We start from the raw sequence: 129,622 nt of genomic DNA on the forward strand, positions 1-129,622 counted from the left end.
GACCATAAAAGAGAACAAGAGTACAAGCATTGTCGAGAGAGGAAATGAGGGATGCATGTTCCACAGATTCTTCAGATCCACATTCCTGTAGTGCAAGGAGGTGTAGTTTACACATCCTATCGGCTCACTCAATTTAAATATTTTGCTGCGTTTTAAGTGCTTCTTAATTTTTCACGGCCTCCAGCCTTTTCACTTGATCCCTTCCAGATGTGGTTCAAGTAGGAGGTGAGTGAGGAAGCCAGCAGGGACAAAGACACCACGTACATACAAATAGTGTGCATGCAAAACATAGAATGGCCTCCCTTCACCCTGTGCAAGATAAGCACGGAACCCAAAATGACACACACTGACGATGACAATGGCATGAGAGTTATCCAGCCTTTTGCTCAGAATATGTGGATAAACTTGTTCTGTATAATCACACAAATGGAGAGGAGAAAACGATCCCTATAGCGATCGACGAACCACAGTCTGTGCTGCCAGCCCAATTACTGTCACAACGAATGCAGACACGCCATATCATGATCAGTCAAAGAAAACCTCCAGGCTTATTTGCTGCATGTTTCAAAAACATTTTGTTTCAATAGGGACTGGAACAAACGACTAGAGGGATGATCGACTCCAAAATGTTGACTCTGAGGCTCACGACCGCAGAGTTGCAAACACACTCGCAAGAAAATATGCTACCATGCTGCTTTTTGCTGGATTTACAGTCAAAATACATATTACTATTAATTTGATTTGTGTTTTTCAAAATGAATGCCACTACACTGTCTAGAGTGCAAGGCAGCTTTTTCAAGTTTATTATTTTTTTAGAGATTGATTTCCTACCTTCAAAGCAGCCACTGGCTTCTGTTTATTCCAGTACAATATGAAAATTGATGGATAACTTGTTCCTGTGAACAGTTAGAGAGCCTGAGGATTGGTTCTGTTTAAAATGTCAAAGGGGCTACACCTAAACATTTATTATGCACAATTCTGGAAACCTTCCAATGAAGTATTTGTCATTTTAGTTTTATGCAAGCCAGTAACAGAACATTTACACAATCAACCATAACATTATACCCAGTGACAGGAGATATAAATAACATTGATCATCTTGTGACAATACAGTGCTCTGCTGGGAAACTTTTAGACCTGGCATTTATTCATGTGGATGTTACTTAGACATGTAGCCCCCACCTAGACCAGACCAGACACCCCCACCCCAGAGCAATGACACTCCTTGATGGCAGCAGCCATTCCCAGCAGGATGCAGCCTGACACAGACACACACACCCAAAAACTGTTTAGAAACTTAAAAAAACAAACACTAACAACAGACTTATATATTATTACTATTACTAGGCGGGTGGTCATAATGTTATACCTGATCGGTTTGCATTTCAGACACTCATAATTCTAACAAAAGTTCTACTCAAATTCTCCCTTCAGAAAGGCTTCCTTTAACCAGTAGTCAAGACCGCAGTGGACCATAATATCTGTCTTCAGTACATTTCTTTGCTCTCAAGATACAAAATTTGTAACATATCAAGCAGAAATAATTGGTTTCATGGATTGCATGAAAGACCAGATGTATGCAAAAGTGAATTAGGATCTTCTGTATTTGTACACCAGAGGTTAGCTGGTACAAATTGGTAATCAAAAACTAAATGAGAATAAGTATGAAGGCTGTTGCACAGGATGTGATGCATCAAGGAGACACACATATTTTTTTTCTTGTACTTTTTACTATGCACATATGTTTGGAGAGGAGCTTTACCATCTACAGCTAGATTAAGTGGATAATGTCAACCAGTGTCTTTGCAGAGGTTTTGCTAATCCTGTGTTTGCCTGCTAGCATATTATATGACCACAAAGAAGAAACGCAGTCACAAACGTGTCAAAATTGCATCCAAGATTGGGAGACTGGAAAGAGCGATCCAGCGAATCTCACATCCATCTACACTAAACTTAATGGTGCACAAATGATGGAATGTTTTTGAACGTAGGTGAGGCATGAAAGAGACCATAAATAGGCTGCCAGGCCTAGGATTTGGGAAAAGTTCAGTGCAACAGTACCCGAGTGCAAAACAACACAGGAGCAAGCCGAGTGTCTTCATCTCTCCTCATCCTCCAGACAGACAGAGAGAGGAGAAAGACAGCTTGACCTCAGTGACACCGAAACTCTGCACAAAATTTATGGGACCCTGCACAGCGAGACAGTATAGGTGAGGCCAAATCTGAGTTTTTGACTGCCAAATAGAAAACATCATTAGATTCAGTCAATACATCAAGAAACATGGGTTTTGGTCGAGCTTGTCTAATCGTGGTTGGCTAGGGGTGCCTCAGAGCCCAAACTACAGCCAGTTGTAAATTGTTCTGTTCTCTTCAGGTCAAACTAAAACCAACAGAGAGAAAAGCAAAAGACACCAAAGAATCTTAGGCCTAAACTGTTTTTAAGCAACGTGGTGCTCGTGATCTGCGCGCCGGCGTCATGGGAACAGGTTCTTTTTTTTTCTGTTTTATATCCCGCTGACACATCAAACCAATAGATGCTGAGTCATGTAGTTCAAAGAGCAAAACCTAATTTTCCCATTTCAGTGAACCCAGGGAGTAGACTCAAACACAAAGAAAAGCAAGGAGAAGTAAAAAGGAGGCCTGAGGGGCAAAAGGACTACATGGGAACTTATAATCCCTTCACAATGGTCTATGCGTCTGGGTTCTGATCTGCACCACAGAATCTCTCTATGGTCTGGAACATTCCTAGAAACTCAGGTTTAGTTCCTCCTGGAGACAGACCTAGGTTGGCTCTTTATCCTAACTCCCCTGTTGAAAACAGTATTTCAGGCCTCAAACAGCTCATGGCAGGGGTGCGCCAGACTAGCTGCTTATCATTTTCTGAACAAATTTCGCTTCTCTTTGAAGGACCTCAGCACAAAGTAGTCCATTAAAATCCAACTGGACTTTTCTCACCATACATCCGCTAAATTAATCTACCCTTAGGGCCTTTCCCTTATATTAATATCTTGCCCATTTGTCTGGGTGCCAAACATTTTTCTGGCCTCAGATTGGTACCCTGGCGCTATGAATCATTGTTTTTGCATATTTGTGGACAATACTCTAACCTCCAGCCAAACATGCAAGGAGATTGTTTATGATGTTTTAGATTGGATGTCGGATTAGATTTATTCTCGTTTTGTTTTGTTTTGTTTTGTTTTGTTTTGTTTAGTTTTTTATTTCATTCATTGATTAAAAAAAATAAATAAATAAAAATCTGTGAAGAACAGACAATTCGTAGAGTCTGACAACTGGACCAAATAATAAACTGAAGGTGTAAAGTTATTTTACCTCAAAAATGCTAATTAAATTTTCCCAAATCACTTTATCATACCAGATAGTTTCAGAAAGCCCCTCCCCAAAATATGTTAATAATTTAGCACACAGCTGCAGAAATAATTTCCCAAAATGGTAAGACTAAAATAGATAGGAGAAAAAACAAACAAAACAACAACAACAAGAACAACAACAACAACAAAACGGTTATCATGGGGGTAGGAAACAGGGGCAAATGGGGCTTAAAATAGTTTACAAATTGAATTTTATGAATAAAATGTAACATAATAAAGTATTCTTTCTGTCTCATGGGACACAACTATGCAGTAACATGGTCTCTTGTGGGGTTGTGATAAGCTCAGTATCCAAATAAGACATACTGACTACAATTCATTGAGAAACAAGGGCATGCTGATATTTCAAATATTAATATTTTTGCATGTTTTACAACACTTACTTTACACATTACCCAATACCAGCTGCAAAGGTACTGGTTTGATTTACTTATAAATACAATTGTGTATTTAATGTGAGCCCACTCAGAATTCTAATTTATGGAGCCCAGGTTTTTAAGATACATCGCAGTTGAAAACAAATCTTCTTTTCATTATTATCATGCTGCCATAAAGTGGTATTAGTGCAACAGCCAAGTGTCGTGTTGAATAAGAGAGGGATTCTCACAAACCAAGAATGTTTCAGAATAATGGACCAGGCTGGGCAGACGATCGTGTTTTATGAACAGGCAGTAAGCTGGGTCGTGATAGCCTTTTATTAAACATGTTTAGAGCCATGTAAAAATACAGCTTTCACCTCTTCCATTTTCTTCTTTTCTTGTCTGGTTGCCACAGGTTAAATACTGGAGGTAGAGTGGGAACGTATCCAGATACTCATTCTAGGCTGATTTCTCCTTTAAAGGCAACATTTGCACCACTGCGACACCGTATGGCTTGCCAAGGACTCTGGGAAACAATCACATCTAGCAACAATACAAGACACAGATTATTAAAGACCTGTGCTGGTGGAAACAAACATGCGCATGTCTTTTTCCACTGGTCACTCAAGAGTATACTAAGCATTTACTTCCGCCAGTGTTCAATACCACAAACCTAGTTCGATATCTACCACAGTGTTACGGGCGGATGCAATGGAAACTGGAACAAACAAAGCAATTAGGTCTGAGCAATCTCACTTTCATAGAGAGTTTGGGTCGACTGACTTTTTCCTGGATACGAGTGTGTAACAGTTATAGATTAATGAACTACTCTCATAGTGTCTTTGCTCACAAAGAAAATACTGAACGCAGTTGTCCTGCATGCAAAGCAACAGATCAAAAAAGTATCAAACCACAATAAAATGCAGTCAATGTGTATCTTAACAGTTCTCGTATGACTATAATAAGCACAAAGAATGGATTTTTCACAGACATGTAAAGACTATCCATACAACTGCCACATGTAAAAAAAAATATATTGCTTGCATGCATGCAACATCAATTTGAGTGCAGAAATATTTTCAGACCGCTGGGAACAAAAATTTTATGCCAATCTTTTTTTCATTTGGTCCAGTTGTGTGTCAAGAATTGAACTCTTGCAATTTAGACCCACCCTGTGTGTGTTTTGGGTGTATTTAGCTGTACTCAGTGCAGTACAAGAAGTCCTAATTATTTGTACAAATGTAAGATTGAGGTTTTTATCAATTTTGCCTACTGAAAATTTATATTACAACATGTTCAATGAGTATGAGGTGATGAATGTATTCGTTTTATATGAGGGTATAAACCCTGTGTTAGGTTGAACTAATTTGACTAGCTATCATGACACTCCATGAAGACTAAAGACACCAGTGGTGTACTTAGATGCTGCCAGACTAAACGAACGGATCAATGAAGCCAAGTCAAGTTAGATTTCTGATAGATAGTTAGATAACTGAAGCCTCGTCTTCCCAAACTCATTTTTATTTTTTTGAATATGTCACTGAAAACTTAGCAAAATCACACTGCACGTAAAGGAGGCACCTCACTCAAAGGGCCAGTGTTCTCACAAAGATCAGGATGGGAATGAGAAACACAGTATTTCTGCTCCTGTTCCCAGAGCATCTCAGTCTACCGCCAAGAGAAGTTCTAGGTGGTCTCCAGGCCACCTTTGATCCTCACCAACCAGGGTTCCTTGGACAGATCAGTCAGTGTAATCACTTGTGTTTCAGAGTGCTCTGGGGAAACAGTAGTGCTCCATTTCCCTTTCATGGTATGACCTCAGCAGCGGCAACCATAGCCTTGAGGTGACACAGACCTCTGTCCAAATAGGCTTCTCTGTTGTCCGTATCTAATTGAAAGGGCAGCAGATAAACACAAGAGACAAGCTGCCTCGTTGAACCACTGAAAAACAAGCAGCGAGAAGAGAGAGGGGTGGTGGTGCCCACCTCCAGTGAACACTATTCCGATTCAAGTGGGGGAAATTGTTGGCAAGGACTAAGGCACAAAGCCCACCCAAAACCTGCCATGCAACAGTTATTTTTAGCAGACCCTTCAAGTTTACATCATGGCTGAGCCCCAGTCCTGTTACTGACACTGCATGTCAGTGTTTGCATGAACGGCCTACATTGGCACGATCAGGTTGGTCCTGTTAACCAGATGCACAGGCATGGTCCTAAGGACCTGAACTCCACGACAGCTCATCGTTGGACCTTGGAGAGAGAGGAGTCGGTTTAACTTGGATGACCTAGGGTTAGACCTGCTGCCAGCTTCATTGAGCAAGTGTTCAAGTGGCAAAGGGTTCGGTATATCAACATCACAGGAGTTTGAGCATTCTTGCATTTTCCTTAAGATTAGTATTTCGCTTCTGAGAAACTCTTGGCACATGGTGTTTACTTATCAGAAAGTAATCATTCCATTGTTCCGTTAAACACGATGGGATAACAGGCATTCTTGCTTTTCTAGGTGCATTTTATATAACATGTAAGAATAAGACAAGATCATTCTAGGTACCAGGAAGACAAAGAGGCTTCAAATTTAGTTTATTTTGTCTGTCCTTAAGAGCGTGGGAGCGCTCTTTGTTGATGCTCATTTGCCATGGAAACTGTAAGACACAAGCCTGTCTCTGTTAGGTCAGTCATGTGCTGCGGTTTACCATTATAGCGGCCCTTAACGTTGCTCCATTAAAATCCCTTCAAACTGTGGTTATTTAGACCTTTTAGGCATTTTCCCTGAAACAGTTCCCACATGTTTTACAACAGATATCAATCTTATCAAGCAAAATAACCAAAAGTGATCAAAAACAACTGTTTCAGGTAACCAAACAACTTCTTGTAAAACCCAATTTTTCCATTAACCACATTCAGCTAATACCATCACCTGAAGGCATGGCAGCGGCATTGCCAATGAAAGTGATGTAATAATGGAATAGTGATTATGCGTGGATTTCCAAGTGAGCAAGGTCCAAGTTAAAACCTGTAAATGAATTCTAATTTATTTTTATGTTGAGGATCTCAGTGATATCGGAAAGTAGTAACCACTTGCGTTTTTCTTACACTCAAACCTTCAACTGAAGGTCAAATTGACTTGTGAGCAAAGTTCAGTGAGTGTAATGCCTGCACTGAACAAACAGAGAAATACATTTTTACTTTATTGTGGCTTATCTCAACCAAAAATGGTGGTTTACATGCCACAGATTAGCACTCATAAACACCATTCATTAGAGGGCTCTGCGAACGCCTCCCAAAGGTCCTTGCCAACAGATTATGCTATGATTTATGTGGTGTGAAACTCGTGGCCACGACAAGCTGTGAACGGAATACGAGGAAGATTTAGGTTTGGTGAAAATAAACACAGAGGATATTACGCATTAGCGAAACACATTCTGTTGAAACATACCATATTCCATCACTTCATCTGCAGCTGGGTCTTTCCACCATTGGGTTTTCATTTATACCATGATTCATTGTTCTCAGTTCTCATTATTCACATTTTAGCCATTCAAACCTTTTAAAACTGGCAATGGTATATCTCTGTAAATGGCATGTGGGTGTGATGTGTAGAATTGCTAACAACAAGGGGTTTCTTCATAATAGTCAGTTTATGTTATTCATTATTTAATACATAGGTCTTCAATAGGGGGTTTGCGACCCCATGGGGGTCCGTGGAGGTGCTGCAGGGGGGGTCGCAACATTTTTAGTTGACATAACATTGCCTTAGTATTAGCTACATAATATGCTAGCACAGTGCATGTTAGCATGCTGATGTTAGCTAAAGGACCATTTACAACTCTGCCTCACTGACATCACTTTAGTCCAGCTTTGTTGGCATGAATAATAACTGCTGCGGTTGAACTATAATGTGTCTGCACTGTGTGTGCATTATGTGTCTTACAGCACTGACTCCCACCAAAGTACAGAATGCCTTAGTGAAATGAGTCACAGCAGTGGCAACCTTCAGCACTTCGGTGGCTCTGCATTTAAGCCTGTCATCAGAAATGTCAGCTTTGTGTTGCACTCTTAACAGTGAGGCCAAGGACAAGCGCCCTATAAGCCTTTGTCAGTTTTTTCTCTTTTTGTTTCTTCAATTTGTGTTTGAGTCATTGTGTTCCAATTTTGACTCAATATAGACCCTCTGCAAGTGAGCCACTCCCAAGCTTTATCCACAGTTACACACATTCACATGAGCATTTATGTGGAGTTGAAGTGCTCTGCTGCTGAGCTGTGAGGCAATGTCTGTCACACTAATCCCCTTAGTGATTCTTGTCTTGGGTGTGTGTATAAAATTCTTGCCACAACATATAACAGCCTCATAATAGCTTAATTGTATTGTTTATTATTAAACTGTGCACTATGTGTGCTGTGGTTTTACAACAAAACAGTTCATTGTATATTTATTGTATTTGATCATCCTCTTGTAATTCACATGGGACATTTTTTGCTGAAATTATTTGATTTCAGTTGCACAGGATCAAAGTAACATATGTAACATATTCCTGGAATGAATTCATATGTTTGCAGGAAAATGTTATTTAATAAACCAAAAATATGCAAACAGGTGTTTGTCTAGGATTTCCACTCCCAAGTTAAAACATCTGTCTTTTTGATGCCTTTAATGCAATCACTCACTTTGAAAGAATGTGTCATTTATTCAGTGGACATCTCATAATTTACTTCATTTTGGAACCAACCTCTTTAGCTTGAAACATAAAATCTGTAAGGCACATGCCGGGCCTGAGTTATCAATCTGTGCAACGTTCAGTCATAACCTTATTAAACACAGGTGTTCCAATGCTAACTGCTGACGTCTTGCGCACTAACTGCAGAGTTGTCAACTGCGGAGTTGTCTATAAAAATAAAAAAAGGAGACTGATACACTGACTAAATATCGGCCTTAAAGTTGGAGGCTGTGAATCATTGAACAAATTTAAATATAAGACAAAGATAACACAAGTAGATAAATGACAGATAGACAGATACTTTTTCCATGTCAATGAGAAATTCACATTTCCAGCAGCTTGACAAGAGTGGGACATAAGCCGCATGGAGGTCCGGAGAAAACAAAAGCAGTATTAAATTAAATAAAATATAAAAGTACAAAAAATACAAAAGGTGCAAAGGTGTGTGTATGTGTGATAAGGTGTGTGTGCATGATGAAGTAAACACAACGTGCAGTTTTTAGATGAAAGTTTTTATTATCAAGGGGGAAACATCCAAACCTACATGGCCCTGTATGAAAAAGTGTTTGCCTCCCATGTTAAATCATAACTTAACTGTGGTTTATCACACCTGAGTTCAATTTCTCTAGCCACACCCAGGCTTAATTACTGCCACACCTGTTCTCAATCAAGAAATCACTTCAATAGGATATTCCTGACAAAGTGAAGTAGATCAAAAGATCTTCAAAAGCTAGACATCGAGATCCAAAGAGATTCAGGAACAAATGAGAAAGAAAAGTCAGTAGGATCTATCAGCCTGGAAAAGGTTATAAAGGCATTTCTAAAGCTTTGGGACTCCAGTGAACCACAGTGAGAGCCATTATCCACAAATGGTGAAAACATGGAACAGTGGTGAACCTTCCCAAGAGTGACCGACCGACCAAAATTACTCAAAGAGCAGCAACTCATCCAAGAGGTCACAAAAGACCCCACAACAACATCCAAAGAACTGCAGGCCTCAGTTGCCTCAGTTAAGGTCAGTGTTCATGACTCCACCATAAGAAAGAGACTGGGTAAAAATGGCCTGCAGGCCGAGTTCAAGACCAAAACCACTGCTGAGCTAAAAGAACATAAAGTCTCGTTTCAGTTTGACCAGAAAACATCTTGATGATCCCCAAGACTTTTGGGAAAATACTCTGTGGACTGACGAGACAACAGTTGAACTTCTTGGAACGTGTGTGTTCCATTAGATCTGGCATAAAAGTAACACAATATTTCAGAAAAATAACATCATACCAACAGTAAAATCTGGTGGTGGTAGTGTGATGGTCTGGGGCTGTTTTGCTGCTTCAGGACCTGGAAGACTTGCCGTGATGAATGGAGCCATGAATTCTGCTGTCTACCAAAAAATCCTGAAGGAGAATGTCCGGCCATCTGTCCGTGACCTCAAGATGAAGCAAACTTGGGTTCTGCAGCAGGACAATGATCCAAAACACACCAGCAAGAACACGTCTAAAGACTGAAGAAAAATATAAAGAAGGCTTTGGAGAGGCCTAGCCAAAGTCCTGACCTGAATCCTATGGAGGTGCTGTTGCGGTTCATGGTGGAAAATCCTCCAATGTATGTAAAGATGAGTGGGAAATTCCTCCACAGTGCAGGAAAAGACTCGTTGCAAGTTATCGCAAACACTTGATTGCAGTTGTTGCTACTAATGGTGGCCCAACCAGTTATTAGGTTGGTGGTGGTGGTAGTGTGATGGTCTGGGGCTGTTTTGCTGCTTCAGGACCTGGAAGACTTGCCGTGATGAATGGAGCCATGAATTCTGCTGTCTACCAAAAAATCCTGAAGGAGAATGTCCGGCCATCTGTCCGTGACCTCAAGATGAAGCAAACTTGGGTTCTGCAGCAGGACAATGATCCAAAACACACCAGCAAGAACACGTCTAAAGACTGAAGAAAAATATAAAGAAGGCTTTGGAGAGGCCTAGCCAAAGTCCTGACCTGAATCCTATGGAGGTGCTGTTGCGGTTCATGGTGGAAAATCCTCCAATGTATGTAAAGATGAGTGGGAAATTCCTCCACAGTGCAGGAAAAGACTCGTTGCAAGTTATCGCAAACACTTGATTGCAGTTGTTGCTACTAATGGTGGCCCAACCAGTTATTAGGTTTAGAAGGCAATCACTTTTTTTTCACACAGGGTCATGTAGGTTTGGATTTTTTTTTCACTTAATAATAAAAACCTTCATTTAAAACCTTTTTGCGTTTACTTGTGTTATCTTTGACTAACATTTAATTTGTTTGATGAGCTGAATTATTTAAGTTTGACAAACATGCAAAAAATAAGAAATCCAGAAGGAGGCCAATACTTTTTAACACCACTGTATGTCTATAAAATTGTGTGCATTGTGTGCAACAATAAACTCTGCTACTGTTATAACTTAAATTAGAGTTGTTTTTAACGTTTCAGGACAGACATCTTAAAGAGCTTCTTCTTTTCTTTCTTTCACAACCTGTAGTGGATGTCATTGGTTTAAATTTGCATATTGCCTTGCATACGTTCACAGTTTTCCCCTTTGCTCATAAATTGTGGTCAGTCTGTCATACATGGTAGATGCATGGTCATGGTTCTTCTCTGGTCAAATTCCTGAAAGCAAATTCCAATTAATCCTTGTCCAATCAGTTAGTTTTCTTTGTGGTGGTGGGGCCTTGCCTCACTAAACTAGAGATTTTCATGCAAATCCCATGTAGAGGGTCACATGAAGTTCAGCCAACCTGTTGGTTTAGCAGCTGTAAAATGTACAACCACTGAATACAGATGTGAGGACAGACAAAATATAACTTTAGTTCATTCTGATGACAGATGACTGAGAGTGTAAACTGTGCTCATTGCCTCGTCTTATTGAAGAGGAGGTGGCTTCCAGTATTTTGAGGGGATACAGGGCAAGGAGAAAATCATCTTCATTTCAGCTTTTTGCACCAATGTGATAACAGCCTGGATTTGTAGACACTACACTAATGATTTATTGATGCAAAAAGACAACATAGATGATGAATGGCTGCAAGGACTGCTACCGTACATGCCGAAATGACTGTACCTTTTAAAGGTCCGACCAGTTAAAGTGCTATGAATGGCTAGAAGGTTGTGTTTAGGTAAAGTATTCTAAATAGATAATTAAAGGGTAAAGACGATAAGAAATTTGAAGAGACCCCAATATCTGGTTGGACCATTTGACGTCGAAATTAAATAGACTTGATAATAAACCTAAATTACATTCATTTCTCTCTTATCTATAAGAAGAACATTTCTTCTTATAGAAGAAAAAATGTAGATTTGAGAATGTGGAAGAAATGCTTAGGTTGAACAAAACTGCGTCGCTTTGTTTTTATCTCTTTGGATTTCAGCTTAAATAGAAAAAGATAAATCAGCCTTCTGAAGTAAAAAGTAAATCATTTGTTTCAGTTTGCTGATGTGGTCAGTTCCAGTTTCATCTGTATGAAAAGGAGCAGAGAACATTCCTCAGTCTCCCTGCTGTATAAACTGAATACTGGATGGCGCCTCTCCAGACCAGAGTCGCTACAAACTTGCCTACCTTGGCAATGAGCCGCGCTTGTGTAAAGTACAGCATCATCACCACCATCTATACATTCTGGTATACAGTGGGCATGCTTAAGGCTTGCATTAGCTGCATTAACAAATTGGCCTGGATGAAAAGAATACTGCACTTTTTTTTCTTTTACAAATTGCACTCCAGCCAGTATTTTATAGTCTATACTTGTCACATGTTTCATTCTTTGATTTGACTAAATTTGCATTTCATATGCAGAACTATAGCAACCACTGAGGTCACATTCTCTGCAATGAAAAGGATGAAGAAATCCCCTTTTCCCCAATGAGTAACTCACTAATGACGTGTCGTTGAATCTTAATCTAGACACTCGGAAAAGTCGGAAAAGAATACAGAAAATCTCTAAGTAACAAATTTACTGGATAACTAAAAATTTTTAAAAATGATTATATTAATTAAATATTGCAAAGACTTTAGTTAAGTTGAACTCATTACCTCAGTATTTCTAAAACCCTAATGCCTTGCATGACACTTAATGGTCAGGTAAAACATTCAGCAGGGAACATTGGCATGTGACAGTGTAATAAAAACTGCCTTGCTCCCTCTTCTGGAAAGAATCGAGTGTAGCGTTGCAACATAAGGAGTAATAATCCAAGTATATTTAGTTTGTTACAATTTGTATATTTCACTGGTTCACTATTTCTGAACTACTAATAAATGGCAATTAATAATAATAATAAATCAGGTTCATTAGGCATATGTATACATACAAGGATTGATTGTATTTAAACTGTACATTTTTACACGTAAAAAGTAAAGAAGCAGTAGGTAGCCATTCAATGCTACTGCCCCAACAGATCAGTGGATGACACGATGGCCCTTGCGCTGCAGTCCACACTGGTACATCTGGACACCAATGGAATATATGTCCATACGCCCTTCCTAGATTTTAGCCCAGCCTTTAATATCATCTGACCAATGAAGCTGATCCTGAAGCTGATAGATCTGGGAATCCCAACACCCACCTGTAACTGGATTTTGGATTTCCTCATAGACTTAGGATGGTAAACAAACAGTGCATTTACATACATGTGGGAAAAAAAGGAGTTATTGCCTTAATCGGACGATAACAGGAGAACTTAAGTGCATGTGAACACGTTACTCGAGTACATGAGTTCTCATTACCCGATTGAGACACCCAGATAATGCGACTGGAATTCGATTTTCTCCGGCATGTATACGCTAACCGCAGTTTTCAATCGCATAATGCATGTGCACATGCTCCACAACCACTGTGCTGGCGTGTGACCCCGGAACAAAAACATCAAAGAAAGCCGGTCGCAGAAGAAGAAGAAGGTAAACAGAGCCGCTAGAAGAACCGTCTGAGGGATAGTGTGGATCTTACCTGTTTATTATATGGCATAATAGGTCAACCAGAAAGTGAGCCGTATTAACATGGTATTAACCCACTGAAACCCGCTGAAAAGACACATATCGGCACATAGCGTGGACATGTTCCCACCAGTTATTCGATTTTTTTTTTCGGCTGCATGTAAACTGGGACCAGGACTGTAGTCAGAAAGTCGAATTTTGAGCATAGCTTGATTAAGCTCTGCATTCTACACCCTCTACACCTATGACTCTGTCTCCACTAGCAAAACAATGTCATCATCAAATATGCAGACACAACCATCCTGGGTGTCATCAAATGTGGGGGTGAGACTTCATACAGAGAACAACCCAAACCCACAGAGGGCACATTGAGAGCATTCTCCCTAATGACATCACAATGTGGTGTGGAAACACCACCAATGCTGAGAGAAAAGCTCTTTGGCAAATCATCAGTACTGCAGAGAGGATCATCGGCTCTGACCTTAACTCCATACACACACTCTACACCCAGGTGGGCCTTTGTCCAGCTGCAGGACAAAGGGCCAGAGCATCCTCAGCAACCAAGACTACCCAGCTCACTCTCTGCTCAGGTGGAAGGACTCAGGATATAGTACCAATACAATACCATAGGCCAGAGAGTATCAACACTTACAGGTTACAGCTCTGTAACAGTCTCTTTCCAACCACTATCAGGACCATATAAGGACATGAAGACTGGAAGGAATTACCATATCCTCCACCTCATTCACCATGAACACTTACACCTCTCTATGACACCACCCACCTCACCGACTAGACTGTCTCTCTGTTGCAGAGGGCAATTATTTTCTTTTACCACAAGTGCAATAATTTTAGTGCAGTAACCCTGTGTGCAATTACCTTGCTGACCCAAGAAACCTTGCAAAAGCATTCCAATCTACATCTATTCTATTCTATTTGAACCACTGACATGAATGTACTTCTTTAACTACCAGTCTATAGCTCCTTCTACTACTAAGAATAAGCGTTAGCGACTAGAATTATTAAAGCATAAATGGCTTTACAAAACCGTCATCATCCTTAGCAGGAGCCATAGAGCAGGGGCTCTCTGATTGGCTCTTGTCTCTGTCGCTCAATTGATGACGTACTTCCGGTTCCCCTTGCAGACAACACGTGTAGGGTGTACATTTTCGAGCAGACAGCAGTGACAGCGGCCAAACTTCAACTTTCAGACACCTTCGCGTGTTGTTATACGTTTTTTTGTTTGTGGAAGGCTTTGCCGACTGAGCGATCAACATGGTGAAGCCTCGGTTTAAGGGGAAGAGCTCGATAAACCCCTCGTCTTCCAGCAGCAATCCCGGTGAGCTAAACAGTCATTAGCCACAACGTTTGTTTACAACCAAAGCTAATTGTTGCTAGCTTGTTGTGGTAAAAGAATTATTGGGTTATTCTATGCTGTTAAATAAAACTAGTGATTAACACTGCATTTGTCAAAATGACTCCTCGGCTGATTTAACTACTAGTGAAATCTACTTTTTGTTATCGGTTGTTATTATCGTATTAAGTTTACCGATGTTACAAAGTCTTATCAGACCAATCAAATAATAAAATCACCATGGATGTTTGCTGTCAACAGACAAATGGCCAAACATTCAATGTGATGTATTTGCAAGGCTTTTTTAGAGCACACATGTGACATGTGTGCTAAACTGACAGCTTGTTGTCTTGATACCAGGTAGGTTGAATCATTAAAGTTTGAACTGTACATGTATTTCACAGATCGACCCAAGGGTGCTGGCGGGAGCAACATGAGGGACCGAGCCACGATTAACCGTCTGAATATGTACAGACAAAAGCAGAGATGGTAATTAATATTTAATATTCACATTACTTGTGTGAGCTGCTGATTTCGAGGTTTTAGAAGTTATACTGGTACTATTTTCCTGATCTTCTGTCCCCAGTAATAACCGTGGAAAAGTCATCAAGCCCTTACAATACCAGTCCACAGTCGCTCCGGGGACTGTAGCCAGAGTTGAACCTAACATCAAATGGTTTAGTAAGTGAATTTCCTCTTTTCCATGTATGTTGCAGAAAATAACATGTTGGCTCCCACTGTCTCTTAAAGGAATTTCATGTGCTACTGTGCATCTCCATGGATTGTTACTGCATGTGTAAATGTTTGATAACAAACTGGGGTTTTACTAGAATGGTGGTTTTAATTTCTACGGTTAAGTTAATATCTCAGTTATACCCCTTTCACACTGAAAATACTGGGTTGACATGGGATTTTCGACCTGCCGCTGTGAGAGCTGTGTGCTTGTTTTTTCCTCCCTCCCATACGCCATTACACCGATAATGTTGTCATTACACATTTAAGTACACTACACTACGAGGTAAACACTGGACAGCATGGTGTGTTTTTTTTTTCCTTTCAGTTCTTCAGTTTATTGATGACCTGAAAAATGGACCAGTCTAACCCCCGCTCTTTCAAAAGGCTGCTGATATTTGAATAAATCATTGTGTCCCACACAGTGCCCGGTATCTGCCACCAAATCTCCTCTTCTGGATGCAGGGCAGCTCATGGATCTCACGCCTTGTCAGTGTGCTGCCATGTTCACAAAAAAAAGTGTGGGATATCGCTATACAAGCTGTATATGATCGCATTTCCCGAACACGACGTAGGACTAATTCACCTATGTGCTTCCATTAACTTAGACTTACACTTAGACAGACTTTAATTACTTTGTCACCGTAGCTTCGTTGCAAATAAAAGTAAACACTCATAAAACCATGAGAAAGATAAATAAAAAAAGATAAAATAAAATAAGATTAAATTAAAGTAAAATAAAAAAGAGCAGTGTAATCAAAAAATTTACAGAATTAGCATTATGAAAATATACAAAAGTAGTGTCCAACAGTGGTGTGGATTGTGTCACAATGGTGTTTGTCATCAATGGTGTTTCCTTATCGGCTGAGGGAGGGATGTAAATTCAAACAGTGTGTCTACCCGTAGAGTCAAAATAACAACAAACAAAATAAAAACAGCACAAAAAAACAAAAACGACCGAAAACCATTTAATTGGTTCAAGGCACAAAAAAAAAACCCAAGTCAGACAAAAACAACCATTAACACACTAAGAATAAGCTAAAAAGGTTATTCTTCACAGAGCTACTGGCGACATGCAGTCACTCTTTCAGGCGCATTTTCAACAAAAAAAAAAAAATGTGTAACAACACATTTGAGGAAAATATCTGCCCTTCAGAGATCGGTCTCTTATGAACATAGACCAAAGCTTTGCCCTGTTTTACTCGCATCCTCGGAGCTTCTACAATGACACAGTCTGACAGGCCGTCCAGTGGCAATGTCAGAATGTGACAGGCAGGTACATCAACGTTATCGTGTAAATTAGCAGGTCGATGTGGCATTCCTATTCCCATCAAAGCCGAGCTGATAAAATCCCAGGTTGATTGCCGGGTCATTTGACCCAGGTCGAAAACCCTTTCACATTTTTTATTTGATGTGAAAGGGGCTTTTCACATCACAGTACAGATCATATGATTAATCCTGATTTGACTCATCGTTGGGTCAGAAGGTTTATTTGGAAATGGGTGGGACCCAACATTATGAAGATGATCAAGATCTATCAGACTCAGTTTGCACCAATGTCTTCTGTATTTCAGCAAATACCCGTGTGATCAAGCAGTCGTCCCTCCAAAAGTTCCAGGAAGAGATGGGAGCAGTACAGAAGGACCCATATCGTGTGGTGATGAAACAAAGCAAACTGCCCATGTCCCTCTTGAATGATCGAGTAAAAGCCCATGTAAGTATAGAGACTGTAAATGTTGCTAATCTTAATGTTTTCAGTTAGTCATGTGCTATCTGTATGGTTTGTAACCCCTTGAGTCGAGTAGGGTTCTTGCAAGGCCACGTATATTATTTGAGTGAATTCAGGTCTTTAACAATTTTATTATGACAATACTGGCATATAAAACCTTGACATTTTCACTTGGCTTATATCAAGGAATATAGAAAAGCATTGTGGTTCTATTTCTTTCCTGAGTAGGTAGACTCTGGGTTTTTTATGAGGTGAGATAAACATGAGAACTCATTCAATTCTTGCTCCGCCCCACAGTGAATTTCAGTGTGCTGGCATTCTACTTGATATGAAATAGTTGTCTTCTGCCAGACTTTAAACATTCCGCCACACATCTGACGCATTACTTGTTCTTTCTATTAATATAACACGTAAATGTGACATGTACTAGTGGTGTCAGATATATTATCTTTGATGGTTTTAAATAAACTCTTGGAATGTGAAAAACACTGTTCTTCACTGTGAACATCTGTGACCTCTGGAATTGTCTTAGTAAAAAAAGAAGAAAAAAAAACAGGAGCTATGTTGTAGACTTTGGCAGATATTCAAGGCAACCTGAAGCTATAAACAGTGTTGTTTCTGACAAAACCCATAACCTGCCTCTCACCTCTCACAGCGGTTTTGCTTTGGAGGAATGGTTGGAGTTTTTTAGATCACTGGAAATGTTAATCAACACTGGCACAGTTGCTGTTTCGCTGGCTTGTATTTTCATATTTGAGTGTTCTGTTTCCTGTATGCATTTGTTCTGTGTTGCTGTTTTAAACCGTTGGAAGCTCTGCATCACTTTGATTGAATCTAAAACTGGTTGTAACACAAGAAAATCAATCTTTCCCCATGTTGCACATTTGTTTAAATCCAAAATTACTGTACTGTATGTGTCTCATCAGCTATCACATTTGTAGTCCAGCTGTAGCTTGTGGCCATTTTTTCCACAGCATGTTGTTCATAGAGATGCATCGAAACCTTCCAGTCACAACAAATCCACTATGATCATTTATTTATCAATATCGTGGGAGCATGTGCTGCAATCCATACTTTTTTTGGGCTGTTCATACCATATCAAAATGATTAATATATTAGCTAGGCTACATATTGTAGGCAACATGCAAACACATTGTGAAAACATAGTTGGGAAAACAAGTGACACTTAAACAAAACCTCTGTAGAATGCACTTGACCATGTCATCGTGTACTGTTTGCTCTTGTCTGTTACCCTAAAACATTTCTGTTTTGTGTTTTCTTTTTGACTACTGCAGAACTCAAAGGTACACATTCTAGACACAGAGGGTTTTGAGACCACATTTGGACCCAAGGCCCAAAGGAAGAGGCCCAATCTGTTTGTGGGGGATGTAAAGGACCTTGTAGATCAAGCTGAGGCCTCAGCCCTGAGCTACAGTGCAGAAAAGGACAAAAACCTGGTTACAGAGGACTCAGGGGTCCGGTAAGATTCTCAAACATACGTCAGTATATCAGTACACACTGTATCTGCTGGAAAAGTCCACTTATGGTATTGCATTGGTGTCTGTTTGCATCACAAAGATGCATTTACCTCTAATCCAACAAGGCTACAGTGCATTGGGTGATGACCCTATGCATAGGTCAAATGCTGATTGGATGAAAAGGCGACCACAGCAAAGATCACCACAAGTTGTAAAAAAATATACATTAAAGAGTACTTACAATACTTAATCGGCTGATGCACAAAGAATAACAGGGTTTACTCAGCTACAGTTTCTTTGATAGCTCTTCTCACAAGGGGCAAAACTAAAGGACCAACACAAGCACATGAGCACAGCACGGATCAGACTAAATGTCCAGCTCACATAATTTTGACCCTGCCAGCAAGTGTTGCCTCAACAGGTCCATGTATGTCTCCAAAGCTCTGGCACCAACACAGTAACATATTAGAGGTGTAAGTTGTCAGGAGAAAATTTGCTGTCAATAAAAAGCTTTTATTCTGATGTTGCAACAGAGAGGAAGTACGTGAGGAGATTTTCAAGAAGGGTCAGTCCAAGAGGATCTGGGGAGAACTGTACAAGGTATCATCTCCATGCTCCTCTGAGTACTGAGCATCATGTTAATATAGTGCTTGTGCACGGCCACCCAACAATTCTGTTTTATTCTGATAGGTGATTGACTCATCTGATGTCATTATCCAAGTGCTGGATGCCCGTGACCCCATGGGAACACGGTCCAAGAGCATAGAGACATACCTGAAGAAAGAGAAATCCTGGAAACATCTGATCTTTGTTCTAAACAAGTGTGACCTCATCCCCACCTGGGTCACGGTAAGATATACAGCCTGATTTTCTTTGGTGTGTGGTTGGAATGTATATTTTTAATATATATTTATCACTAAGTTGTGATTATCTCCACTTTAAACCAGAAACGGTGGGTTGCTATTTTGTCCCAAGAATACCCGACTCTGGCTTTCCATGCCAGCCTCACCAACTCGTTTGGTAAAGGTTCTCTCATCCAGCTGCTCAGGCAGTTTGGCAAGGTAAGCAGATGCCTCATATTGAACCTATCAAAATATCTTTGCTTATTGACTGGTAGACAAACTTGTGACAAATCAGAGGTACCACAGCATTAACTTTAATATCCAGTATGTAGTATTATTTTGTCGTCAACAGAGCGATTAAGTAGAAATACACCTCCATTGATTTCTTAGTGTACTAATATTATGCTGTGATTAAGGCTTCATCAGGCCAGTGTGGACAGTGTTGGTAGTTGATGAGCATGACTTTGTGGTAATATAAAAAGTATGTTTGCAACAGTCAAACTTAATTTAATTCTATTTTAATTAAACTCACTTGCCACTTTATTAGGTACATCTGTACAATTGCTTGTTAACACAAATGTCTTATCACCAATCACATGGCTACAGTTTAATGCATTTGATGATGTAGAGGTGATCAAGACAACTTGCTGAAGTTCAAATCGAGCATCAGAATGAGGAAGAAAAGGGATTTAAGTGACTTTGAATGTGGTATGGTTGTTGGTGCCAGATGGGCTGGTCTGAGTATTACAGAAACTGCTGATCTGCTGGGATTTTCACAGACAACCATCTCTAGGGTTCACAGAGAATGGTCCGAAAAAAGAGAAAATATCCAGTGAGCAGCAGTTGTGTGGACGAAAATGTCTTGTTGATGTGAGAGGTCAGAGGAGAATGGGCAGACTGGTTGGAGATGATAGAAAGGCAACAGTAACTCAAATAACCACTGGTTACAACCAAGGAAGCAGAATAACATCCCTGAACACACAACACATCCGACCTTGAGGAAGATGGGCTACGGCAGCAGAAGACCACACCGAAGAACAGGAACAGGAAACTGAGACTACAGTTCACATAGGCTCACCAAAATTGGACAATAGATTGGGAAAACGTTGCCTGGTCTGACGAGTCTTGATTTCAGCTGCGACATTCAGATGACAGGGTCAGAATTTGGTGTAAACAACATTAAAGCATGGATCCATCCTGCCTTGTATCAACGCTTCAGGCTGGTGGTGGTGATGTAATGGTTCGAGGGATATTTTCTTGGCGCACTTTGGGTCCTTAGTCCAAACCTGAGTATTGTTGCTGACCATGTCCATCCCTTTATGACCACAGTGAACCATCTTCTGACGGCTACTTTCAGCAGGATAATGCACCATGTCACAAAGCTCATATCATCTCAAACTGGTTTCTTGAACATGACAATGAGTTCCCTGCACTCCAATGGCCTCCACAGTCACCAGATCTCAGTCCAGTAGAGCACCTGTGGGATGTGGTGGAACGGGAGATTGGCATCATAGATGTGCAGCCGACAAATCTGCAGCAACTGCGTGATGCTGTCATGTTAATATGGGGCAAGATCTCTGAGGAATGTTTCCAACACCTTGTTGAAAGTATGACACGAAAAATTAAGGCAGTACTGAAGGCAAGAAGGGTAGCTAGGTGTACCTAATAAAGTGGCCAGTGAGTGTGTATATAGCCTAAATAACTTAATACTCTAAAGACACGTTACAGAACTTAAAGCTAGAATCCCCCAGAATGAGTACCGTGGTAGGCTGTTGTCATTTGTCTGAATGTAATAAAATTTCCAAAATCTTTACTACATTATAAGAAACATTATATCTAACACAGAGCGACCTTAGATTTTATTTGTACCTGATTTTTAGAATGGCTTTTATAAGGGAAAGTCTGGATGGTGAACAGTTGGAAAGGTCACGGAGTGGAGACACTGCTTTTGTTTTAAAATGTTTTCAATCTTTTTGATTATGTGTGTTTTATTTAAAAAAAAAAAGAAAAGAAAAGAAAAAACATTTAAAGTGTATTTTTGTGAATGTGTTTCGAGCAACCTCTGCTGTCGTTCTGGAGCGAAGACAAGTTCACTCATTTTGTTACTGATGGCAACAGAGACCTGTCTAAAATTACATGGCTGAAATGAGAACAAGCTTGGACTGTTGTTTAGGAAACATAACACCGTAACTTTATTTTTTGTTTCCTGCAGCTGCACACGGACAAGAAACAGATAAGTGTTGGTTTCATTGGCTATCCAAATGTGGGAAAGAGCTCAGTGATCAACACGCTGCGGTCCAAAAAGGTCTGCAACGTGGCACCTCTCGCTGGAGAAACGAAGGTAATGTCAGTGTCTCTCCTATAAAAGCTGCCTTTAAACTCATGATGTATCCACCTGATCAATGAAAACACTAAAAGAAAGGCATCTGTGAAAAATACACACCAAGAATTGATAGCTTCTTAATTGATTTTATTAAAGGCATGCCTAAATTTTGGTTTCCTTATCTTTGATTCTGGGTGATGTGAAGTGAAAAGATGCATATTACCTGCTGCTTCATTCAGTAATTGGTGATGGCTGCAACAGAAGTAGCCGGTTTTCTGTTCTTAACTTTATTAGTGCAACAAAGCCAAGAGAAAGAACAACAAACACTTTTATCCTTAATTTCCTCTCTTTGGCTGCTTATCCGGTTTGGAGAGACAAGTGTCTAAAAACTCAAAATGTCCAAAGAAGGGTCAATGGGAAAGTAGGAAAAATTTACTTTTCCATTCTCGCCAAAGCTTTGAACTTGGATCACATTAGAAGGGAGATTTCTTTGCACACCTATGCAACAAATCTGATGGGGCTCTGGCCAGCATTCCTTTATTTCCCACCTTGTCTTTGATTCCCAGCACAAACCCGACACTAGTGAAAGCCAAACAAACTCATGACCTGCACCACTGCTCTGACTCTCTGTCCTCTATTGTTCAGAATGGACGTGAGTTTAAGTGAAAAATTACTATAGCTGTTGACCCAATAATAAAGGGGAGAATTTAGCTTTGAAGGAAGCAGTTTTTACAGTTGTGGACCAGATTCAGTATATGCTTTTCTCATCTTGTGTGAAACTGAAATGTTTTGTTTTTTAAAGGTATGGCAGTACATTACTTTGATGAGACGCATCTTCCTCATTGACTGCCCTGGTGTTGTCTACCCTTCAGAAGACAGTGAAAGTGACATTGTCTTGAAAGGGGTGGTAAGTATTTCTAAGTTTCTTCCTTTATCTATTGTGAGTGTTTTGTGAGACCTTCCTTGTTAACAACCATATGCGATAGTGAGGGTGAAATGATATGTGCTCCCGGTAGTGGTCTTAGAAAATAGTGTTCCAGTATCATAAGAGAATCCAGTGCAGTACTTTGGGCAGCCCAGGGTACAGTAAAGACATTGCCATGGATTGGACTTCATAATGTTAATACCTGGCTTTAAAAAAAATGTCTTGGATCAGCTCTGATTCTGATCCTCTGGTTCCTTTTTGGGTATCAAAGGTTTAGCTTGTAGGCTTCGTAGTCCCCGTAACTGAAAGGTTGCAGGTTTGTATCTTAAATTGCTAACCTTTTCCCTCCACTCCCTCACAAAGGTTCAAGTGGAGAAGATCAAGAACCCAGAGGAGCACATAGGGGCAGTACTGGAGCGAGCCAAGCCAGAATACATCCAGAAGACCTATCGCATCCCTACATGGAAATCTGCTGAAGACTTCCTCGAGAAGCTGGCGTTTCGCACTGGGAAACTTCTAAAGGTTCCTTTAATATTCTTTTAGAGAAACTTAACAGGCTGTACTTTTGTCGCACTCAGTGTGTCAGGCCTATATTGCCATTCAGTTTCTAAAGGACAGAAAACAATCAAACCAAATGTGACTATTTGTATTAGACGTGTCTGAATCAAGTGTTTTTGACCCCTATTCCGATACTACCTTCTACTATCACGTAATGTGACATCCACATTCCATATGTTACAATTTCTGTCCGACATTTTCCAGAGTAAAGTGCTTCCACACAGTAGAAAGTGATTTTGGTTCCTCTTCTTTGGTTTTAGGCAGTTAGTCAACCACCACTTGAACAGAAGACCAGTAAAATAAGTAACTAGAAATGGTCACATTTGGCTGAAGCCCAATACTAATCCCAACATTTATACATTGCCTGGATTAACCCAAGTCATTTCATATTAAGTATTCTATGACTGTTTTATACGCACACCCGAGTATTTTAACTGCACACTTCTCTTTACTGCATTCGGGAAAAGACGTTTATGTTGAGGAGTAATTTTAAATCTCCAGTTTGAGCAATGCATTCTTTGTATTTTGCAGGGAGGTGAGCCAGATATCTCCACAGTCTCCAAGATGGTGTTGAATGATTGGCAGAGAGGACGTATCCCCTTCTTTGTGAAACCCCCTGGACCTGAGGGAGATCACGAGGTGAACGTTCACTGAAGTTTTCAGCTGCGCTTCTTTTGTAAATGACTTTTTTCACTCACCAACCTGTGTCTTATATGTGCATATTGCTGTAATTTCTGTAGGATGACAATACGCTGGCAGTTGGAACAACAGAGGTAGAGGAAAACGTGCAGGAGGAACAGCCAGACAATCCAGACAACACCTCAGAGGAACAGCAGCAGAAACAGAAGGAGCAGGTCCAGAAGATTCTGGCCAATGTCCGACAAAACTTTGGCAAAATCAATGTGGCACCTGAGTTCTGCGAAGAAGACTTAGTCCCCGTGGAAATGCCTGACCTGGACATGTCAGACTTTTCTGGTTCAGAAGGCGAGGAAGACGGTGAAGAGGACGAGGGTGAAGAGGAGGATGGGACCAGTGCCGAGCCAGCAAATGAGGAGAGTGAGGCCACTGAGCCCACAACTTCTGAGACTGACCGGACAAATTGCAAGAAGAGTTCACGGGCAGTCATACGTGAGCTGGACGAGAAGATCTCTAAGTATAAGCAGTTCCTGGACAAAGCCAAGTCCAAGCGCTTCTCTGCAATCCGGTCAGTCCGCTCTTGCCCAAACCTCATTTAAATATTTTCTTTTCTTGTATATAGCATTTATTTTGTTGTATCCAGTAAATTATATGAAGTTGTCATCCAGATAGATGCCATGCATTTTAGTTGGTCCATGCTAACCAACCTTCAGGACTAGCTGTGGCCTGTTTCCATAAGTCTGCATGATATTGTGTTATTTAAGGACAAACTCAAAAAGCACGTGCAGTTATTTTGGGCCTAATTTAATAACTCTTTATTTCAGCACATCCCAACAGGAGTAAACTGTTTGCTTTGTTGGGTAACAGTTTACTTTTTTTCCACCTCTTTGGACAGGATACCAAAGGCACTTTCTGAAAAAGTGTTCACCGACATCAAGACTAAACAAGCAGCAGCAGCAGTAGCTCAGGAAGCACAGAAGAAAGGTAGTTGATCAGCAGGGTTGTCATGACTTTGTATGGTGCTGAATGTAGAAATGATTGGGGAAAGTGTGTATAGATGTGGTTAAGGTCCAAAGAAACATTCATCAGAACAAAGTGACGGCATATTACTTAGGTGTTAACCCTAACCATGTATGTGTGTGTGTGTGTGTGTGTGTGTGTCTGTATATATACATATAGACACACACACACACATACACACGTATATGTATGTCCATACCTCATATTTTGTACAAAGTTTATATTTAATGGCTACTTCAGTTACCGACAGATTTGTTTTTTTGTTCAGCTGCAAATCAGAGGAGCAAAAAGAGGAAAGCCGACAACGGTGATGAGTCCACCCGGTCACAGTTGACATCTAAACAGGTATGTAATGTGTGATCTTGCTGATGTGAATGGAGACGCTTTAGTTAGACATGTTGGAGGAACATGACAAGCTGCAATTTTTTATTTTTCCTCTTTTTCCCTCTCTACAGAGAAGAGCATTGGACCGTGCTAACAAGGTGAAGAAAGTTGGCGTACGCTATTATGAGACGCACAATGTGAAGAACAAGAACAAGAACAGAAAGGCACCAGCCCCAGAAGGCCATAAAGCCAAAAGGTCAAAGCACTAGACTGGAGATGAATAAATAAATCAAAAAAACACAACATATGCAAAGAATCTATATTTAAATTGGCCAAAAAGGCTGTGATTTATTGAAATGACAAGTTGACAGAAAGTGGGAAGCTTAATAATAAGTGTTTTTTATCAAGTGATGCCTTATCTTGATGTTGACGGTCCTGCAACAAAATGTGTTTTCACTTTTCAAATTTCTCAACTCTTTGTTTACCCCAGATCTGCTTTTGAATGACATTTCATTCACCTTCTACAAGTGTATTGCTCTCTTGATGTTCAAGAGAAATGTACAGTAACAGTTTGAAGTACAACTGTCATGCCATGCTCTTCATAAAAATAAAATATATACACTGGGGTGAATTCACATTTATTTATTATTTAGAAACCAGACAAAATACAAATTATATACCATTTGTTGAGAAATTGCCACCTTGTCCATGCTTTTTCTTCTTTCATTTTGACTTAAGTATGCTTTCAATTTGGGCCTGTTGAGAAAGAAAAGTAGGTTATATAAACTTATAACTAATAAACAAATATACATACATTTCTAGGAGAAAATTGTAAAATGTCACCTTGAGCTGCTGGTTGACTCTTTTCAGGTACTGAATCTCCTCAGTGTTCTTCCTCCCCTCCACCTCAGTCTTCTCTGCTTCTCTCTTTTCCATTGACTCGCATATAGCTTTCTGTTCATTCAGTTGCCTCTTCAGGTCTTCTTTCTTAGTCTCCAGAGATGCAATCTGAATAAAGTGACAGAACGCATTGTTCACAATCCGCTTTGTTCAGATTGCAAGTTAGTTGCAGACACAAGATTCATTCTTAAAAAATAAAGAACTGGTGCTCGGCTGGACCTGTGACTAAATAACCAATGTAGCTGTATAACAGTTGCTTTTGATGAGTGACAAACAAAATCTCTTATCTACAAACTGCCATGTTCTGCTCAAACATGTTCACTTTAGTGCAATTCACTTACTTTTTGTTTCATGTCGACTAGTTCCTGCTCACCCTGCAGTGCTTTCCTTGTGCCGAATGCGATGCTGCTTCCATGCAGTGTTTGGTAGAGAGCAAAAGTCATTTGAATCTCATCTCTGACCCGTGACAGCAGCAGGCCTCTCTCAGCGCAGTTGATGGTTACCTGTCTGATTAGCTCATCTTGAAGGAAAAGAAACACGGGAGGATCAGATTCATGATTTATAATAATATTCCTAATGATAATAAATACTGCAGTTTAGAGCTCAAAACTTGCTATAAGTGGGGTTCAGCAGCATCTCAGTCATGGCCTCACCAAAACACTGGGAGTAGAGCTCCCTGCGGATGGGGCAGATTCCTGTGTGTCTGGCCTGTCTCTGCTGCAGCCTCAAGTTCAAGAGTTCCTCCAGGTGAATAACATCTGCTCTTGAACATGGTGCACTGGACACTTGCTGCACCCACAGCTGGTTTCCCTCCATCCATTCCCTGCAATAGTGGGAGTTGAGAAGTCTGAAATTGCTGAACAATATATTGCAGAAGAGACGAGCTGTACCTGGGTGGAAGGATGGTGTTCAGGATCTCCTCGTTCTCCTGCCTGGTGGTTTCATTAGCAGCTGGTTTTGGTTTAGGGGGTGGTGGAACGGGTACAGAGTCAGCGGGCTGCTGAGGGCTCAGTCTCAAGGGGCGGCCCTGCGGTCAAAGTGCTCTATGTTGCTGCATTTATTCAGGCACACGAATCGAAGTGTTTGTCGAGGGTTCGGTAACTCACCTTTGGGATGCCTTTGCTCGTCAAAACTGGGATGTCGTATTCAAGGAGAGATTCAGCTGGTGGAATCATTGCGTTTAACTCTTTGAAAAAATATATTAACTAAAAAATAAACTCTTGGTTTTGCCTTCAGTTACAGAAATATCGTTACTGGCAAACGGTGACTGTTTACTGTTTGCGTTGGCATGGCAACACCGTCCTGGCGTTCCGTTTTAGTTTATTCGAGAGGAATCAGCGGTTCATCACTAGTTTTAAAACTACGGTTCAATCGGCACAAAAAGGAGCTGCTGATTTAAAACTTAACGACTTGTTAGGGTTTATTCTCTGTGTGCTAAAAAAAAATATTATTAATAAAAAGATTATAACAATTTATAATTATTATTGATAGTTATTGTGCGTCAATACAAGAACATTTCTAATGAAAAAATAATATTGCCTTTCCCACTGCTTTAAATTCTTATCCCGGCTTTATTCATTATACGGCACATGACGTTATACTCGTGTCGGGGTCGGAACCAACCGTGAAGTGGCCTCCACACCCATCCACACCGATTCTCGGTAAACCACCGGAAGCGGATGTGGATGAATGCTACAGGCGAAATTTCATCTTGTTTTGTTGTTGTTGTTTTTGTTTGTTTGTTTGTTTTTCTGTTTTTTGAAAGTTTTTGAAAAAGTAAAATAAATCATAAATACCCCTCAATGAAAGCTGAAACAATATATAAGAATTCAAATATAAAACCGATAGTAAAGAAAGAAAAAAAATTAGGATACAGCATAAGTACCTTTAATTGTGTAATTGTGTAATCACATTTGGACAGGTGGGATGCTGCTGCGACAATCATGTTTTTTCACTTTTCCAGTCCATTCAACACCATCCAGCCCCTGTTACTGAGAAACAAGCTAATAGAGATGGGAGTGGACTCACACCAACCTCCCTGGATAGTGGGCTATCTCACTGGGAGACCTCAGTATGTCAGGTTGGGGAACTGCACATCAGGTACTATCATCAGCAGCACTGGAGCACCACAGGCAGGGGACTGTGTTCTCCCCTGTTCTATTCATCCAGTACACCTCAGTGTGTGTAGAGGGGGTTCAGACCTATAGGTACCTGGGTCTACATCTGGATCACAAACGGGACTGGTTGGCTAACATAGACTCGGTTACAGAAAAGTCAGAGCCCTCTCTATTTCCTGAGGAGGCTGCCTCTTCTACACTGTGGTGTGCTGGGGAGACAGTACTACAAAAACGGAACCTCACGGCTGGACAAACTGATACAGGAGGGGGGCTCTGCAGTAGGGGCAGAGCTGGAGTCCCTGATATCAGTGGCAGAGGCAAGGACCTTGAAGGACCCTAATCTAATGAAGACATGAAAGCCCAACGAAAAAGAGCAGACATTTTCAGAGGAATTTTATTGACATCATAGCTACACACAAGGAAGAATTTTAAGATGCCCATCTTAGATGATGAGGCTTCAGTATGTAGATATTCCAAATAATGGCATTATTTCTGTAAAACTAGCTTAGTCAGTTTATTTAAATATGTCAAGTGTGAAAATTCAGAAGATTAGGTTTGCTATTTCATAAGAATTCATAAGAACTATTTTCTTGAAATGATGACTCCTGTTTATCAATATAAAATTGAAAAACATTTTGTTATTTTTCAGTAATTTTAAATCTCCAGTTTGAGCAATGCATTCTTTGTATTTTGCAGGGAGGTGAGCCAGATATCTCCACAGTCTCCAAGATGGTGTTGAATGATTGGCAGAGAGGACGTATCCCCTTCTTTGTGAAACGCCCTGGACCTGAGGGAGATCACGAGGTGAGCGTTGACTGAAGTTTTCAGCTGCGCTTCTTTTGTAAATTACATTTTCTCCCCACAAACCTGTGTCTTATATGTGCATATTGCTGTAATTTCTGTAGGATGATAATACGCTGGCAGTTGGAACAACAGAGGTAGAGGAAAACATGCAGGAGGAACAGCCAGACAATCCAGACAACACCTCAGAGGAGCAGCAGCAGAAACAGAAGGAGCAGGTCCAGAAGATTCTGGCCAATGTCCGACAAAACTTTGGCAAAATCAATGTGGCACCTGAGTTCTGCGAAGAAGACTTAGTCCCCGTGGAAATGCCTGACCTGGACATGTCAGACTTTTCTGGTTCAGAAGGAGAGGAAGACGGTGAAGAGGACGAGGGTGAAGAGGAGGATGGGACCAGTGCTGAGCCAGCCAATGAGGAGAGTGAGGTCACTGAGCCACAACTTCTGAGACTGACAGGACAAATTGCAAGAAGAGTTCACGGGCAGTCATACGTGAGCTGGACGAGAAGATCTCTAAGTATAAGCAGTTCCTGGACAAAGCCAAGTCCAAGCGCTTCTCTGCAATCCGGTCAGTCCGCTCTTGCCCAAACCTCATTTAAATATTTTCTTTTCTTGTATATAGCATTTATTTTGTTGTATCCAGTAAATTATATGAAGTTGTCATCCAGATAGATGCCATGCATTTTAGTTGGTCCGTGCTAACCAACCTTCAGGACTAGCTGTGGCCTGTTTCCATAAGTCTGCATGATATTGTGTTATTTAAGGACAAACTCAAAAAGCACGTGCAGTTATTTTGGGCCTAATTTAATAACTCTTTATTTCAGCACATCCCAACAGGAGTAAACTGTTTGCTTTGTTGGGTAACAGTTCACTTTTTTTCCACCTCTTTGGACAGGATACCAAAGGCACTTTCTGAAAAAGTGTTCACCGACATCAAGACTAAACAAGCAGCAGCAGCAGTAGCTCAGGAAGCACAGAAGAAAGGTAGTTGATCAGCAGGGTTGTCATGACTTTGTATGGTGCTGAATGTAGAAATGATTGGGGAAAGTGTGTATAGATGTGGTTAAGGTCCAAAGAAACATTCATCAGAACAAAGTGACAGCATAATTTCTTCAATGATATTTACAGGTACCATACCTCATATTTTGTACAAAGTTTATATTAAACGGTTACCTCAGTTAGCAACAGTTTGAAGTAAAACTGTCCCACTATGCTGTTCATGAAAATAAAATATTCACAATGGGTTCAGCTCAGGTTCATTTATTTAACAGAAATAATATAATATAATATATATATTTTTTTAATTATTTATTTTCACTGACAAATGGCTTTTTTCACTTCTTTGGCGCAATTATGCCTTCCAGTTGGATCTGTTAAGAAAGACAAATTTAGTCAGGCAATACACTAATCAACAAATATATACATGCATATACGTCTGGAATATAAAATGTCACCTTGAACTGTTGGTTGACTTTCCTCAGGGACTGAATCTGCTCAGTGTGCTTATGCCCCTCCACCTCTCTCTTCTCAGCTTCTCTCGTTTCAATATTCTCACATTTAGCTTTCTGTTCATTCATTTGCCTCTTTAGGTCTTCTGTCTCAGTTTCCAGGTCTGCAATCTAAGCAATGTAACAGACAACACTTGTAAGTTAGTTTGTGACACAAGATCAATTCTGTAACAAAAATGCTGTTAATGTTAAATCACTGTAAAATAAAGAACTGGTGCCCTCTGCTGGACTTGTGACTAAATGACAGTCTTAACTGTATCACTGTAGCGTTAGTTGAGTGGCAAATCAAATCTCTCATCTACAGACTGCTGCAAAAACATGTTTTTGTGCTCCTGTGTTCACTGGCTGCCCCTTACTTTTTGCTCCATGTCAATCAGGTCCTGCTCAACCTGCAGTGCTTTCCTCATTCCAAAAGCCATGCCACTTTGGTACAGTTTTTGGTAGGCAGCAAAAGTCATTTGAATCTCATCTCTGACCCGTGACAGCAGCAGGCCTCTCTCAGCGCAGTTGATGGTTACCTGTCTGATCAGCTCATCTTGAAGGAAAAGAAACACGGGAGGATCAGATTTATGATTTATAATAATATTCCTAATGATAATAAATACTGCAGTTTAGAGCTCAAAACTTGCTATAAGTGGGGTTCAGCAGCATCTCAGTCATGGCCTCACCAAAACACTGGGAGTAGAGCTCCCTGCGGATGGGGCAGATTCCTGTGTGTCTGGCCTGTCTCTGCTGCAGCCTCAAGTTCAAGAGTTCCTCCAGGTGAATAACATCTGCTCGTGAACATGGTGCACTGGACACTTGCTGCACCCAAAGCTGGTTTCCCTCCGTCCATTCCCTGCAATAGTGGGAGTTGAGAAGTCTGAAATTGCTGAACAATATATTGCAGAAGAGACGAGCTGTACCTGGGTGGAAGGATGGTGTTCAGGATCTCCTCGTTCTCCTGCCTGGTGGTTTCATTAGCAGCTGGTTTTGGTTTAGGAGGTGGTGGAACGGGTACAGAGTCAGCGGGCTGCTGAGGGCTCAGTCTCAAGGGGCGGCCCTGCGGTCAAAGTGCTCTATGTTGCTGCACGTACTTAATGTTCCCTAATTAAGTTAGATCTTACAGTGGCAACAGAATGCATTGTCAGCCTAACTCTAATAAAGAACTAATGATTTTTACACACTCAAGAGACTAAGAAAGTAGCTGCTCGGTTTCAGTACTTGCACCATCTGCAGGTTAGTAAGTGTAATGTAGAATAAATAGGTTGATAGTATGAAAACTAAGGAGCTCAGAGTTTTAGGCATTTACAGCAATGGAAAAAAGTTTTCAGACACCCTTTTATTATTTTTTATACCCAGACACCTATTATGCAAACTCAAATATTATCATGAAATATTTGTGGAAAAATATTTTTGTGTTTCAGAAGGTGTGACTGCAATAGACAGACACAAACAAATACTAACAATATTTATTTTGTTTACTGTTTACAAGAAAAACTAACAAAACTAAATTCTTGACAGTTTCGATACAACAGTTCTCAAAAGTATCAAAGTCAACAAATAACAAATAAGAATGTGTTCAAAACTGAACAAATCAAATCAAATTAATAATTAGTACTCCTGCCATTAACTCTATAAGTGTCAGTGGAACACGTTTATCTCTTATTTATCTCTCTTCATACATATGTAATGTACATAATGTTATGTTTGATGTTATGTTCAGGCATGTTCAGGTGTCATAAGGGGCGTGGCTATTAGCAGACATTTGTTGTTATTCTCGATGATGTCATCATGGCGTCATCAAATTACCAGGAGGAGTTTTTAAATAAGAGCTGTTCCTCGTTCTCACTAATAGTTTGGAGGTTGGGCTGGAAGGTTCAACCTCCTCCGCTGACTCTGGTCTTTCCAACCCATCAGCCAGATGAGTAACACACCGTGGCTGCAGATGGAAGTCTCAGCCTACTCAAGACACCACGTTTTCTCTGTGCCTGTCTGAATATTTGAGCCCCACTCAGTCATGACCTCCATACTGTCCTGCGCTCCCTAGACTCTTCAGACCTGGTGTTAAGATCTGATCTGGACTGTTGGATCGCAAGTGACTATCTTTAGGTGTGGTCAGACGTAGCATTAACGTGCATCTCCAAATGCTTCCCCTGATCCCATCTCAGTTTCCCGCTCTGTCTGCAAATAAACCCTGACATCAGTAGATGTCGATGGTCTAGTAGAACATCTATTATCTCTAAAGGATCTCTACCGCTGCTCCTGAACCAAGAACAACTCTGTTTTGTGTGTGCGCGTCCTGACAGCACACACGCACAACTTATTGTTTACGTTGGTGAATGAATGAGGCAAGACGCTGCTCACGTAGGAGCACCCCTGTTTAGTGTAGGCGTATTGTGTTTCTATAAGCAGGAATTCTACTGGGACCTTGAGGTCAACATTGCGTGGAGGCTGGACACAATTCACCACCTGCTGTAGGAGCTACAAGACACAATATCTAGAGAGTTTGATGTAAAGTGGCATCCAATGTCTTATACAGGCAGTTATATGGTTTAAGTGTATTTTGTATGTGTCATTTAAACAATTTACATTATGAGGGAGTTCATGTCTAACACTATACATTAATGTCGAAGAATTCAACACTGGTTAGTGTTGAAAAGTGTTAGATTTTAACTATAAAAAGAGTCAATAATAGCATGTTGGGAGTGTTAACATACAAACACTTCAAAACTTCTGGTGTGGGCCCATACAGATCATTTGAAAGTGTTGACATTAACTCTGATAGGTTTGATTTGAGTATGCTGATTTTGATGTGTAGGTACTGTACATGCTGGAGATAATCAGAATCAGAATCTGCATACCCTCACATTAGCAGGAGGAAGATGAAGAAACTGGAAACTGGACTCATCTGACTGTCCAGTTCTTGTGTTCTTGGACCCAACAACACCGGGCTAACCTCTGTCTCTCATTGATCAGGGGCTTTTGACAGTCTTGTAGGACCTTAAGCCATGATCTGAAAGTCGACCACATACAGTGTAGGTGGACACCACTGGACACCACTTTGGTTTGACCACTGCTGTTGACAACTGTCATTCGGTGGTTTTCTCTGCACATGCGGATGAAGGTGAGGTAATTTCTTGTTGAAGAAACCCTTCGACGCCCAGATCTTGGTTTGTCTTCCAAGCTGTTGTTGGTATCTGTATCTGCGCGTTTCCTGCATTAGGTTGCTTGTTATAGCCATTTTTGTCTCTGAAGACCTTTCAAATGTACTGGCTTTACATAGACATGAAGCACGCCAACAGAGAAATGTGTCTTTTAATAAAAAGCACGGCCTTCATTAGTGGATCACTGTACCCAAAATGACCGAATACTCAAAATTTCTCATGAATCAATTCAATCAATTTTAAGATTTTAAAGGCTGTTTAAGGATTTCTTTATTACTTTGTCTGTGACCGTGCAAAAAGAAATTGTACTTGAAGACCTAGTGATTCTTAATGCAATATTTCACAAATGCACGGGGTGTCCAAAAACTTTTTTCTACCACTGTATTTAGACTCACGAATCCAAGATTGAACTGCTTGGCACCACTTCAGTCCTGGATCTGATATTACTTTGGTCTAACGTGAATTAAACGAGACTAGTTTACGTTAGCTAACGTGGTAAACTCACCTTTGGAGATTTTCTGTCTGTGCCTTTGCTGATCAAAACTGGGTTGTCATATTTAAGGAGAGATTCGGCCGGTGGAATCATTGCGTTTAACGATTTAAAAACATTAACGACGTAACCAAACCTAACCCTCGGTCAACAGTCCTGGCAATGGTCACTGTTTGCGTTGGCATGGCAACAGCGCCCTGGCGTTCCGTTTCAGTTTATCCGAGTGGAATCAACGGTACGTCACTAGTTTTAAAACTACGGTTTAATCGGCGTAAAAAGGAGCTTATAATTTTAAATTTTATTTTCTGTGCTGAGATTATTATTATTAAAGTAGTAATATTTTATTTTTACGATATCTTTATTTTTTATTCATTAATTATTTTACGATGTGTTTATTTCTACGATGTGTTTATTTCTACGATGTATTATAACTATAACGATTTTAATACCCTTCTAATTATTTATCTTCATTCACTTATATATTTATATCACTTATACTTTATGATTTTAATGACATGACTAGTCGTGACGGAACGACAAATGAGTGGGACAGCATCCACATCGGGATAAATTCTCGGCGAACCACCGGAAACGGAAGTAAACGATCTCGACAGCCGAAGTTTGTCACACGCATAGGGTTTTGTTTTTTTATATATTATTTTGTGTGGAAACGGATAATTTTTGGTGACATAGCGATCAAAAGAGTTTAATAATAATTTAGAATGGCCAAAGAAAAGCGACATAGGAGACGAGAGTCCCCAGAGCGGGAACCTGAAGTCAAGATAAAGCAGGAGAAACTGAGCCCTGGTAGGCCACAGAGATCACGCCGCTCGAGGTCGAGATCCAACGGCAACTCCAGTCCACAGAGGAGAAGAACGAGCAGGTAAACCATGTCAAGTTACTCGGTCGTCTCGCTTTTAACTCGACAGCCAGCAACACAAACAGACAATCTTTCAGTTTATATAAGTTGTTTGATTCGGTAGCCGTTGTCACGCACAGCCAACACTAGTTGCATCTTAAGTGTTTTCAAGAAATAGCCTGTGTAAAGTCGGCTTAGAGCAGGGGTGTCTAACTCATTTTAGTTTGTGGGGCCACATTTTGATCATGAGTGGGCTGGACTAGCTTTTTCCACTTGTTTCAATGCAAAGAAGAACAAGTAAATCAGTACAATGTTTACATTTAATAGAATATCCTTTTAAAAATGATTTTTTTTTTAAAGAAAATAAGGTGTTATTTGAGCTCATCGTTGTCAGCTGGGTCTAAGTGTTGTGTTCTGTCCACTTCTCTGACTAAAAGAGCGGATGAAATTAGGAATAGCAGTTATTTTCATCGAAAATTTGCAGTCTTCTATGTTTTGTCACTTTGCAAATTCATGCTGCGGGCCAGATTAGACCCTCAGACAGGCTGTATGTTTGACACCTGTGTGTTAGAGTGTCTTGTGTTTTTCGTGTAGGTCACCTGCCAGGACGAGAGACCGTTCACCGGGTGGTAGAAGGGAGACCTCCCCCGCCAGACGAAGTAGCAGATCTCCCAGAAACAGGAGAAGTCGCAGTCCTCATCGTGGCGGCGATGCCAAAATAAAGCGGGTGATTACATTATAAATGACAAAGAAGCAGACTTTATAAGACTCGGCAGTGCCGTGATTGAAAAGTGGCCACTGTATCATTCACAATTTCATCAGTGGTTATACAATGTTTTTGTTGTTATGCCAAGAAAACCTGTATACCTCCACCAGTCAACAGCATTTAAATGCAACTTCTTTGGCTGTCTATTGCCTGTGGAGAAAAAACAGTGGTACACAAGATTTTTAAATTTAGTCTCAGGCAGTCTATTCACAGATCAAACATTGACTACAGTTGTCCAAGCTTTCTGGCATATGCCACTACCAGGATGTTTCATTGTGACCAGTAACATAATTCTCTATGCAATACAAGGTTGTTTGTTTGTTTGCTTGTTTATTGGAATAAATTGATGTGATTTTTAGCATAGGGCTGTAACCAAATTTGATTACAAAATGGGAAACCCCTTGATATCCTAGAGACCCCAAAACCAAGTGCTCTGTGCAATGTAACACTTAATTACTGTAATTACTTAATCATAACGTGATATTCTAATTTATTAATAGTCTGTTTCCAGGAAGCAAATGTGACGTTTTCATAAATCCAAGATATTCAGTAAAGAAGGTATGAGGTCTGAGAAATTATAAGCTTACAAAAATACAGCTATGCTCAAACATTTGGCTACAGTTATTCAAGGTAGCATAGATACTGCAACAAGACTGGAATGTCCCAGCTGCCTATGAATGGTATTTATCCACAGCTATAATAGTCCTGATTACTAATTTTAGTGCACTTCCGTGGCAGGCTGTAGCAACCCCTTTTTAATTCTTTCAGCCAGACAGAGTGTTAGGATGTTTTCACATTTACATTTCATTCTGACTCAGATACATGTTCAGTTTGATCAGCCATCTATATTGCCTGTAGAAAACAACATTTTAAGAATCACTACTGCTGCTACCAGACACAACCAAAGGAGAAGACTGGCCCTTGAGGTGGTCGTATCGGGCCGTGAGTAGTGTGTGATCTCACTGTAAACAAATCTCTCCAGTGATCGACTGAGACCACCCACTCTAACTGATCTCAGCTCAGTTTATTTGTTCTTGAACAGAGTGTTGTTACTGTCTTCAGATCAGTGAGCAAAACACTGTCAATTTCAGAACAACAAATAGGCGTGAAAGCTACCTAATGCATTAATACATTTTTTTTGTGTGAATGCCTCTTTCCAAAAAATGTTACAGGAACGGGATGAGCATAGAGCTGGCGGTGATGAGCGGAGAAGACGAAACGACCAACCAGAGGAGAGGCGGAGCAGGTGGGAGACGGACAGGCCACGCGAGAGAGACCGCGGCGGAGGGAGACAACGGGAGCGAAGTGCGCTTGCGTCCCAACAAGCTGAGCGACAGCAGCACGATGAGCGGCGCAGGGAGAACCGCCAGCGGCGCGAAGAAAACCAAGAGCAAAATTTTGAGCAGTCTGAAGAGGGGGGCAGTGATGCAGACGGTCCTGCTGCCGAGAAAGAGAAGCCAAACTTTGAACTTTCCGGGGCGCTTACAGAAGACACCAACACCTTCCGGGGAGTGGTGATCAAGTACAACGAGCCACCTGAGGCACGCATTCCAAAGCGCAGATGGCGGTTGTACCCTTTCAAGAATGATGAGCCCCTTCCAGTCATGTACATTCACAGACAGAGTGCCTACTTGTTGGGGAGGCAAAGAAAAATTGCTGATATCCCCATTGACCACCCATCCTGCTCCAAGCAACATGCAGTGTTCCAGTACAGGTAGGATTCACACGTATCATCCTAATAGTTTGGGAAATATTCATACGTTTTACCGTTTCTTTATGATGATGTTCCTATATGTATAAAACATGTCTTCTCTCTACAGGCTGATGGAATTTACACGGGCGGATGGCACCATGGGCCGCAGGGTGAGACCTTACATTATTGACCTTGGTTCTGGCAACGGCACCTACCTGAACAACCAGCGCATCGAGTCCCAGCGCTACTATGAGCTCAAAGAAAAAGATGTTCTGAAGTTTGGCTTCAGCAGCCGCGAGTACGTCCTACTGCACGAGTTCTCAGACACGAGCGAGGTAGACGCCAAGCAGGAGGAAGAGGACGACGAGGGTCTCGATGAGTAAACCGCTCGCACACACTTCATCGCCGAAATTCGTTCAGGTTTGACAAAAAACACTGTCAACAAAACAAAAAGCCGTGTCTGCAGGAAACGGAGCAATAAAGCGATCCACCAAATATGGGACTCAATTAAAAAAAAATGAAAATATGGAACGCTCTTGTGGTTCGTTGTATATATCCTGTAATTGCAGAACTGTTGCTTAAACCTGCCACCACTGTCTCATACAAGACATACTATTCTCAGGTTGTTTGTGTAATGTCTGTGTGATGCATGACTGATCCAACATCTGACAGTGACTCGCATTAAAGGAGTGCTCCATGCCAGATAAATGTATCTTGCTAATCGATAGTTAATTATTTTTTGGGGGTTACAGCATCGAGTACAAACTACAGCTCATCGTCTGTGTCCATGCTTCATATTTTAGTGTATACGACATTACTGGAATGTGAACTCTGGTTTCATATGCATTGTTTATTGTCTGTAAACGTTGCAGATTTGCAGCCTGTTAAGATATTACTTGTTGTTTTTTCTTTTTTGTAGTGATGGGAAAATGGTCAACGCAGCTGTGTGTTTCCTTGCAGCACTGCAGTGTGTGTTAAAATACTTCCCTTTTTATTGTTTTCTGCTCAGAAGCATTCAGTAATTTTTCATTTTGTACTGTAAATAAAGACAGAAAATTTGAATTTTCTGAAGAGTTTTATTGCAGCGGGGTCTTGTGTGGATTTTTATTCTGTGTGTGTGTGTGTGTGTGTGTGTGTGTGTGTGTGTGTGTGTGTGTGTGTGCGCGCATATATAGAACTGCCTTAATTCTTCATGTCATACTTTCAACAAGGTGTTGGAAACATTGCTCAGAGATCTTGACCCATATTAACATGACAGCATCACGCAGTTGCTGCAGATTTGTCGGCTGCACATCTATGATGCCAACCTCCCCGTTCCACAACATCCCAAAGGTTCTTCTATTGGATTGAGATCTGGTGACTGTGGAGGCCATTGGAGTACAGTGAACTCATTGTCATGTTCAAGAAACCAGTTTGAGATGATATGAGCTTTGTGACATGGTGCATTATCCTGCTGGAAGTAGCCGTCAGAAGATGGTTACACTGTGGTCATAAAGGGATGGACATGGTCAGCAACAATACTCAGGTAGGCTGTGGCATTTAAACCATGATCAGTTTGTACTAAGGACCCACTGTGCCAAGAAAATATCCTCCACACCATCACACCACCACCACCAGCCTGAACCGTTGATACAAGGCAGGATGGATCCATGCTTTCATGTTGTTTACGCCAAATTCTGACCCTGCCATCTGAATGTCGCAGCTGAAATCAAGACTCGTCAGACCAGGCAACATTTTTCCAATCCTCTATTGTCCAATTTTGGTAAGCCTGTGTGAACTGTAGTCACAGTTTCCTTAAATCCCTTTTCTTCCTCATTCTAATGCTCAGTTTTAACTTCAGCAAGTTGACTCGACCACATCTACATGCCTAAATGCACTGAACTGCAGCCATGTGATTGGCTGAGTGGATGGTACACACACACACACACACATATATATTACAATTGTATTATATATCATTTTTACTACTTTTGTATGTGACAAGGTTGCTAAATGCAACACGGTTAGAAATAAACTGGCAATAGGGGCCGGTTTTGACGTGCCACTGCGTTATTCTTGTGAAATGTGAGCAAGTTGAGTAAAGTTGAGTAATCATTCTTCACAGCAGAGGTCATGCGAGAGTCGAGGCTGAGCGGAGTAGAGTTTCGCTGTCAGAATGCCAACAGGCGGAGCAGCGGGGGAGGCGGAGGAGGAGGAGGGCGGGAGTACTGGGAATGTCAGTGGATGTGTGTCACCAGCGGAGGCGGCCACGCACCTTTGGAATTACAAGAACCAGCAACCTTGCCTTGCAGCTTTCGGCGGAAGTTTTCCCGATCAAAGACATGCACTGAGCGTCACCTGGAGAGAAAATGTACACCACGGAGCGCAGGCGAATGAGCCTGCGCGACTCCAAGAGGAAGGATCCCACCTGGGTGTCAGCTGGAAGTTTGTGGCAGGACTCTGAGTCGGTAGACCTGAGCGCCAGCGGCTCGGGTAAACAGATCATTTCTCCGCGGAGTCGGACCAGAGCGCTGTCCGTGGCGTACATCGTCAACGGGGACGCATCCGTGCCGCAGACCGAGGAGAACCTATCCCTCAAATGTCTGAAGGAAGCCTGCGCGGACACACACGCAGTTTTCAAAACCTTTTCATTCGAGAGAATATCCCTTGGTACCACGGACATCCTGGATAGTTTCTACAACGCAGGCAAGTGCAGACACGCTGTCTGCAGAGCGATTTGGATCAGGGCACTTGGGCAAACTCACACCCTTTCAAATTTCATCCACAGATGTAGCGGTGGTGGAGATGAGTGACACTTTCTGCCAGCCTTCACTTTTCTATCACCTTGGCGTGAGAGAAAGTTTCAGTATGACCAATAACATAATTCTGTACTGTTACAAGCAAGACAATGACCTACAAGCTGTGAAGGTAACACGCCCATTAGTTCATTGATACGAGCTGATGTGATATTTGAAATAAACTTGCAACCTGGCTTGATCAGAAAGTGGGAAACACCTTGATGCCTTAGAGACCCCAGAGGGCTCTACAAATCAAGTACATGGTGCAATCTTATGCATAATTAATGCAATAATTGACCATTTGTCTTTTATACCTACAGTGTCAGATATGTTTTCTAGAACTGCTAAAATCTACTTATTATACAATCTAATTTCAATATGTTTATAGTTTTACTGCAGACTGCAAACCAGGGTTTGCTAGCTAAGTCGTGCTAGTTAGTTAGCTTGCAAAATAACAACAGGATGGATAGCTTCTTCTTTGATGATGATCATATTATAATCATTTAATATCTAACTGATTAATGGTCTGTGTTTTTATATTTCAGCATTGACTTGACAAGTTTATAAATCCAACATCAAAAATTGAAAGATATAAAATTTACGGTGTTATGAGTCTGAGAAAAGCAACCACGTAGTCTGTTAAAGGTCCTAGAGAGAGCTTTGTTTAAAAGCCCCAGAGTATCCTTGTTGTTAGATTGAAATCACCTCTCCTGCAATTTAACAATAGATTGTCATGAAAATGCCTTTACAGTTGGAAAATGATGCTTCAGGTCCTTTTAGGCCATGTGATGCATTCATTGTCTTCCTACAGGAGCAGTGTGGATGTTACACCTTCATTCCTTACGTGGTGTCACCTCAGGGCAAAGTGTTTGCCTGTGACGCCACAATGATGACCTGTATCAAGGAGCTAATGCAGCCTAGTTTCCAGCTGGAACCCCTTCTTACCCCGCTAGTGGACAGACTGGTGCACATGCTCAACAACGTCCACGTTCAGTCCAGGTCAGGTGCAAACTACCGGTTCTTTGCCAGAAACATCAACACTTTCATAGGTGCATGTTGTCGTGCTGTTAATAATATCTCATCCTGTGTGTACATTCACTAAAGCTTACTGGAGACTTGCTGTTATTTATGTTGACAGTGAGTACTTTCGGGAGTCCATCAATCATGAGATCCGTATAGCGCGGGAGAGATTCAGCGGCCGAGTCCTGAGTGAGGAGTTGAACCGCATCCAGAAACGTTTGGACAGTGTAGAGCTGCTTACCCCTGATATAGTCATGAACCTCTTGTTGTCCTACAGGGACATTCAGGTGTGTGTTTATGCATTTACATTTATACATTTGAGTGTATATGAGTATATAACAGTATACATGAGTAAATGATCAATATCAACTGATAATAATATAAAAGAATCGTTTAATAGAAAATAAACACTTTTTTGGAAAATGGTCTATAGATACACTAAATGAGTCATATGACTGCATTATCTATGTTTAGCTTAAACCTTTAAAAAGACATCTGATTGCATATTTTGTGTTTCATATATGTAGCTGTATACAAAAGTGACAACTGAGGTGATAATGGGGAACGATATATTGTAATACTGCACCCTGTTTTCTCAGGACTATGATGCCATAATCAAACTGGTGGAGACTCTGAATAACCTGCCAATGTGTCGGATAGCAAAACATCAGAACATAAAGTTTCACTATATATTTGCCCTGAACAGGTACCCACATAACAGCCGTTGAATCGATGTTTTGTCAGCATAATCAAATGATTAGGATCTCCTCTTCTCTGGTTTCAGCCATGTGTCTTTGTGTCGTCCTCAGCCTGCAGTGTCTGTTTGCTTTGTGTGCATGCAAGGTTTTGTCAAAGCTGCATGGTTAATATCTCATTTTCTCATGCTAGGAGGAATCAACCCGGAGACCGAGCTAAGGCCTTAGAAACAATACTGCCTATTGTGGAGATGGGAGAAAAGGTGGCGTCAGACGTGTACTGTCTCTGTGGACGCATTTACAAAGACATGTTCATGGCCTCAGGGTTCACTGACCAGCGCAGCAGAGACCAGGCCTGTTACTGGTACAACTTTTTTTTTTGTCTAAGCAAACAAACCTTTTCACACCTGAGTCTGTGTCTTGCTCTGAATTCACCCAGTTATTTTTGGAGCTCACTCTACATGTTTTCAGCAATATGGCTCGTTATTTTTTCCAGTGCACTTTATGGTCCCCGTCTGACAGTGTTTATTCTCTTCATTAATTATTCGTCAGGTACGGAAAAGCCTTTGAAACGGAGCCAACGCTTCACTCAGGCATCAACAACGTGGTCCTCCTGATGGCAGCTGGACATGAATTTGAGACTTCCATTGAGCTGCGCAAAATAGGTGCTTTGTGTTTCCTCCTTCTTCAGCAGCGACAGACTCTAACCCAAAACCCTGCTTAAAAAAAAAACTGGGGACAGTCTAAGTTTATGATCTGTAGATTTATTCTTACACAGTACTTTGATCCTGCAGGAGTGGTGCTGTCATTGAGAAGCAAAGGCAGTTGAGCCGCTTATCATATCTATGAAATGGTCTTTAAATCCACATTCGTCTTTATGAGTTTTGAGATGTATCAACCTGTTGCCTGGTTTTAAGCCATTGATGCACACAATATGGATATTTTTCTTTGTTCCTGTTCCATTATCCACTCCAAGATGACTAAATCAGATCAACTAAATTGTAATAGACCCTCTGATATTATGTCTTTGTCTAGGTGTGACTATAAGCAGCCTGCTTGGTAGAAAAGGTAGTCTGGAGAAGATGAAGGACTATTGGGATGTAGGTTTCTACCTCGGAGCAAACATTCTTGCTAACGAACACAGGAAAGTCATAGAGGCCTCAGAGAAGCTCTACAGACTCAAGGCCCCCATTTGGTGAGAATTACGCACTCAGTCTCGGTCAGTGTACAGTAGTACAAATCTGCCTGGCTGGAGGTAGACTGAAAGAAAGAGGGAAGACAGACTTGTGTTTGTTTCAGGTATGTGGCGTCCATCATGGAGACATACATCCTCTACCGCCAGTTTGCCAAGTTGGATGAGGTGAGATCGGCCAAACAAGATACGGTGGATTTCTGGATGGAGCTGCTTTTGCAGACGTGCAAACCCACCGTCTCAATAGACCGCTGCCCGGTAAGACCAGACAAACAGTAACCATGACAATTAAAAGAAAATCTCCTCATGAAGTATTTCTCAAACAGGACGGCCTCATTCGGATTGTAACGTAAATTTTGCACCACTGTTGTCCAGGTTCTCATTCTGGAGCCCAGTAAAATGCTCCAACCAGCTATTGTGTGTGTGAGCGAGGAGGATGAAAGTCGCACTGTCCAGTTGAAACATGTAACACTACTAAAGGTATGTAAGCCCTCCGTCTTCCCACTCTAAGTTCTGATCTGAGTGCATTTGTCCTTTTGTAAATCCGTAGATACAGACTGGAATCTATGTTGCATCATAAAAGAAGAACTAAGTTTTCTAACACTCATTTACAGTTCAGTGAATGTTTAATCCGAGGAGTGTATAGGCGTGTTCTTTCAGAGTCACTGTGTAGTAAAAAAAAACTTTTCCTCCCGCCCCAGGGCTCTTTTCTTCACATATCCAAATAACAGCTTGTTTTTCATGAGTAATACACTGCATTGACAATTATGTTTTCCTGTTTTGCTTCATCTTTGATTCTGCAGAAAGGTTTAAACCAGTGGACTTTCCCTGCCTCTGCAATTCGGGGAGTCAGGTAAAGTGGAGTACGGCATGTGCAAACACCTCCTCTCAGTTCTGGGTGTGTTTAAGCTTGCAACAAATCCAGGGAACTCAAAACACGCAACTTGTCTGGGAAACTTTGGCCAGCTGACAGATTTTTGTTCTGCGTGGTTAATATGATTCTGGCGTCCTTGTTATTTGTTGACTTTTTGTTGATTCCTCCCCAGCAACTGATTAATGTGTACATTAGCCTTGTCTCGTCTGCCAATTTGCCACTTTTGCAGTCCCAAAAAATACCCAAAAGGGCCCCGCCTCCACTTAAAAAACAGCACACAGCTTTACTGTCGCATCAATGGGGAAAAATGAGAATCACCTTTCCTATTGGAGCAGGGTTGGGCTCTTTATCAGCATTACTGAATTAATTCCATTTCCCCATATTTGTTTGTCTAATGCTGACACTGCAATCCAAACAACCGCTACTGCTTCAATAGAACACCGAGACATGGACAGTGTTTAATCTGTTTAGGCATCTTGTACACTCTGCAGAATCCCATTTGCTTACAGGTTTTCTAAACAAATAAGTGAAAAATGGAAATCTGTATTTGCTTCTTTCGCTCTGAAGTGCGTCGAAGATTGATGAAAGGAGCTGCTTCCTGTATGTCCACTTCAACTCGGATGACTTCCAGCTCTGCTTCCCCTCTGAGATTCACTGTAAAGGGTGAGTGACTAATAGATTTGCAAAGATACTGCAGGGTGGAGTGTGCGCGCGCGTGTGTGTGTACATATGCGTAAGCCTGCGTGAAAGACTTGTTCACCGAGCAACTGACTGGCTAGGTAAAGATAAATAGGCCATTGATTCAGGATACCGGAAGATAACCGTATGTGGACAGGCAAATAGGCAAACCAGCTGTTCTCACACGGAAAGGAAGTCAATGACCTTGAGAGATTCGTGTCATTATTCTATATGAGTCATATTTCCTTCATCGCCTTCTTGGAAATCCCCTTAACATACATTTTTTCGCTCTGTTCCATCAAAAACAACTCAAACCAAAACACAGTAAGTTTAACTTCCGTTGTGCCACCTAGCACCTTGCATTCATTCTTTTCAAAAAGGTCAAAGAGGTTTTTATTGTCATTTCAACCATATATAGCAGGTGCAGTACATAGTGAGATAAGAGGACTTCCTCCAGGACTATAGAGCTATATGAAGACATAGGACTAAGTACAGTACAAGGGTGTGAGAATAAAGTGCGAGCCTATTGCAGACAATACAAAACAGTGCAAACGGTCCAGCCCAGCCAGACAGTGTAAAGACAAACTGTTTCAGTTCAGACAGCATGGGACACTTAGGAGACACCTCTGAATTTAACGTGCACAGACTAAGTTTTGTTTGGGTTATCCAGCATCCTCGCTACCCAGGATTTTTTTTGTAACATCTGCTTCCAAAGAAATGGGAGTGAAACCGAAACTCAGATTCATAGTTACATTCTGATTTGCTCTCCAGTGTTTTATTAGGAACAAACACAAACACAATTTATTTTGTTCTTCTGCAGCACACTTTGAGTTGATCCCTGAGGTCTATGATATGTGTTAGGTTCCAATAGCCAGTTCCAGTTTGGACTGGGCTCATGGTCAGTATACGGTTTCAGTACGGATTAGCTAATGGCTATCAGATCAAACCTTTTGTCTCTCATTATCTTTTGTTTGCAAGGACCAGTGTTGGAAACAGAAATGTAGCAATAGCTGATTAAAGAGTCCACCATGTCCTTATTTACAGGTTCATAATTAGACTTTGGGTGCGGCCTATAAAAAATATTCTTGCTAGAATTTTCCAAAAACACTATATTTTTCTCATGCTGTATATTGCTGCAGCAGTGCCTGTTTGCACTTGAAACATTGTGGTTTAACTCCTCTCACAAAAACATGGTCTGCTCTGATTGGCCGGCCGGCCCGTTCTGTTATTTTTGCCCTTGAGACTTTCTCAGTCAGTCCCTATAGACCCCTATGTCATGTCCAATGTCCAACTTTACGACCTGACGCAAAAAAACGGTTTGAGTGACATGTCTATTCTCTCATTGGTTACTATGTCTTTTGTTTGCTGTTCAACCCCTGTTGAAATAGCTGAGTTTTGGGCAAAAACAAGTAGTGCTAAGATAGCAATGGCCATCCCACAATGGGGAAAATTCCCATGTTTGCCCACATATGAAATGGTAAAAACACTGAAAAATTAAAAAAGTAACTATTTAGATGAAATGGTAGTTCTATGAATTAGGTCTAATGGGAGCAGGCTTAGTTGTACAGCCCCATAGCAGCAGGAAAGAAGGAACTGCAGTAACGCTGGTGACTGAAGGAGGTGGGACATCAGCAATGACCCACCACCTCCACAGGCTCCAGAGGGCAGCCGAGAACAGAGCCAGTCTGTTTAGTCTCTTCTTGTCTGCCGCTGGGATTCTGCTTCTCCAGCAGATCACTCCGTAGCACATGGCTGATGGGACATAGAAGTCATAGAGTCATAGAAGGACCTCAGTCGTGCTCCCTGCACTCTGGGAGAAAGTGCAAAAGTGCGCTTTTCTAAATTTACACACCTTTACACGCAAACAAAGCTATATTACACACCAGAGGAAAGGAGACTAGGAGCCGACTAGTGGCCACAAACCTCTACAGTAGGGCGGCACAGCTGGGAGAACACTTGAACTGAATTTTACTGAAATTGTATTTAACAACCTTCTTCTTTATGAAATATCCTCATCAACAATAATGTCCTCTTGCAATATACTCCATAGGTTCTGCGAGCTGGTGAATTCTTTGCTTCAGCAGGCTGAAAACTCAGCTCAGGACCCAGAACATCTGTCTGAGGGAATTCTAGAGGTCGGTCACAATGCTTCATTTGCTTGATGCTATTTTAGGCGTCTTGCCTAAAAAAATAGACTGTAGATACTTGGGAAACATAGCTAATTCTCAAACTGCGATTAATTCCTTTAACATAGAGTCGTATTTTCCACAAACAATATTATTCCATATATAGTATGCGACTGCGTGCAGTATTTCCAAAAACTTTCCATGTGTCCATGTCCGCAATCTCTGAATGAAGTGTCTCTCTCAGGCTTTTTTGTTTGTGCGTGTGCTTGTCAGGCACTCTTCACTTCTTCCAGTCACTGAATACTCATGCACGTCTTCTTTATTTTACTCCGCAGTACATCTATGAGACCAATGAGAGTGGAGACAAGGTGATTCTTGGTAAAGGGACCTATGGTGTGGTATATGCAGGAAGGGATCTGAGCAACCAAGTACGAATCGCCATCAAGGAGATTCCTGAGAAGGACAGCACGTATGAGAAACATGTCTTTATTCTTCTTCATTCATGAGTCATCTCTACCGGGGATTACAAAGCACTGTTTCTCAAATAAACATGTTCTTTCCACAATACCCTTAATGGGAAGCAATTTGGCAGAAATCACACTCTGGAAAGTTTAGATCCCCTGCGCTCTTTAGGAATCTGTGGGGACCATTTAGACTCAAGTCGCTGTGTCTTTTTTGCCAGTTGGGTTAATTTTTGTTTCCACTTCCTGCTTCACTTTCAACACTGGCGACTGAAACTTTTGCCGAAATTTGCTCAGGTTGTACAAATGTTTGTATCACCTCAGTTAACCTTTCCTTGATGTGTTCCATATTTATTGATCCAAAACAATCAATTCGATAATAGCAGCGATGGAAAAGCAGCCAGAACGCAGAAATATGTCTCTACCAATCAGACCAATCACAGCTCTTGCCAGGGCACGTAGTTACATTTCTGGAGATGTGCACGTCAGCCACCATTCTAAGGTCTACACACAGAAGTCTAAACCGCCTTTTAGTCTTGCATGTAGTTTTGTCATTGACACAATGAGCAGTTTAATGCACTGCAGCTTTGTCTGCTAATAAAGGATTCAGTGGAAATAAATGTGATACTTAAATTAGAATATTGGCCAGATGCCCAGGTCTCAGCTGTATAAATGTATCTTCATCTTATGCTTCTGGTCTGACGTTGTAATTATTACTCAGACCCAGTAATTATATGCTAAATATAGCTATTTAGAAATCTGGGCATTATCTCAATCGGTTGTATTATTACACATATGTATACATTACACATATTGGGACATATAGTATTGTATTAGTACATCATATATAAAGTTGATTGAGAGACACCGGCAATTTAAATTCAGGAAATGTTATATACAGTTGTGCGCTAAATATAGCAGACCAGAAATAATAATGTATATTATAATTATATGATAATGTATACATTGTATAGATTTTTTTAATTTCATGTAGTAGTATGTGTGTGTTTGCCCAACTAACACAGTTTCTGCATGTTGTAAGATCTCCTCCTGTTTTAAAATAATGACTAGACATTGCAGGTACAAGTACACAGGATGCTGTATTACTGGCCTTTTTTACGACGCACATCTACAGTTTTTATTATTTTGTGTTATCCAGGTATTCCCAGCCCCTTCATGAAGAGATAGCTCTGCACAAGAGGCTCAAACACAGGAATATTGTCCAGTACCTGGGTTCTGTCAGTCAAGATGGTTTCATCAAGATCTTCATGGAAGAAGTCCCAGGAGGTAAAAAACGTAACATCCGTTTTCTTTTCCTTTAGTGTGTTATATATCGTTTTTTCGTGCTTTTTACGGCTAAAATCGGCACAAGCAGACTGTAGGTGAGGAGTATCAGCAGCTTTATTGTCATTCTTACATACATACAATTGTAATGCAGACAGACTGAATTGTTTCTGTCTGAAATCTGCGGATACTTAATTATGTAAACTAAACCAGTAAAATATTCAAGTTCAAATAAGTTAAAAGACTAAAAAAAAATAAAGTGATACAAAATGCACAGTGCCCTTCCTGGGTGAGATCAGCAGCTCAGTTGTCTAATGAGTGTGTGTGTGTGTGTGTGTGGGGGGGGGGGGGGGGTCGAAGATCGAGATCGAAATCGGTGTAGAGAGTAAGAAACAGAACCAGAACCGTCAAGTGCCAGGGGGAGAGGAGCAGAGAGAGACGGATTAGGCGGGCTTATTGTATGTAACGTTAACGCACAGGGTACCAGAGGTGCTCTAGGTGAACAACCTACAGAACAGACCAACAGATGCAACTGTCACGTCATACTACAAGATGTCACAAGGGGTTATCACAGAAGGTAGACACTAATAACAAATTAAAATGAAATTGTAATTCTAAAAATAACAATCAGTTGTTACTGTCTATTGCTGGATTTCCTCGGGGAGATCCTTGTGAACACTATTTTAAATATAACATGTGTCTGTACAGAAGTGGCTGACTGAAAAAAGTTTTTATTTCAGTTTTGTTTATTGCAGTGCTTATGCAATTACTGTATGTGTGTTTTGTCTGCTTTTAGAGATTTTGCTGATTGGTGATATCATTATCTTTCTGTGTATCTACAGACTTATGCATTGACAGACAGTTGAGTACAGTCAGAGTGTCAGAATTACGTAATAGCCAAGTAACGTTAAAGTTAAAGATGACTAAGAGAGACTATTTTCGCTGGTACTCCAGGCATGTGGAGAGAAGTCATGCTTTTGTTCCTTGGAAATTCCATGATGATGAGCTTTATTAAGTATCAGAGAAGTCAGGTTCAGATATGTACATGCATATGTGACTGTGTAACATCTGCTAGAGCCAGTTTTAAAAACAAACTGGGTGTTTCCTAGGAAATCCTGCTCATTGGAGAAAAAGTCCTTCAAACAATGGCATTATTGTTAGAAAAACATCTTAAAGGAAACAATGTTTCTTACATCTCTGCCTCCATAACTATTTCGTACAATTAACCAGCTTGGGAACTTATACATTCCTACTGCTAGGAAGTTTGTCATCTCTTCTTCGCTCCAAATGGGGTCCTCTGAAAGACAATGAAGCCACCATCATCTTCTACACCAAACAGATTCTCGAAGGACTCAAATACCTTCATGATAATCAGATAGTCCACAGAGACATTAAGGTGAGTAGGGCACTGAGAGTCATGTTCTTAAATTCTATTATATTTTCCTCTTAGGTTTAATAGTCTATTGTATCTTCTTTAGGGTGACAATGTATTGATCAATACCTATAGTGGAGTGTTGAAGATCTCTGACTTTGGAACCTCTAAACGGTTAGCAGGGATTAACCCCTGCACTGAGACGTTTACTGGTAAGAAGCGGACGTTTAGACTCTATTAAAATACATCATATGGGTGTATTATATTTCTTTAATCTGTCAACTGTTTTTGCTGACTTTTATGAATTCTTTTAATAGGAACTCTTCAGTACATGGCCCCAGAAATTATAGACCAAGGGCCTCGGGGTTATGGAAAGCCAGCGGATATCTGGTCCCTTGGGTGCACTATCATAGAAATGGCAACAGGAAAACCACCCTTCCATGAGCTGGGAAGCCCTCAGGCAGCCATGTTCAAGGTACAGAGAGGACGCTTGTGTTTTGTGTAGACGACTAATGTAGACTTCAAAAAATCTGGGTGCAGCTATAGAAGATCCCTACAGGATAAATTATTTTGATTCTGATTATTCAGTGACTTTAGATTTAGTGTTGTCATGTTATCATCAGTTGTTTTCTTGTTATTCTTATTGAGTGCTGCGCTTGACATTGAAGCTTGGTCACCAACTTTCACAGCAAAAAGATCTCAGTATCTCAAAGTGAAGTTGTCTCAATGAGCATAACAATTTAAATGTGACTGGGAATAATCGAGTCTTGTTCAACGTCTCTCATCAACCTTTAAAATATGCCATTTAGGTGGGCATGTTTAAGATCCACCCTAAGGTTCCAGAGTGTATGTCGGATGAGGCCAAGGGCTTCATCATGAACTGTTTCGTGCCAAACCCAGATGACAGAGCCACGGCCGCAGAACTGCTAGGAGACACCTTCCTCAGGTCCTCCCCGAAGAAGAAGACCAAAGCTCCACAGGAGTTAGAACCTAAGGACTCCTTGTCTGCAAGTAAGCCGCCAGTGCACTTCCAACATCAGATCACTGCTCTTGTCATGTATTTTACTTAGCTTTCCATCTTTGTTGCATAATTATCTCTCTACTGTTTTAACACTGACATGCAGTCTTTAATCATGATTTCATTGGCTTTTGCAGCTGACTATCAGCGCAGTCTATCTGTGCCTGTCTCCATCCTTGTGGAGGACACTGATTCATACTCAAACTCAATTGACCTGTCTTGTTCACTGGACCTGAGGAGGCACAAGATGGCCCTTGGAGAACAAGAAATCTCAGAGAGTCCACCAACCACCACCAGCTTACTGTCGTGAGTTCGATTCTAGAGCAACGGAAAATCAAACCCTAGTTTCTGCATCATCTACGGTTCTACAGGATCTTAGATCAAACCACACTGAGGTTTCAATTTGACAGTTTGGTGAGGCAATATCCTGTCTAGATTTGAAAAGGGGCATTGTGATACTCTATCAGATGCCGCAGTTTTATCACATAACCCAAATGTTTTTTTCAGCATCTCTGTTCTCTGGCCATTCATAAAATTATGACCACCTTCCTAATATCGTGTAGGTCTCCGTGTTGTGACTTCAAAACAGTTGTGACTCATCAGAGTATGGACGTGGACCTTCTGAGAGTGTCCTGTGGTGTCTAGTAACAGAATGTTGTTGGTGGGGGCCTTTGGGTGTTATGGGTTGAAGGGGAGGGGCCTCTGTGAACCATCTCACAGATACTTGATCAGTTTAGGATCTAGTGAATTTGGAGGCCAGGTCAACTCCTTGCTGTTCTTAGTGTTTTCTTGAGATGTTCCTAAACCATTTTTGTGTACGTGTGTCAGGCCGCATTCTGTTGGGGATGACTGTGGGCTGGGGCTGCCTGGTCTAGGTGGGTGGTACATGTGCAAGTAACATCCATAGGAATGCCAGGTCCAGAACTTTTCTAGCAGGACAATTATTAGTTAATTAGAACTTGTTTAGTTCTCTTGTGAGTGGTTTTAATGTTGTGGCTGATCAGTGTATATGCAGTCCTTGTTCCTATCTGTTTGATAATCTCATTTGATTTTTCTCTCTATTGCCCCCTGCTGTCCAGTCTACCAGAAGACTCCGCCCCAGACATGAGCAGCCCTGCCTCAACTCACGAGAGTGTCGGCCTGTTTATGCTGAGAAAGGATAGTGAGAGGAGAGCCACACTGCACCGAGTTCTCACTGAATACATCAGCCATGTCGTCTCTAATATACAGGAGTCGGTGCCTCAGGTGGGTGCAGAAAACCCTCAACAGCAGGAATAAATCACTGATTTAAAATCTCCATGCGTGGCACATTTCTCTAAAATCCCTGCATTAGTACTGATTATTGTTGTTCAGTAATTATTAGCTGACAATGATACAGATATATTTCCACTTCCAAGCTCCAAGCTCAGAATGTCTGACACCCGTCATCATTTGACATTACGCAAACTGTGCTCTTGCACTGTTGGCATTGCGAAATCCAGAAATGGGAACCTGAATGAAACTCAACAGCCACATGGCATATTCGTCAAAGTAAAACTGGTTTCCCTTCACTTAAAAACTGTAACATTTTATTTAGGAGAACCATTGCTATTGTAGTATGGTTCCTCCTGTTATATTTTGTCATTTTCTCACCAAAGTAGTGAAAGTGGGCTTAATCACAATCTACAATATATTATTTGTGTTGTGTTTTATATGTTATACACTTACATTTTATAAATTAATTGATTTCAACATCAGCACATCTTTCTGTTTTGTTATGAGCAAGTTTTTGTAACAGGAACAAATCACAAGATGTAGAAGTCTTCCAGAATGAGAACAACATCCTTGTTTTCTTGTCTTTTTTCTTTGAAGTACGGCGATGGGCTCACTGTGAACCACATCACCCAACTCATAATTTGCTTGCGAGACAACATCCGCTCTCCAGACAGGAAGCAGCTGACCGGTGCTCTCCTCAACCTTCGGGGCACTCTCTTTGCTGCCACAGTTCCTGTGAACAGCCTGCAGGCGGTGCTGTTTAACTTCCAAGATGCGGTAAGTAACCGATTTCCCCAGTGCTTACACGACCTGCTGTCCACTCTAGGTTTGGCAAGGTATTTAAAGATGGCAACAAAGCTGCCTTTGAGAATCAGTCGTTCGTACATTCATATTCAACCATCTGCTCTGTATGTAGGTGAAGAGAGTGTTGAAGCAACAACAGGTGAAGCCTCATTGGATGTTTGCTCTGGACAATCTGCTGAGACAGGCAGTACAGGAGGCCATAACTGTACTACTACCAGGTGAAGCTGCCGTACATTTCATTCAGTATTACTATGTCTGTGGGTCTATGGGTATTTATTTATTTTATTTTTTGCTTGCCTGTACCTCTGCCACTGACCTCATTCCCACCCCTCACTCTGGCCCCCAGAACTGAAACTCCAGCTGCAGTCCTCGTTTGAGATGGATGACAGCATTCCTGAGGAGCAGCCAGCTGACCCAGACACGCCTGTAGTTATTGTCCCTGACCAGTCGATGGTGCCACTAGACGTGGAGCGTGCGCCGCCCCAAGATGAGCCCTTGCCCACGGACAGTACTAACTCCCCTACGGACCTTGTCATTAATGCCAACTGTCCCCTCAGTGAGCAGCTGAGAGACATGCGATTAGAGACCAGGAGGTAACTTACATGACAAGTTTTTTTATTTAGAAATTCTGTGGTGGACAAGCCACAAATCAATTTTGTGCGCAACGATGAATATATATGATATGTGGATTTTTTTCCTACAAAAAAACGTGAATGATACTAACGCCGACACCTCTGTTAGTCAGTTTGCAGAGATTAATAAGTATTTTATTGTTGCACGGCTTTCTGCTGAGTTATGATGGCTGTTTGTGTTGCGCTTCAGACTGCTGAGTCAGCTCAGCGAGAAGGAGAGGGAGTACCAGGAGCTGCTGAGGAGCACCGTCCTGAGGAAACAGCAGCAAATTGACGTACTGAGGAAATCATCAGTTACTGAAGGTAAAGCTGTTTAAAATACATCAATCTGCTCTAGATACTGTCACCATAACAACTGTATCTGTGTTTCTGTGATGAAAGAAAGTTCATAAGTACACTCAACATCTCATATCTTGAATTAAATTATCTCAACCTATCCCATTTGGCTTTGATTTTGCTTTGATGAAACTGGCCCATAGACCATTGTTAGAGGCAACATTGTACATGCCACAGTAGGGGAAGCATGGGCATCTTAGTTATGGCTGCATTCTTACTTTTTTGTGTTCTGGTTCACTAAATGTAACTGAGCTGTCATCAACACGCCCCTGTTTTCTCAGCTCGCACAAGGTAAAATGTCTGCGGTTAAGTAGGCTAATCCAGTACTTCCTGCAGGTTAAAACAAATATTCAGGAATGTTTGCGCGTTCTGTTTGATCTAGATTCAGTGTCATTGTCAGACCTCTGAATTTAAATAAGCTCCCTCACCTAGTTCATTTCGATGCAGCCGTGAAAACAGCACTTCTGTTGCAAGAAGAAATTTTCCAAGCCATTCTTTAAGTGTTTGTAGGAGCTAAGCCTATACTCTGACACCTAACCAAACAAGCCTCTGCATGACCATCACTGAACCTAACCCATAATGAGCGATTCTCATTACTATTTCTTAACACATGTACCAGCCAATCCCTGCCACGCCTCAGCCTGAGGCCGCCGGGGGATTTTTGCCTGACTGGTTTCTGTCCGAGGCGTTGACTGGCTGATCAGCAGCTAATGTACAATAACCTGACTTGTCAGTTCTGATAATCATTATACAGCCTGGTGGTGTTTAAGTCACATTCACCATTAAAACCACTAAATACTGCATGGCTGTAATTTGTCTCAAGGTCAGACAGAGCTTAATGGTTGTAATCTATGTTATAGATGGCGAGGCCGAGTCAGAGAAAAGCTCTAATCCAGAGGCAAAGGCTTTGGTTCGATGGCTCAGGTCTGTCCCTGTAGATCAAGACACCGTTGATAAGGTAAACTCAGCCAAAGCTCAAGATTGTTTTTTTATGCTCGAGGTTGGTTGGTTAGCATTACTCATCCACCTACACTTGTATGATCCTGTTTTCTAGTTACTCTCTCACAAGTTCACCTTGGACTGTCTCCTCTACATTGCCTCAAGGGACGATTTGATTTACTGTGGCATAAGGTGAGCTGCCTCCACACATCATCCTCGCACGGTCTGCCTGTGGAAAAGGTGGAGTGTTGTTAGCGTGTGAGGTCCCCTTTTGAAACATTGCATTCAAATGTTTAAATCTGTCCAAAATTGCTGTTTCAGAGGCGGCATGCTGTGTCGGATCTGGGCGGCCATCACAGCTCGCCGGAAGACCCAGCTCAGCACACACAACGAGGAGAGCGAGGACACCGTTCTTTGATGACTGCTGATGTTGTACGTCACAGTTAGTGTCAGGCAGGCTGGCCCTGTGTGATCTGGATACACTTTGTTGACTTTGCTGAACTGTGAATTAATTTTTTTCAAACGATACGTAGCCACTTCTTCCAGTTTTTGTGCATACAAACGTCTTCCCCTCCTTTTCGATATCAACATTTTATTTTATTTTTTTACCTTTTCTCAGGGCTTTGGCATGTGGGACTGTAACTATGCATTCACAAAATGTTGCCAAGTGTTACAAACTATTTTATTGTTAATTTTTATGATGCCTTTAATGACACTGTTTGTTTGTGTTGTTGTTTTGAAAGCTATAGTAGATTTAAGTTATTAGGGATATAATGTATGTGAGATGAATGCCTCCGTATTCTTACTTGGGTTACTCAGACAACCTGTTGAAACGTGTTCAGTAGTAAACAGGAACACTGAATCTCTGGGACTGGCCTGTTATCTACATGCACACGTTTGTCTGTAATAGGGAAATCGTTTTTGAGGGAATGACATAGGATGGAAGAAGTGATGCAGTGGCAAACAGTCTTTAAATTCCACACGTGCTTCCTCATCTGTTTTCACAATGTTGACGTCTCCGTAGAAACAGTGGCATGGACTTTGTCCGGGTGTCTCGAATACAGCAAGTCTACTGTTTGACATTGGGCACTCTAGGTGAGGAGGCCTTTCTGATCAGTCATTCTGGTTTTCAATTCTTTAACACACGAGTACGAAAACGTGTGTCAGAATGGAGCCTCAAAAATGAAGCGGTGATCATTTCGTTTGGAGTACGAACATCTGCACATGCTGTATCTGATTGCTTTTTGTTTCCAATATTTCCTCATCGCACGGAGATCTCAGCGATCCTGTGCCAGATAAGAGGATGTTCATTATTTTGATAAGCTGCACAGGAGCTTTCACAATGCCATGTGCACGTTAACTCCAGTTTCCGTCAGTGACTTCATTCAGAGACAGGGTTGGGCTCCTAGCAACCATGGTCTGCACTCACATGAGTAATGCTTTACAGTTGTATGCAAACTCTGAGACACCACTGGCAAAATGAGACATGCCATTAAGAAAACTGCAGTTAAATAGAAAGGTAGAGCAAGAAATCTAATATAAAACGTCAGATGTGAATAAGAAAATCTGTTGAAACTAAAACTAATAACTGACAGCTGGATTGCACTAAATGTTAGCAAAACCTGGCTGCCCATGTCTTGCAGTCAGTCAAAAAAGTGAAACTAAAAATGGGACAAAACATCTCCTGACTTGAACGTTATTGTTGAAATCTGTTTTCTGCACTTGTAGTCTTTTCACTGCAATAATGTCTTAGTCAACTGAGACAAATAGCGAGAAAAATGTAATGTAAAATAGGTTAACGTATGCCATGTGTTCAACATCCTTCACGTTACGCAATGTCAAGCCATTAAAATGCGGTGCAGCCGCCTACTATAATTCAAAACGGCCATATCACTTTTCTGTGATCATAGGTTTATGTCATGCTTTACTAGCTTGGATCATCCTTCACCAAAATACCCATCAGGTTTCTCTTGCAGTGACGATCACAAGCTTTGATTTACCTCTGCAATAATCTAGGACACTGAACAAATGTGAAGGTGAAACAATACATCAAATCAGGCCCTGTCCCTCTTCCGTCCTTGGGTGGTGTCAGAAAGAAATTTAATGCTTGGATGTTACCAGCCAAATTCAGTTTGGCATGTCTCCAAATGTCATCTTACCTTTTAATTTATTCAGTGAGCTACAGAGATAAATTGTCCATCGTGATAAAAAAAAAACATATATATATCTTTGACATTTAAGTGATCAACAGGTTCTTGAGGTAAACTGACATAAAGTGGTTGTTGTCCTGTCTGACACACTTATGCTAATGTGGTGTACTGAGTCACCCTAATAGCTACATCACAAGCAGCAGCTGCCATCTCGCAGTCATTTCCTATTACAGATAATTGAATGCAATGTGAGTGAAGTCTCTCTCGTTCTAATAAGCTTTTTAACACAATAGCATTAGGATTGTCCAGCTAATAGGATGCAAACTCTCAGCTTTGATCAGGCACGTTGGTGCACTTGAGTCAGTATCAACTCACTAATGTACTGGTACTGATCTAATTACAGTGCAGAGAGGGGATAATAAGGGGTATTGTTCCCACTGACAATCTTAACTTTTCCCTTAAAGCACATATTTCTTCTCTTTTCATCATTTTGATGGGATTTCAGTTTCTCCATTGTCTAGATGCCTGCATTGTTTTCAGTATTTATGAATAAATGGTGTTTGTATTGTTTCCGGTAATCTCTGTTCTTTCCTCCTCTGGCCTAAATCTCTGCATCTCTGTCCTGTTTTGAGGTGGAGCTAAGCCACTAATAGTAAAATAATGAGGACTGCTGTCAGGAGGATTTTGCTGGCTCTCAGAGGTGGGGGTTTAGGACACCACACTGGGAAGCCTAGAACCCCGGGGATTACTGAGCTCACCCTCTTTTTCTCCAGCTCAGATGGCCCCGCATTCATCGTGGGGGGAAAAACTACCGTTTGATTAAAAATGCAGCAAGGTGGCTGCAGCATGACTCAGACTTTTCTGCTGCGTAAATCGCGTGTCTGAGTGGGGCACTAGTGTGCAATATCATTATCAGCTGAGATTGTAATGTGACTGCTCTGCTTCTGTTCATGATGTCTGTATGAAGTGTGAACTCAAACTCCAATGCAGGTGCACACAGTCTACATGCACATGTAGATCAAGTTTACAGGCAAGTAGTTCAAGTGCTTATTATGGTCACATGGCAGTAGATTGTGACCACATTCTTGATATCGCTATCACACCCACGAGGTTTGATTACACTGTGTTGGAATCCTCTCTTGCACAGTAAACACTATAATATTACCTCACAGAAAGCCTTTTAGTGTTTGTTTACATACATATATTCAATTGTCATTTACAAATGACTTTTTTTTCCATTTGACAATTGTTAATTGCGGCTGGGAATTTTATTATCTTTATGACCCTGAGAAAGAGGAAGGAACAAACCTACAAGCAATTAGCCCGAGGCCAACAGCGTTATCTCCTATTCGCGTACAGGCTGCATCAATTGAAAAAAGAACAGCGAGCAGTCCAGAGGAGTGTAGAATTAATCCTTGCTGTAATCTAGCGACTTGAGTTAAAAAAAAAATCTAATCCTGTCTGTGTGCATGAGGATGTGCGTGTCTGTGTGTCTATCCGTTTGTTGCAAAGCTCCCCTGGGGCCTGACCTCAAGACCTTTCACCCTTTGTTTATCTCTGTTGTTTTCATCACAATCGTATGATCTTGTGACCATAAAGCATTAATAAGTCCTTTACAGGGGTGACAAGGAAAAATCAACTGATTATTTAGAATCATTCGTTGTTTTCTGAAGGTGTAGCTTCTGCACTGTCCTGACTGTGGTCTTGAAATGAAATATGCCCGTAACTAGATTTGTTGCTGTTTGAGAATCATCTTCACTGTTTTGCGCTTTGATATTGGCTGCCCACATTCAGGCTCTCTTCAGCAGAAAGATTTGAAGATCCACCGACATTTCGTCCACCACAACAGTAAAATATTAAACTTGACTCTTACTTTATTTATAACCTGCAAAACAATAATCTCATCAGCCTTAGCTGTATTGCAAAACACAGTGTAGCAGTCTAAGATAGCACACATTCATAACATTACAGTTGCTGCATGATAGCACTCTTATCTCGCACATGGTTTTTGAACACATTTTTCTATTTCATCCTTTCCTCTTCTGTAAAACAGCATCTTTTTAATGAAGCTAACTTAACTTTGTCGTTTGCCAAAGTCTCCTTGTCCCGAATGCTGCTGCTGGTGCTCACTTCACTGGTCACTTTAACCTCTCTAAAAGAGTTGTGGTGAAGGAGTCCCTCCTTAGAAAAGGAACCAGAGGTCAGGAGAAGACACTCCCACCCTCTCATTCACGTTTCCCCCCCTGCCTCTGCTATTTTCCCCTCTCTCTCACTCTCTCTCGCTCTCTCTCTCTCTCTCCCCTCATTGTGCGTTGTCATGGAAATGAAAACGCAGGGAGGGAGGACTTCTATTATTGAAGCGGTTGTGGGATTGGTAGAGGGCTAGGAGTAGTGAAATGGAGCGATTCATGCACTCATAAACAGCGAGTGCGGTGGAGCAGAAGGGGGGTGGAGGGGCTGAGGGTGAGGGACGGAGAGACGAGGTAAAGGAGAATAGAGAGGGCCCCCGGGGGTGAGCGGAGAGAGAGGAGCCAACTCCACGTGTTTTGGCCCTGTTTCTGTCTGATAGCACGTTTTAGGCCATTACGTCATGGTCTGCGAGGCTCTCTGCTTTCTGAGACATGCCGCTGTGGAATGTCATTCCTCTTGGAAGATGGCAAAATGAGGCCCTGGTAATGCCACCTGTTGTTTGGAGAGCTCTGGAAAAGTGATCAAGAAAGAGAAGGGCAAGAGGCGTTTATGAGCAGAGCTAGAATGTGTTAAGTGCTGTCTTTATTGCATGCCAAGTGGAAAACACTTTCAAGTAATCTGACTTATAAACAGACTTAGTCTGTTACTAATTTGTTGACCTTGCACGCAGCAGATATTCAGTGCTGCTCAGTTTTTGATTTGTCAGCGGTCTTTAAAGTAGTCACCAGAATTGTGTGAGGTTTAAAAGAGGAGGAATAATTCAGCCTATGAAAATAATACTAGTCCTATCTATCTCTACGGACTACTGCTATGGTTTGGACTACAATTTTCTGACGCATGCGCCCTTCTGAAGAATAAAGCAGATTTAGCTAATGGTACGGTACATTCTAGGCTACTACTATAAGGACATTTACAACGTCCTTGGTATGAATTTAGCTTAACTGAGATACTCAGTGCCTTTTTACCATTGAAATTGAACTTAATACATTCTGTCGCTGTAGGCCCAGACACACTGCATCTGAAAATATTCTTACAATACAGTAAGACCCCCCATATCAAATCAAAACTCCAGCCCACAATGAGACACAGACTAAATCCAGACAAATTCAGACCAAACACTGCTCTTTTTTCCCAGCACCCTAGAGAGAAACACAAAGAAACAGGCAACGCTCCCACACTCTATCTCAGCCAGCACTTCTGCACACGTTTTTTCCAGTGTGACATGTGATGTAAGACATGATTAAATCACACTACAGGAAACAAAAGACAACATGGTCGTAAATTATTTGAGCCACACGGCCCCCTACAGGTGCTGGCGACCTTTCACCCTGCCGAGTCGAGACAACGGAGTGGTAACAAAAATATTGCAGTGCAAAATGATCCAGCAACTACTCCAACTCTGGTAATGTCACTAGAAACAGGGCTTGCTAAATGTCTTAGCTACAATACAGCTGCATCTATCCATCACAGTTAATTAGTTTCATAGCCACACTTACCTTATAACCCATCGTGTGCTCCAGCATGCTACACTTTCTAAAGGCAGAGATAGTATATTCAGTAGTCCATATCATCAGCTGGGTCAATGCCCTCTGGGGACATTCTGAACATTCCTGCTATTGTTATTGTATTACTAGGATGAGGGTTACCCTTGCCATTCACAGTATATGACCCCCAGACTTCGTGGCGGTGGTGACCGTGCTCCTTGGAAATATAGAGTGTGAGATTTATGGTGACCAGTAAGACAAGTACAGAGTACTGAAGGTAACGCCTCAGCTCTTTTGCTCACATGCACCTTTGTTCTTGTTACCAGACAGCGCCACTGAACTAACTGTTGTTGTAAAGGAAGAGACAAAACTAGCTAACTTAAAGTTCTCATCTCACCAGATGTATCTATAACCCGTATTCCTTTTCCTTTGAGCATTTTCACTCTGCCTTTCTGTCCCTCCAATAATTGTTTGTTTCAGGGACGTGTTTCCTGATGAAATCAAGACCTCTCTGCAATAATGGTTTTTATTTACCATCCAATTCCCAGTCGCCTCCCTTTACTGCCTCCTTACAACGCATGAGCTGCTGTCTGCGATCAAAGGCAGTTTAATGGGATATGTGTGTGCTTGTGAGTGTGCAGTATGGGGGTGTTTTAAGTGAGGAGTGCAGCTGCAGCTCCAAAATCAAGTTCTTTCTTGTGTACTGAGGGATGGATAGAAGAGGAGGCCCCCCCACCCCCACCACCACCTTGCTGCATGCGGCGAAGTCACACGAGTGGTTCACTAATGGGGATGACACAGACCCATAGGTGACTTACAGAGGTTGGTATGAATGATGAAAGGAAGGATGTGGAAGAAGAAAAACACAGAAAACACCTTTTTTCATGTTTCAGTCCGCAGAACTTTCTGAAGTCATGAAACATTAAACACGTCTACACAGTTAATAGTAGCCCATGTCTTTTCTTTTGCTGATTTGCATGAAGGGCTCATTACGGCAGTATGAGACGTACGATAAGTGGCCTGCTGACACTGAGGTATGCTTTTATCCCCAGCACTTTCATTTTCCTATCAGACGTCTGACTCAGGCTCCAGGTGTGCTCCATGGAGTGCAGGGTTGAAGTGAAGTGTCACATGCTCTGAAAAAGAAAGGCAGCCTTCTTTTTGATAGGACATGAAGTATTCTGAAACTCCAGATGCCATTTAAATTTAAGCAATTTAAAAAAAAAAATCTACTTGTGAAAGTATGATTGGATAAACCATGTTGACAAATTAAATTTCAGCCTGTGATTTATTTTTTTCTGTCCAGAAAGCAGACATACACATACACACATTAATTTGTGTCTTGTGCAGTTTATTCATATATTTCTGCACAAAGGTAAGCACTACCTCCTTTGCAGTATATTATATTATGTTGTCTCTTGGGTGGTGCAATGCAAAATGGTCTACTCTTCCACCTTTTCATATCAGGTTTCATGCACTTTCATATTTGCATACAAATGTGTCTTTTGTATAGAAATATGTGTCTTTTTTTTTTATCTGACTCTCTGAATGACAACACAAGATTCCTATGTATATATGCACATATGGCAAATAAATTTCGTGAATCTCGAATCTTGAATGCAAGACCCTGGAATAGAAATGGTGATGAAAGGAGTGTGTGAATATCTTAGCTAAAGAGGCAGAACAAATGTTTACGTCCAGAACACTTGCAAAGTATAAGTAATCTCTATGAATACTGAGGCATTCTGTCTACTCCCACCCTCTCATTCACGTTTCCATAACATTTTAAGTGCAACAACCATGACAAAAAGCTTTAAAATGTATTGTATAATGAGGGATTGAGGAATTATTTTATTCTTTCAAGGCAGTAAAAAAGTAATGGTGGTTGAACATGGCTTTTCTTTTTTGTAACTAAACAAAACGTTTTGGGGAATTCTTGAGTTTTTTTCTGATATAGATCTTTCTGAAAAAGGAGCAATTTCCTGGTCTCTATCAGGTTTTTCTTGACTTGAAAGAAACTTAACTCCTCCTTTCATCAGTAAATTGAATGCATTACTTGTCCGTGATTTAATTACAGATAGTTCTTGAATCAACAGACTCCAGAGGAAATAGAAAACAATTTATTTGAGTAATCGTGTAAATATATCAAGGACAGTAATGTGATTACAAGTGCGAGCAGACTTTGAGACACACATGTTTAGCCACTCTTTTTTTGGCTTTAATTCTGCAAAATCAACCAACCACGCGTGCTACAGGCCACCCAACCCCCTCTCTCTTCAACATCCCCCCACTTTCCAGTTGCAGTGACAGGTGGCTCTTGGGGGTTTGGGTGAACACGACTCAACAGCTGCACAAAAGAGCCTCACTAGGGTCCTTTTGACGGGGTGTCCCCTCTCAAGCGTGCCCATCAGCCCCTGGCCCAGCCCCCACCTTGGCAGATGCTCCGGGAGACCCACAGGTGGTAGATGAGAAGACACCGTGGACTTCTTGAAACTGTCCATTTTAAGATCCGTGTTTGAAATGGTGTTTTTCTTGATAAAAGCTTGACTCTTGGGTGGAATAACTTGTTGAACATGTCAAACATCATCATCCAAATCAAACCCAGACTGAGAGAACAATCTAGTGTTTTTTTGCAAAAAAAAAAAAAAAAATACAAAATGACTTCCATATACCATGTGCCAATTTGAACGAATTATTAAGTGCATGAGAGGCCAAGATGTAGCCAGAGAGAGGCCAGACAACATAGAGAAGTAGGAATTGAAATATACTTTTTGGATAATTCTTCACCTCCCTCTACTGTTTTAGTTCTGTCACGCTATGATGGATGCAGGACAGCCTTCAGTTTCTTTTTAGATGACTCAGATGAATCCTCATTAACTGACAAAGAACCTGACAGGTTGAATCATTGCTTCGGAACTTCACATTTCTTTAGTAGACTGCAATAGCGTGATAACTAGGTCTCCCTTTACATTTTAATGTTGGTTTTGATCCACTTGGGATAGTTGCTACAAAAAATAGTGGTGACTTAAAAATAGGAGAAAGGCATATACATTCTACAGCTGTTTTGTGTAATTTCAAAAGGCCTGCAACTTTAACTACAATTCAGATGATATTTTAATGGGAAAAAGAAGTGCATTACCCAATTAAGCAATGTCTATACCGTACATGGTGACCAAACGCTTGTTTTCCAATGCAAAGGTTTACATTCTATGTGAACTGTGAACCGGCTTGAAGAGTTGTAATTTGTGGGTGAAGGAACCAATCATGATGCCGGGGGGCAAATACATTTTTTTCGCGTAAAAGTTTTGTCAGCGGAGTTTTCCATAATAATATATACACATAAACATATAAACACTGTGGTGCAGTAGAAGATTTGTATTCCGTTCATCACGAGTTAATACGTTTAGATTACGTTGAACAAAATATACAATAAGTAGCAGCCGCACCCCAGATTGGTAATGGTACAGTCCGATCCGGAGCCCAGTGAGGGATCATCCGCACGAGCAGAGCATCAGCTGTGGTGCGTCGGAGAAACTTCTCTCCCTCCTCCTCTGCTGGCTTTTCTCACTCCTAAATTCCCTCGGACACATTTTTTTTTTAAAAATTTATTTAACTCGGGAGTAGTGCAGCCACCGGTACCTCCCTTAAAAGGCTGGTGCCGACAGGCTCCTGTTTATTATTTTATCCGTTTTATTCCTGACTTATGTGGACGCTCTCCGGAGGATTTCCTGCCCTGGTCTTGTAGGCAGCTGGAGTGACTCGACCAAGTCCCCCCCCTCATTCTGCCTGAGGAATGAGAGGAAGAGCCGAAACTCGCATGTTTGAATGAACAAAAGACCAGAAAGCGAGGGAACTGACGCCGGAATGGAGGAAATTACTCTGCCAGGAGCAACACGTAAGTCTGTATTGATACATTTGTCTTGTTTGGGAAAAATGCACGAGTGCTTCGTCATTCACGTCCTTTATCACATCGGATCTGAATGATTTGAACCTTTGGAGGTTGAGGAACCGGCTGTGCAGTCAGGTAAGATCTGGTGGTGTGTCGGAAATGCGTTAGAGTTGAAATGTGAATCCAGCAGGAGGATCGGATAGATACAGTCCACAAATCGTTATTGTCTGTAAGCTTCACGCTACAGTTTTATGGCAATTTTTATTGTGTGTGATGACGAAAATGAGCGTCAGCTGACCACTGATGTCTGTCTCTGAACAAATATGTTGCCCACAATAATTGCCCATAATAACACAATTTGCGCTAGATGAGGTAATCTCAGTAGTCCCCCCACCCCCACTTATGTTATCTTTAGCCCTCTACCAACATGATGCAGTCACAGGCGCTCTAACATCCCCTGTTATCCTCTTCTTGCTCCGCCAGAGGATGTTTTCCTAAATTCGATGAATAGTTCACGCACAGGTGCAGTCATTTTCTGCTGGTACTCCTCGATGAACTCATGAAATCCAGAAGATTTTAACGGGATCAGCTCAGAGCTAAAGTGCAGCATGAAGGGTCCAGTTAATGCTCTGGCTCGTTGCAGATTTATGTGCAGTTGCAAACTGTGTGATCCAGTGATCATGCAGTTCAAGGTCGGTGTCACTTCATTCCCATTCAGCCGTGACAAATGTCACAGTTTGAGGAAAGATTCAGCATACATGCTGGATTTTTGCCAATGTGGAGTCTTGCATTGCGTCCTTCTGCTGCGTGCGAACATCCATGGCAAAGCTGTGTGTTCATGTGCTGTCTTTTCTGGAAATAGAAGGGGACACACAATGTGACCTCCTCCTTCTGACAACAAAAAACTTCCTTCCTGCAGACGGGGGGCTTCATGGAGGAAGGTCAGCTTGTTTTGGCCGTGCATCAAGCAGTAGAGAGGCGCTCCACCCTGATTGTGGGAACCTTGAGCAGTATAATGTTCTGAACAACATGATGCATATGTAACCCTTAAGCCTGTAGGTTCACCCGTCATGCTGCACGTATTCTGATTTGCAGCAAAAATACAGACATCATGTGTCTGTATTATTACAGGATCAGCCAGATGGTCATGCTCATTGAAAATGATCAGACGCTGGTTTCACGTCGTTCTCTAGTAAGGTACCCTGAACAGAACTCCTTGTACATAACGTGAGCAGAAAGTGTAACATTTGTCTGAAGCGTAAAGTTAATCTGGGATCATGTTTCCATATCGGATCACTTAACCCACAATGCCGTTCTTTAGGAACGTTTAACCTCTATTATACAAGGAGCAAAGAGTGCACCGATCAGCTTAATCAGCTCCCAAGAATTTGTGCTGCCCATGAAAAACATGAATGAGCAAACTATTTAAAAGCATGAAATGATCTGGACGTTTAGTTAAGTCTTCATCTTCAACTGCAGGCGCTAAAGAACATTTTCTTGATCAGGCCTGTATAAAGGTAGCCCTCGGACTGGGGCTGTCAAAAGCTTCATCCAGCACTGGGGAAATCTGCTGTCGGGACGTCTGGAGTTCCTAAAATTGGTCTGCCTCTTTAATCTTCGCATCTGAACAAATAGTCACGTGCGCAGTTACATTTTTTTTAATATTCTTTTCTGAAATTTACAATTTCTAGCATATTCACAGGCGTCAAGGAATCAAAACAGCTCGTAACACAGAAATTATTACTTAAGGTACCTGAAGTATGGGTGTTATTGAGGTGATGATTTAAATGTTAATGAGACATAAGGAAAAAAGCTCCATCTTGTCACCACAGTGGCAATAAATAAAGAGTCTCTGCAATTTGTCAGGGAGACAGATCATAGTGTATTCCTTCTTTATTGTGTAATAAGGGAGAATCCCTCAGCTTTGGCTGTCAAGTTTGTAGTGAAAAGGATCAGTGGGCTATGCACTGTCAGCCATTTGAGGTGTTATGTAATCGGGGGAATATGTGCGACCTCGTCCCAATTTTTGAAGCTGCTTTAGGTGTTTCTGTAAATGAACGCTGGGCAGGATCCCGTGGGCATTCCTCGATTCACTGCCTATTAATGGATCTCGGTAACAACACAGGGGAGTCATTGTTTTTGCACAGGATTTGCTATCAGTGTGGTGTAGATATGTTCAGTAGTAGTGCATGAGTGAAATGCACCAGTAGCAATATATTAGCATTTTATACTTTTTATACTTTTATACTACAAAAAAAAAAGATATTTGTGCAGAGAGAATTAGCTTTATGCCTCTATGTGTTTGACTGCGTGCCTCTGATATGTATGATACAAATTGAATCTTTCTAGTCAAGTTTGTGTAATCAAATGTCAGTATTTACATATTACATTTGTCTGAGGTTACTGCTGTGTTTTTTTGTTTTTTTAAAAGAACTGTTATCTTACTGGGTGGTGCACGCAGCCTTGTTCACACGCAGTAATTTCCTTTTCATGTGTAGGTCAATTGATTATTCCTCTAAAGCTTCCTCATGTAGAATCGCTTTTACAGTGCCCTAGTGTTTGGATACGTTCAAAGCCCACATTCGACACATTCTACATTTGGACTCAGCCCTGTATGACGTTTGGTGAGAGGAGGGAAAAAAACAGAAACCTCTGAGTCACAATGAACCAACTTAAGTCATGCCAGCACTGAGGTGCTGAGGTCTGCTCTTAAAGCTACGGTGCATTTTTTTTTTTTTTTTCACAGTGACACACGTATAGTTGTTTTTGCGGATCTATACTCTAGCACACTGCATTAAAAGTAAATTCAAGGCTAAGGTTTAAGAAGCAGTTTCATAATAATACACTTTGTCGGCACAATCAGGTGAAGCAAGTCTCCCGTCTTTCACCCAAAGTCCAATATTGTGTGTATGCTAGCATGCTCATATTGTTGCTCAAGTATTATATTGATGGAGATTTATATCTGTGTCATTGTACAAGAATCGTTATTTGATATGATTAGAGAAGATCTTGCTGTTCCTGTTGGTGTCAGATGGCCCATATTTGAGAAATACAGTGAAGAGCAGACTGAAGCTGTCAGGGAAGGAGATCTGGAGATCAAGCAGCTTTATCCTGAGTTAAAATCTCCACATAGAAGAGGCATCATGTCTGTTCTGTAGCACCCAGATGGTGTAAATCATACCGCTCAGACACTGACCTCTCACAAGGGTATAGAAATAAGTCTTTAACCTATTTCTCTGGAGAGACAAATCATGTAGAAAGCCTTTTCCATTAACCCAAACTCTGTGGTATATTCAAGACTAAGGCTAAGGCAACCACTCTGCGGTATTCTACCAGTAAATGACTGCTTAAAGTCACTCAGTACTGTGCATACAAGCACAGTTCATCTTTGTGTTTGTGACATGAACTGACAGACACGTACAGTGGTTTCTGAACTTCTGTAGTTAATCTTGCTTACTACTGAACCACCTCCAATCATTCGAACAGCAACTTCTTGTGTGCAAGTAAATGCCAATAAACTGTCCAGTAGTTCTCCATGCTGCTAAGTTAATTTTAAATGTATCTCTTGTTAAGCTAATTAATGTATTTCCCTACATCTCAAATTGTGCATTTAATTGTAATTGAAAATGGCATTTCTAATCTGTCCTCAAGCATAGGCAGGCTTTTTGCAGTGTGAGCAGAGCATACATGTCATCTGAATCTGGTTGGGCTGAGTTTGTTTACAAAATGTATCTGATTGGTTATGGGACTGTCCAACTGTGCATGACGGTAATTTTTCTATGTGTTGGTTGAAATACCCTCCATAAAGAAATATCAGTGGCATGTCACCTGACTCATATTTTGAGTCAGACTACGATAAGCTATTTGTCTGCTACACCAAAGAATAACAAAATCAGAAAGACAACAATTAAAGAAACGTCTGGGATGACAAGACAAAACTCAAAAGGATCACATCCAGGCACTAGTCTGTTCCTGAATGTTGTGCAGCTGCAGCAGCTGGGAAGTGAAAAAAATCATGGCAGTGAAATGAATGCCAAGGAAACATGCCGTTCTTGCTGCTAACTCGCTCATTTTGAAAACATGAAAAAGCCCACGCACATGTGCTACTTGGAAGGCATTGGCTGCTCACGACCCCTTTTTTTATCTTCGAGTCTCAACTGTGATTTTCATTTAGAAGGGTGATGCCGAAGTGCCGGAGCATAAATGTATTATCAGTCAGCTGTACCTCCCTTCTTGCTGGGACGCTAGAGGAAGGACGAGCAGAGGGAAGTCTTGATTTGGATTGTGTCTCTTGTTCCTACCACCTCCATCACGGCCAGAAATATCCCAGACGTGACTGCTCGCAGCTCTCTGGTTGTCTGAAAGTTCCAGTCACCAGACCTATCCACTAATATTAGACCAGGTGCTGTCCAGCTAAAGGACATACTTCTTATACTGTAAACAGATCCCCTGCATGCTCCTTGGCAGGTTCTTCATATCTTAACCAGTCATTTGGCCTATTTTGCTGCATGGTTTTGTGCCTGTCGTCCTAGAAAATGTGCTTTTTTAAAATTTTGCTCAGATCAGCACAGGTTCCTATTTTGAGGGAGGAACGTATTTCAACCTAGTGGGATTATACGCTTGCCTTCTTTGCCTACCTGTGATTATAAAATGTGTGAGAGGTTCCTGTTGGCCACAAACAAGTTCCAGGTTTTTCTGTCTGGAGACAAAAATCCAGTTAATGATAACTGTTGGATATAATTGTATGTTGGGCAGTTATAAGATTACTGCTTGGGCTGAAATTTGCTTCAGGTAATATTTACAAAAATGGCCATATGGAAACAAAGTGACAAACAGGTTTGTGAGCTACTTCAGAAAAGGACACACTGAGCTACAGCTTCTCTAAATGTCAGCAATGCCGTTGTGACGAAAATGTTACAGATTATGTTACCTTTTCCCCCCGATCACTGCCAGGGATCATCCCATCTGGACTTCAGCTAAATGAGACTTATGAAGAACGTTGTATTGTCACAAGATGATCAACATTATTTACTTCTTCTGTCAGTGGTTTTAATGTTATGGCTGATCAGTGTATGTGCAGTCCTTGTTTTTTAACAGTTTGTTGATCTCGTTTGAGCCTTCCAGACAACTGTGGATCAGACAGGGTCACTCCTGCCTTAATAGACAAGAGTACCAGCCTGTTTATGCTGAGAAGAGGAAAGAGACACTGCAGGAGTTCTCACTGATTACTAATGTTGACACAAAATCAGTGTATATTGCTTGATTTGTGAAAGCAGCTTGTGCAGCTCAGACGTTCCTCATGTTGTTTACATCTGATGTAATTTCAGAGACGGTTGAGTGTAACGGTTCTTGACACTCTCTCCCACCTCTGGTCAGACTTTTTAGGCTACATACCCATTAGTAGTGGCAGCAGATGCAGGGTCCGTAGGGAGCCGCTGCTAGTTCAGATAAGCAGATCCTTTCATGAGCGCTTGCTTTAGCTCATATGCCGGCGCAGGGGAGAGCTGCGGCTAAATGCCGGGCATTGTCGTCGGTCTGGGCCAGGTGACTGGATGAAAGCTGATGCAGTCACTAATAGACATTAGTATGCACTGGTCGGTTGGCATGCAGTGAAGGAATGCTGTCTTTTGAAGTGTCTTCAGTCTTGTCAGTTGGTATGCACAACCACATTTGTCTTGTATTAGGCAGACATCAGCGGAAGCCCGATGAGTGGGACAGTCTGTGTCTGATGCATTTGACCTGTTCAGTTATTTAATCTCGAGCTGCTGTCGTCTAAGAGAAATGCTCTGTTCCCGAACAACTGAAAAACCTTGAACGAACACTATCATTTGTGCCATGTTTGACCCTTGTCTATAAATCTGATTTCAAATGTTATTCGACACAAATTCAGTTAATTTCAACAAATTACTTTGTTCAACAAGCTAAAAAAAATACTCTAATATAGAAATAATTCTAGCCATCAAATGTGAGAATTACTTACTTGTTTCTTTTTGATGTTAATTGAAGATCAGTGACTCAGTGGAACAGTCATTGTTTACAACATTTTAAAAACAGCGTGCAGACTACACATTTCATTGAAAGCATCAGCAGATTGAACAGCGAAGAAAAGTATAATTTATTGTGGTCTTAGTTCAAACTGTCCATAGATAATTCAATTTTCCATTTCTAATCTCATCTACTCAAACCGTTGGTCTCTACACACACACACACACACACACACACACACACACACACACACACACACACACACACACACACACACACACACACAAGGCTTGCTCCGGCTGCTTGTTGTTTACACTGCGCTTCCTGTGTGTCTGGGCCCCCTTGCCCTCTTACATCATCCTTTTCAGTGCTGGAGGGACACAACAGGGTGAAGGGGCAATTGGTTAGGGGGTAAGCTGTGAGGTAGTTCATTAGTCCCCTGGTCCATCCTAAATGAGATGCAGATCCTTTCTCCGTGTGTTGCCTGGGTTCCTCTTTTCCTTTTTTTTTTTTTTAGTCTTTCTTTTCTTTTTGTTGTTGCCGTGCTTTTCCCTTTCCAGTCTTTTGATTCCACACTCTGAGACAGAATTCTGTTTCCTCACCTCTTGTTGTGTACCATTAACATTTTCCCCATCAATGTGGTGCACCTTGTTTACCAGCTATTTTATTAATGAAGGAATGAAAGGCGTATTTAGATTTTGCAAATACCCTATAACCCGGTGTTAAAAGCCTTTTAGTTGGTGATCTGACAGTCAGGTCAGTTCTTTTCTTATCTGTGTCGCAGAATGAGGTTGGTTGGCTTCATAAATATTACACGTCTTGCCCTACATTTTTACTTTACCCATGTCTCTTGGCAGAGACTCTAGTCTTATGGAATGAGCAGCAGTTTTAAGTCATTGTGACTGGTCACTTTCAAGTAACCTGGACCATCTGAATGCGGTTACTTCTGTGCGGTGTATTTGGTTCATTGTGGGAAGTGTTTTTGTCTCAGGCAGTTTCGCGTTACTTTTACAGCTTCGCTCTGCTGAAAGTATCACTCCCTGAGCTGCAAATTAGCAAACACTGTCATAAGAATGTGCTGTCATATTTGACTGATTTTGTCATGCAGTGAGTCATGTGTTTTGCTGCTACAGAGGACACATGCTTTTGTTACACTGGTCCACAGAAAGTAGGTTGATGAACGGGTAGAAACAGCTGTTTGGTGCACTGTCTGAAACCCAGGCCATGTCCATTTCCCTGTCAGATACTTCAGCTGGTATGCTTGTGATAAAACTGATCATTATTCTGCATGCTGTTCCAAGGACAGAGCCTCTATTTGCTTCATTACATGTATTTTAGCAACTCTCGCTGTGGATGCTCATCATTTGTACAAAAATATTTGTAATTTGTCTAAATAATTAGACTAGAAGGGCTTTTGTGGCCTGCAGTTTTGAAGGTGATTATTGAAGTCTCTTGAGTAGCATTGGGCCACTCGATCAAGAAACTGGCTCTACAGTGTGGGTATTTATAAACCTGCTCTAACAAAGTAATATGCTGTGAAATTGGATCTGTGCTAAATCACGTTTTGTGTGGCAGAATTACCAGTTGTCCCAGTTTTAACTTGGCCCTTTACCCACAGTGTCATCAGCCAAACTGTAAAGGACTTAATCCCTTATTTGAGGGTGAACATACAATGAGCTTTTCAGAAACTCTGCTACAGTTTTCCAAATTGACATTCGGTGCTGCACATACGGCATATTTTGTCCAAAGCGACTGAGAAATGGCACTGTGTCTATGCTAATTACCTGCTGATTCTCAACCTGCCGCTCTGCTCCCACACTGTGCTCATGCATCCATGCACACCCACATCTACAGGGGTTCCTTCACCTTCTTTTCCGATGACTTCTTTCAGATACCTTGTTCTTCTTCACTTTCACATGTAAATTATTCGGCCAAGTGCCTCAGGCTTTGTTTGACACCTGTGGCTAGAGAGGCCCTCCTAGAGAGACGTGATGGGGCCAAGTGAGCTGTGGCGGAGAGTGACGGTGTGACGTTCAATTGATGATAATGCACAGCATGTCACAGATTCCTAAACCTCCACTCACCCACTTTGTAAGGTCTTTTGGTTGTCAAATACCCATTTGATATGCAAGGAGGGAGGGAAACAAAGCAACCACACCAGGACATCATCAGCTTTTAGATGCTCTATTGAATGATTCACTTTCTGCAACCAGATAGTTGAGATGGTGCCAATGAGAGGGCTTTGACTTGTCATGTCTTAAAAAGCACCTTAAAACCATCAAAATTAAAATGCATTTGCATATAAAGTTTATTTGTCCAACAATTAACTCTTTCGTTTTTCAGGGGTACGTAGGTTTGATTCCTCTTGTGTGACAGTTTAATGTGTGAAGAGTACAGACAAAACACCAGTGCAAAAATCTGAATTTGAGTAATCATGACACCGCCACTCCTTACAGTGAGAAGCTGATTGAATATAGAGACTGATGCTGTACACCAAAACCTTCTTTTAGAAGATTTTATTCAGGACTTTGCGGATTTTAAAATGCTTTATAAATAAAGCTGGTTCGGATTGGATTTTACCAAGCTTATGAAATACTGGCTGAATGTTCTCTCCCTGGTCTTCAATAATAAGCTGCACCAAAGTGTTTTTCCATGTTTAGGCTTGTGGAAAGTACAGCACCACATAGGAAGTCGATGTGCATTGATTTATGAGTATAAATAATGCAAGTGACGTTGCAAGAGGGCAGCCTAATGGTTTTCATCTTTAGCTCCCAAGGGGAAACAGCTCCTTTGGGAAACTAGAGTGTAAATATGGCAAGGAGGCAGTTACTCAGGTGATGCAAGCGACCTATTGTGATAAACTCCCTCTGTTATTGTATTAAAAACGATGAAAGAAGGCAGACATTTCTGTGTCTGTAATAATTTCACACGTTAATACCCCACATGAGAACATTGCATTATGTTCTAACTGGTTTATAGTTGAAGTAGCTTTGCTCATGTTACTTTCAGAGTTGATAGATTGCAGTGTTGGATTTGTGACTAGATTTGGTCGTGCATTCAGAACATCTGTGCAAACATTACTTAAGCATTTACCCAAAAGCACTGCATGAACGTGCCCCAGTCTTGTTTGCAGTAAGGGGTCAGTTTGTGGACAGTTTTCCAAATACACATGTGTCCATCACTATGTAGGACAAGGACAAACAGAAGTCCCAAAATTAGAGTGATTAAACAACTAATAACTTTGTCGACTTCCGCTAAAGGTGTCAATATATATTTTGGTGTTGCTCTCTAAAATTTTGTTCCCCAGAATACACTGGTCTTGCTGATTTTCAAAAGTTTTTAGCATTGTTTATTGAAACTGTGCATTGTCACTTCACAGGGTATGACTTTGACGTCAACCGCAATAGACATTAAGTAGACTGAGTGAGGTATTTTAACGATGGCTGCATTCCACTAAAGGCATGACCAACATTTGTGCATGCTGGTAAGCTATTTTGTCTTTTATTAGGACACTTGGATCTGAATCATCATTAACACGCCTCTGATTTCCTTCCGGTAATAAGTTAAAATATCTGACATGGTCAAGGTCTATTCCAAGTCCTGTAATGACCAGGAAAAAACAGATTCAGTCGCCAGTGAAACACAAAATCTGCTGAATAAAGCCACCTGTTGCTTCAGTTTAAACTTTTCCGTACATTCTGTAACTTTTAATCACACGGCCTCCCAGTCAGCCATCATTTACTCCCCTCCAGTTATCTGGCAGCCCAGACAGTCGCAGCACTGCGTCTCTCAGCACTTGTCTCAGTCCCTTGCTACGCTGCAGCAGGCCTCTCCCTCAGCTCCCGTCCTGTTTTCCTCCAGAGAGCTTCAGGTTTCATTGATATTCATTGTCAGTGCCACCCACATACCAGAGTATGTTACATTCTCGTTGTCTTCATCACTGACAGTATAGATCTCAGTAATTGTCTGACTGGACACATACAGTCCTGTCAGCTAGTCAATCCTTGGTGGCTCCCGTTCCCAGGTGTATGGGGGAAGTGCCCCCAGGATGTGAGGTGCACTTGACTCCTACCACCTTTGATAGCATAAGTGTCAATTCTGCCCTCAGGGAGTTGTGAGAAAATGTAAATGAATGTGGACGAATGTTGTATGACTCATCACCTGAGCAGTCAGAGTGGCGTGACGCCCGGGGGTCTGTGTAGCATCATTTGTTTGCAAAAAAGTTGCAGGGATCGGGTTTGTTAATAAATGTATCAACTGATGAAATATAATGAGCAAATATGGTGATTTTAAGGGACAGTCTGGCCTACAAGTTTGGTTACAAAAATGACCCTGAACTGATTCCAGTATTCGTCTTCTGCTTTGAGTCTACTATGCAGGCATTACCCCGCTCCCTGCTTCCTCTCCCCTCTCACTGTCATCACAGTGTTTTGGCTGCTGTCCCGTTGCCATGCAGAGACCACAACAATGGACCCTCTTTGTCACAGGACAATGCTGCCCGAGGAATGCTTATTTAATAGTGGCATGCTTTGACAGTGGAAACACCACATCTTGTCCAAGCTGAGCCCTTTCATAGACTCCTTACTGCCCGGCGGACATTGTCCTGCTCAGGGTTATCAGCAGCTGTCTCCATTTCCCAGACTGATGACATAGCCTTTCCATGTGCCGAGCTGAGGCCTGAAATCTTACTCAATGCTAGCAAGGTTGCCCTGTTTATTAGGCTGCCAGCTATTCATGCAGACTTTTGTCCAGCTTTGTACTCCTTAGGCTTAATAATAATCAGTTGTATTCACAAGGGAGCAGTTGTTCTAGAAAAAAGACCCTGTATGGTTGGACACTTTATAGAAAACTATAATCAACTCCCTCTAAACCTGTACAGCATTGGTCTTGCTGCTCATATGTGCTTTTCTATGCAAACTGATGAATAGGACAGAATTTGTAGAGTAAATCTTCAGTGCACTCAGTGTCTCAATGTGACAGCACCCTACTGTCTGTGTTGTTTTTAGCCAAGGTCTGAATAATTTACAGCATGTTGCCCCTTCAGAGACTATGCAGAAGAAACTGTGCCCCAACATGGTTCCACGGGGAGCGCAGGGCTACAGTGCTGAGTGGACAAAGCCAAGTGTCCCTCCCATGAGGGTCTTTGTTTGGCTGTCAAAGCCTGTGCAAACTAATGTTTGAGCAGGAGATTCAAGTTCAGCAGCCTGCCAAATGTGAGTCATGGTGCTGTGAGTGAAGCTGCTGTCCCGAAAGACCAACACAGCTATTCTTTTATCAAAAAGCTTAAAATCTCAGAGAGTTCAGATGAGTTGTGATGAGGTTAAACCAAGTTATTATTATTATTATTTTTTTTTTTTAAATAAAGTCAAAACATTCAATACGGTAGCGTAGATGATATTCTGATCCTGTTGGAGTTCATTTTACCGTAGTTAATAATTATCAGGATGCCCAAAAGCATTGTATTTTGTTCTGCCAGGGACTGGCTGAGACCATCCTGTCGATAAATCAGAGGCATATAGCAGAAACAGTGTTACAGTGAGGTTATTATCTCGTACTTCTGAGCAAACAGTGTAGTCACTGCAGATTTTCATTTGTGATGTAGTATTTCTGAAAGAAAACACTCAAACCGCGTTTGTTACCGACACTTTATAATTCCAGTCAATGGAATGAAGATAAACAGGTTTGCATTCTGTACTTGTCCCACCTTTTATCTCCTCAGACGCTGACTTGTTGTTACTATGTGTCTTTCTCTTGAACTAGCTCCCTGCTCAGTCCTAAACACAAACTCTACAAGGCCTGACCCAGAGGGGGAAAGCAGCCCCTTGAAGACAGACACCACCCCGAGGATGGAGTCTCCGTCTAAGAAAGACACAGATCGAGGACTCGCTACTCCCACAAAGTCTGATGTCATCTCTCGATCACCTGCGTCACCAGCATCACCAGCCCACAGGTCGAAAAGAGGTAAACTAAGTCAACCAAAAACGAAGTCTGAGATGTTAAGTAACCATCTTATTCTGAGATTTTTCAATTTCTTGAAGTTAAAACTCATAATTGCACCATTATCAGAGTACTGCCTTCAGTCAGGCCAAATTCAGTATCCATTATATCTGCTGGAGTTAGGTCATCTCTCCAGAGGCAGTATCAGAGTAATGGCTGACTGCATGCTTTCAGGCGTAAAGCAAAATGTAACAGAGTGGCTGCAGACTGTCTTTTGGAACCAGTGTGGAATTGAAAATATCATTTGAGAACATTGCAGCTTTGAGTTCGAAGATTTCAAGAGTGATGTTGGCAATGAGAATATGTACAAATGAGCTTTGTTGGTAATTGGAAAGCTACTGCTGATCACTGCCATGAGCTGGTCCTTAATGAAAAGTGGGCAGAAGGAACCTGAATAGGAATCCCTTCTCAGTGCCAAGAGGGCATTTAGAGTGACCCGGCAGTTGCATCATAGCTGTTCTCACAATGCCACCAGTTGAACTCTTTGCAAGTCACTGGCTAACAGCACATGAACACTCTGAGGAGCATGTTTGAGGGTTTTTAGAGTTTAAGCCTCTTTCTCTCTCCTCTTTATTCTTTATCCATTAATCCATTCACTGTGGTCAGGGTGTTTATTCCCATAGCATGAGGTGATGGAGATTAAACAAAACTGGATTCCTCCATATGACCCTTGCCACATTAGTTATATTTAAACTTCTTCAAAGTCTTCCCTGTTTTACAGAAACATGTAGCTGAGTTTTTAGTCTGCAGATTATAAAAATGATCCACACTTCCCCTTTGTCCTTCAAGTTCCTTTTGCGCTGGTTCTCTAAAGCTCATTACTTGTGAGGTTTTAACCATACAGTGGTATGATGAAGATGAAATAGTGAGGATTGCAGCTCAGCCAGCAGCTTCTGCTTGCAGCCTGCTTTCTTGTGTTTTTGATACATCTCCAACGTTTTCCCATGACAGTACAGATTTGCTTCTCTCGAAGACAACCCCCTTTTTGCGTGGAAGGTTGCTCAACAGCTCCCCTGTTACGTTGAGCCACATTTTATTATAATTGTGAAAGAACACAAATTCTTAACAACCTGGAATTCTTGACATGTAAGTAAGTAAACCTGATGGATTGTGCCCCATCACACTGTTTCACACAGTGTAACTACTAGACACTGCTCCATCTGTGTCCTAATTTAGAGGCAAACAAATCACAGACCTGACATTTTGAGAAGAGCATGAGTGCTCAGTCCGGCCAGCAGCCGCTGCACCTAGCATTATTTTTATCCCAGTCTGTGTTTGTCTCCAAAGCTGTGTGCACGTGATGTTGTGATTAACATGGTGATGAGCTACAAACAGCAGCACATAGCACCATCGAAGACGCTGCACGCGACCTTTCCACCATCCTATAAATATCAAAGTGGGTCAGGGGGTGTTCTAAGAGAAGGATGCATGGCAGATTGTTTTCGTGTTAATGATTCAAGTCTCCTCCTATATAGATGTGGCTTGGAAGGTCCTTTGGGGTTGATACTGAACATCTGGTCTGTGAAGAGTGAGGGGGAGGATGTAGCGTATAGGCCAAAGAAAGACCAAGACTGGCTGTGTTAATGTTTCCCAATGGGGACCAGGTTATTTGTCCCTAAAAATGTAGTCTGTGTGTGTGTATTCATTTAGTTATTCTGAATACAGTGACTAAATGGTTAAATGAAGTATCAGCTGCCAATAAATTCCACACATCAACAAACTGTGTACAACTAGAACTAGTTACACTTGATAAGATGCGGTTTAAGTCCTTGAAATGGCATGACAGCTCCTCCTCCCAGCTTTCTTTTACCAAGTGGTTCCTCTGTGGTATTCATATTCAGAAGGAATCAGAGATGTCACACAGGGAGAAAAACTACAACATAGTTAAGTGTCTTAACATTTCAAGCTCACACCCACATCCAGATGGCACAGGAGACTTAGTATGCCCACCAGCTGTAGTATGTATTGTGAGGAGATTGGCCTCCCTGCAGAATCTTGTTCCAACATTAGTTCTTTGATTTTCCTCCATCTAAAAAACATAATACACATTAGCTTCAACTCTAGAGCGTCAGTGTTGAAATGTTGATAACGTTCAGCCATTCTCCTGTGGCATGCATTTTGCAGTAGGACATAAAAGCCTTTGCTCCGATGATGTAGCAGAAAAAAAGGCAGACATCGTTCGCTCAGGTCAACTCATTGTCGAGGGAGCCTGGAAATTGATCTGCTATTTTATACTTTTATATTGAATGATAATAAGACGTGTACTATTCTACTTCCTAGTACATAAAGTAAATCCTGTACTCCCCAGGTAACCCAAGTCATCTTCAATGAATGATGGCTGCCAAGTTATGCTTTACTTTACTTCTTAGTAACAGCCGCTTTTGTCAGAGGTTGTTCATTTAAAATGGAACATTTGTAGAGATTTCTCTCTGGGTTTCTCAGTCTTTCAGCGGCTGTGCATTTTTTTTTAATGAATGTGGTATGTCTCAGAGCTGTTTTAACAAGGATTTGACATCCGACAAGTTTTATACCTTTAATTCTCACGTCCTCTCCCTCTTTTTCCCACCCTCATTCTCATCTCAGACATCATGAAGTCAGAGGAAAGACAGAAGCTGGCAAAGGAGCGCAGAGAGGAGAAGGCCAAATATCTTGGTAAGTGGAAACAAGGAGAGGGATGACAGGAAGAGAGCTCCCCCTGGTGTTGGGGTGAAAGAGGCTGTTTATAGAAGCTGTCTCGCTACTGGTTTGGCTGCAGGCTGCAAATGGCATCCACATGAAACACAGACATTTGTAGTTTGGGCTTCTGCAGACTAAAACCAGCAAACGCCAGGCGGCCGTTTTACTAGAGACAAGTGAGCATCAGTGTTGTGCATGCATGCTGAATTAGTCTTGAGAACTATCGAAATAACTGCAATAAGTGTATGACGTTTGACTTGCTTTGGCTCATCTGCCCACTAAATTGCATGTTTACAGAATTTAACTTATAAACCGATGTTCTTCACAAACTCACAAAAAAAAGTGAATACTTGTGACATTTTTTTATGAAGGCACAAAAAACTATATTTATTCCAATTGAAGTGATGCAGCTTAGTCAAGTGACACAGCTCTAAAATTTGTGTCTAACGCACAGCTGTCACATTATCACCTGGCTACACCCTTTCCGTGCACTGCTTTGCATGATTGACAGTTGCCTCTGTCTTCTCTCTCACCCTTTCCTCCTGCAGAAGAGCTCAGCAAGTCACAAGGTAAGGTACTCACCCGTGTTTATGTGGTGATGGTGGTGGTGGTGAAGACCCTTTTCGATTATTCCGTCTCATTTAAGCTGTCTCAGCCTAATGAAGTTCAGTAGTATTAACTAGAGCTGGGCAATACACCAAACACTTAAGGAAAAAAACTTATTAGGTGCTTCAGGTTTACCTTCTTGCTTTATCTTACTATAAAGAAAAGTCACATGGTGAATGATGGTGAATATAAAATCTAATGTTATTTGAATTGTTATTTTATGTTTTGTCATTATCAAAACCTCCATACAGGAATGATAGTGTTGAGTTTTGGTCATGTTGCCCAGCTCTAGATCTCTTTCATTCATTTAATCTACATGGTATTTATTTCTTTCTGTTTTTAAACATGCTTATATTTTTATTTTTGCCATCACAAATTCAACTAATTATAGCCTTTTATCTCTCTGAACATCATCATCAGTATGTCACAGAAATCTTGTTGTCAGACTGAAAACTGTCATTTCGGTGTGAATGTTGTGTTAATGAACAGGGCACATTGGTCGACAGTTCAAGTGTAAGAAGATGATGCCTGACATGAGTTTGAACTTTCATCCAGATGTTGCAGCTGCATGCGCCACAAAACAGTTTGGATTTTGTATTTAAAGATAACACATTTGAGCCACATGCCACAAACTCACTGTGATTACTGTCTTACTGCAGAAATTGAAGGTTTTAGGAGACGCCTGCTGCCAGATTCATCTTGGCTGTGAAATTAAATCTAAACAAGTTCATACTGCCAAATGGGATAAAAGTTAAAAAAAGAATTCTTAAAAAAGATTTATGTAAATCGGTCCAGAGTACAGTTATTTATCTACCCAGTCTATTGCAAATAGTGTATACTCGGGAGAGATTGAATTGGTAAAGAATGAACATTGATTGAGGAAATGTGAATATTAAATGCAAGATAGTAGTCTGCTAGACTTCATGAGCAAAGGTGGCATAGATCTGAATCTCATACATTAAAAGTAGAAGGAAACAGGATCCCCAGAGTCTAGATGTTGCTGCTGGTAGAGAAGATGGTTGACTAAGTGGCTGAAGGAGACTTCTGTTGAAGACTTGTTGGGACCACAGAGAGATGGAGATTGGAGGAAGGCTGTAAGTTGACGAATTGACAGTGCCTTTTTAAAGCACAGGGAAGAGGGGATGATTGGTTGTTAGGAGATTGGAGAGAAATAGATAATTGGATCAAAGTAGTGATGTAGCAGTTGATGAGTAACAGAATTTGACAGCGTGGGAAAAACGAAGAGGTGAAGAAATACAGCTACAGCCCACATTCAATAGAGAGGAGCAGATTATGAGGGGACAGATCAACTTTCTACAACTTTATATCAGTGGACATACAGGTGAGGATTGTGAATTCATTCTGCATCAATTGAAATGTCTTCACACAATGCAGGGTTCTAGTTAACAAGTTGTTATTGTACTTTCAATAATCCCTGGTTGTGTGTTTGACACACTTTACAGTGTGGATCGTTCTAATTGGGCGATCGCTAGGGCATGCCAGATGGCATGGCTCTGGTCTAATACTCTGTCAGACTGGGATAAAAGATGAGCTCCTGCCAAATCTTGTGTTTACAGTATCAGCTTAAAGCAGATCACCAGTAGTATTTCTAGTAGCAGAGCTATAAGTTGAAGATTACTGCATTTTCTAGCGTGCTGCTTGTTTGTTCCGTTTATCTTTAGGGACATACTGCATCTACATTCCCACCTTGTCCATCTTTGCTGGGACGATATACATACTTCATGTCCAGGGTCAGAACATCCCACTGGCAGTGACTATTTAATGACCTTGCTGTAGTAGGCCTCGATGCTGCTTGTCAGCGCTCATCATTGTCAGGAGTGTGTTGAGGAATGCTTTTGTAAAGCAACATTAGCTTAGGATATTCATTTTTACATAAATGTTGATTGTTTAAAGCACTGAAATAGGTGCATGATAAATGACACCCTGAGGAGATTGTGTAAAACCTATGTTGAAAAGCATCACAGTAACTACCGTAGTGGAAGCTAGATGACCTAAGCCAATTTCCAGGTCATTTCCTGCCAGCACCTTCTGTATATACTGGAAAAACCATTCACATACGCTGCTGCTGTTGAATGAGCCTAATGCAAAGCCACATTATAGACCTGATTTACTTGGAAAGTGTGTACAGTTTTGTTGCCTTAAGTATGTGATGTAAAGCTTTCCCTTGAGAGGGAGGAAATGTTACATTATGGATGTGGAAAATTCTACTTGATCTTAGCCGACTTTAAATATGGCATCTGTGAGGTGGTGAGGCCATTTCCTCCTCCCTCTGTTCTTATTACAGTAAAATATTACAGCAAATTAGTTGGAGTGCCATCCCCTAAACCTTTGAAGGCAGAGCTGAGGCGTCTCACTTGAGATCAGGAGGAGCTGGGATACGCACTGCAGCACTTCCTTGTCTTCACTGCAAAGTGCTGGCAGACAGAGCCTTTGTGTTCCTTCCTCAGATAAAAGACAAACTGCGCCTCCTTATAAATTTGAACTGCACTAGCCTCCAGCATCCCTGCAAATATCCATCACAGTGATCGTAAATCCACTACTGCGTGATTTTGGTGCACCAAGTGCTTTAGAACAGTAGCGGTGCCTCTTTGCAGAAGCTGATTCTTCACGGAGGTTTTACTTTGTAGTTGTAGAAATATGGTGAGACGTGCACACAGAAAGGCAGCTTCAGAAAGCTTCTTTACGCCTTCTTTAAATGGCTCAGGGACAAAGACACAATTTCCATATCAAAGCGTGTGGTTATTGAAGCTGGTGTGCATGCTTGATCCGATTAGTGTAACATAAAAATGTCTCTTCAGAGGTGCTTGGCTGTATTCTGTGGCAAAGCCAAGTAATTGAATTAATTTTTTTTCTAACTCAGTAGGGGATTTAGGTGAAAGAAAACAGATTCGTGGAGTTTTTTTTATTTACAATAGCTCCAGTTTATCACATTATTTGTATGCTGTCAGAAATATACTAGACACGTGTTAAATCAGATACATGTCTTTCTAAGCGGACAAGCATACCAAGGACAGATACAAGAGAAAGCACCCCTTGTTCAGTGTTCATTTATAAGGGTCTTATTCTCATGGCCATGTCTTCTGTCCAATCTTAGCTGCCAAAAAGACCCAGTGGCTGGAGAAGGAGGAGAAGGCACGACAGCTGAGGGAGCAGCAGCTGGAGGAACGCCGCAGGAAGCTCGAGGAGCAGCGGATCAAGGCAGAAAAAAGGCGAGCGGCCCTTGAGGAGAGACAGAAACAGAAACTGGAGAAGAACAAAGTACGTTTAGAGATGATATGTGAAGCTACTGTACGTTTTCTGTAGCAGGGGAAATGATGATATACTATATTTCTTTTCCTTTTAAATGTCAAAATTGTTCATCGCTTGGCAACGGTACTGTGTCAGTTGGAGACTGATTTAAGGTTTTACTCAAGGACACTTGAGCTCAGCAGAGTGCTGGAAACCAGACTTTTCAGCTGAATGTCGCACTGTTCCACCCCTTCATGTAGATGTCTCTTCCTGTATCCTTTCCAGGAACGTTATGAGGCCGCCATCCACAGGTCAGCCAAGAAAACGTGGGCAGAAATCCGTCAGCAGAGATGGTCATGGGCTGGCGCGCTGAACCCGAACTCAAGCCAGAAAGAAAGTGAGTACGCCGGTCCCACCTGGATACCCTGACTGCCACTCGTTTAACGAAATTATAAACACATTTCTGAAGGACAGTACAAGTGCAGTGTATGGTAACCTTTTCAGTGACTTTCGGTGCTGTCAACCTCTGAAGTTGTTGAGATGAAAGTGATTTGGATCATTTAGATCTACTTGGATCCAACAGTATTTTTTGCACAAACTATTCTAACATCTGTAATTACGCAAAGAGTTAAAAATATCAATTATGATTTCAAGAACAAAGTTATTTACAATCGCCCACAGTTGAAAAGCACAAGGCCTTAACTATGTATTTAATAAGAAGCTGAAACCAGCAAATATTTCATACTTTTGCTTGAAAAATGTCCCCTAAATGAAACTTTTTGAAATTTTTACTAAACCCTTTAAGTAGTGCTCAAGTATTGTAGCTTGAAAGTGGTGCATCATCACCTTGTTCAGGTGAGTTAGACAACATTGTATTTATTTTTGCTTAATCCCAACCACATAATAGAGGGTTTAGTGAGTTGCAGTGTGTTGGGGTTGTCCTATGGTCCTGGCTGCTACAGATTATGGCTGTTGTGTTGTCATATTTGAATCTGGGATGCCTTTAATGTATCGGTCAGACTAGTCCACCTTAACCTCCTCTGACAGACACAGCAAATATGTTGGCTGCTCGAACATTACGTAAGGGTCTTTGGCTCCTGATCATGACCAGAACATATTGATTTCACAAATCGAAAATGTATTTGGCAGCATTTTTTGCAGTGGTTGCAGTAAGCAAGATTCAATCGACTGGCAACGTAAGATTTAATTTGCTGTTTATTAATGCTGAGTTTGAATTGATAAATGTCTTGACAGCTGCACTGCCACTTAGAGAGGAGATCGAAATTGCTGCAGAAGCTTGGTAGTGGTGTAGAGATTATGTTCTGAGAGTGCAGTGCAAAATAGCATCTTGAGTTACATCTCATGCCATATAATCACCTCGGCAATAATCCAGGGAAATGGTTGGCACTCAGATCAGTCTCACCTTCCTTTGTGTGTGCTTCACTAGTCTGCTGACTGTCAGATGAGGAAAGTAAATCAAGTGGCAGTGAAATGGTGTAGAGCTCAAGATGTTATTAAATTATGCTTCCATCAAAAGAGCATACAGCATCAATGACTGGCTTTGTGCTGTCAAATGGTGACTCTTTCCTGGCCTGCTTTAATACTGTACCTCAATTACGTCAGTGTTCTTGAATCATGCTACGCAGGGAAAGAGTTTACAGTTGACTGGAGTGTATACAGGGATGCAGAGGGATGTTTTTTTCTGAAAAGATCTTAATGAGTTTATATTTTCTGTTGACCTCTTCCCCTCACTTGCTTGGTTGTTATGGCTGTTTTTATGTGTCATCTGTTGATGGCTTGTGGAGGTTCTTCCAATATTTGTATTGGTGCTGGTGTAGCATCATATGTTATGATGATGTGGAATTTTGGGAGGAAAATTGAAGGTCAATTTCACCCAAATTACAAAAAAAAAACTTTTTCCTGAATTACCATGCACCGTGAAAAATTTAAACCATTTATTTCCCAAGGAAAGATGTTCCATTTCCTGTGGTTAATTCAAGGTGTACACCGAATTGTAAACATGGCGCTGTGTGGATTATAAGAGGTGAATCATTTTGGAAAAATAAGTTGTTTTTATGTGTTTTTCGTGTAGGACAATCTGTTTTTCAAAGTGCATTTGCAAACAAAATTGTCTGCAAAGCAAAATACCACAGAATATTAGAGAGAAAGTAAGTATTCTTGTAATTTGTGTGAAATTACCTGTGACAAGGAGTGACAACAAACGATTGTTACTATGTGGTCTATGTCACAGATGCCTGCCAACTCACCTAAAGGCTAGCTGTGGTTAATAGATGCGTTACTGTAAATAATGTTATTTTACGTACGGTCAGAACACAGGGATGGTTCGCTCCCATTACAGATGCGTTAGTGTGGTTGCCTTTACTGCGAGTGGGCATATGTTTACAAAAGGCACCATCAGAGCATGACGCCACAGACACTCCCCCGCTTCCTCTCAACCATGTGACCTGTGTGAACATCTGTGTGGCGCTCTCTTGGCTTCTTAGGCAGATGCTCTGTTTCAACGGTCAACCTACCCAAACACGTGGATTCTGTTATAAACAAGCGACTCTCCAAGTCTTCCGCCACGCTCTGGAACTCCCCCAACAGAAGTAAGGCAACATGTGGAATGCCCCGGTCCTGTTTAAATGTGTCCATCACTGCCAGCACCTCCGAAACCCGTCCATCATTGTCCTATTATTATTTCAGTTCCTTCTTCCCCTTTCTGATTTCAGTCCCTCTCCTCCGCTTGATGGTTTACAGCCGAACCGTTTCCATCTTCCAAAACCGCCATGCGTTGTTTTATTCTCCAGACGTTGGGTTGGGGTTTTGTTTGATATCCTCTGCATGCTCATATTTTAATATGGAGGTGTATGTTTTACTATTTTTTGTTTCATTGTGTGGTGGCCATTTCATTCCTGATTTGCTGTCTGTTTGCTCGGTCAAAAGGGTCCTTCTGTGTTCATTTTATCATTTTATCATGACATACTGGATAAGCATTGTGTTTTTGTTGTCTTTATTGTTTTTTCGGTGGGTGACTTGGAGATGGTGTGATTTATCGATGACATATTTCTTTGAATCAAAGTCTCCCTTCATGATTACTTTTTATAAGCCTATAGTTACTCCTGGAAAAAGCTTCTGAGTTTGAAAAAAGACCGAAGTTGTGTGAGTGAGTCAGCATTTCTAGGGAGATAATGTATTCTGAAAGCTCCCCGGAGCAGGTACTGTTCCTTCTGTGCAGCTGGAAAAAGTAGATTGGTAACTATCTTTCTTGTCTTTCTCCTCTCTACCACAACGCAATTACACGCACGCACATGCACGTATGCACACACACACACACACACCTTTCTTCACCTTAAAGCAAAAGAAGTCTCTTTCTCACCCAAATAAATAGAGAAGACGCTTCCTCTTCTTTGCTTGTATGCTCAAGGTTGTGGTTATAAATAATGTCTAGACAAGCAAGTAACGCTTTTACTCTCTTGGGGGCACCCATACAGCTCAGGGTTATAGTAGACACAATAACTGGGTTCATTTTTTTCCTTGTCTCTTCTCAAACTCTTTGGGTGGAACTCGGCACTAGGATTTTCTGCATCATCATATTGGTATGGTTAGCCATGGTTAGGGGAGCAATAATCTGAATATTGATCATTTCCTTTTTGATTTTGATATTCTGTGTTGCATCGAGTAAAAAGACTGAAAGACTTCCCATTTGAACATGCTTTTTGTGATACACTAAATATTGGCCTTTCCTGCGTGCAGCCCGCAACCTTGCACTCAGTCCATGGGAGAGCAGTATAGTCGACCGACTGATGACACCCACTCTGTCGTTCCTTGCCCGGAGCCGCAGTGCTGCCAGCGTCCTGAGCAACTGCAAGGATGGTCGTAAGTTGAAACAAAACCAAATAAGACCTGCATTCATATCAGTGTCACTGATATATAAATGTTGGCAAGTGTTTGTTGATTTGTTGCTCTCCTCTTCAGATTCACTGCTCTGCCCTCGTTCTGCCTCGGCCAGTCCCCTCACCCTGTGTGCACACCAGCCCCACCAACGCTGCTCTGACCGCTGGAGGGTGACGTCCAGCACTCCAGACATCACCCAGCGCCAACACAGGCGGAGCTCCACACCCGTATGTCTTATTGTCAAAACATCCTCATAGAGTTGCAGCAGACCTAGGAAGAGAAAAGCCTCATAATATGCGAGCACTTCAAAATAAAAGCTACACAAAAAAACATGAAATCTCAAACAGATGATTATTTTTAGGTGTGCTTACCTTCCACCTCGCCCTGAGTGAAACTTAAATAGGAAGATCGTTTTTGAAAAACCAGTGCCAAGAGAACAAGTTACAATCTGAAACCAGAGTCCTCTTCTCCATTCTCTTACTACATACTGTATATAACTATCTATACAACATCAGAATACACCAAATGTTGTTTGTTTGAAATGTTGACATATTTTCATCCTTTTGCTAAACAGCTGGATAAAACCAAGAAAGAAAAGAAAGACAAAGAACGGGAGAACGAGATGGAAAAAAGTGCCATCACTAAAGAGAAGGTGCTGAAGAAGAGACAGTCTCTCCCCAGTCTGAGACACAGACCTGATCCGAGGTAAAACATTCTGTTTATTTTCTGTCTTTATTTCAGTCTTTTTTTAGGTCTTTTTTTAACTTCCAATTCAGTTCTGTTTAAACTCTTAGATATTAGGTGATTTCTAAATGTGGTTACATGTATGCCACATATTTACTACCAAGCTGATGGTGGATTTAATTTTCTGATTTCCTGAAGTGTTCTCAATTGTTCACCATATTTAATACTGTGAGGGATATTTACCTTAGAGCTGCAAGTTTTATTTGTTCACTGAAACTAAATAATTAATTATTTATCTGAGTATACTTAAGTTATTAAATATCTAAAGAAATCCTCACAAGTTTCTGGAGTGCAAAAAAATAAATAAATAAAATAAAATACAAATTTCAGATGTTCATTCTTTACATTGGTGTGTTTGTTTGTTGTTACAGTACATATACAGTAAATTACTCCACAAAGTGTAAGAAGATTTAAAATCTACTTATTTTGAGACTTACCGCTGAAATAAGTTACTCCTAAATCTCCTTGACTTGCAGCTTTTCTGGTCAATGACTGAGCTACCTGCATGTTTATGTCTATGCATATTTTATACACTGCCTGAGCTGATGTATTCCTTTTACTCCATAAAAAGGCAACAAAATACTCAGCAGAGCTGTGGGCCTGAAGAAAAAAATTTAAACAGATGACGCAATGTTTGAGTGCTTTCTCTGCTGTGAGGGTGTTGGGTTTCTTCAGGACACATAAATAAACATTCTCCCCAGGTCTAAAAGAATAATGTGGTCAGCTTGGTTTGAAACCATTAGAAGACCATTGCTGTAATGTCTCATTCATTTAACGTTTCTCCCCTTTGTCTTCCTTGGATCCAGTCCCAGCCCTTTATCAAGACAACGGCCGGCATCCCCAGCCACACCCAAGGGCAGAACGTCTTCTCCAGTCACACCCAAAGGCAGAACGGCTTCTCCAGTCACACTGAAGGGCAGAACATCTTCTCCGGTCACACCCAAAGGCAGGACTGCCTCCCCTAGCCCCGCTGCCTCACCCAAACCACCTTCAACCCGTGGCAGCCCATCGACCCCTAAGAGCCGACCTAAAAGACCCAGAACCCCTGCCAGGGTAGACCACCGAACCTCCTCCCCTGCCCCTCTAGAGCGAGTGAAGGAGCCTTGTAGGCCTGCCACTCCAGAGGAGAGAAAGAGTGAGTATGAAGAGGAGTGATGATTGTGGTATTTACAGACAGTAGTTACTCTAATATTTGAGTTAGATTGTTTCGTCAAACTACTCTTCCAAAGTCCTCTTACTTTTTATGAAGCATGGCCTTCCTCATCAGATTCCATTATTAGATCATGTGATGATAACTGAGAACCATCTTCATCCAAAAATGGAAGACCACACTATAAACTACAATTTACTGTCCTAGTTGAACCATAAGAAATAGCACATCTGGATTTTTACCACTGTGGCACAGTAATACTGTATTTTGTGTCAGAGTTTTCACAATCCCAAACAGTTCTTCCCTGGTTCAGTTTCATTCAGGACTGACCAGAATATTGGATCTAATGGAAAAAGTGACTAAGCGTGGAAAATCTGTATTTCTTTCACTAGGCAGAGATTAACATCACAATTATCTGTGAAAGATTGCACAGAGTGAGCCACACACAGCTCAGTGGTTTGTATCTTCTTACACACAGGGCTAAGAGGCTGCAGTAATTGACCTTAATTAGGTAAATAATTACTCTGAAGCTATGGCTGTTTCCATTAGTACCAGGGACAGATTGACAATGAAAGTAAATGGAACAGTATGTGCTATTAATAAAAACAACTGTGAGAAAACGCCACTATAAATGAACACTCTCCTTGACCGGCTTAAAATACTTTTTCCCCTGTGGTTCCTTCCGTAGCAGCATCTTCAACTGATGCCACAGCTCACACATCAACCCTACCAGTCACAACCACTTCTTCCTCACCTCAGCTGGTCCCTTCAGCTCCTTGTGTGCGTGCGGTGTCCCCTGCACCCACTCCATCTCCCAAACCCATGGCAGGAACCAACGACCCAGAGGAGGCAGCTCGCATCCTAGCAGAGAAACGCCGGCAGGCCCGAGAGCAGAGGGAGAAGGACGAGCAGGAACGCCTCGAGCAGGAGAAGAAGGAGAAGTCAGTTTGTTTTTAAATGCTTGAAAACACAACTAGAGACGATCACCACAGTACTCGCCTTGCATAGTCAAAGGTTCATTTTTCTGGCAGCAATCTTATGAAGTACACACAAGACCACACAGACAATATACTAGATCTAGATACTAGGTAATAGACCATATACACTGATCAGCCACAACGCACACAAAAACTGTTTAGGAACAAAGCAAAAAATCATGAGGTGTCGACCTGGCCTCCAAATTCACTAGATCTTAAACTGATCCAAGTATCTGTGGGATGATCCACAGAGGCCCCTCCCCACAACCCATAGGCCCCCACTAACATCAACCTATTGCCAGACACCACAGGACACAATCAGAAGATCCATGTCAATTGTCTGATGTGTCAAAACTGTTTTGGAGGCACAATGGAGACCTGCACAATATTAGGAAGATCATAATGTTGTGCTTGATTAGTGTAATATGGTGAAAAACAAACTCGGCTTGGGACTTTTAAATCATTTACACAGAAACAAAACAATTATCAGCAGAGTCTCTATGGACTCTCACGGCACAAGTCTGAATGAGCCTTCACTCGCACTGGCACAGATGTGTAAGCATCAGGAATTTGAGAGCCGATTCTGACCACAACAAGTCCCTATTTACAGTTCGTAACTGATGGGATCTTTTTTTGGCACTGGTGACTCAGATTGTTTCCACTTCCATAAATAGTTTGGTTTTGTGTTTCTTCAATGTGAACTCACTACTGCAGTAGAAAGCATAAACTAGAGAGGAAATGTCCTGTCATTTGAATAATTTACACTGTGCACCACGTTCAAAAAGCGTGGCGCATGAGTGTGTGGAAAAAAGATCTGATCTTAGCCGTGCTCTAAAACTCTTCAGGATCCTGAGAGATGAGAGAATAGCGAGGGAGGCAGAGGAGAGACGACTCAGGGAGGAGGAGGCACGGGCCATGGCTGAGGAGCAGCGGAGGAGGGACGAAGAACAGCGGCTACAGGAGGAGAAGGAGGCCGAGGAGAAAGCCAAAGCTGAGCAGGAAGAGAACCTACGCCTCCAGAAACAGGTATGCCGACTGTCAGCTCCCCACCCAGGTATCAGATATGGATTGTGTCATGTATTGCACACACAGGTCTGGTCAATCACATAAGAATGCATCGTTACAGCTTGTTTAGTCTAGACATGTAAACTCATAGCACACGTACATCGTTCACTTTCCCATCACAGCAAAAACTGTCTGTCTTTAGCTTTGTTTACATATAGCATGATTTGACGTGCAAACTTTATTTTGACTGAGTTGTTTAAATTTGGTTGTTGTATTTAGACAGTCACAGCTGACAATTTGAATCGGTTGTGGCAGGGCTTGAAAACCTTTTCATAACCTGATCAAAAGGCAAATTGCACCATGTAAACAGCTTAACCTGTTTCTGGCTGTGTTCGCTCTTTGTTTCTCTTCCACCCTGATGCTTGGTTTTCTGCTGAAAGTTTATTTTTTCATACAAATCTTACAAAGAACTTTACTGAACACTCAGACTGTAGGAAAATACTAAATAAATAGAACATGAGCTGAGAGGTGAGATCTGCTGAGGAAGACAAATGAGGTATTGATTGCTTTTGTACATGTCATGCAGCCAGTTGAATTGACTGGCTGAAGTTCTGTTTAAACTACAGTCCGTATTAAATCAGTGTCCCAAAATCTTCTATCAGGGTGAATTATTGCCTGCAACTACAGCTTACGTTGTCTTTATCTGTTATCAGACATGTCCTTACAATTGTCCTTAAAAGCATAATCCAAGAAGGTTCAGGTAGCTGTTGGTTAACTCTTTCTGTGTTTGTTAATGCTGCTGTTAAAGTCAGGTTGATTGAAGCCTGGAGACCTGAAACATAATTAACCATGCCACTGCCTCATCGATGAAGATAATTTGAGCCCTTGCACTTTGCCACCCCCTTGTGGATCCCTCACAGAACTGGCATTTGTGGTAAAACGTGATCCAGTAAAAGTATGCTAAGGCTTAAGTATCATATGTCTCTTCCTATGAACCTCGCGATGGTCTAAATGTTGAAAATAGATCTTTTTGGCACAATGGCACAGGAAAATATCCCTTTGTGGTTGTAAACAATAATTGCAGGGAGCAACCACACCCTTGTTATGTAAAAAGCATGTTATTTTGGCAGAGGTTTTTTTTCCCCCCACTTCTGCTGGCTTTAAAGTTGTGGTTGGATTCTCGCCTGTGTGTTTCAGAAAGAAGAAGCTGAGGCGAGAGCTCGGGTGGAGGCGGAGAAGCAGCGTCTGGAGAGGGAGAAACACTTCCAGAAGGAGGAGCAGGAGAGACTGGAGAGGAAAAAGGTAGGGCAACACCACTGTCCTCCCATCACTGCTATATCAGCCAGGTTTCACACTCACTCTTTAAAAAGGAAATGCACATTTGTCAATTCTTAAAGTAGACTACACCTCTTACACACAGGTTTTCCATAAATGTCATCCCAGATTCTTTTGCGATGAAAATATCCTCAAAACGTTGAGTGATTTGACAGAGGAAAATGTCCCAGCTGTACTTTTAAAGCATTCTGTTGTGTAATAAATTTACGAAAGCCCTCCTCCCTCAGTGTCAGTATTATATTCTGATGTATGTTCAGTCTATGATCTGTCTTTTGACATTACAAAAGCCGAGTCCCTGAAACCAAGATGAATGATGTTTTTGGCTTATTCTGGATCAGCTGTCTACGTGCCATGATTTTACTGGGCTTAGAATGTGTGCGAGTTCGCAGCTATATATAAACACAAGGCAACTTTATTTATATAGCACATAAACACCAATAATGTCAGGCTGGCTGTGCCGGTCTATATGTGGATTTATGCTTATATGCATGAGTTTTGTAACCATCTCTTCGACTGTACCTCCTACATAAGCTTATGCTTTTGTAAGCCCTTGTATTTGTTCTAGTGTGAAAGGCTCTTATCAAGAGCTGCCAGGGCTGGCTGTGCAAGCATAAGTCTAACACTTTGCTGGAATTAGCTCACAAAAAACACATTTCCTCTGCCTCATGACTTGCTTCTAAGTCCTATCAATACTGTAAACCATTCACTGAACAGATGCAGGTGTTTAAAATTAACCTGAGGGACAACCTAGCAGACAAAAACCGTTAGTCCATATTGCAGCTAAAGAAGATGCCAAAGCCATGAGCGTGTGAGATGTCTGTGAATAATGTTGGATCTTAAAAATGCCTCACTTTTATGAGTGGCAGCTGCAGTTACAGTCTAGCTGTGTCCTCAAATGAAGGTCGCATCTTGTATGAAACTTCTGTGCATACATATTATTCATGCAAAGAGAGTTCAGTGTTCAACCACCGTACGGTGTCGTTCCATCTGAATTCACCAGTACTACTTCATAGTTAATGACGTAGCCCTACACCTGGAGACATAAAAGCCTCGGCTAACTGGATCCATGAATAGCCTTAAATGAAGACATAAAAGATAGGAAAAGACTTTTTAGTTGTTTTTTTTGTGAGAAACCTCAGTTTCTAGCAAAACAGTTGAACTGGGTGCATGGGCCCAGTGTGGCCAACCTTTTTTTACCACCTAAACCTTTCTTTGCCTGGTATTGTCCCTGGATTTATTCCTTTCTAACTGTCTTTCTCAGCGTTTGGAGGAGATCATGAAGAGGACACGCAAAACAGATGGAGGTGACAAGGTACATGCGCTCTTCACTACTTACCAAAACAAGAAACCAGAACTTAACATTCCAGTATAAGTGACTGAAATTATCTCTAACCCTCACAGAAAGACACAAAGTCCTCTCCGCTCGCACACGTCAATGACAAACAGGCAGAGAGCAGCAAAGGTAAGAAGAATATTAGACTGGACTGGTCTGGCACTTTTTTAAAACACCTTCAGCTGATGGAGGAAAAATTAGCCTTTAATCTACAGGAATCATTTAGGATGATTGGCTTCACTGATGTCTCATTAATGTGTTCTCTATGGAGAGATTTAAAACGAATCGGATGCTCTGCGACAGATTGATTTTCAGAATAAACTTGGACTCTCACTGTTACAGTTAAACTCACGGGGGCACACTGTAAATATTATGTCATTGCAGATGTGCAAATTTTACGCTACTCATGCCGATATCTGATGACACATAAATAAAGTGCATCTACTTCTTTTATCTCTTCCACATGTTGCTCTCAACAAAGTCTCTGAGCTTTGTTGTAAGCTTATTCCAAGTTCCCATGTGAGTCAGATTCACAGTTAAGCATTTTGTATAAAAGGGCTATTAGATTATATCTCTGCCTCATTTCCTGTCCAGCTGCAGTTGGAGTTTTTCTTCTGCACAAAATAGGACCCATGTGTGCTTACTTGTCCAGTCCTCGGGACTGAGGGGCTGGAGAGGAAGAGTGTTCATGGCAACAGCCTGCAGTGGACACATTTATTTTTGATATGCATAATAAGCCAAGGGTTCAACTCTGCATCAAATATTTGTTCAGTCCTTACTGGAAGCGTTTTAATGAGCTTTAGAACCAGCTTCCATGTGTCATACAACTGATGTGCAGAATGACGTAAATGGTTGTAGTCAAATGAAGTTTTCTTCAAAGTTCCCTGATGCAAGAAGATATTAGTCAGCCAGTGTGTGTGTGTGTGGTACGGCAGCTCTGCCATCTGTAATGAAGCGGGTAATGAGGTGGGAGTTTGGGGGATCTGGACTAAGTTTTAGGATAGTATTTATTTATCACTCCTTACTGGACACTGCAGTGTATGCTGGGACTTTAAACACATGTGATAACACTGGTGTGCGTAGTTAAGACTAGCAATAGGAGCTACTATACCAACAGGAACACTTCAGTGGTATAGCAACATCTTTAGTTTTGTGCAACGACTTTTACAACCAAACAATAATGTTGCATATAAGCTCTATAAAACACGTATTTCACTATCACTATATTGCCTGGTTAAATATTATTTATGTGGTAATTTCGAGTGTTTCATTCATGTGTTCAACTAATCATCATACATGTATGTATGTGCCGGGAAAGTATCTACCCCAGAGTAGGAGCTCCAAAAGCCTCCTGCAGTGCAGTGCAGTGCAGTGCAGACATACAAACCAGAGCAACTTTCTCCAACAGCAAGAAATGCTTCCTGTGGTTAAAAATAACTAATAACTATTTTACTTTGTTTCCTCTAGCATCTGCTGACTATCAGCCAATCCCAGAGGTCAACCTGCCCAATAACAAGGCAGAAAACAGAGAGACCAATGTCAAGGACAGGTAAAAACCGAAACTCTTTTTTCCCCCACTCACACTGATGAAAGACCACCGTGAACAGTGAAAACCAAACTGGGAGTTAACTACCAAACAAGTGTCCAGGACGATTGCATTACTGTAAACCTCAATGGAAAACACACAATTTAGGCACACAAACAGCTGTAACACTGGGAGAATAATTTGGTTTCTCAAATGTCTACTCTTGGTATTTGGAACAATTATCGAGGGTGGTTTTAAAGAGACTCCTGTAATTGGACAGTGGTCGAATGACTCATTTGTTGTATGAGTCATGCTGACCAAACATAACTATAACCATATTTTTCTTTTGTCTCACTCTCTCTCTCTATCTCTCTCTCTCTCTGGCAGCCTCTCAGTTCAAGCGGTTAATGGGGTCCAGCCTACGAGACATGAAAATGGTCTGTCCACTAAAGCAGACACTGGCCATTTTGGAGACATCATTCATCTCACAAATCATGGCAACACCACTAACGGAGCCCGGGACAAGTCTGAGAGCAGCATGGCCACTGAGCCTATCCTGTCTTTTGAAAGCGAGGATTCATTCATGAAGAAGGCGGGGCCTATGAAGCCTCAGCATGTTGCAGGTACAGCTTCAAACTGCTTTATAAAACAATTAGCAAAACTATGATTGAACTCAAAGAAATTATGGATAAAAGCTATGATGATTCATATCCATCAGGGTTTAAAGTCATGTTTACTTACTCTACATGAAGCTGTGACCATAGTGGCAAACATCAAAACAGCCTCCACCTAGTGTATATAGCCTGTTAAAATAATTTAAAAACAGTAGGATTTCTGCAGATTTCTGCACTTCTTACCCAAGTCATACTCCTGGAAACTGCTTCACTTGAAGAGAAAGTTCCAGCAAATAAAACCCATTAAATCATTTTCAAAGTGTAGACACGCTGGTATGTGAATGTGTTTTTACTTAGAGCTAAGCTAGTTGTTTCCCCTCCTCCTTGTTTTCGTGCAAAGCTAATTGACTGTTGACTAGCTTTATATTTAAAGCCCGGTGTGTGGAATTTAGGGCAGAAATCAAATATACTAATCATAATTAGGTTTTCCTTAGTGCACCTTGGAAAGAATATTTATTTATAGCGAGTGGGTCCTCTTTTACGGAGTACACTGCATCATGATGCTAAACATAGATTTTCCTTCCCACTAGAAAGGGTTGAGGCAAGGCACATTGAATTGGTTGCAATCTACAACTCAACCGCTAGGTGTCACTAAATTTTACATTTGGTCCTGTTCGGGCGCAATCCAATAGTATTAGGCCACGTTTACACAAATCAGATTTTTGGGTAAAAAACGCACAAGTCTTGCAGGTTTCTGACAACCGTCAATGACGGATTCCGATCTTTGCAGAAGACTATTAGGGCCACCATGATAAAAAAAAAATTTAAAAATGGAGGTAGAATTTTTTTTCATCGTGGACTTTCAGAAGAAAGTGGAAATTTCAAGAAAAAAAAAATTCCAGAAAAAAGTTGAACTTTCAAGAAAAAAGTCGTAATACATTGTCATAAAGTAGACCTGTAAACCGGCGGTACCATTTGTGTATGGTACCACCAATACTCCGCGGAAGAGTATTGGGGCTTAATTAATATTATTAATTAATATTAAGAATTTAAAATTGTATTGTGATCATTTTTTCAGTTATATTGCTCATATATTATATTGGACTGTTGCATGTCAACAGTGGCGTGGATATTGTCACACACTGTTGCCTTGTCCGCTGAGGGAGGGACGTAAACTCCAAAGCTCAGGAGCGTGTCCCTATCCGTCCATAGAGTCCTGAAGCCAGGCACAGATGCACTGTGGTCCGGGAAGTCACAGCAAGTGCACACAGTTTATACAAACCGGCAGTACCACCTGTACTCATGGGGAACGTGAGGTCTTTGGCAGGATGGATAAAATGTGTGCACTTGATGGGACCCACAGGGAGTGTGCCATGAGCAGTATTTGTGTTTTGCGGAGACCTGGCTGCATGCAACTTCCTGGACCACAGTGCATCTGTGCCTGGCTTAGGAACACGCTCCTGAGCTTTGGAGTTTACGTCCCTACCTCAGTGGACAAGGCAACAGTGTGTGACAACATACACGCCACTGTTGATATGCAACAGTCCAATATAATATTAGAGCAATATAACTGGACAAATAATCACAATAAATTTTATATTCTTAATATTAATTATTAACTAAGCCCCAATATTCTTATGTTTATATGTGTGCAAGGTTGAGTTCTGTGGCAGAACCAGCAGCATGCATATGTCTGGGGTATGAATTACAGCCTTTCTACAACTAGATGTGATTTTACAATAGATCCACCTTTACGGAGAAATTCTCAACACGACACCAAGAAAAAACATAGAAAAAAGATGTTTTTGCTTCCTGTTTAGCTTAAAAAGGCTGGCCTTTTGTCTACAGACTGTGGGTTTGGCTATATAGTAGGTGAAATTCAAAAAAGTCACCTATTTATGCAAGGGGAAGATCAAAGATGGCATCGTATTAACATAGCTGGTTAAGCCAGCAGCTAATGTAGTCACTGGCATGGCTCCCCGTTAAAGGTATCTGCCCACATAGCCATGGCACCACTGCAATGAGCTTGTGTGCAAATAAATAATGAGCGGGTTTTACAATTTGCCAAGTTCACATAACCCAGTACATACTGCAGTACAAGTAACCATAGCTAGGGCTGCTGTTGTTGGCATGAAACCGCTGTGAACCTGAACTTGTACTTAGTCTAACGTGCAGGTCATCACCCAAGTCAAAGTTACTACCCCCTGAGGAGAAGAAGGTGTGGCATGGGGAGTCCGCTTACATTCACAAAGACTTGGAGATAGGATATGAAAGGAATACTGCATGGAAGGTTGATGAGATGCAGGGTATCTTCATACTGTTGACAGCTTTAATTCAGCAGTCCCACAGACTTGGACTTGAATCCACTGAGGAATAACTAGAATGGCAGAGACGATGAGTAGATCCTATCCGCAAGTGCTCCACTTCCAGGGGTTGGAAACAGGACTCCGAAGCAATTAAGCAGCATATAACCTCTCACTCATCTCCTCCCAGCAGTAGCAACGTCAGCAGCACCCTACTCTCCTCAGTCCTCATGCTAGATCCCAACCTTCACCTGTTAGTTTGAAGACAAGCCAGTGTTCATAAATACCACAACAAGCAAACGGACAGCTAGTACCCTCCCTAACCCTCTAATGATTTCCTTGAAATCTTACTTCAGTTCATATTTTATCCTCTTCATTTCACCACTACCTCATAAACCCTGAAGTGCCTTGCCTTAGGCCAAAGTGAACAGCCTGTCTTCTTGGTTTCACTCTTGTAAATCAGGACATGTGAGACGATTTTGACCAGGCAGTATTTAGCCTGACAGCTGTAATTGGTAATATTTATATGCTGGGTTGATTTAAAGTTACAAGAGGCCAATTTATTTTGACGCACACTTCCACTGTATATTTGAATGTGCATACTTGTTGAGTGTATGCTCCTCCTCGTCTCACATTTGGTGTTGTCAGTCAAATACTTACAGTCTTTTACACGTTGGCTGCATTTGAACACAACATATCACTCCCTTGAGCCTTGTGGCCCTTTCATTCACTCCATGTAAACCAGACAGTAAATGTTTATGGCTTCTTGTCCTCTGCAACGTGTTCAACATCCTTTTCCATTTATCAGGTCAGCGGTTTACACACCATATTAATAACTTAGTATAACAAGGCCGACCTTTACACTGGACCTTGCTAGACAGGCTTAATTGACCTTGTGTGGCTCCTCGTAGTTCTGACCTTTAACCCTTTGCTCTCTTTCACAGAGGTCCTGTGACATATTCCAGTGTTCAAGTGCCCCTCGAACTGTTGCACAGCGAGTCCTGTGACCAGTGCCAATCAACAGCCTTCTCCTAAGCTCTAAAAAGCAGACATACTTCTCTCTGAAGATAAAGTGTGCCACAGAAGACGACGACAAAGCATCAGGACACAAGCAACAGATAAAACCGGATGAAAGGTGTTGCTGCATGCAGCACAGGTGCATCAGTGTTTTCATGTCTTCAAGGCACCCATTCCATGCACCTTATTACTCAACAGTGTCATCCTTTGTACATCACAGTACAGCTGAGTGATTAATACATCACAATGAGAGAGAACTGTCTTCTTTGTTCATTAGTTATTTAACTCAAAGAGAAATATAAAAGACTGGGTACATCTTTGTGAATAATGTAAATGAACCGGTGTCAGACAAAAGACAAAAGAGAAGTGTCTGTGGATTAAAGTTGTATGAAAGGAGTCGTTTTATTCTACTCTACTGTGAGTAAATCTTCTAAATAAAGAAGGAGGTGTTATACATACTGGTTTGTATAGAGCTACCTGTAACAGTTTATGTAAAGTAAGTTTAAGAATTTGAATGATTTGAATTTTAAGTTTACAAGGAATGGCTTCTTACTGTGTGTAAACATACTGGCTGTTCATACCTAAACTCAGCTGAGAACTGGACGTCATAATGAGTGTGCAACCTTGAGGATTAAAAAAAAAAAAAAAAACAGTCATCTAAGGTCAAATCTATGAACAGGGATTTACTCCACTATTTAACAGCTGAAGCTGTTTGTTTTTTTTCACATGTGCAAGCATGACTCATTCTTTCTCTCATTTGCATTGAGAGTCCATGGATTCTTATGTAATTGAAATGCTGGTGCGTGTATATGCTATAAATATATTTTGATGTGTGTTATAAGGTCACTCGGAGTCTGTTAAGTCTTATTAAAGACGAGCAATCCAGTCTGTGGTCTCATCATCCTTTTGTCTAACCCATCCATTATCTATTACCACTTGATCTCTAGAGGGTCTCATTGGGCGGGAGGCAGGGTACACCCTGTACGGATCATCAGGACTAACACAGAAAGACAAAAACACTCACAAGAACACATCTGGCCAAGTTAGAATCACAAATTAAGGAGGAAGAAATGCCACATAGGCACAGAGAGAACACGCAACTGCAAAGAGGGAGGCCCCAGCTGGAAGACAGGTTACAAACCACTGAACCACCGCGCTGCTCCTACAGTTTGTTCTGCATAAACATGTATTTGATGCATTCAGGGTTCCGTGAGATGATACAGATGTTCTGAATCTCTAAATTCAACATCCTTAGGTCCCTCTGAATCTGAATCTGAAATGGTCACAGACACCAATCACCATTTGCTATTAGTTTGTGAATATTTTGTACTTTATTTTCACTCCTCAGGCTCGGGATAGGCTTTGATAGGACATACACGGAAAGTGGTGAGGGACAGTGCACGCCAATCACAGCAAAACAGACCCAGAGGTGGCACAAAAAGGACCTCACAGCTGATGTAGAAAACACGCAAGTTGACTCAGCTGTCCATTTCAGTTTGGGTCTCCTTTTACAAAATCCCTACAGGGGGTGCATGCCATCCACTCTGCTTATTTCGCTTTATTCTGGTGACCAGTGTGGGAGGCCTGGCACACTCTTCCAGCCCTCTAGGCAGCTGAACTGCATTGCAAACAGGATTTATGTCACCTTCTTCCAAATGCGAAAACATGCCGCACAGATCATCGTGTTCAAACTCAGGCTGTTGTGATTGTAATGGAGCCCAGTAGGCTGAGGGACTACAATTTGTTAACACTTCACCTGTCATTTCAACCCTTCTGGTGGGGACGAGGCATTGAGGACGAGCCGCAAGGAAGAAAAAAGCTCTGAGCAAACAACTTCAACCAACTATCTTTTGAAGGGATAGTTTCGATGAAACGACACTGAAACCCGAAGGGGGAAAAGGCCCATGATTAATCAGTGAGGGTCTTTCATCTGGCCTAGATTTGAAGTAAGAACTTTATGTTTAAAGCTGTTGAAACATTATTCCTATAAATAAATTCCCTGGTCGGTCTTTCCTGAATCACCAAAATGAATCTTTCAGGTAGAGGTATCATCAGTGCTTTATGAAATGATGGAGCACCAGCAGTGTGACCAGAAGACCTCCAAAGACAGTTTGTCAAGCGTCTAGGAGCGAGATGTAAACTCCTGCAGACACATTAAACCAAGTTTCAAACACCATGAGCTCACTGATTCAAAAGCTTGCTCCTGCAGTTGTAGCTGTATTCATTAACCCCACAAGAGGGTGCAGCAATGCAATGTGGGAGTATACATATTTATATATGTAATATATATAGAAGCGTTTCTGGATTACTGCTGTAAAAGCGTGCGTCCAACAAGTTTAAACTGACAGTTTTTCTTTCACATGAATAATATTCCTGCAGTTGTAGTATTTCGTAGTACTGTAGCACTAGTCTAACTGATGTCCTACTCAGTCCGTGGTAATGTATAGTACTTCTCAGAGAGGACTTGAGGATTAGTGGGCACTATTTTTAGGGAGGTGTCAGCGAGGCAGTGCACAGTTACAGGCCGAGTGGTGCCAAGTTTCAAAATAAATGTTCACAGAATGAGAGATGAAAAAAAGAAAGTAAAGGAAGCGTAGATGGGAAGGCTCATCCAAAAGCCGTGAATAATAATTGAATAAAGGAGTTGTGAGAAGAGTCGAGGCTAGTCAGACTCTCTGGGAATAACCTCCACGTGGTGACTGATGAGTGCATTATCTGCTCTGTCTCCATGCAAGTGTGTGGAGGAGGTGGACATGTCACAGTTCTCACTCTTCTTACTCTCTCTATGACCTTGTAAATATGTTCTTAATTAAGGTTTATGTTGACTAATATATATTATCTAGCCCTCGGAGGAATTTACAAGGATGTTATCAAACCTTTGTGTTAAAGCGTGCAGCCGGCTTTCAGACACGCGCTCGCTGTTCTTTCAGTCATAAATCTGTACACTTGCAGACTGAAAGGAATCTTGCAAGTGTTTCTGAATGGCAAGTGTGTCCGCTCAGCCTCCATTTTAAACAAGATGGGGGGGAGGGGTCATCAGTGGGTCACACCAAGGCGTCCCACTTTAGATAAGACCAGAACTGCTGCAGCTATGCGTGCACCACAGCCATCAAAGCCCCTGAGCCCAACCTCTGTTTAGTGTTTACGCTCACCCCTGTCTTTATCTGCTCGGCAACAGGCTCTCTTCACAGCTGCTCTCCGATGGCAGCACATTAATGGGAGGCCACAGAAAGGCCGGCATTCACTGCCAACCTGGTCCCCGATCCCTAAGGCAACGGCAACCTTTTAGCTATTCTGACAGCATGATTTAAGTGTGATCGGGCACCAGACACCCCTCAAGGCATTTATACCTTCCAACTGCTGTGAGGTTGCAGGGAAAACCGGAGGCCCGACGTATTATCAGATGGGTGCCTGGGGGCAGCAGCAGCTGAGTCCAAATGGGCAGCTGTTGAATCATTGTCACAACCTGTCGGAAACAGACGCTCTTTGATGAGGCCTATCTTCCGTGTCAGACACTGAATTAAACCTCCAGTGTTGACTGGGCCCAATCTCCGTTGTGCACCGTGCAGTCACGTTATTGTGAGCTTCTGGCGTGCAACGTTTCCTTTGGGTACGTGCGAATACAAGCACGCTCACATAAAGCAGGAACAGATTTATTGGACAAGTAGGCATTTACTTTATGAGAGCATCTGCTTGACGGTCCACTAGGGCTGAGATTGTTTTGTCAACAACTAATAACTGAGAATGTTGGTCTCGCTAACAATTACCGCTTTTACAGCACTGGGTCTGCACCATAACGAATACTTTCTGATCACAACACACACTATAAAGACTGAATGTGAAATCCGCTAATGCCTCGTATCCGTTTAGGAAACTCTTCAAATTCTTAACGTGGAAAGAAGGGACGACAACAAAGGACACACATACTGTCCAAAATTGAGTGCTGAGTAGAGTGTCAGCTACCACGCATTCAGGGGACGCACTAAACTGTGGTTCTGAGCATGACCAACACTATGTCTGCCAAGCGCAAGTCGGTGTTAGCATACTTACATTTGCTAATTAGTGCAAATTAGAAGTGAAACTGTTATTACAGTTCACCCTGTGGGAACATTAAGGCCTGCATTAAATAATAATGACAGATACTCCAACAGAAGCTGTGCTAAGGTATTCCTGGGGTTTTTTGAATATGCCACATACACATGAATGTGCTGGTCAGTGTTATATACCTATATGTTGAGATTTTCCACTGACAAGAACACATTTTGATCCTTTGACATCTGTGGATGACTAAAGTCAGTGGGATTCACACCCTGCACACCATGAAGGTTTGTACAAAAACAAATGCCCATCCATCTGGACATGTCACCAACCTCACTGGGAGCGTAGAAGAAAATTCAAGGGACTGTCACAAGCCGTCATTCTCTGGGGACAATGAATGTCTGCCCCAAATATCAGGGCAACTTTTGCAGCAGTCACAGTAGCTGACCTGCCAAAGATCGAGCTAGGCCGCTAACATGGCCGCTGACACGGCTGGAGGCTAAAAAGCGGTGTAACAAACTACACCCCAGAGGTTTCACATTTAGACAGCGACACGGGCTTAACGTCAAAGACCTCTAGTCTCTTCATCTTGGAGCTGACAGTTTTACAGCATCGCTGCCAATCAGCACACAGTTTTAATTTTGCCAGCTTGCAGGCCTTGGTTATTTTCAGTTCACGGAGTAACTGAGAATTAATCCCCGATGCATAGCCACTGCCAACTACGGTTTTCATTTTGTTCCATTTGAAAGGAAAACTCTAAAACGGGGGCTCGCAGGTTGCCAGATGGGTTTAAGGTAGAAAGTTGATCCTGCCCCGGTGTTGGCCTGTGTCAGTACTGGCTCTGCAAGGTAGCCAGTAGCCTTATAGCCGATTTCTGTCACTGTTGGACCACCTGCAGTGTCTAGTGTCAGTGCCCTCACTCCACTAACATGTTGTGTCTCGGTTGCTGTGACACTGGAACATCACAACCGCAGCAGTTTTTTTGTTTTGTTTTGTTTTTTTAATACGCCACTGGGAATTTCCGCCTGATTTACTGTTGGGAAACTTTTCTCACAATGTAAAACGACATCTAGAATAAAACCGTAGTTTCACACATTTTCAACCATACAAAAGTCGTGAGCCCCAATAGCATGAACTTCAGACATAGTTTTCAAATGATAACTCAACTCTGTCCTTGTCGCTAAGGCAGTAAAATCTTTATTTATCTTGCTAGGGAAAAAACAACACATGGAGGGATTGTCCAGGGATTCCTGAGGTGTGCTGTGAAATCGGTGAGGGAGGCAGAGCGAGAACGTATTGTGTGAATTAGTGCTTGAATTCGCACAATTCTGAACGTGCACAATGTGCGTGTGTGAAAGAGATGGAAAGCTAGAGCGTTTACATGATACATGAGAACAGCCGTTGAGACCCTAGAGACCCGGGAGTGAATAGAGTGAGGGGGAGGGCGGGGGCTGAAACTACTTTTTGCCCAGTGACAATGGCCCTGAGTTGTCAACGCAGTGACACATTTCTGTTTTACACCACCATGGGAAGAAGATCAGCTCCGTTTAGACAAAGTGAGGGGGTGGGTCACTGAAACATGAGACTGAAAATATAAGACATTTACATAAACTCTCATAAAACACAGAGTAAGCATTCTCATTATGTGGAAAGGAAAAAGAAACACCTGCCACTTTGATTTCCTTACGTTTTCACCAGTTTATTCTTACGTGTGCACCAATGATGAGAAGCAAAGACACGAGAAAACAGACACGTGAAATTTGAGCCTGGATGTGAATGGGGGGAAAGGGTAGTAGGAGTTTTTTGGACATTATTGATATTTCACTCTTCAAACACAGCTTTCTGCTAAACATGGGAAATCGTTACCAGCTGTGCTGCTGTGACACTATTATGAGAAAGAGCGTGTCTACCTGCAGCCACTGATTGTCAGCAACTTTGATCCTCTTAGCATTTCAAACTCTAGATCATCTTCTAATCATGAACATTATAGTAGCCAGATATGGAGAGTTTTTTTTTTTTTTTTTTTTGTTTTTAATACCAAATATCGGCAAAGGTACAAAGCACTGTCTTGATATAGTGAACATTTGCTCTCCATTCCCATGTGGGGACACCGGGCCCAGCTGGTTCTCAGTCTAAGGAGTGGAAAGTCCCACTTTGCGCACCACTGTGTTCATCACTTTTTTTCTTTTTTACCCTTTCGCTCTCACACATGAGAGGGAGGAAGCTCGCCAACGACGTTGACTGTCTGGGTCTTTAGCTCGGTGCTGCTGGGTGTGACGTGGCTGAGCCTTTTTTCTGCAAATTTGTCTCTGCGCAGATCTCTGCAGATGACTGATGGACTCTGGAGATCTCTACAGCTTCTTTTAACCATCAGAGGCTTCTCTCAGCTGGACAGCACATTGGAAAATAAATGATGAACTGCATCCTGAATTTGTAGCTCACGCATAAACTTCAATTCAAATTTAAAGGAATGTGATTGAAATCTCATTTAAAGCAGACGGACAGATGAGTTTAGAAACTTTAAAAAAAGATAAGATATAATTCTGATATAAAACCTAAACAACATGACGTGAAAAAAGATGCAAATATTAAAACTGTTGCTGCACCAAAAACACATACAAGCCAGATCTAAAGTTGCCTTAAAGTTCACGTTGCTGATGAATAACCAGTATTCACCTGCATGTACACTTCACTAAAGCCCACGATGTAGAATTTAAAAAAAAAAAGAAGAAAAGCATCTTACATTTCTACAACCATGTAAGCTAGATGCTATTGCTTAGCAGCTAAATGATGACCATGTTTACCATGCTAATTTAGCAATAACAGTCACTGGTCAGATGACTATGTCCAATATTACCCCACGGACAGAAATACTAGAAATACCTGAATTTAATTTAAAAACCTGACGCTGTGATACCTCAACTAGCCTTGCAACCTGCTTACAGAGACTCCACCACCATCTCAGTTATGTGTCTGGACATGTACTGTATATGTGGACATGCCTCTGACACGCAACCACCTCTTCACTCCCTCCCAGACAGATGCAGCATTTCAGATATGGCATAACAATGCTTTGACTATTTTTAGTGACCTTTTTGTTGTTGGCATTTTTTTTTTGGCCGGCAGCTTTGTCAAAATATCCTGTCCATTATGAGCTCGATGAGAACAAAGCCTACTGTACTCCATTTTGGACTACAAAGACACTAAGTGGAACGTTTTGAAAATATATAAGACCATTCAAATATAGTTTATACTCTCTGGAAAAGAAACAAAACTAACTAATGCTACTTGTCCCTGTCTTGTGTTTGATTGCCAATGGGATGACTATAATCTCTAGTATATCAATCAATCAATCACTACACAAAATTCTATCCTAACAGATTCTGTTTGTATAAGGTGTCATTCAAGTCCAGCCAGTTTTGAAAGTGTCCATCTCTGAACTCAGTTTTCTGAACTTTGCCAAGTGACAATCAGGCCTAACCCTGTAACCACCATTTTCAGAATCCGAATCTCTTTATAGAGGGCATGCGCTGACATCACTGCTGTGTGAAAAAAACAGTGAAATGTATCAGTAAATACAGCGAGACCAGGAAAAATGTGGATTATCAAATCAAATTAGTTGGACTCGACAGTGATCCATATGAACTAGTACAGATTTGGAGAAGTGGATTAGCCTCAGTTTCAGTTAGTTTAAGTTAGTTTTAGGTCATTTCATTGTGATAAATGTAACTAAAATATGCTAATGCTGAGAGCTTTACTGAAAAGTAACGCAACTTAAGAAGTAATTACAGGTATGACTTCATCAAAAAAATACAGCATTAATTAATATTACCCAATATAAAATCTGAACCACAACAGCAGGTTTGAGTGCCTGGATTCCAGTTGTTTGTTCTAATGTAGCGATCCACTTACTCAGCAGTAGGAGATATCTGTAAAAATATCTCACACTGCTTTTCAAATATGCTGGTACAGTCAATCGCTCAACAACTCATCCCCATTTTTTAAATTAATTTTACAATTTAGATGCTATTAAGCCTATGATTCAAACTAATGCTGCTAAACTCCATGTTCAACTGTCACTTTTTGCTACTCAGGAAACTTCACAAGCAGTGACGTCACGAGCGTACTCTCTATTGGCCAAATGTACAATATACCCAGGAATTTTACCAGGTGTATCAGCGCCACATAATCATTAAACAATTTAGATAAATAATAACTGGAAACGTATGACTGGGTGTTCCAGGATATTAACGTCACCAAGCCCCAAACCAAGTTTATAGCTTTTGCCTCACTTCAAGTCCAGAGACTTGATTCTCCGTAACTGGAAATCTGACAAGCTCCCTTAATTTTCAAGTTAGTTAAAAGAAGTGCATTCCTTACTTCCTCTAGAAAAACACAGATGTAATAGGTTCGGGTCCTGGCAGGAATTTAAGGTTGTCTGGCCTCCCTTTGTAGAATTCATTCTCCCTCATAAATAACATGATTGGTTATATTTCTCACTAAAACAAGAGTTTGATGCGAATATATTTGGGTATGTGCAAATGCTGTACACCTAGATGCTCAGCTGATGAGTGGCTTCTTCTACATCTAATAGGTTGAACTGATTTTTTCACCCTTGCTTCCACTATAAAAGCACAAATGTGCTATTCATGGTATCACAGGAAATGTCAGAGATCACAAAAGTCAGTAGGATTAATCACATGGGAACTAAGGATGTTTGCACAAACCCATTACGGGTGATTGATTGCGCTGACCGACTCACAGATACACTCTGCCATAGAGCAGGGGCCACCCCTCACATCACTGGTTAGAGGAGTTCTGTTTGAAAAAGCTTCTTCTCTGTGAAACCTCAGGTATTTTCTTCTGCCCCATTTTCCCAGACGAGCACTAATTAAAAATAAACAGCAGCTGACTACAAGGTCACAAGATCAGTTTCTGCAGTGAAGGAGAAACAGAAAAGCTTTCACCCACGCTTTGCATATGAAAGTAACTTAGTAGAGGTATGTATTTTGATAGAGACAACAGAAGTAACCTCTCAGCAGGATTCTGACCTGAAGTCATCTCACTCTGTTCCTATGACCTGACCTCTGTCCTGTGTTCTCAGATTCTCATTCTGAGGGTGTCTGTGTCTGTGTCTGTCCAGCACTACAGCAGCTGAGCCAGAGTCTACAGAAGTCTCCCTGAGTTTGCACCTTAAAGTAGTGCCAGGTCGCATATTGCATAATGACTTCAAACGCTTCAGACTGCTCAGCATTAAAGGGTCTGGGAGAGGTTTTTGTCTTTGCTCTGATATTTCCAAACAAGGAAATAGTTAGGGATGGTTGGCATCATTAAAACCATGGGGTTGGCATGGGGGAGAGTAAGCTGGTCCTGGTTACTCTAAAAATTGTTTTGAATTACACAAACTTGCATAAGTCTGACCCAAAAAACTATCAGTGCAGCCAAGACTTGCCAAGAGTGCAGTGAGCCAGAGAACTGGTGCTCGTAGATACAGCCGCACACATAAACCCAAGACATCTGCCCGTACATGTTCGAACGTAGAGGCTTTTGGATGTGGATGTGAAAACTCCAAACAAGGGTGCAGTCTTCAAGAAAAGCTTTGCAGAATTTGTGATGATGGCTGCGTTTTGCTTTATTAAGAAAAGCACAACGGGGCCATGCAAAATGTTTATGACCAGATTTTTTTTTGTTGTTGGTGCACATTACAGTGACTCACGAAGAGGAGCTCAGCATGCTCCCATGTGTATGTGATTCTCTTTAACAAACCAACACCAAATGACTCGCAGTACAAGAGAAGGCTGATTATAGGTTATACAAGCTTGTAGGATTTTCTTTGATTGGGTTCAATGAAAAGATAAAAGTGTGGCAATATGAAGAATATTACTCACAGGACATGGAAATTTCATTTGGCACCCTGTTGTGTTTCGTAGGAAGCCATCCAAATAACTCAATGTTAAATCGATGTTTATTTCTTTCGTGTGAAAAGCGAATGAGGAATCTCCCTCATTAGCATGGATGAAAATTGTCTTCTGTTTCTCCTTTTCCATTTAAAAAAAAAAGAAGAAGAAGAAGACGTAGGAACAGGAACACCACAACCAAATGTTCCCTACACGTGTTCTTCATCTGGTGTGAAAAAGGCCCTAAATCAACGTTCTGTTAAATAATGAAAAAAGAAGAAAAAAAAATGATGACCTCAGTAGACTGTGGGATCAATGGGAGCATGAAAAAACTTGAGGAAAAGAGTTGGACAGAATATCAAATCTGAAGATCCGGTGCCAGGGAACTTCTTCTTTATTATAGCATTCCCCCGCAAAGGCAACCATCTTTGCACACAATGATCATAAAAAGTGATTTCGCAAAGACTGGCCATTCAAAATGCTCCTACGCACACGGAATAAATGTCCATCTTGTGCAACACTTTTGGTTTCAATTGGACAGAGGGGAAATTGTACAGTGTTGGGAGCTAGAGGATGACCAGAGTCATGTCCATGTGCATCTTCTACAAAGCCAGATGCCTCTGCATAGTCCCACTGATTGACAGCGCGGTCGAGCTGCAAAGTGCAGACGGCCATAGCATGTTTTGACTCCTCTTGGCTAAATTGGATTTCACAGATTTCACACTCTAACTGAAATCAAAGATTTTGTAGCGTTAGCAACAGAGCTATTGCACAAATGCTTTGGTCGTGCTGCCTATAAAAACTTGAGAAACCGTTGACTGCACTGCTTTGAAGATCGAGTGGGAAATAAAGCATTTAATAGGTGCAGGGGTGAGACAATTTAAGAGGACGTGGAGTTTATGCCCTTCCAATGAACCTGTTCATTTCACCATTCAGTGCTTTAAGTTGTTTATGAGAGGAACAATTTTAGAGTGCCATGCAAGTCTACAAAGGTGTAGCATGTCAGCATTGCTATTTCTGAAAGCCATGGACGTAACACTGACAGACAGCTCGTGTTCACTGTCCCTCAATAGTCACTCCCCTCAGCTGAGGCTGACAGGAAACTGTGAGTGCCTCTGTTGCATAAGAAAAAGTGTTTGTGAGCTGGTAGATGCTGTGTGTCAACATGAGAAAGTATGTGTTAGAACATGCGCGACTGGGTGCCTGCTGTCTGCATTATGCGTAAAAGAGTGTGTAGAGACAGGCTGTGCATGTGTCTGCAGCACAGATCACACAGAAAGGGGGAAATACCGCTTAACTGAAGCTTGGAGTGGAACCAAAAGCCACAGAAGTAGCTCTGAGTCCAGCATCCCTGAGCCCTGTAGAGGCATCTAGCAGCACAGAACAGAGCTGCAGTGCAGAACAGTGGTTCTATTCAAACCCAACCGTTTTCCCTGGCACCAATTTGAATGGGTATAAAATGAGATCACCCTTTTTTTTCCTTTTTCTTTTTTTTTTGTAATCGACAAAATGTAAAAACAGAAAGCATTTTTCCAGCTTCCAAAACAGCAGCTGGGTCCGACGTGTGTCATATATGAATGCAATAAGGTTTCATCGTATGGTTATGAATTAAAGATTGAAGCTGATGGGGCCCCACTTTTTCCTGGTGGGACACAGAGGGGACTGGAAATGTTTTCCTAACTCATGCATACAGTTTAGAGAGAAAGAGAAAGAGAGAGAGAAAAAAAAAAACAAAAAAACAACCACTGAGGAAGCCTAAAAAACACATGTTTCCTTAATAAACTGATCCCATGAGTGAAAAACAGTTGGGCTGAGTCATTACAATCTTCACATACTCAATGATTTTAGTCACTAGTAGGATTGTCTTCCAGTGACCAAGCTAAAAAAAAAAAAAAAAAAGAATTAACATGCAAATTGTTTCACTGTCCTCTTAAGGAAAGCAAATGCTTACGGTAAATAAATGGGTGAAGGGAAAACTCACAGTGTGACTGAATGTGTAGTGTGCACTGTAGATGCACTGTAGTCTTTATAGTTTTAAATATTTTCTCGACCTAAATCCCAAGTGGTAAATGGTAAATTGCTTTTCTTTACACTTTTCTACCTATTGGTACTCAGTCACACTTCAGTGTCTTGCTCAAGGACACTTCGGCATGTGGCACATTCAAACCGCTAACCCTCTGGTTCGTGGACAACCCACTCTACCTACTGGGCCACAGCCTGAATGGTAGCAATCTAAATAAAGTTTAAAATCCATGGCAAGGAGTCAAGAATTTAATGTGTCTATATGAGCACCATTTCAGCGGCTGAGCTGTCAGTCAACACATGCCATTAAAGCATTTCTGCTTATGCTCATAACGCTGGTGTCGTTATCATAGAATTATTATGCAGCATTTTACAGGCTGTTGACAATGCTATTCTACAATTTGTGAACTGCTCAATTTCCCATTATAGTTATGGAGAAACAGCTGAGGTTGAAACTTTAGAAAAAGTCAAGTCAAGTCAAGTCAACTTTATTGTCAATTCTGACATGTGCAACTCAATACAGGATTGAAATTACCTTCCTCAAGGGCCTACAGTGTAACCAAAAAAATGTAAAGAAAAAATGTGCAAAGTTGAGAAATATATAAAAATATAAACCAATAATAAAAATAAAAATATGTCCTGTATATACAAGTACATAGCACATGACAATATACTATAAACATAAAGTGGCTGATGCAACCCTGAATAGCGCAGAAAAAAATGTATGACGTATGAGGTGAAGAACCACAGTCTGATATAAACAACAAAATATCATCATGAGACATATTGTGTAGTTCACATTTAGAAAAGTGTTTTCAACATACAATAAAGTATTTTACTTTAGGGTACACATTGGCCGTCTTTTTGTTGTATTATTGTGATGGTGATTTTGCATCATATCTAACATAGAACAACAAAGGCTTGGACTCTAGCTAGACATCCTTTGTAGAAAAGTTCAAGTTCAACCGATTCCGGTTTCATTTAGGCGGAAAGGTGTGGAAAGGTGTCAGTAATTATTCCTGAGGTCTGCAAATAGCCTACGTTTGTTGTCTCCCTGTCCCGAGCACAGTGGGTAGGCACAGCACGCATTCGCTTATTGAAATAATTTCCCTTTTCCCAGGAGTTTAGTCAAACTTAAATAGACTGTGTACAATCTGCATGGGCAACAAACTGGGGTGCAAATACACACTCACCGGCCACTTTATTAGGTACACCTTGTACCTAATAAGTAGTCTTGCCTTCAGAACTTAATTCCTTAATAGCCTTAATTCTTGGTGTTATTCTTTACAGAGATCTTGGTCCATATTGACATCACACAGTTGCTGCAGATTTGTCGGCTGCACATCTATGATGCCAATCTCCCGTTCCCCCACATCCCACAGGTGCTCTATTGGATTGAGATCTGGTGACTGTGGAGGGCATTGGAGTACAGTGAACTCATTGTCATGTTCAAGAAACCAGTTTGAGATGATATGAGCTTTGTGACATGGTGCATTATCCTGCTGGAAGTAGACATCAGGAGATGGTACACTGTGGTCATAAAGGGATAGACTTGGTCAGCAACAATACTCAGGTAGGCTGTGGCGTTTAAACCCTACACAATTTGTACTAAGGACCCAAAGTGTGCCAAGAAAATATCCCCCACACCATTACACCACCACCAGCCTGAACTGTTGATACAAGGCAGGATGGATCCATGCTTTCATGTTGTTCACTTCAGACTCTGACCCTACCATCTCAATGTCACAGCTGAAATCGAGACTCGTCAGACCAGGCAATGTTTTTCCAATCTTCTATTGTCCAGTTTTGTTGAGTCTGTGTGAACTGTAGTCTCAGTTTCCTGTTCTTAGCTGACAGGAGTGGCACCTGGTGTGGTCTTCTGCTGCTGTAGCCCATCTTCTTCAACGTTGGATGTGTTGTGCGTTCAAAGATGGTATTCTGCATTCCTTGGTTGGAACAAGTGGTTATTGTGGTTACTGTTGAGTTACTGTCCTCTCACATCAACAACGCATTTTCGACCATTCTCTGTAAACACTAGAGATGGTTGTGCGTGACAATCCCAGTAGATCAGCAGTTTCTGAAATACTCAGACCATCCCATCTGGTACCAACAACCATACCACGTTTAAAGTCACTTAAATCCCTTTTCTTCCTCATTCTGATGCTAGGTTTGAACTTCAGCAAGTTGTCTCAATCACCTCTACATACCTAAATGCATTGAACTGCAGCCCTGTGATCAGCTGTGTTAACAAGCAATTGAACAGGTGTACCTAATAAAGTGGCCAGTGAGTGTAATTAGCCAGTGTACTTGCCAAGTAAAAGCAGCAAAAGTCTTTTATTTGTTGTTGTCTGATGTATGTATGTCTAATATGTGTGACACGTTCCAACAGACTGCAGCGACTTATGCAAGTGTGTGGGATCTTTAGATAACCACAACAATATGGAATAAAGGCTGAAGGAACAAAAATGTGATGTTTGTATTCGGTAACCAATATTAAGCCAGATGCTCAAACATGAGTTGAAGCTCAGTCTAGGGGGAAGCTCAGGGGGCCTCCTCCAAGCAAATTATATTTCCCATTGCTGTTTTTTATTATCCTATACACCATGTGATGGAGTCTGAAATAAAGAATTGAATTGAATTGAAATCCACAACTGTTGCTGTTCCTTTGTGTTTTTAGCTCTGTGACTGTTACCTTCCAGGTTAAGAAGAGTTAAAAAGTTCACAACTCCACATGAAAACAAAAGTCTGACTTAAATTATGTAGTTGTCTAGGCACGTCTGTTCTAAAATGCTAAGTTTTGTGTGACATCTTGAACAATACAACATTACTTCAGTTAAAGATGTAGCCCCAGCCAGACTGGGGGACAGGGCAACTGTGGCGGTTAAGCACAGAGAGAATTTATGTCCATGGAAGAATTCATGGATGAACATGACACTGGGCTTAATGACTCCTAACTAGCCTCCATACTAGCTTGTCTGAAAACTGCTCACCAAGCGGATTAGCCCTGGTCTGACAATTTTACAGTGCAGCAATGTTGCCATAATAAAACTGGGTGCATTTCACATTCCATGAAAGACCTAGAAATCCTGACAGAATACTTGATGGCAGTTGGAGGTGACCTGTTTACAGTTTCACAATTGTGGTTTATGGAGAAAATTGAGTTTGGACTGCAAGTTCTGTATTTACTGTGCGGCAATACTGTGAATGCTCACTGGGAAAACTGGTAGCAAGACTGAGTGTCAGCGTTGCATTCAGTTCACGTACACCTACAGAAATTAAAGTTGGACGGGTGTGTTTTGCTGACCCGCCCATCCACCCCAGAAATTACGAGCTAGTGTGGGTTGTCACCTCAGCATGAACATCTGTTGTTTTGAGGCCCTTTCTTGGAAGGACAGCTTCATTGCTTGACACAGTGTATGTCATTAGTGTTTATTTTGATGTAAATAAAAAATCAGAATGGCAAATCACAGTGGAAGGGAAGTCTTCATCTGTTCTCAACTAAAAATAACTTCCATCAGTGCAAGTCATTCAATTAAAGGGCTCGTCTGGTTGTCATGACTGTTCAGAGTGTGAACAATGAGTAGAGAGGAGACTGTGTGAGCTCCTGTTAGTCTACTAAGACCTCTTATCCATATTCAAACAACAGCATTTTTGGAAAAAGTTTCCATTTCTTGATGCCAGAAGACTTTGGATAACTTTGAAAGAATGCAATTGAAAACATCTTATCTTTTGATCCATAGTTGATATTTGTTATGGATATTGTATCATTTGAGAAACTTCAACATTGAACAACACTATTTACTAATGAAATGTATAATGCCGTGTCACATCAACCTAGCATCGGTACAGGTTATCCTTCCTAACAAAGACGAGGAGACTAGTCAGTAGGCTCAACTTGAAAAACTAAGGATTAGACACAGTCTCCACTCTAGTGTCAGCGGTGTATTCAGTTCACGTACACCTACAGAAATTAAAGTTGGACGGGTGTGTTTTGCTGACCCGCCCATCCACCCCAGAAATTACGAGCTAGTGTGGGTTGTCATTTCAGCATGAACATCTGTTGTTTTCAGGCCCTTCCTTGGAAGGACAGCTTCATTGCTTGACACAGTGTATGTCATTAGTGTTTATTTTGATGTACTTGGTGCATATAAAAACATTTTAAAAGCTGTTCCATCCAAAGGTTTTTCACAGAGGACATTCTGAAAATTCAAAAGGCGTGAACAATTATTATCGTCCACGCTCGGCTCACTGTTACACTGTCCTGGTTTACTAGGACATGAATAGAACTTGCTACCTTGACAAAACTGTCTGCTGTCTATTTTACCAATGTTCCCAGCTCATCCTAAAACTTGATGGATCCTCCTTTTAAATACATTTTCCATATATGAATCATTAAAAAAAAAAACTTGGCAAACACAACCTGACAGTGATTCAGCAGTCGGTCAGGAATTCACAGAGCACATTAAATCAACCCAACTTCAGTACAGTCAGCTGGTTTGGAACAAGCTGAGCGTTGGCACATATTGCGTATTCAGGTCGTTTTGAAGAAAGTTTCCTCCTTGACCTAACATGCCATAAGTAAAGGAAAACAGTTCAATCTTTTCATCCTATAATCACTTCAGTTTGCAAACTTCCGGAAATGATTTCCTTAAATGAAACATACATTTAAAGGTGCAAGCATAAACTAAAATGGACTCATCGGTCACCTAATGTTCCAACATGTGATGCCAAATTAGGTGTTAATAAGCCTCAAAACTATTTTCTGTACCCTGTAAATGAAATCTATAAAAAGGGGTTTCAATTACAGTGCAACTCATGCAAAATAACACATTTTTTGTCATTTGCATGTACTGTTCTTGAGGGGTTTAGTTGTTTCAAGAACAATTATCCTTAGTAAAGTAACCCAGTGTGAGTGGGAATCAAACCCAGATGGCATGCTGGCAAATCACAGTGGAAGGGAACAAATCCAGGAAAAGAACCGATCAGCAAACTGAATACTCCTCTCTGTGCATCTGTCAAAAGTCTTCATCTGTTCTCAATTAAAAATAACTTCCATCAGTGCAAGTCATTCAATTAAAGGGCTCGTCTGGTTGTCATGACTGTTCAGAGTGTGAACAATGAGTAGAGTGGAGACTGTGTGAGCTCCTGTTAGTCTACTAAGACCTCTTATCCATATTGGAACAACAGCATTTTTGGAAAAAGTTTCCATTTCTTGATGCCAGAAGACTTTGGATAACTTTGAAAGAACGCAATTGAAAACATCTTATCTTTTGATCCACAGTTGATATTTGTTATGGATATTGGATCATTGGATCAGAAACTTCAACACTATTTACTGATGAAATGTATAATGCCATGTCACATCAACCTAGCATCGGTACAGGTCATTCTTCCTAACAAAGACGAGGAGACTAGTCAGTAGACTCAACTTGAAAAACTAAGGATTAGAATATCTCCCTACAACAACTAATGATTGAAGTGTACATAAATACATTAAACCCATGATTCATTCAAGTCTCTACAATAGGAACACATTCAATAAGACACAGTATAATTCAGTGCCTTTTGCCTCTAGCTGCTGTTTGTATGTGTGATGGTGTGACACCTTTGCAAGATAACAATGATTTCCCCAGAGACTTCACTCATTAGATGCATGTCCCATGTATTGCAAACCTCCTCTTGGGGCTTTAACACACTGAAAAACAATTACAAGTCTGATCATCTTATTTTGGGAATCACATCTGATACTCAGAAACTCCCCAGAGCAGATGTGTGCGCACAGCCAAGGTTACCACAGTGTTTTTTTTGACATCTCTGAATTTCACTCTGAGTCCAACTCGTGTACAATGTAACCATAACACCCATTAGTGTTTTCATCTTTTAAATCTCTGGAACCATGTCTCAAAGTGCGTGTGTGCCGATCACCATTTTTAATTAGCCTGTTTGCTACATGCAGTAGACACACTGCCGGTTCTTCTCAATGGCGTCCATGCATATGTCAGTAATTAAAGTCACTGCTCTCCTTCTGTCTTAACTAACCACAGCTAGTGCCTTGTTAGTGAAGTCTGTCATCAGCAGCCAACACAGGGTCACGGGAGGCTGAGAATAGATAGAGCGCAGCAGTTATCGTAGGAAATGAATAAATGCCTGTAATCAACCCAAGTGTCGAATGACAAAAATAGTACTAACGAGTAAAGGAGTTTGCACAGTTTTATTAAGCATTTTATTGGCATTTCCGCCCAGTAGAAACTGCACTGGGGTAACCTTTCCAAGCAGGTTATTTACACCAGATTCGTTTTCTCTGCTGACTAAATGAATTCTCTGTGGATGATTGACGTTTGTTTACTTTGTGTCAGTCTTCTGTTTGTTGCCATGTCATCAATCACCGAGGCACTTGCCTTGCATAGTAGACACTTTTACACAACAATAGTAAGTTCACCCAAACTGTTGAAGTACATACTTAAGTTTTATGATGATTCTTCAAGTGAAACATAAAAACAAAAACAAACAAACAAAAAAATAAAACACAATCCATTGTGCCTATATGTTCAGTCAAGGTGGACTGTGAGTTGTAATGCCATGTTTATGGAGCACTGTGTAAATGTAGACTCGGGGGGCCGCAGTCAACAAATCCAGTCAGCTGAGACCAATGTCTCTGTGGCTCTTGTGCTCTTACAAATCACTCAGCATCCCAGAGTTAGAGAAGTGGGCTTGTGACCAGCTGGTTACTGGATTTCATCTTTAGGCTGGCTGCAAACATCTGGACAGAAATGTGAAGAAGTAGAATTTTCCATTTCTTGCCCTGCTTCTGTCTCGACAAGCCTTTAAGAAATTAGTGTAACTGAAACAGTAGAGCTGGCGAGAAGGAAAGCGTCAAAAGTAGTTGTTGGGCGGCCTTGGCCAGAACTGCGAGCTACTGTGTATTTACAGAGGACATGAGCAGAAAGGAGCATGCGTGCAGATGTAGCAGATTTATGTGAAATCCGTGAAGCAGGGGTGGGCAAACATGGGCTCAGTATGTGGCACGGACATTTATAATGTCAGTTTCAGGCTCTATTGAAACCCATGGCTAATTTATTTTGGTTGTGAAAAACGTGCGTAGGTTTGCACTGCTGAAACAACCCTCAGTCATACCTTCAGGTCACAGCCCGTCCTCACTGAGCGGCCACATGCAACACTGGCACAGCCAAAGCAAATGGAACAACAACAGCAGACCCTCCTGCTAATGAGAGTGGAAAATGCTTGAGCTTAAATAGTGTTCTGATGCGCACACCGTAAAAATAAGAACCTCTGTTTTGTGAGTTTCTTAGAGTTTACGTTGGACGTCTAAAGGAAAATGGAAAGAGGAAAGGTTATGCCCGAAAAATAAAGTGGTATGTTGCTGTGCACGGTTTTGAATATGCCAGGGTATCACCTACCATAACTGGCAGTATAGGGAGGAAGTGTCTGAAATATTAGTTGTGGTGCAACAGTAATGTGTCATATCTCACACAAGTTACTGGTAATTCACTTTATTACAAAAACAGAAGTTCAGCTTGTTTGTTTTCACCAACCATTCAGGTTTTAGCTCATGTCCGCGTGTGAGTCTCACAATATATGCAGTGCGTACGCAGGACCAGTTAATGACAAATTTGAAGAAATTTCCACAAGGTGTTTCTGAGCTTATGTTCACAGGAATGGGATGGATGGATGTAGAACCTGAAACCATTATGTCTGTGGATTTATCAAAACAAAACTTATCCAAGGGGAACAGACGTAAAGATTTCCATTAGCTATCCAAACAACAAAGCTGTGTTTCCATTCAGTGCCATCCTTGAAGCTTGATCATCATATATATTGACAAGAAATGTTTCCATGACTTGAGGAAATATTAATTGTTGTTAATGAGGTTAGGAAAATTTTTCATCACTCTTTAATTATTTAAGCGCATTCAGTCTTATGTAACTCCTACAAATTAGCAGTTGAGTCTTTTCTATAAACAAAGTAGCTGTTAGCTCAGTAATTTAAAGTCTCTGGAGAAGTGGGACCTGCTTTAAAAGAAGCAGGCACAGTATCAAATGAGTGTACGCCAAGAGCTTTTGATCTGACCTGCTTTCATCCACCGTTTTCACATTGAGTGGGAACATTTTCAGCGGGCTGCGGAGGTCTACGGTTCACCACTTCTATTGCCGCGGGGGCATTAACAGGCAGCCTGTGTCCAGACAGCAGAGGAGAAACACACACTGCCTTGTTATGAGGACATTTCACAAAAAACTGTTTTTTGGCCACGAGCATCACGACCTTTAGCACCATAATCCAAAACGGATCCACACGGACGAACTACAGCAGCACAGGACCACAGCCAGAGTGAGGGGAATCTCTCTGGTTGACACATCAAATATCCATTGCAGTGCAGTTACGTTCACGTTTGTAGCACGTGACATAAGACGATATGCATGCCATACTGACATTTTTCCATCTCTACAAAAGTAGTAGTACTGGCAGGCTGTTTTCTTCTTTCCAAATGTGACTCATTGTGGTCTTACAAAGGCATTCCTTTGTTGCCCTCCATTTCCTGAATGTTTTTTTTTTTAACGATTGTTAAAAGCAGCTTTTTTGTTTAATTGTGTGGAATTTATTGTTTTTCCTTTAAAGATGTTTGTTCCTCAATGAAATCAAGAACAAACAGTTTCATATCAACGTGAACTTGGTAGTAGAGCAGGCTGATGTGAAGCTTTGTTGTGGGCATCTGCCTTACTTAAATAACCAAATGATTCAATTTTATGCACTCCAAGGAGGGCTGTTATCATCACACAGTGTATTGTGCAATATTAAAAACAGAAAAGACAAGGTTCTCCAACATTGGATTTAAATTATTTTTTTTTGTGTGTGTGTAGTAAAACTATCGACCATTACAGACTACTTAATATACTGAAGGAAAAGTGAAAGGAACTGGAGACTGTAATAGCTTCAGTGAAATTGTGAAATGAAGTTATGTGAGCGCTGAGCTTTGTTTATACGGTTAACATGGAGCCTACACTGTAGGGGACTATGGCGTGGAAAGCATTTATACCTGTGCACTGCTGTGTCGGTGTGGTTCTGTAATTACGATACTAAACTGCAAGGTGGCAACCGGTCAGACATGTTGAGTTTCTCCGTGTACTACACAAGTCGACATAAAGAAGGCATTTGAAGAACTTTCTGTCTTTGTCTGGCCGCTGAGAGATGTGAACAAGTCCTCATGGGACTGCAGACAGTCATGTACTCTATGACTTCTTAGGGTGCGGTGTAGGGTACGCAGTGGCGGCTGGTGGTGAAATTTGGTGGGTGGGCTAACAAATGCATAGCACCGATTAAATTGAATAGTTAACACAGTGGCAAAAGACACATCACCTACAATACACACAGTTACATCAATTACAGGTACACTATACTTCTTTAGTGGTCTGTGGCAATGGTTCTCAACTTCAGGACCCCTTAATGACAAGATGCGACCCAAATATATATATATATATATAAAACATAAAAAATTCAACTTCTCAAATGAAATGAAAAGATTGTGTAATTTGAACCCGAGACAGTAGAATATAATGCCACAGTACGAAAACACACAAAAAAACAAATGATAAACCAAAAGTACCAGCATGTGACGATGTTAGAGAGGGAACTATTCCCTTTTACACTAAATGAGCTGCGTCTTAATTCAAACCAGAATTATTTCGCTTCAGTAACTTCAGCTTTTTTTAAACAGACTCAACAGAGCTTTCATGCACAAACACCAAATAAAAAAAGTCCAACAACTTAGAAGTCGTTTCAAAAAAAGACACAAACTATGTAGCTTTAGCTGAGGACCCACTCGTGTTCTGTTAAGTGGTGTTCTGTTCAGTCACTTCTTCAAGCATTAATCATGAGGCTGACATGACAATCACAACATTACACTAACGGACATTTTTAACAGACTCAATTGGTGCAAAATATGTGAAAAAAATTGCAACTTCTGGGAAATATTAAGAAAAACTGAAAAAACTTTCGCAGCTTCAGTTGAGAATCTTCACTGCCAACTATGATAACCAACATAGCACTATGAAAAAACACCCATTTTGAGTGTAACGACTCAAACAAGACTTGCCTTGACCAGGAACTGAACCCAAACATCCCTTGTAGCAGAGAGCATCACTAAGCACTACACTATCCAACCATGTGGTCATGCCTTGCACTGCATCCATGTTTTCTAAATCTGTCCGACAAATGTTTCAGAGATCTACTATTCCTTGATGGGTCTGTGCCATATCTCCTCCAAAAAGCAGGCACAGAAAACAGAAAAGTGAATTCTTGGCTACACTTGTCATTGGCCAGTCATTTCTTTCAAACCAAGAAACATGAAACTTACAATTTTTTGTTTGTCACTTTGGGTTATTTGAGTTATTATTATACCAGTCTCTTAACTTTTCCTCCAAAGTCATTGAGGAAAATGGGTTAGAAAGCCAGTAATCCACCTCGTTCATGCTAACGCCGGCACAGCTGAACTTTTCTCCCTCCTTCCACTCTGGAACCAGTGGCACTTTCGACCAATGACGGGGGTGGGACATGACACCTGTCAATCACTTGCAAGACTTAAATGAATGGAAGCGGATCGGCGGCGGTGGCACTGGAAAATATCAGCCCATTTAGAGATATTCAAAGTGTACTCTTGGTTTCACCAAAACTTAACACAATCTGTTTTGTGTTGGCTTGGGAGAGCTTAACCCTGTTAGCCCATTTATACCAGCAGGGTGCAGGGTGCAGGATCATAGCAGTTACACCACGGCAGCGTTGTAGAAATGACGAGTGGCTATAAATTAAGCTTTGAGTGTTTCCCGACATGCTGTGGACAGCAGAAAAATCCCTCAACAAAAAGTCGCACCACTTGGCAGCCACCTTGGCAATGACTTCTGAGCAGTTATTTTGGCTGTACCAGACCAGGCTCATATTTCACTCATCACCAGGTATCAAGCACCCCCACCCCAAAGCCCAATGTCTCTGGCTCATTGCACCAGATCATTTGAACAAAGTCTATGCTGAATCATGTTGTGGAAACCGCAAGTCCATGTGCACCTGTTCCTGCACACAACACTGTTTCAACTGTTGTGAAGTTCAACTGTGGGCTTGCATCTGTGCAGCAAAATGTTTGGCCTGACGCTTGAGATGACTGTTTTTTCAGAGAAGGGGTGGGGTATCAGGGGTGTCAATCAACTCCCATCTGTGGCATTATAGAATACTTAAGAGCGGTTTCTCTCTCAGAAAGCATCTCTGGCCATACTCTGGGTAAGCAGTGTTTCAGCCCTATGACCACACTACTACTCCTTTGCCACAGTGACCTTAAGACTCTGGCTATAAGCCTTAAGACTTTTCCTCCAGGAGATAAAAATATGCTGCCCATTCATTCCTAAGATTACATTACGACTAAGGAGGTGACCTTTGAAAAAAAAAATGCAGCCTCATAAATGCCATTGGCAAAAGATCAACACATAATTTATATGATGTTAACTACCCCATATATTGTTTCACGGTTGTAAAGTGTACAAAGAGTAACCTGAAGTCAATATTAAATACTGCACTAAACTTTATTTGAACTCCATGGCAGCAAAACCCCTTGTTTAGGTTTCAGTGCCTCCTGGGGTTTTACTATGTGCATGGCCTTTTTTAGGTTCTCAGGTGTCCAGACGTCATATGCACGTTTTATGAAGGGATCTGAAGCCCCTTTCTACGCTGCCTATCTTCTGGTTATGTTCTCTGGTTACCAGCGATCCACTGGAACGCTAACTGTAAGTGAAACCGTTGACAGCCTGTAATACTGAGTGACAGTTCAGGAAGATGTGGCACCAAAGGTTAGGTGGATTTGCACAGGCACTAATTTTACCCACAGAAGACCGCAGAATGAAGGTATGCAAGGGACTGCACCTGTGTTCACATCTTAGCCAGAAAAAAGTGTGCGTGTTTAAGTGTGAAAGCAGATCAAGTCTTTGTCCTCTCACCTCACACACAAACAGCCTTGTGGCTGCAGATAGGGAGAGGAGAGCTTGTAATGTTTTTACTGAGGTAACAACATCACAAACTGCCCCTCCACGGGACTGTGCCAAGATATGGCTTGGAGGAGAGTGGCAGCCTCAGCTGCTCTCCTTCATAAAGCCCATCCTCTGGGTATCTAGGTGGCCCGAGGGCCGTCCCCTTTGGGTTTGAGAAAGTGCAGCTGTGATGGAAGCGAAAGTGTTTTTCCTGGCGTACGATGAACCCATGTGTGTATTTCACAAACACAAACAAATGCATCCAGATAGAGCTGTGTAGGTCTTACCAGAAGTGGAATATAGGAAAACATTTAACCACTCAGAGACGGGCACTTCCTCTTTTTATCTCATCACTGGTATTTGTTAATTAGCTGGTCTGAGGCTCAAACGGTTTCTCAAGTGTGATGTACATCTTAAAGTCTCGTCTTATGATTGGTGGAAATTTTACCACCAAGGGCCGAATTACACCACAAACATCTGCTTTTTAGTGTCTTTGTGGCATGAAGGTCTCACACTTGCCAGCGTGTTGCCATAGTCACAACATACAGCTTAATAAGGACAGTGATTCCAGGCAGCCGGGCACGCCTTGCTATCATGGGCTGAAAGAACATCAAACTTAAGAAGCTGTAAAGCAACAGAGGGCAACTGACAAATAGGATCCAGTTCCTTAGTCTCTGAAGTCTTCGAGATGCCACAAGAGGTGTCGTGTGGCCTTAGACCCCTACTTAGTTCACTTTCTGGTCATTTATAAGTCATCAGTGGATGTTTGTACAGCCTTACCACCTGCTGCCTCTTCCTGCTGAGTTGTGTTACAAATGACAAATGAAGCCATCATAAATTGAATCACATTAGGGAGAAAAATGTCCTTTACCAGTCAGTCCACTTGCTCTAGCACTGCTTGGCAGTTCATACCGGTCATGTATTTGGCTAACATTTTTAGCACAAGATTTTTTCAAATCCCCTGGGTACTGATTCATCAAAACTGCATACATGGAAACCCTGGTCCCCCCACCAACAGTCCCCCACTTGACGCAGACCGTTCTTAGCTGTAACTCCAACTGACCCAGCTGCTGGGTTGTGGGTTCAAGTAATATCCACAGAGTGGGTGCCTCTTTTATGAGGACGCTGGGCTGTGCTGCATCATATGCGTAATCTATTTAGGTCTGGGCTACTGACATTAACTCTAAGTAGGGGATTAAGAACCAAACTTAGCATAAGAAAAAGAAGCCCTGCCTGGGCAAGAGAACGGAGCGTGGCCAGCCTTTTGTTTTTCATTCTCTATGCTCTTAAGATATGGTTGTGAAGGACACAAGAGAAAATGTTAAAACGGAGATTAAACACATTACTGTCTAGTCTGTGATGGGTAGCTGGGGGGAAAAAATACCATGGAAAGTTGAGTGAATCTCAAATATTTTCACTTCATCTGTGGTTGATGTTGTAATCGTTAACATCTAATAATTCATGATGGTGGCACTGGCGATGTCTAAGCAGTGGGTATTTTAGTCCAGATAAATAAATAAATAAATAAGTAAATGAGCAAAAGTAAGTCTTATCTTTGAATCTCACTGCCTTCGTTGTTCCAAAATATATGTCTTAATATCCTGGTGTTTGTGTGAGATTTAGTAGATAATAACTTGAATCATATTATTTTTGAATATCACATAATTATACATACCAGTGATTAAACAATTAATGACAGTATTCACAGTAATTAATTAAAATCTTAATGATATAGTGACATTTTAAATTGATATTTCTAGATCTAAACTTATAGACTGAATAAAGAGCGTTTTTGTCTGGTAGCGTAACGTACAGTAAATTTAACTTTCCCAATGCTACAATAAAGGAAAACTAACTAAAGCTAGGGGCAGACTGCCCTTGTGATTTTAGCTTGTACTTGTAAATCTGTGCAGCTTTTTTATGACCATTTCTCCACTAATTACATCGGACTCCTGCTCATAATCAGAGCTCTCATTAAACCCACGGAGCCATCAGGTCCATCTTGAGCTCCCACTTTTCTTGCTTATAGCTGACACAGGGTCTGATGGGTTTTGGTGGGATTCAAGTCCTGCAGAAACCTCTAGAAGGTGATAATAGGCTCTGGACAGGGGTCATGGAACCCTCAGGAGGCAGGGGGCAGCTGTCACGCCTACGTGTTCATCTTCTCAGGCTCGGCTGGGTCAGCCGTGTTGACAACAAAGAGGACAACAGCAGTATCCATCTTATGAAGAGGTGTCGGATAACTCTGCGTTTGCGGTGACGGTAGAGGACAGTGCAGATGGTGGCGGCATAGTGAGTGTCTTTACACTTTCTGGTCAAATGTGATCATTTATAGGGTGGGAAAGCTGGATGTGAAAGACGCACTGAAATTAACCGGACATTAAACTCCAAAATATAAGTATCGTTAACACTCGTTGTATTTGACAGCAATAGTAGCGCTGAAGGATTTACAGCTTTATATTCCATGAACCCATTTTCCTGTGTGACACATTTTAGGTTTTGCCAGATGATTGTGCTGCATCAGCCAACTGGTGTACATTTGTTCTGTTTATTACAGTTTTCTTTCCTCTAGCGTCTCACACTTCTACTCAGAGTCCCTTTGAGACCCTTTGACTTCCACGCCAAGAAATACAATTAATCACAATTAAATATCATTCATTTTAAATCTATATTAATAGGTGCACTGCAAACTGAGTATTTTGACATATCGTTATTAAAATGTATACTCCAAAAAATACTCAGCTCTGTGGTAACAATGCCAGTCAACGGGTTAATAGAAACATATCAGTCACACACAATGTACTTTAGATCATTTTGTTATTTCTTTTTCAGTATTCCAGGATCAAATTCTTTCACCCATCCAACCAAAAAAAAAAAAAAACTACTTTTGGCAAACTCCTTTTGACTGGCATGGACAAATTTACACAATATTTCACTCACATCTCCTAACTCAAAGAAGGCATTTCTCCCTTTCTTTTATAGTTGTCCTTCTGAGAATGTGGCTAAAATTCAAAAGGTGAAACAAGGTAGAAATGCCAGCGTTGTAAATTGTCGAAACTGAGCTGACAGTGAACTTGAAAACGCTGTGTGATTTAACACAGACTCATTCTGTTGAGTCATACTGAACAGACAAGCTGTAGCTCTTTATCTACAGTGGATCATTTGAATATGCTGTTGTTAGAGACAATAGAAGCTTTATTTTGAAACAATTAATTCCTCAAAATTCTACCACAATGCCCTACAGATGAATTGTGTGGACTGAATGTACTGATTCAGCCAGAGACAGAATTAATAAGATGAATTTGGCTCTTTTCAGGAGGTAACCACAACCAGATGGGTTATATCAAAGTAGTGTTATGCAAAAGGACTGGCAGAGAATGCCTGACAACCAGTTGTTTGTTTCTGGCAGTACTATTTCTCTGCCTAAAATTACTGCAGGGATTCAAACATATCTATACATATGTATATATATACACATATAAAATATGATATGAATATTTGGTCATTTGCTTCATGCTACTTGCAGTAGCATGAGTTAGCTCCAGTGAAGCTAAACATAAAGTGAAATCAAGTCACCTCTTATTTGCCATCTCTATAAAGGCTCAAGTAACATATAGTTCCTGGCCTTCCCAGAACATCTCCCATGGGAGATTTCAAGTAGAGTTATCAGAAGGCAATGCTGAAGCTCTGTGTGTTCAGGCACGTCAGCAAGGAGATGGACAGCTCCAACAGGTGGGGAGGATATAAAGTAGGGAGGGTTTGTGAACTCTTTTATCCAGGCACAGAGGGAGAAAGTGGTGTCAGAGGGATTGCCCAAAATAGACTGACTGGTGTCTGGACAGTGGTGATATGATGCAGAGCTGCTGAGATAGAAGGATGAGAGGGGGCCACAGGGCATACTGTGGACACTAAAGCTGGGCCATCCTATGTCCAACACTAAGCAATCGAAGGCAATGTCAAGGGAAAGCTTTTTGAAAGTTTATTTTTAATGCTATATTATCTGTGACAATACTAAAATCCAAAATCGATCTGGAAATATTTGTACTAAAGTTTACAGCAGTCTATTTACTGGGGAACGTGAATGTCCTCATGGCTAGAATGGTGGTAAATTATCGCAAATACTAATGTGTCTGTTTCCCATGGAGTCCACAAACAACCCCTTGTTTGCATAGGAAGCAATTAACTTGGGTGTTTTGACTATTCATTTGTCTCTCATTTGTTGTGCCACCACAAGTTTGTGGGCCTCCTGGGATTACACGCCCTTGAGTTCGAGGTAGTGGACTACTACATGAAAGCCAGTGAGTGGCTCAGGTATAGCCTGAAATAAAGTACCTCAAAAGTTCTCAACAACCTGAAAGTTGTATGATCTATTAACTCCATAATCACCCGAAAGGCTGAATGCTGCATGTGTACGTAACAAGAAATTCATGACTAATCTCATTCTAACAGCCCACGGATGAACTTTGTCATACTGCACCCTGGGAACAAGTGTAAGACATAGCAGGCAGCATGTCCACTGTTGTTTATAGTCTTGGTGATTTTAAACCATTTTAATTTCTGAATTTTCCTTAAACTAAAAAAAAACAAAAAACTTGCCATCTAATCACTCCTGTGTCATTCGACCATACCACCACACTAGTACATGACTAAATTTGTGTACTGGGTACTGTTTCGGTTGCATGGAAGTCATATTTTGAATGTAATCAAATGAGCAGGATGTGTCAGTGGTATATGTACACTGTGGTATTCATACTTGATTGCCTTTCAGATGCAAATACACCCTTATTTAGTTAGACACAACACATTTATGGAACCTGGACGGGTAAGGGAATGTATGATAACTAGATAAGTCTCCTGGATGCCTGCAATCAGCATTATTCAAACAAGATGTCTGTGCTGCTGTTGACCTAACTAACTGATATATAGTTCATTTGATTTAAAAACAATCACATAAAAAGGAAATGGTAGTGCATTGTGGTAAAGAGACTCATAGCTCAGAGATGGCTTGGTTGGGCTCATAACGGATGAACAGGACACGTCACACTGTTTATCACACATATTAGTATCTTAATTTCCTCCCACAAAGAGTTCATTTCTTAGGTGAAACAAGATTTACCTTGTAACGTCTTCCAAGACTCAAATTAAGCTTCTGTATACTAACATTTCTTTGTATAGCTCGTAAGAATATTTTAACTTTATTAATGCTGTCTGATCTACATCAAGATATATGAGGATTATAAAGACAGCAAAGACTCAAATCCAGGAAATATCTTTACTTTCAGCCCCCAAGAGTAGTCTATGTTGCTTTTGTAGGCTACAGTATGTCTACATAGACGAGCCAGCTGTTATATTATGATTTACTGTCCATGTTAGGTGCATGAACTTCCATGACCATCCGCTTATATCTTCTTATATTTGCAGACAAGTAAGAATAATTCTACTCCCAGCAGGATTGTGAAAAGTGTCTTTGTGGTCGACTTTCGTGCTACTGTCTGCTGCAGATAAGTAAGAATAATAGTTCTTTTCATGTAGCAGCTGGAGGAATTCTATCCCCTGGTCTGCTGACAGTATAGAACACATTGACTTTGAGGGCACAAGATAGCAAGCAGATGCAAATACAGATGTGTCATGTACAAGAACATTTCTGACATATTAATAAACAACCGTCTGGTTTGATCTGAGACATTCAGAAATATTCTTTAATTGATCGAATATTTCTTCCTCCGTAGAGTGAGTACTAGTAGAACCATGCACTGCAAATTAAATATTTCCATGCCAAAATATAAGAATGATTTATTAGTCCCAAATGTGCTCTTGGCAAGTTGGAAAAACCTTTCATATAGATCATAGGCAGTCATAATCAGCAAATACAACCATTACGGAGAACAGAGCATTTGAAATTGTTCAAAAACTCTTTAAAGGAGAAGTGTTAATGTACATGACATTTGTCATGTGACATCGATCAATGTCACTCTTCGGAGACGTGAGGCTTGACTACAACATGTAGTGTCCTAACATGGTTAGTGTCACTAACATGGTAGCATATGAGGCTATCATCTGAAGGTGGTGCTGAAAAATGTTGCTAATGTACTTTGCATGCTGCGAATAGAGATGTCCGAGATGAGACCCTCGGTGCTGGAAAATGACAACAGCTGGGTAAGGGATCCAGGAGCTCCACTTTTAAACGTGCCAAGCATCATCTGTGACTCTTAAGGAGTCGAGTGCTCCCACTGGCTTAAGTACAACTGCAACCTATTAGAAATTTGGTTTCCACAGCCTGTCAGCATTATTTTCACTAGAGGGGAGGCCGATCTCACAGGAGGCTGATTCCAACAGGATTGCTCACAGTCGATTTTGTAACAAACACATGCCAAGTTGTTTAGTTGTATTGTATTGTATTGTATTTGCTTAGCCCTTTGCAAGCAATATGTCTCAGTTTCTATTTTATTTCTACCT

General features: G+C 41.3%; 7 protein-coding genes across 11 annotated transcripts; 5 read left to right on the plus strand and 2 right to left on the minus strand.

The window, feature by feature from the left end:
* Positions 1 to 14,520: 14,520 nt before the first annotated feature.
* On the plus strand, positions 14,521 to 25,945 carry gnl2 (guanine nucleotide binding protein-like 2 (nucleolar)). The gene is made up of 16 exons (XM_047598283.1): positions 14,521 to 14,737; positions 15,157 to 15,241; positions 15,339 to 15,433; positions 17,059 to 17,198; positions 18,509 to 18,693; positions 19,225 to 19,291; positions 19,382 to 19,540; positions 19,639 to 19,752; positions 21,746 to 21,874; positions 22,659 to 22,763; positions 23,145 to 23,303; positions 23,871 to 23,978; positions 24,080 to 24,543; positions 24,871 to 24,959; positions 25,264 to 25,340; positions 25,451 to 25,945. The coding sequence occupies exons 1-16, from the start codon at positions 14,674 to 14,676 to the stop codon at positions 25,586 to 25,588; spliced, it is 2,178 nt and encodes a 725-aa protein (XP_047454239.1). The 5' UTR covers positions 14,521 to 14,673; the 3' UTR covers positions 25,589 to 25,945.
* Position 25,946: 1 nt separating this feature from the next.
* LOC125016103 (axonemal dynein light intermediate polypeptide 1-like) lies at positions 25,947 to 27,869 on the minus strand. The gene is made up of 6 exons (XM_047598286.1): positions 27,326 to 27,869; positions 27,110 to 27,246; positions 26,873 to 27,042; positions 26,561 to 26,739; positions 26,163 to 26,327; positions 25,947 to 26,075 (listed from the first exon to the last, which is right to left on the minus strand). The coding sequence occupies exons 1-6, from the start codon at positions 27,392 to 27,394 to the stop codon at positions 26,043 to 26,045; spliced, it is 753 nt and encodes a 250-aa protein (XP_047454242.1). The 5' UTR covers positions 27,395 to 27,869; the 3' UTR covers positions 25,947 to 26,042.
* A 1,135-nt stretch (positions 27,870 to 29,004) lies between these two features.
* On the plus strand, positions 29,005 to 30,280 carry LOC125016104 (nucleolar GTP-binding protein 2-like). Its single transcript, XM_047598287.1, has 3 exons — positions 29,005 to 29,140; positions 29,242 to 29,704; positions 30,032 to 30,280. Exons 1-3 carry the CDS (start codon positions 29,066 to 29,068, stop codon positions 30,097 to 30,099), a joined length of 606 nt encoding a protein of 201 aa, XP_047454243.1. The 5' UTR covers positions 29,005 to 29,065; the 3' UTR covers positions 30,100 to 30,280.
* Positions 30,281 to 30,380: 100 nt separating this feature from the next.
* On the minus strand, positions 30,381 to 34,469 carry LOC125016102 (axonemal dynein light intermediate polypeptide 1-like). Its single transcript, XM_047598285.1, has 6 exons — positions 34,296 to 34,469; positions 31,550 to 31,686; positions 31,313 to 31,482; positions 31,001 to 31,179; positions 30,591 to 30,755; positions 30,381 to 30,506 (listed from the first exon to the last, which is right to left on the minus strand). The coding sequence occupies exons 1-6, from the start codon at positions 34,374 to 34,376 to the stop codon at positions 30,471 to 30,473; spliced, it is 768 nt and encodes a 255-aa protein (XP_047454241.1). The 5' UTR covers positions 34,377 to 34,469; the 3' UTR covers positions 30,381 to 30,470.
* Positions 34,470 to 34,845: 376 nt separating this feature from the next.
* Positions 34,846 to 38,682, plus strand: snip1 (Smad nuclear interacting protein). The gene is made up of 4 exons (XM_047598284.1): positions 34,846 to 35,163; positions 35,734 to 35,866; positions 37,078 to 37,619; positions 37,726 to 38,682. The coding sequence occupies exons 1-4, from the start codon at positions 35,003 to 35,005 to the stop codon at positions 37,979 to 37,981; spliced, it is 1,092 nt and encodes a 363-aa protein (XP_047454240.1). The 5' UTR covers positions 34,846 to 35,002; the 3' UTR covers positions 37,982 to 38,682.
* A 1,149-nt stretch (positions 38,683 to 39,831) lies between these two features.
* si:ch211-1i11.3 (mitogen-activated protein kinase kinase kinase 5) lies at positions 39,832 to 57,780 on the plus strand. Its single transcript, XM_047599783.1, has 28 exons — positions 39,832 to 40,283; positions 40,366 to 40,505; positions 41,187 to 41,374; positions 41,514 to 41,682; positions 41,995 to 42,101; positions 42,284 to 42,454; positions 42,643 to 42,755; positions 43,126 to 43,285; positions 43,390 to 43,540; positions 43,658 to 43,762; positions 44,086 to 44,135; positions 44,724 to 44,819; positions 46,885 to 46,969; positions 47,296 to 47,429; positions 48,581 to 48,708; positions 49,965 to 50,101; positions 50,184 to 50,289; positions 50,395 to 50,552; positions 50,887 to 51,088; positions 51,233 to 51,401; positions 52,175 to 52,340; positions 52,947 to 53,126; positions 53,266 to 53,371; positions 53,500 to 53,746; positions 53,976 to 54,088; positions 54,982 to 55,079; positions 55,176 to 55,252; positions 55,382 to 57,780. Exons 1-28 carry the CDS (start codon positions 39,947 to 39,949, stop codon positions 55,476 to 55,478), a joined length of 3,990 nt encoding a protein of 1,329 aa, XP_047455739.1. The 5' UTR covers positions 39,832 to 39,946; the 3' UTR covers positions 55,479 to 57,780.
* A 6,612-nt stretch (positions 57,781 to 64,392) lies between these two features.
* map7d1a (MAP7 domain containing 1a) lies at positions 64,393 to 100,074 on the plus strand. 5 transcript variants are annotated; one of them, XM_047598951.1, is made up of 19 exons: positions 64,393 to 64,779; positions 76,519 to 76,719; positions 79,339 to 79,407; positions 79,980 to 80,000; positions 83,153 to 83,316; positions 83,572 to 83,683; positions 85,791 to 85,895; positions 87,043 to 87,165; positions 87,265 to 87,410; positions 87,758 to 87,888; positions 88,734 to 89,062; positions 89,766 to 90,018; positions 90,900 to 91,080; positions 92,257 to 92,361; positions 93,656 to 93,706; positions 93,796 to 93,856; positions 95,195 to 95,276; positions 95,640 to 95,875; positions 99,114 to 100,074. In XM_047598951.1, the coding sequence occupies exons 1-19, from the start codon at positions 64,710 to 64,712 to the stop codon at positions 99,122 to 99,124; spliced, it is 2,451 nt and encodes an 816-aa protein (XP_047454907.1). In that variant the 5' UTR covers positions 64,393 to 64,709; the 3' UTR covers positions 99,125 to 100,074. The 5 variants fall into 5 exon arrangements, with proteins under 5 accessions (XP_047454907.1, XP_047454909.1, XP_047454910.1 ...); XM_047598953.1 differs by having other exon boundaries at positions 89,769 to 90,018; XM_047598954.1 differs by lacking the exon at positions 79,980 to 80,000.
* The last annotated feature ends 29,548 nt before the right edge of the window (positions 100,075 to 129,622 follow it).

This window comes from Mugil cephalus, chromosome 11, assembly GCF_022458985.1.
Source record: "Mugil cephalus isolate CIBA_MC_2020 chromosome 11, CIBA_Mcephalus_1.1, whole genome shotgun sequence".
NCBI lineage: Eukaryota > Metazoa > Chordata > Actinopteri > Mugiliformes > Mugilidae > Mugil > Mugil cephalus.

Coding starts and splice junctions, on each gene's coding strand:
- gnl2 (XM_047598283.1), top strand. CDS start 14,674: ATGGTGAAGCCTCGGTTTAAGGGGAAGAGCTCGATAAACCCCTCGTCT. Junction 19,541..19,638: donor TCATCCCCACCTGGGTCACG/GTAAGATATACA, acceptor ACTTTAAACCAG/AAACGGTGGGTTGCTATTTT. Junction 23,979..24,079: donor GACCTGAGGGAGATCACGAG/GTGAACGTTCAC, acceptor TAATTTCTGTAG/GATGACAATACGCTGGCAGT.
- LOC125016103 (XM_047598286.1), bottom strand. CDS start 27,394: ATGATTCCACCAGCTGAATCTCTCCTTGAATACGACATCCCAGTTTTG. Junction 27,247..27,325: donor CGAGCAAAGGCATCCCAAAG/GTGAGTTACCGA, acceptor CTTTGACCGCAG/GGCCGCCCCTTGAGACTGAG. Junction 26,740..26,872: donor GCTCTACTCCCAGTGTTTTG/GTGAGGCCATGA, acceptor TTTTCCTTCAAG/ATGAGCTAATCAGACAGGTA.
- LOC125016104 (XM_047598287.1), top strand. CDS start 29,066: ATGGTGTTGAATGATTGGCAGAGAGGACGTATCCCCTTCTTTGTGAAA. Junction 29,141..29,241: donor GACCTGAGGGAGATCACGAG/GTGAGCGTTGAC, acceptor TAATTTCTGTAG/GATGATAATACGCTGGCAGT. Junction 29,705..30,031: donor AAGCGCTTCTCTGCAATCCG/GTCAGTCCGCTC, acceptor CTCTTTGGACAG/GATACCAAAGGCACTTTCTG.
- LOC125016102 (XM_047598285.1), bottom strand. CDS start 34,376: ATGATTCCACCGGCCGAATCTCTCCTTAAATATGACAACCCAGTTTTG. Junction 31,180..31,312: donor GCTCTACTCCCAGTGTTTTG/GTGAGGCCATGA, acceptor TTTTCCTTCAAG/ATGAGCTGATCAGACAGGTA. Junction 30,756..31,000: donor TGATTGACATGGAGCAAAAA/GTAAGGGGCAGC, acceptor TACATTGCTTAG/ATTGCAGACCTGGAAACTGA.
- snip1 (XM_047598284.1), top strand. CDS start 35,003: ATGGCCAAAGAAAAGCGACATAGGAGACGAGAGTCCCCAGAGCGGGAA. Junction 35,867..37,077: donor GCGATGCCAAAATAAAGCGG/GTGATTACATTA, acceptor AAAATGTTACAG/GAACGGGATGAGCATAGAGC. Junction 37,620..37,725: donor CATGCAGTGTTCCAGTACAG/GTAGGATTCACA, acceptor TTCTCTCTACAG/GCTGATGGAATTTACACGGG.
- si:ch211-1i11.3 (XM_047599783.1), top strand. CDS start 39,947: ATGTACACCACGGAGCGCAGGCGAATGAGCCTGCGCGACTCCAAGAGG. Junction 40,284..40,365: donor GGATAGTTTCTACAACGCAG/GCAAGTGCAGAC, acceptor TTTCATCCACAG/ATGTAGCGGTGGTGGAGATG. Junction 46,970..47,295: donor TGTCTGAGGGAATTCTAGAG/GTCGGTCACAAT, acceptor TTTACTCCGCAG/TACATCTATGAGACCAATGA.
- map7d1a (XM_047598951.1), top strand. CDS start 64,710: ATGAACAAAAGACCAGAAAGCGAGGGAACTGACGCCGGAATGGAGGAA. Junction 79,408..79,979: donor GGAGAAGGCCAAATATCTTG/GTAAGTGGAAAC, acceptor TTCCTCCTGCAG/AAGAGCTCAGCAAGTCACAA. Junction 87,411..87,757: donor ACAGGCGGAGCTCCACACCC/GTATGTCTTATT, acceptor TTTGCTAAACAG/CTGGATAAAACCAAGAAAGA.